Raw genomic sequence first — 112,372 nt, forward strand, 5'->3', positions numbered from 1 at the left:
ATGCAACTGCAAAGTAACACACTTTTTAGAAACGGGAATGAAACCACCTATAAATTCCTTTATGCTCCAAGGCTATTTGTGCATCCCATCATTCCTAGTTTGCCTTGAGGCTCCAAACAAAGAACAAAAAAACCCCTAAAACCCTCTCCAGCATTTTCTTCTCCTTCTTCAAGTTCAACCTGGGTTTCTCAAACTCAACCATGTCTGGCTGCAACTGGAACATGAGGCATGGTGGAAATGTGCATGGTTCGAACTGTGCCCCGGCATCGATGCTGAATGGTTCAACAGAAATTGCATGTAGATTATGTGACCGTGTGTTTATGAGCACCCAAGCCCTTATAAACCACATAGAGTCTCACATAGTGGATGATGGCCTCACAGCCTCAAGATTAAGGCAGCTCATTCAGCAAACCAACAATAACCCTCCGATCCGAAGCAATCCTGCATTTCCATTGCAAAACCCTTTTCATCAACGAAACCCTTTCCATGATGTTCATAATAACCAAATTGGTTTTGCACCGCCGCAGCCTCATCATCAATATCCATATCCACAACAACAACAACTTTCTCCTTATGCACTGCCAAGAAACGTTAACGTTAACGTTAACCAGGGAGTTGTTGGGTCGCATTACATGGTGATGCAGTCTGCTAATCAAACGGCGGCGCGCATGGCGAGGGAGGAGGACGATCTTTCCAGTGATTGCACCATGCCGCTTCTCAGTCAGCTGGAGCGCCCTCTTCCGCCGGTGAATTATGAATTGGACCGTCGTGGAAACATTGGTGAAGCAAGTTCAGATAATCTGGTTTTGACCTTGAAGCTCTAGGAGCATGAATAATTATTAATTGTAGCCGTTTTTCTGAATTTCCAGCCTAGGCGTAGGACTAATTCTTGGCTGCAACCGGTTGTTTGCGTCCGGCTTTGATTTAAAATAATAATAATAAAAAAATGAAAGTTTTTTCTTTCATGAAGTTCTCTTGCTGTGTACTTCCAATTATTTTGCCATTAGATTTTACAACTGTTCTTTCGTGGCACATCAAACGCACCGGTGTATTGCACATTTTAGCCATTGATTTAAAAAAAAAAAAAAATCCGGCCATTGATAAAACAATGTACCGATACGTTGGATGCCAGCATTCATACACATTCATAAGTGAATGCGCAAATATTTCACTATTTCCTTTCTTTTTTGGAAATAGGATATTGTATTTATCTTTGCGTTGTTAATACTCTCCTTGCGTCCCAATAGATATTGTTTTCGGATTTAGATTTTAGGATTTAGGGGTTAAGACTTATATCACAGAGAGAATTAAATAGCAACCATAGACATGAGCAGTTAATTTTGACAAGAAACACAAAAAAATTTAAAGAGATAATCCAAATTCATTTCTTTTATGGGTGAAAATTAAACCACCTTAAATAAAATAGTTTGGCCTTACCAACCAAAATAAAATAGTCTTGTATGAATGCGTATATTTCCACCCCTGTTTCCTATTCATACCATTACTTTTTCCCTAACCACCATTGAGTTTTTCTTTCAAAAGAAGATTACTTGAAACAACTCTTATATTCCAAAAACTTCCTAACATCCTAACCCTAATTTTTATTTTGATAACTATAACCATATAAATCAGGCACCATGCAAGGTAAAGCAAGGCCACGACCCAGTTAATTCTTTTTATTTTTCTCCCCTTTAGATTGTTTTACATAAGGAAATATTTGTTATTAATTTCACTAGTTCATATAAACAACAATTATACCGCTTTGCGCAGTCCAAGAAAAGAAGCAACTAGAGCTTACACTAGTAGTTTCACATAATTTTGCATTGCTTCCCATTTTCTAACTTGTTCATCGTCAAAATTCGGACCAATGAGTTACTCATTGACTTCCCTAATTTAAACCCTAAACGACATTATAACTAGTGTTCAACTCCACTATTATATGGTTAATATGTATACAAAATACTAACAGCTGCTTTGGTTTGAATAGTCAGACTTCAGGGTGTCAATTGGATTGGAAAATTAGATTCCAATCCGAAAATTTCCAATTTTAGCACGTCCAAATCAATTCCAACATCCAAAAGTTCCGAAAAAGTTGGATTGGAATTGGAATATATCTCGAAATTCTGAAAAATTCTGAATTCTAAAATATATTTGGGTTTCAAGCTTAGACTACATACAATTACTAATTTTATGTTAAACTAAATATAATTTAATCACCAAATAGATATAGACAAGTTAATACACAAGGGATAACAACATCCATGTACTAGAATATAATAGTTTTTCAAGTGTTCGATATGAGTTTAAAATTTTGAGCCAATTCTAATAATTCAAATGGTTGGGTATGTTTAAAATTTTAAACTAGTTTTTGAAATTATCAAAAAAAAATTGAAATATATACAAGTTCCAAAAATTTCCAAAAATTCGAAAAATTCTCAGTTTTCCTAATCGGACTGGATATTGAAATTCCGAAATATTTTAGAAAACAGAATTGGAATAGAATTTCATTTTGAAATTTTTTGGATTGGAATTGGAATCCCTTGATTCCAATATGATAAGTCTGAAAATTAGCCCTAACTGCTAGCCACGTCAGCAAAATGACGTGGTATGGAGAGTCAAAGCTTATTCCTGATAACGCCCAAGGTCACGTGACCTATGCGCGATAAAATTCAAACTTGAATAAATTGCCATAAATTTTTTCAAAAGGAAATTGCATCCCAGATTTTCAACAATAAATATGAGTTACCTACTACCATATTATAAAGGCTTATTTACTGTAGTACCCTATGAAACTTCGGTCAAATCTCACTTTACCCTCCCAAAGTTAAAATGACCCACTTAACGCCCTTGACCGTGGTTTCGTGTTCCACTTTACCCCCCACCGTTATCTCCGTTAATAACTCTGTTAGTTTCAATGACGTGGCATGGCTATTTTAGTCTTTTTGCAACGAGTGCTGATGTATCATATGAAGAGCCCACTTTTTTTTTCCTTAAGTGGAATAAAAAAAAATATTTGAAAAAGTGGAATAAAATAATGTAAGGGGAGGAGGGGATAGAAGTAATCATTTTCTAAACTTTTTTATTCTATTTGTTATATTTATTAAAATAAAATATTTTATTATTTTTTACACATGGCATACAAGAGTGGGTCCTATTTGTGCCACATCAGCGTTTTAACAAAACTTTTAACATAGTTAACACTGGGAGGTAAAGTGGAACACAAAACCACGGTCAAGAGGGTTAAGTGGGTCATTTTAACTTTGAGGGGGTAAAGTGAGATTTGACTGAAGTTTCATGGAGTATTACAGTAAATAAGCCTATTATAAATAGAGCCTACTTTACTATCTCGTGGAATTTCATCTCATACAATCTCTCTCAATTTTCACGTCATACAATCTCTCAACCCCCACCCTCAGCTAGCAAGCCTCACCAACTCCCTAAGTTGAAAAATGAAGTACTGCTGCTACAAATTTGTTGACACTAAAACTGAACAGATAGAGATGAGTGAAACTTACAAGTGGTGAGGACGATCTAGCAGATCGATTGAATGATAGATGCAGATTCTTCTTGTCCTTGGATGCAGATCCTGAATAGAAGAGAGTTGAGACTCGTGAGGTCTATGAAACCGGTGTGGAACCAGCCTAAGACCCTCCGATGCCAAAGTAAGTTTGTTTCTAAGAGCTCTTGCTGTTGACCATATAAAAGTATAAAAGTCAAGCTGAAAAGTCTTACCCCTGTATTGTAGTGGATGGGCATATTTATAGAGGGCATTTCGTATGCTCTTAGTACTTAATTTCGATGTGGGACTCGTGGGAGGGCCCTATGAGGTTAACACGAGTCCTTAGATATTTCGGGCGGGTGCTTCGAGGTTGATTCTGCAAAATCGGTAAGGGATACCGATTGTAGGCTGTGTTGGGCCTGTAGCGATCTTTTGCTGCTTTGAGACAATATCATCGGTAGCCGATGCCGATTGTTCGGAGCCTTTGGGCATTTGGGGAGTTTAAGCGATCCACGTGTCAATGGATGAGTGGAGGATCAGATATGGTACAAACAAAATTACTTGCATCCCTGCTCTTGTTTTTCCTTTCAGTTTTACAGCCTTCTTCAAGCCTGTTTCTCCCATTACCCATGTACGGCTACACCACACGACCTCCTGGTACCACGATATTTTTCTGTCGAAGGAGGGTCGTCATCTAGAGGGAAACTCAGAAAGCTTATGTTCCATGTGTAACAGTGTAGTCCAAGGGGGCACTGAAGTCCTATATCTTCACTATTTAGATGAGGGCATGACTTCTCAGATGGCCAGACAAAACCCTCATCCAAGCACCTCATCTTCTTCATCACAACCCCTTCTTCCTCCTCTCCTTCTCCAGTAAACCTTACCCAAATACCCTCCACATCTGCTGTTCGGTTCATTTTTACACATGATTTTTCATGTTATTCACCTATTATTTTGAGTTAGTTCTTGACATTTTATAGCTTTTTACTTCCTTTTTGTGTTTTCTTAGATTTTACCTTGGTTAGAATGAAAATGAACTAAAAATGCATTATTGGTTATAAATTCTGTTTTTGTTCATTTTCGTAGGTCAACTTCTTGGCCTTGGATCAGCATGCTCCAATGCTCGGATGAGGTGAAGATCTTCATGAAACTTGTTCCAATGGATGTTAACTACAACATATCCAAATTTGAGCTCCATTGGACAAGTTTAGCCTATCCAAATGATCCTATATGTTACAGCAGCTCTGGAAATCCGAAGTAGGCCAGTTTTTTACCTCCATAATGTAATCTTGATTCTTCTTGTTACCATAACACTTGGTAACAAGAAATTACTTTGGTTGAGAGATATTATCTGAAACAAAGAGCATCTTGGTGAAGACAATAACAAAAGAGCCCATCATGGCAAGGAGACAAGGCTTAAGGCTTTAACAAAAGTAACTGTTTTATATTAAAAGATATTTTGGAAAAGCTGGAAAGGAGGAGAGAGGAGTGCAAAGAGCATCAGCCATTGCAATCAGAATAATCCCATAATTTTGCAGAGATTTTGGAGCTGGAGATGAAGCTTGGAGCTAGGGAGCTCAAGGAGGAAGACAAGGGCAACAAAGCAAGAAGTGGAAGAGATTTCCACCATTGAAGACCTTGAGCTCCCATGTTCACAAAATCTGTAACTTCTTTCTAGTTTTGTTTTGAGTTTGTATTTGAAATAAGTATGAGGAACTAAACTCCATAGCTAGGGCTTAGGTTGAAGCCCTAAACATGAATACCTTATTGTTTTGATGCTTTGAGTGTATGAATTTCTAGATGTTGTTGATGAACCCCATTCACTAATTGAATCTTATGATATGTGTTTGCTTCCTTTGCTTAATCACCTTAGGTTGTATGCATGTAGCTAAAGTTGAGAAGTTGTGTAAGATAACCAAGAACATAATTTCTAATTAGCAACAAATGATTGAACTTGTTTAAGTGAGCATCATGTGAATTGGTTTCTTGACAACAATTGATGAATTCCAATTCACCAAATTAATCTATCCTTGATGTGTGTTTTCCTTGATTGATTACCTTTGAAAGCATGCTTCTTGAGGTTGTTGGGATTATGTGTATCTTCATGTTTTCCTAAGCAATAAATGGATGGAGTAAGAACCATCCATGTGAATTGGTTTCTTGAATACCTAATGTAAACACCATGCTATTAGGGTTCTTGTGATGTTCATATTCTCTTTGAACTTAATGGGTTTTTCTTGTAATTGAATCAAAGTACTAAGCACACCTAGATTCGATTATAGGGAAGGCACAAGTATTGTAGCACTCGTACTGCACTTTACGTACATTAGAGAGAATCAATGCGTCTTGAGCCACTCGTACTGGTCTTGATTGCGAACATCTTCAACAACACGTTTAGAGTTCATCACTTGAGTATTCATGAACATTGGTAGAATTGTTTAGGGTGGATTCCGAAACCCTAGTGTTTGTTACATCTTGATTTCACTCTTTGATAATTCATCTCTGCCTTTCTTATTCAATTTTAAAGTCCATTTACTTTCATGCAATAGAAATAGGTCACTTCAAACAAATCAAACCCCCCCCCCCCCCAATGTGTGTGTGAGTTGCGTGTTTGACACGTTACGTGTCTTTGTTACTGAATTTTATTTCTTTCTGTAATTGTTTTGGACTTTTGGTCCGCTTTGTGTTCTTGCATTTTCTGTGCTGAATCCAACCGTATAAAGAACGTGAAATTTGGATAAACGGTTGGAAAGTTATAGGCAAAACACTGGACAGAGGTCGAAACTGAAAAACAGAGAAAACGAATCTGCCCAAAAACGACCGGTCGCTTTTCACGTCAAAATTTGAGTTTCGACTCTGCCCAAAAACGACCGGTCGCTTTTGCCTCACGACCGGTCGCTTTAGTACTGTTCATAGGTGATAAAAGGGTGATAGAAAGTGCTGTTTGTGTTTTTCTTTAGTTTTCTTGTGTTGTTTCATTTCTTTTACACTTCTTTACTCATTTCTAGTTTCCCTATTTCATTTGTGCATTTGTGGTGTGTTAATTAAGTGTTCTCTTTGTACTCGAATTAGAACTTATAGGAAACCGACAAGTTCTTCGTGGGATCGACCCCGTACTTACATAATCTATATCTCAATAGATTCGTGCACTTGCGGGTATTTTTAATTGGTTGTTTGCACATTAATTTGTGTCCTTTTAGGAATGCAACATCTGCCAGCAGATCAAACCCTAGCAACCCTTTGCTGGGTTTGAACAGAAACCCCCTCTTGCCTGTCCAAAACCAAGCACCGCACAGAGAGATCAGTTGGCTTTGATTAACCAAAACCAGGCAGGTCCTTCTAGTTCTTCTGTTATCAGACCCCAACGGCCTCATCAAGAACAAGGGGTCAGGATCAATAATGATGGGCAGGTACCACAACAAAATTCACCTCCTGTGATCCAGTACATGTACATGTGGCGGCGTCGGAGAGGAAATGCGCATCAAGGGGCCTTTGGTAACCAGCCTGCTCAAGACGTCATTGATGTGGGCAGTGATTTTGAAGAGGGAAGCTCAGATGGTGAAGACATCGATTTGGATTTCGGCATCTGAGAATTGTGAGATGAGATGAAGGATATATACATGTTTATGGTGTAATATACTAGTTGGATTGGAGTAACCTTGTTGTTATTTTCGATATATGTATTTTTCTTTTGAGTAAAGGCAGTGAATTTTCCTTGTCGGAAGTTAAGGTTATTTGTTGTTTGTGTACCAATGGTTAGTTCTAGTTATCAACCTGGACGCGTTAAGTTTAAACTAAAAAAAGTTGGAGAAAACTATGAGCCCAAATATTTTTTATAAAACTTGACCGTATAATATAAAATTATTTTCAATATGCGAATGATATGGTACCATATATTGTTAATTTTATATCAAAATCATCGTGTATTTTGAGGAAATAGCTAACAAAAATATATATAAAAACATTGTTATCCTTATAACTCATTGCATGAAAACAAAGTTAATATATAGGTATTCTGGGATCCCGAGCCTCTTTATTTAGGCTCCGTGCATTTATCCACATTTCAGTAAATCTAAGCCACTCAAACAATCTAACCACTTAACACAAGATATGTCTTCAAACTTTTAAATTCTATTTTTTAATTCTATTTTTATTTCCAAAATTCATGTAAACTCTGACCTTAACGGTGTTAAGGTTTAGTGCAGATCTTGGACGAAGCAGTAGTTTATACATAAGATGTATTGACAATTATACGTATTTTTATTACATAATTTTGAAATAAATAATTTTTTTTCCATTTATGTTATAAAGAAGATGTATTGACAATTATACGTATTTTTATTACATTTTGAAATACATATGAATTGCGAGTATTTTTCAATAAAAGATACATAATTTTCTCATATGTATATTGTACACGATTTTGTTGACGCATATGCCTTATAGGGATAAGATATATAGAAAGCCGTTTGTACTCTTGCCTTCGAGAAGGTACTATATTTGTAATTTTGTATAGTTCTTTTGGCAAGTGTACAGAGATATGAATGCTTCGTTGTCATGGCATTATTTGATTTTCAAAAAGTTAATATAAGTAGGTAATTTGTAACTAGTCAAAAGTTTAATTTGATTTTACAAAATTGAACAATAAAAAGTGATATAACTAATTCCTTTTATTTACAGAATTATTTATTTATTTTATTATTTTATTATATGCAACACAAGGACTTCCCAGGAGGTTTACGGAAAAAGTTTTTGAAAATGTATTAACAATAAATAAATAAAGGTCTTTCACAACACAAAACATTTCCCGACAAACATATTATTTGTCGGGAGAGACTACTTTTCTTGGCAAAAGGTATACTTTGTCGTCCAAGACATGGCGCGAAACCACCAAGTTGGTTTATGCCGGCGAATATTTTGTCAGCAAAAATCTTTCTTGGATCCTGCCGAATTTTGTTATTTCTCAATAAATTTTCATCTGAAAGGGTCTTTACAAATTTTGTTGGGATAAACTTTTCCAGGCAAATCTTGTTCTCCGTCAAAAATTTGTCGTCTTTCCCAACAAATTTTCAACTTTATCAACCTTTCCCGACATATTTTTGTTGGGACAGTTAAATTTTCAATGGGATAGACCTTTGCTGATAAATTTTCATCGAGGTAGATCTATCTTGGCGAATTTTGTTCTTTCCTAGGGAATTTGCCGGAAAAGACAAATTGTTTTGTTGAGCAATTTTTGAAAAATATAATTAGTAATGTAAGCAGGGGCGGTCCTATGCCTAAGGCAAGGTAGGCTGCTGCCTACCCCAAAATTTAAAAAAATAAAAAATACCCATATATAATAGGCCAACTCATGTGAAACATACAAACCTATGCCCACCCAAAGAGCAACCCACATGTATTCATAACCTAAAATTTCTCTCTTCTTTAATTATCTCCTCTTTAATTACCTACCTCAAATTTTAAGATGTTGTATATGACAACATTGAATCTAACATATTTTAAATAGGTTAGAAGTTATGTGTTCTAATCTGTTCTAGCGTTTACTTAAGAATGAATTTTAATTTGCTGACTTTGTTGAAATTAATAAGGTCTTTGATTTTTGGAATTTTGTTGAGATGTTTGATTTGATATTGGTATTGTTGAGATGTTTGATTTGTTCTTGATATGTTAATGTTTGATTAAAGGCATTGATGTTATTATGAGAATTTATTTGATTTTTTTTTTGGGATGTTGGATTAAATAGTTTATCTTTTGTTATGTCGGATCACAATCCGAACCCCAAGAAAACAAAGAATTTGTTGGAATTTTTTTTTTTAAAGAAAAAGATTAGTTTTTTCTTTGTTGCTAAACTTTTATTTATATATAGAGATGCATTTGATGGTAAGGCTCATTATGTCCTCCTACTAGGTGTATATTTTTATGTTTATTAATGAGATTCACTCATAACGTCGAGTTTTTAATGTAAGTTTCGCTCAGCCGGATTTCGAATCCTGGATCCGCCACTGAATGTAAGTAACTCCTTTTTATATGGAAGAAGTGTTACACATGTATTAAACAATTTTTGAATTGCATATTTTCCTCATATTTTGAAATACTTAAGAAAATCAAGTATGATTTTCGATTAAACTTACATACTTTTACTATATGGGGATCGAAAATATGGAAACTCGGTTGTACATATGCAGTTCTTTTGGCAAGTTCGGAGAGATTTGGATTAAATCTCAGCCTCCAAAGCTTATCATGTTTAGTTAAAGTGCACGATATAATTAACTTCTTAGATTTACGATATAAAATTGTTCAACTTAAAAGTTAATCTAGATTAACTGACAAGAACTCAAGTGGTTTGAAGTGTAACTTTTTCTTAATTATCCGAAAATTTGCATGTAGAGTAAAGGTTGTTGGGAAACGGGAAGCAATAGATCACGTGGCAAGCCATGCGTGAGGACTTAGAAAAAGTTCCTATGAATGTCTTCCATTCCAGGACATTTGCACACACTTTTGTACAACAATAAATTACGTATTAATTAATAGAGAGGTGCCCTATTCTTGTGCAGAGAGAAAAATATCATCCTCGTCAAAAATCTCAACCCTAGCCTCACATCTCTCTCTCTCTCTCTCTCTATTAAAATTTTAAAAAAAAAAATACATGGTCATTCTTAGAGTTGTGATATAAGGTCTAAATTAAAATTCAGGAAAATTTTCATAAATGACAACTGAAGTTTTTCATTTTTGTGCAATTACCACCTTAAATAGTTTTTTTTTACATCTAATAACCACCCAAAATTTACACAGGGTTGCAGTTTGGCACCCAACCTTCATGAATGCCCTTTTTCCAGGGCATAAGGACGGACCTAAGTGATGACTAACCCTAGGCTATAGCCAAGGTGAATTTTAATTTTCTTATAATTAGTATATAAGTTTAAGGGTTTATTCCAGTCCACGAATAAGGTAAATCTAGCACATATCATTTTGAAATCCTGAGTCCGTTTTGTCATAAAACCATTTACTCCATCAATACATACCGACCGATAAAGATGTTTATGAGACGCTTTTCCCCACCTTCCCTCTAAAAAAGAAGAGTAAGTCATTTTCAGTTCTTGTCACATGTTATGATTTGGCGGAAAGGCGATAGATGTACTCAATTACAAAACGGGGTGAAGTTTGGATAGTTGATTGTAAAGGTTTTTAGTTCATGTGGTAATTGCACAAAACTGAAAAAGTTCAGGTGTGCCATACTGATTTCCCTAAAAATTAAGTCAGGATTACAGAATTCATTTCCGTCCATAGTAAAAATGCATATTTATGGATAACATTGTAAAACCCAAAAAGATTTATAAAAAAAAAAATCATGGACAACATTTGGTCAACTTTCTAATATTAGTCAATGGTACTTTTCCCCCATATTGAATGGGCACCTCTCCTCCACTATTTGAGCTATAGCCATGGCTTCCCATAAAATAGTTGGTCATGCACTAATCTCCATCTCAAAAAAGTTTATGGGTATTCTTCTAAATCGAGAAGCTTTAATTTTGGGTTTGGAGAAGTGAGGTTTGAGGCCTTATCCCCAATGTAGGGCATTTTAGATTAGTGATTTCTGAATAATCACTTAAAATCTGCTTTTGAGGAAACCTCTGCTTCAAGTCTGGTTGATTGGATTGTTGTTACCAGCTTTTTTGTGCATACCTTTAGAATTTACAAATTAGTTTAGAGTTCCAAACTAGCGCTCGTGATTACAATCAGTTATGGGAACCTTGTTCCTGGACCATATCAAAAACAAGGCATCAAATTTTCTACAAGAGAAATACAAAACTGCTAGGCTGACTTTTACTGATGTTACTCAAGTTGAACTGTAAGCCTTTTCTCTTCATACCTTCTTATGCATGCATGTATGTATGTATGTAGAGAGAGAGAGAGAGAGAGAGAGAGAGAGAGATTTGATGATATTCAACTCTGATGTTTCTGCTTTTGTCATAAAGGTTGGCTGAGGAAGCAACAAATGGTGATCCATGTAGCCCTGATGCTAAAACAATGACTCAAATAGCTGCTGCCTCCTTTGAGATGGATGACTACTGGAGAGTTGTTGATATCCTTCACCGAAGGTAATATTTTCTTTTCTCTTATTTTTTTCAACTTTTTATATCGTCCGAAAGATAAATTGCAGATTGCTCTATGAAAGGTTAATACATTCACAAAATTAATATAGGTTATATAACATAGATTGGAAAGAATGGAGGCAATCCTACAAAGCATTGGTACTTCTGGAGTTCTTACTAACACACGGTCCTGAAGAGTTTGCTGACGAATTTCAATGCGATATCTATGTCATCCAAGAGCTGGGATCATTTAAATACATAGATAAGACAGGGTAATTTATAGAATTATAGTCTATTTATTTCTCTATCCATTCCATATACTAAAGATTTTAACTTTTATTAAGCTTTGATTTTTTATTTTTTTTTAATTATGAAAGATTCAATTGGGGTGTTTGCATGCAAAAGAAATCAGACCAAATCCAAAACCTTCTAGGAGGAGGACAACCACTCAGAGAAGCACGTTTGAAAGCTCTCAGAATAACAAATGAAATCCAAGGGTTTGGAAGCGCAACGCCTTCTCCTTCATCCTCAACTCCTTCCTCTTCATCATCTTCTGAAGCATCAAGAGCTTCGTTTGCCTCATTTTCTACCACAAGTTCTGTATGGAATGACATGAATGAGCTTAGCAAGGGTTACCAAGAACCATCGCCCACAAAGTTAGAAGCCATGGAAAGCTATTCACCGGGTGGAATACGTAACGATTACGATATCAAGACTTGCAATTTCCTAGCAAGTACAAGTGAAAATAGTGAAGGACAGCTTTGGGGTTGCCCTCCAATCCAAGAAAAAGGCTCGTTGCTCGAATCCGAGGACGAAGAGGATGCAGATGCAGATGATTATGATGATTTAGAGTATTTTGAGAAGGCACCAGATGGTAATTTTATAAGCGGGATGTTCTCAAAGCTGGTTAACATTAGTCCTCCAAGAGCTCATGGTAAGAAGGTTGGGTTTAGGAGTGTTTCTGATGTGGGAAGGGAGGGCAAGAAAAGGTTTGGTCGCCAATATTCACTTTGGTATTGAAGAAACATGGAAGGGAAGTTACAATTTGTGTATAGTGTAATTAAATTTTTGGATAAATATGTGTTACCCATATTACCCTCTATCATTTTGTAATTTATATTTTTGTTGACTTTCATTTTGTGGCCCAAGTTGGGCCCATGGGCCAAAACTTCTTATTATCTCTCTCTCAATTTTTATTTTTATTTCACACCGAAATTAATGTTATCTTCATTAGCCAATAAAATGTGCACAATATTAAAAAATTTAGTTATTTTATTCTCTTGGAATTATTTGATATGACCTAAAACTAGTCACACTTTGTATTTTTTCTCTTCTTGTTTTCTTGTCAGTAACAAGTGGCTCTGCGCCACATCCACCTTCATTCTTTTGGATAGGTGGTATGCAGCGGCGGATCCAGGAATTTTCCTGGGAAGGGGCAACATTTAAAAGGTTAAAAACTCAAAAGAAATACATGAATTATTCAAAAAGGAGTTAGGGTTTATGGTTACACAAAGATAACCAAATCAGAAAACAAAAATAATATCTCTAAAAAAAACAACAATATTAAAAAACATATTATAAAATATTATAAATAAAAAAACAGAAGGAAAAAAAACCAGAAGAAAAAAAGATGGGAAAAAAAAACATTCAAACTTGGAGAAGAGGGATGGATCTGGAGCAAAGACTCAGGAGCACGCAAAGCTGAGTGAAGAATAAGACTTCAACAGAAGGCATCCCTTGGTCCATTTAATTCCTACTTGGACTCCAAGAACACGCGCCTCTGTTCTGTGGAAATAAGGCTTCAGGTTTGCTATTTAATTTATTATTATTTTTTTGCCTGACCCAAACGACATCGTTTGGCCAGGACTTAAAAAACAGAACACGCACTGCACTCAGTGCAGCATCGCAACAAAGAAAAGGATGGTCGCTGGGTTGCTGAGGCATTTATTCGAACAGGTGGTGGGCACCTCCAAGGTAGAGTTGAGGGGCAAACTCCGGCGACTTCAAAGCCTTTTCCGGCGAGGGGAGGTGCAGCTGCACCTCCTTGCGCCTCTGTAGATCCGCCAGTGGTGGTATGGGCCTGTAGAATCTGTCTTAGTTTTGTTGCAGGAGATGAGATAAGCCAAGACTTCTTTTGACTTTGCTGAGAGGGCTGCAGTAAAAGTCAAAAATATATGACCCAACAAGTTACATGAATTTTGTAGATAAACATTCATTAACTTGTTGAAACAAATTAAGAAAAAGACATCGAGCCATTGCTAACGAGGTTTAGCACAGTAAAAATGGACATTGACTTAGAGCACTTTCAGCAGTTTGCCTCTTGCCATAGCAAGGGGGCGCTAGGGCAGCTACTATTCACGTGAATAGTGGCTGCCCTTGCCATATTAAGCTATGTGTGTTTCTAGCAGTTGCCCTTTGCCATGGCAACTACTATTCATTTTTTTTTGTTTTTTTCACAACTTTTTTTACTTAAACAATTATTTTGGATAATATTTTCGAGTAAGATTTTTGGGTTCCTACGTGTCAATACTATTCATATCGGATAAGATTATTTTTAGCGGAGTATTGACTAAGTATGAAAAATGATTTTCGGAATAATCATTTTCTCAAGATTATTTTTAGCGGAGTATTCACCAGTTGAAAGTGAAGAGTTTTGGTAGGTATTGATAGAAAAAATTTTCAGAATTTTTGGGTATTTTTTTATAAAAAATTCAATTTTTTTTCATTTTTTTATTGCACACAAATTGACTGCCGTTGGATTGGAGGAAAAATTATGATCGGAGAGCCCAGAACGCGACACTTGGCAGAGAGCCCAGATTGCGGCACTGTAGCGGCACTGTAGCACACTGAAGTCAGCCTTGCCCTCGGGCTGGAGCTCGGGCCAGTCTTGCCCTCAGGCCAGCCCAGTCTGCCGGGTCCCACCATCAGCCCGGGCAATAGTTTGTTGCTGGAAATAGCTTTTTGGCCCAAACCCCCTCCAGCCCTCCCCTGGCTACATTGCTGGAAATGCTCTTAGGGGAGGTCCTAGGCACAAGCAGGCAAGGCGACCTCCTAGGGCCCCCAAAATTGGGAGGGCCCCAATTTATATAATACCATATATACTTACCTATATTATTTAGAAAAATTATATTATATAAATACAGTCCTGATCTCTTGGACCACAGGAATCCAAGAGATTGTGGTCACTTACCGTTGGATATTAATCTAATGGTTCAAAAAAGTTTCTTAAAAGGAGTGCAAGAGTGAGTAAACCGTTGAATTTACATCCAACGGTGAGTGACCACTAATCTCTTGGACCCCTGTAGTCCAAGAGATCGGGACTATATATAAATATTATGTTAGCCCCAAATCAATTATTGTAAATATTTTTTTTTTTAAACTTACCTAATCATTCAATTTAAAATTAAAAAGAGGAAACTAAATAAAGGCCCATTCATTGTAGAAAAGAAAAAAAGAAAAAGAGAAGAAAAACTTGCCCAATAACTCAATTCAAAACTAAAAAAAGGATACTCAATAAAGTCCTAATAATTTTTTTAATTTATAGCTTAAATCAATTAACCTAGTTGAATCAATTAAGAAATTGAAAAATACATTGTAGAAAAACTTGATTATGTAAAGTTAATTGATACTTTTGAATCAAAAAATGTAAGACGAATGATATTTAAGTGATGTTTTGATGTATTTTATAAATTTGTAGTGTAAGTTACATATTGATTGTTCATTTTATGTTACAATTGTGAATTTGAGTTCATATAATATTTTTTAGTTTACCAAAAAAAAATATAATATAAATATACATATAGAGTAGAAGGGTCCATTTAGGATGTTCGCTTAGGGCCTCTAAAACGTAGGACCATCGCTGATTGACTTGCGGACCAATGGTCTCAATTTTGAACTCCCATGACACCTTAGTAGTATGTGTGAGAAATCTTCATTCCTTTGTAGTTTAGACTAGCGCCTGTATTTAAAAAAAAAACTAACAAAAAATAGGCCATCAAGTAATGAGAGATTAAGAGGTTGAAATGCAATTTGTTTTTTTTTGTTGTTGTTGGTGAGAGATAATAATATCTGATATTGGCATGAAGCAAAACAAAACAATAATCCAGTCCCCAAGAACATATGTTGGCCTTGGCCTTGGACGCATTCAAAAACGTTGTCTTCATCATGTGATGTTACATACGAATTTGAGGTTGGATTTCTTACCAACCATTTTTTATTTTTTTTATTTTTTCGTGTATACCAATTGGGTGAAGGGTAAGATAGAGAATCTAGAAAGACGTGAATTTTAATATATTGGAATTAATATAAAGGTCAGACCTACATGCATAATTTCTTATGTTTTGGGTTGGAGAGCACACGCATCACCTACATAATTCATTGCATCTTCACAATTAATTTAATTTATATACTCACTGCTAATTATACTGTTGTTGTTGATTAGATTGGCATATTGCTTTTGGTCCTATTACATGCATATAAACTCAACATTTAAATAAATTAAAGGGGCACATTTGCAACCAAAAAAAAAAAAAAATTTAATTGTTCTAGTTGAAACATTCATCTAATACTAATAGTGGCTTCTTGTCTATCCTTTATCCAATCATTCATGCCGAAGATTTCCTCCTCATGAGTCATGATTAACTACTTCCATGATCATACAAAGCAGTAGACATGGGATTTTAATAAGATTATTAACGTGTCAATGCTGTATTGGCTTATTCTACAATTCAATTTCTCAAATCTCATCATCTCTCACTTGAAGAAAGAGACAGAATGTTGATGTGGGGGGTATACCTCCTTTTTCACATAGAAAATAATTAGTGGATTCAGGTTAAGCGAGTTGGTCAGGATAGTATGTTTGCATTACGGTTTTTGAATTAATTCCGAGTTTGAATTCTATTAGCATATGTTACTACACAATTAAAGTATATTATGGCTAATTTTCGTGACACCTTTGAAGTATTTTTGAAGTGTAATTTGGTCAAAGTATATTCTAACATAGATTTCTCATTCATTTGCTTACCAAAAATTTAATTTAAGCATTTAACACCCCTTTTTGTGGAAATTAAACGCCAACCACTTGCCAAAAGACAGCTTAGTGGTGGGGGGGACTCGGGAGGCCTCAACGGTCCCATTGAAAGGGACACGGGCACTTCAGTAATTTCCTACCAGAAATTTGGGTCCCTGTCACCAACTACATCCTTATTTATAATATCATATTTTGTTCCTTTCGTCTCAGCACCTCTCGAAAACTTTTTCTGTTTTCCCTAATTTACCCCTACCTTCTCTAATATTTGCACCATGCTTAACTTACTCAACTTTACTATTTTATGTTTCTAAGCGCAGAAATTTTCAGTCTCTGCTTTCAGTTGGTATCCAAAGACAGCACACTCTTTGGATCCTCTCTCTCTCTCTCTCTCTCTCTCTCTCTCTCTCTCTCTCGTTTCAGTCTCTGTCTGAAAGCTCACTTTTTTGAGCTCAGACAAGCCTTTTCTCTTCTGCGTTTATGCTAAATTTTCTTATCTTTTGCTCTGAGCCCATATTTTCATAAATTTGCTTCACATTTCCACACTCTTTCCCAATGAGTTTCTGATCCCACTTTTCCTATATCGATTCTAAAAGCCTGCTCTTGAGCCTCCCCAAACGATTTCCCTGCAAAAATGAAGTCTTCAACTCGGCTTGACTCAGCTCTGTTCCAACTCACTCCCACTCGGACCAGGTAATCCTCTTCATTTAATCAAATGCTTTTCAGTGCCTATTGTTTGACAATAAAGATTGGATTTGGCTTTTTACAGTCTTAAAGAATTGGGTTATGAGTATGAACTAAGTGGAAATGTATTATTGTTTCTTTCGTGATCTGAGAGAGTTGGTGTTTTGGGATTGAATCTTTTGGTGTTTTATTGGATATTTATATGTGTGTCTGTGAGTATCTTGGTAGGAAGTTTTGTCTCACTGTGTCAGTGCATGTGTAAGAGTGTTTGATTATTTGTTACTCAATCTTATATGGGATGCTTTCTTTTTGTTTAGTTATGCACCTTTTGTTTTTAGGTTGTCAAGCATATTCTTCAATAGTTCGAATTCAGCTTGAAGTACATTTCGTGGAAGGTTACAGATTTATTGATTGACAAGCCACCTTTTTATTCGAAACAGTAAAAAGAAAGATTTTGATGAAAATGGACTATTTGTTCTTTTCTTGGTTGTTATGTTTTGAGTTTATCATGTGAAAATATAATTGCAGAAGTTGCAATCACAGCACAGTGTTATTCAGTTTGATCTTTTAACCCCCTTTCCCTCCATCTTGATAGGTATGATCTGGTTATATCTGCAAATGGAAAGACGGAGAAAATAGCTTCTGGTTTGTTCAATCCGTTTCTTTCCCACTTGAAGACTGCGCAAGAACAGATGGCCAAGGGTGGCTATTCAATCATTCTTGAGCCGGAGCCTGGCAGTGATGCAACATGGTTCACAAAGAGTACCGTGGAAAGGTCTGTAATAGAATTCAATACCCCTCTCTTATTTAGAGTATTTGCAACATGTTTGAAAAGTGCATGTGTCTGATCCTCTTACACCTACTAGAAATCGTAGAGTAAACATGACCATTGTGTACAAGGCATGCGTGATTGCTAATTTGGAATCACTTCTCATTTTAAAGTTTAAACACAGCTGATCTTTTTTTATTTATTTAAATTTTTTGAATTTATCTTCAAGCATAAGAAAAGTGCTTACTAGGCCTTATAGGCTCACCATTTCATCATTCTAAGCTGTGACTGTTGCGAGTGCTTTGACATGACAATCTTGTGCTACAGTGATAACTTTCTCCCGGAAAATCATCATACTGGACTAATATGTTAGGTGACTGTTAGGTTTGTTCGCTTTGTGAGCACCCCAGAGGTCTTGGAACGGGTTTACACTTTAGAATCTGAGATTTTACAGATTGAAGAGGCAATTGCGATTCAAGGAAATAATGATATGGGACTTAATCCTGTAAGTAAAATCTCTTGGTGTTCAATGATCTGCGTGTCATATTGTCATAGAAAAGTCAGTCTCAGTTTCTTTGTGACAGGTAGAGGAAAATCATGGAAAACCTGTAGACAGCATTGAAGGTAATGTTGAAAAGACGACTATACAATATGTCCCTTAATGATTTTCGTATTAGTAAAGTAAGAGATGTTTTGCCTCCTGTTTTCTTTCAATTTTGCACTGTACCGCTGATATTTGAGTTGTTTCCCCTCCTCTCTCAACATACTTGATGCGGCTAGCTCTGGTGGCCCTAGCTTATGCCTCTTTCAGGTGGCAACATCCCCTACCTTCTCCTACCTTTTATATGGGGGAAAAAGGGAAGCTGTTGGGGGTGTGAGGGGGGGAGAATAATATGGAAATTTTCCTATGCTTGTTCGCTTCAGAACATGAAGTCTGGTGAAAGTCTCACTAGGCTTCTATCTTTTTCCTCCCTTTCAACTTCATTTTTGTTTCATGCAATGGGATGCATGGACTCGATCAATTAAGCTATGTAGTCTGGTGCAATGTTTGTTTTAGTTTCTGATTCAAAAGATTCTAATTCTTATTATTTTTATATCTCTAGTAAATGGTTCTTCTATTGGATTTTAAACCCCAAGTTATTTTGGACAGGAAACAGGCCTATGCTAGATAGTAATGAAGAGAAAGCAATTGTCCTATACCAGGTTTGAAATCTATACCCTCATCATGGTTTTTATTTTATTTGTTATTGTTGCTTAATGTCTCTGATTTGGTTTCTTTTCATAAACTGGCAGCCCGATGCTAGTCAACCTGAAGCAAATGGATCCACTGCACAAGGGGAGAATTCAAAGTATGTACCATTTCTTCGACTCCTATGTCCCCTTCCTCTCATGGATATTAAAGTTATCATGACAAATAAACTGTTGATCAAGGGATCAGCATGTGTGATAATGAATAATGTGCAGTGGTCACTTCAAGCCTATATTTTCATTTCAAGTAAACGAGGGATGCGTGGGGGGTTATAGCACTATTTCATTGACCCTTATACCCAAGGCCAGAGTTTGAACCTCCTTTTCTGCCTTTGGTCTCCTTTGTATAAAATTGAAGAGTCGCTATCATTTGCCAAAAAAATGGTAAACCATGAATGCCAAAAAAAAAAACAAAAAAACATGGGTATCATATTCATATTTCAATAACAATAAGATTAAAAAAAAACAAAAGAGTTAATGATCAACAACATATACATTCACACATATGCGTGTGTGCATCTCCATGCATGTACAGTGTACTCACCAACACATTTCTGCTGATAAGATTCCATCTCACCAACACATTTTTTGTGAGTGCTAACCCGTTTGTCTCATATTATGTTAGAGTTCAGCTTTTAAAAGTCCTGGAGACACGCAAAACTATGCTGCAAAAAGAGCAGGGTATGGCTTTTGCACGTGCTGTAGCTGCAGGTTTTGACATTGATCACTTGCCACCATTGATATCATTTGCTGAATGCTTTGGGGCTTCACGCTTAATGTAAGTAGAAATTTCTTCTACTGGCCACTTTAACATTAACATGTGGCAGGATATTTTTATTGGAATCTTTCCTGATAATGTTTACTTTATCAATCTAACAGGGATGCTTGTAGAAGATATAAGGAACTATGGAAAAGAAAGCATGAAACTGGCCAATGGCTTGAAATTGAAGCAGCTGAAGCAATGGCTACCAGATCAGAATTCTCTGCCATGAATGCGTCGGGCATAATGCATTCAAGTGTGACCAACAAACAAAATGAGGTGGCTTGGGAAAATAATGGAAAATCAACTTCAGGTAGGAATTAACCTTTTTTAAATTACTCTTCTCAAGAAATTTCATCATGGAAACCTTGCTTCATTGTTCTCTGAGTCTTAAATAGTTTGCAGTTGTAAAGAAGAAGGATGAAAGTGCTATTTCTCATTTTGTGGAGGGCCCCATTCATCATATTGCATAGCTTTATTTTAATCGCATTCCACAATTATTTTGTAGTTTTGTTTCTGTCTCTGTTCACTACTTTTATGTTTAACTAGAAATATTTTGTCTGCTTATCTTTCAGAAGAAAAGCTTCCCGCGGATCATCAACAACCATTAAGCCACCAAGAATATTTTCCCGGCCAGTTTCCCCATCAAATGTTCCCTCCTTGGCCTGTTCATTCTTCTCCAGGTGCATTACCAGTCTATCCACCATATCCCATGCAAGGAATGCCTTACTATCAGAATTACCCCGGAAATAGCCCATTTTTTCAGCCACCTTATCCAACAGTAGAGGATCCTAGACTCAATCAAGGTCAAAGAATGAAACAGAAAAGGCACTCCATGGATAGTGCTAATGGCAATCTTGAATCAGAAACATTGGAGACGGATGGTTTGAGAACAAGATCCTCAGATGATGCGGAGTTGGAGAATGAATCTTTGAAAAGTCGAGAATCACGAAAGAAGGGTAGCCGCTCAGGTAAAAAGCAATCAGGCACGGTTGTCATTCGGAATATTAATTACATCACCTCAAAGGGGAAGAACTCTTCAGATAGTGAATCTCAATCAACTAGTGACTCTCAAACTGATGAGGAGGGCAGAAGTTTTCAGGGTGGCATTCCAGATATGAAGGTTATTTCCTCTCATAAATCCTCAAAAAGAAAAGGAAATCATAAACAATCTATAGATAGATTTAATTCATCTGAGAAGGAAGAAATGGTTTCTACGAAGGAGGGGGATGAAGGGAACTGGCAGGCATTTCAAAATTTCTTACTTCGAGATCCTGATGAAGACAGACGTGATCTTGACCAACGCATGTTTTCTATGGAAAAGAAGGGTCAACTGAAAAGGCGACAAAATACCCTAGGGGATGATCCTTTAGTTTCCGGTGGTCTACAGAGGGGTGAAATTCAAGAAGGAAGTACAACAGATATCAATAAATATAGTGGAAATGTTACCCATTTGCAAAAGTCATCAAATGATGCATTGTTGATCTCTGCAAGAGAGGAACAATTGGGTCACAGTAGGAGCATAGATGGTCAAATGGATTTACGGTCTACAGAAATAGATGGCAGAAGGGGTGGCTATAGGAGGAACGCCAATGATGATTTTATGATTCATAGACGTGATAGCCAGTCAGGTTTTACAACTTCTCCGTCTGATCCGCTTGCTGTAAATGGATTTGATCGTGCAACTTACAGTATGGATAGGAGGTCATCAAACAACATGGATGATGATTCCTACATAGTTCCATTCAGGTCAATTTCACTAGATCATGTTGAAAACAATGACAGAAATGCTATTGACATGGGGTCTGAGTTCCCATCAGCAGTTCAGAAGGCGGAAAACATGGCCCAAGTTAATTATGAGCCAGATGAATTGACTTTAATGCCTGAGCGTGGTGCTGAAAAGGGTTCAATAGGCTATGACCCTGCTTTAGATTATGAAATGCAGGTTCATGCAAAAGTGGGTGCTTCTCTGGATAAGAAACAGAAGGAAGTGGTGAGTGACAACAAGCAAGGGTCTAAGAAGGCTGACAAGGACAGGAAATCAAAACTTGTTTCAGATACTTCAGATAAGAAGATAGGGGGGCCAATAAGGAAAGGAAAGACCTCAAAGTTGAGTCCTTTGGATGAAGCGCGGGCACGTGCTGAGAAACTAAGAAGCTTTAAAGCTGATCTTCAGAAAATGAAGAAAGAGAAGGTTATTTATCATTTTCCTATGCGTCTTTTTTTAAATTAAATTTTTTTTTTATAGAGTAAACTTACAAATACCTCTCCTAGTGTTTACTAAATTGCAATATCCTCCCTCGTACTTGTGGAATCTAAACTGTTCTCCGTTGGTCCAAAATTAGCTTTTTTGATAGAAAGACTTTGTTAGTATCATCTCTTGACCGTTTCTGTGTGCCTTGGACTTGCTCTTCAAATCAACATATCTATCAACCTTGTTTTGCTCTTCAAATCATGAAAAATGTGTCATAGAACTCTGAAGCACCGGAACTTTTACAAGGTCCGTCCACATTATTAATTTATACACCCAAACATATTTGTAGACCTGGTCTTTTTTCTTCGTGGGAATAATTTTATTCATAAATATTAGTTTATGACCTTTTAAATTCCGGAGAGAGACTCAAGTTCACAAAATTGCAACTATTTGATTTTAAATCATTAGTAAAAAAACAAATATTCCACATATTCCAATAAAAATGTAATTACGTATTCCTTTCAGTTTTTCGTGTGATCATATTTGTTCTGTGTTGTAACTTATTTCTTGTGTCTGGTGTCTGCTACAATAGGTTATATGTCCAAAAGTTGGCTTCACGTGCTATATGCTAGCTAGTTCATCTGGTTTGTTCATTCAATTTTCATATTCTTGAGCTTTTGGTTTTCAGGAAGAAGAAGAGATGAAACGACTGGAAGCTTTAAAGATACAGAGGCAAAAGAGGATTGCTGCTAGAGGTGGTAGCATCCCTGCTCAGTCACCATTGCCCTCACAGCAAACTAGGAAACAAGGTCTGACAAAGCTATCTCCAAGCACTCACAAAGGATCAAAGTTTAGTGATTCAGAGCCAGGGTCATCATCCCCTTTACAAAGGGTCCCCATCAAAACGCCGTCTATGGGCTCCGCTGATTCTCGCAAAACCTCAAAATCCAGCAAACTGAATTCTGGAAGCCACTCGGCTGGAAACAGGTTAAGCAGGTCAGCATCTTCATTGCCTGAAAAGAAAGACAATGTTGGTGTTACAAGTGATGCTAAGCCATCCATGGCACGGATTAGAAGATTATCAGAGCCTAAGGTGACTAACAGCCATCATGTTTCTTCAGTGAAGCCACGGAGCACTGTAACCGTATCAAAGCCAAAAGTATCTGATGGGCCTGAGAGCAAGAAAATATCTGCTATCGTGAACTACGACAAAAGCAAGGCTGCTACTCTCCCAGAATTGAAAATCAGGACATCCAAGGGACCTGATGTTGCCCAGAGCACATCAACAACAAAGGGAACGATACAGAAGGATAATTCTTTGAAGTCTACCTCTGAAGGTGCCCAACTGAAGAGGAATGATGATAAAATTTCACATCATAATGATGGGGATGACAACACAGTAATTGAGAAAACTGTTGTGATGCTGGAGAAACCTTCCACTCCTATTGTACATGCATCTGAAGAAAATTTGCGGGACGAAAAGGGACATAATTTTAGGGAGAAAACAGAGGTGGTGTCAGAATACGCTGCTATTCGGGCACCAGTTTATCCATCTACAATTGCTACAATCGATAGAGAACCCACTAATGACTTATTAAAGCAGCAAGTTCAATCTCATGAGGTATGATAACCAAAAGACTTCACTTGTGGTTTTACATTTGTGATCTATACTGACTGCAATGGACCATGATGAGTGTGATTTGCATATGAGAATCTTTCAAGCAAGGAAAATTCACTGTTTACAGTCTTGGACTCTTGAATACTGCGTTTTCAATAACTGTGACCCAAGAGGAAGATTCATAGGTTTTACTCGTATGTGTTATATCAATTCTTGGTTCAGTGCTCCCAACTAACAAACATGCAGCTTATATGAGCCCTTACTATTACTACATGTGAAGTTCAAAACATTTAGTGAATTGTTTATGTTCTTGTCAAAGCATCATAAATTTTAATTGCAGTTCAATTGTTTTTGGTTATTATTGTTGCGTTATTCTAGGTGGTTAGGCACCCTTTTTCTGCCTCTGCAAAAATAATATACCTATGAACAATAAGATATATTTTTCATCACATCATTAATTTTGGATCAATTTCCAACTGGTGTTTGTGCAAATTTTTCTTGATGATCTAAGATTTTCGTTTAACCACTTTGATGATAGGCCGCTAGGAGTAATATGGAGAAGGAATCAGAAAAGTTTTCAAGCAATAGTACCATTGAGAAACCGTATCAAGCCCCTTATGTGCGGGTTTCTTCTCTGGAAGATCCATGTACTCATAATTCTGAGTATGGAAAAGCACCCCCGACAAGTTTAGAGACTGGGGCTACAGGCACAGTGACCATGAAAGCTCTCGTTTCTGAGTCTAGTAACTTGAAACTGGAAAAGATTCCAGAAGCAATTGAAAGGCCTCAGGTAAAGGAATCATCAAAAGGGTTTAGACGGCTGTTAAAGTTTGGGAGAAAGAACCATGGCTCTTCATCAGGCGAACGCAATGTTGAATCAGATAATGTCAGCACGAATGGTTCCGAGGTAGATGATAATGGGACAAACACTGTTTCTTCTAGTGAAGGTAACTTGCATTATGCCCTGAACGATCACATTCATTATGCATGTAGACACACTTTAATCAATTATGTCCTTAATATTACATAAGTTGACAGTCAATTTTTGGTGCTCATTATCAGTCTTTACACTAAAGAATCTGATCTCACAAGATGAAACTCCTAATTCCAGTGCTACACTGAAGTGTAAGTGTTGACTGTCAACATGATTTGCTTCATTCTTTCTTTTTTCATCTTTTCAATGATTACATAATTCTAATTGAGAATAAGGATTTCTTTCATATGGTTGCAGCTTCTCGCCATTTCTCCTTGTTGTCACCGTTCCGAAGCAAGACTAGTGAAAAGAAGCTGGCAACATCATGATGTGATTGCTTACAAAATCAAAGATGAGGAAGCAACAAGCTTGCCTTGTTTTTCCACCAATCGGTCGCGAATATTTACTTTCAAAGCTATACAGATTCTCCTGTTTTATATGTTCAAAAGGATAATCTTAGTTTTGTTGTTGTATAACTTGTCTTTGTACATTCATATTAATTTGTTAGTGTTGCATGCGTAATGCATTTGTAGCTCTGCTCTGCGTAATTAAATGGTTGTAGACTTGATAGAAATTGTTGTTGTAGACTCGGGAACAGGATTGATGTCTTGGGTTCTTATCTCACATTGATAAATGAACGAAATAGATTTCCTTAAGATTGACGAGTGACTTGTAATTTGATTTCAAAATAAGACAAATTTGGAAAAAAAAAAAAAAAAAAAAAAAAAAAAAACCGAAATAGTATTTGCTCCTTCACGCATAATTTGTTCCATGGTAAACATCTGATATATGTTGGTGATTGAATCATCAATGATGTGAATTTTTGTTTAAATGTGTAGTTTAAATTGACAGTCTAGCAACATTATATGGCAAATTGTTTGATAAAAGTACGTCGTCTTTAAAATAATTCGACTCGATGGGTTCACAATATTTTGCCATAGGCCACGCTTGGAAAGCATGAGAACTGAGATTAGCGGAATAGTTTCAAAGAGAAACTAGACTTGTTTTCCAAAAACATCCAAGAGAGCGAAATTTGTTCTAAGATTGTAGATGTTTTTTTCTGTGGTCAAAAGGTTGTTCTGTTGCGATTTCACACCCGTTGAATATCAAGAGTCCATGAACTAAGGTCCTCTGCTGTGTTGAGGTCTCAGGGTTCTTGACTTTTTTGAGCCTCTCATTTTAAGAGGCTTTTGGGTTCTGTTTCTTTGATTGCTCTATTTGGTGGTTCTGTGATACGCAGGTTTTTGCCCTCTTAGGCTGGTTGTTTGAATGATATTCAGATAAAAACAAAAGGTGTCTCGTACAAGATGAACAAACGACTGTGCAAGCAAATTGAATGGCATACTAATCAAATCTAATGACCAAGCAAGAAATGCTGCCTCTGCTCATTCTATTTGAAGCTTCCTTTGCCAAACACTCGGAAGCCGCTTGTGGATTTTCGATGTGCTTGATGAGATTCACAGCCTCTTGATTCTTCATTACCTGGAACACATGCCAAAGTTGATGAATCACAATATGCAAATGCAAGCTAGAAGATTTGTAGAAGTGAGATGCTCTCATATGGAAGAACTTTTGGTAAACATGTGTGGGATGGATGATAACAAGTCTTACCTCCCATATTCCAGTGCTTGCTAAAATGACAAATTCAGTATCAGAATCAACCCTTTCGGCCCCAACAACAAGGTCTGAGGTTTTAGACTGCCTGGTGCTTGCTGCATTGCCTGTACCACACTAAAATGTGAACGTTTTGCACACAAGTATCAAACACAAGCATGTCAAAAATGAGATATGGCTATTGGACATCATATGATGAGTCATTTCCATTTAAGGTCACCAAATTTGTTCCCCAAAATGGTATGGTAGTGTTCCCTTAAAGAAGGGTCCATTCTAACTCTCTTTGTTTTTCCTAAAAGTAAATACCGTCATATCATCTGTCACATCATTTGGTGAATAAATTTGGCGATTCTAGTGTTATCAGTGCACTGTACCTTTAAAGAATCTCTGAGACCAATGTCTTTTGCCTGATTGATTGTTCCTGCTGCCTATCTGATGAGCCAAACCATCTCTACACACAACTGCTCTATAGTCACCCATGTTAGCTAATACAAGCTTCTCCCCATCGATCACCATTGCAGAAACTGAACCAACTCCATGTGTCTCCTCTGCGCTCTCTCTAGTCTTTGCTCTAGCACCAAGATATGCCTTTCTCATCGTCTCCTTGCTCTTTGCCCTTACATGAGACTGCACAGAATGTGACATCAAAAAGCAAAGCTCAGAGGATGAAAAAAGAACAAAGGAAACAAAACAATTGTAGGGGTATGGAACTAGACTTGTCTAAGTGTGTATTAAAATTGATCAAAGCTGTAACATTGTGCAAATCTTAATCAAGCAATTTCTTAATGCATATTGGGTTGTGATTACTTTAATCTGTGCTTAATTAAAAGCAATTGTTTCATGTAAATAGGGTTGTTTACCTCTTTCGGATTCTTGTCAAACAAATGAGACTGCATGTACTTGGTAACCCCGTCACCGATCCGAGCATCGAAAACTCCGAAAAACCACAACTCAAGCTCTTCAATTTGCTCTCTCTGAACCACAACAAAGTCAGAGTCGGAATTTTCGTAACCAGATGGTGATTTAAAGGCCTCAATCGTATAATATCCATGTGAGACTGCTGGCATCATCCACGACGGTTTCTTTGCATTAGTGACCTCTCTTTTCTTCCTCCCAGCACTTCCCATGAGAAAACGTTTCAGCTGCAACGCCTGAAAAACCATTTTTAATTCAGAAAAACGTTTCAGCTTATGTTATGGTGCTTGAGCATACACACACACACACACACACATATATATATATATATATATAAACTTTTGTGTAGAAATTAGCGGTCATGATATACATTATACAAATGAAAAATGAAAACTTGGAAAGATGGAAAAAGACAAAATCAAACTTTGTAAATGGTAATTCCATGTTTATATTATAATAATATTCAATCTCTTTTCTTTTCCTTCTTTTGTCATTTCCCATTTTGTAAACACAATTTTGACTTCTTAAACAATCCGGCACAACCCATATAAGTTATCAACCAAAAATCAGAAACCCAGAAAACAGATTGTTCAGATTGTCCAAGAACTCAAATATAAATGCTCAGAAAAAATGCAGTTTTTCAAGAAGAAAAAAAAAAAAAAAAATAAGAAATGGGAAAAGATAGCCATACCTTTTGCTTAAGATGAAAATCTTTCAGGGCCATGAACACCCCTGAAATTTGATCAGAGGCCTTTGGTGATTATCTGGTATGTGAAGAAGATAATCACCTTTAGGCCAAAAGAAAAAAAAAAAGAACGGTGAACTTTTTTCAAATTGAAAAATGAGATAGAGGGAGGGAGGAAGAAAGAGCTATACTTGGCAAAGATGACCGTTTGCTAGTCTGTGTGGGTAATGTAATTACAATTTATAGCTATTTAAAGTCAATGAGGAGTCTAAGCTGGTTGTATATATTTATCTAGACCTCCTATTTTTGCGTTAATTACTGCATTAAAAGATAGCTTTAATCATCCGTCAATCTGTGAGCAGAAAATTTAAAATTTTGTAACTGCACATTTGTGGATATCATGTGTGGTCAAAATTACGTTGTCAAGCATCAGTTTAATTTTCTTTCTAATATTAATGGCAGGCTTCTATATTCTCACCGTTTTCTTGTTACCAGAGCGTTATTCACACTTTCAGTTTGTTGTATTTTATTATTTTAAAAATAAAAAGAAATCATGATGAAGGGGCTTGTAGCTCAAGTGGTTATTCACACTTTTAGTTTGTCCTAGATTCGATCCCCCAATATTGTTTGTTAAAAAAATATATATGATAACAAATTAAACGCGAGATTCCAAACCTAAAACAGAGCCGCTTTGACTATAAACATAAAAAGAAAATTTGGTTTTGAGGAATGAAACAAACCTTATAGTTTTGGAAATTTTCATCCAACTCGGGTTTATGGTATTAGGCCAACTAACTGTCATAATTTCAGTTTTGGTGACCTGCTGTAATTAAAGAATAAGAGGTTTTTTTTTTCTTTTGGGACTAAAATTGTAGAGGTTTTATTTATTTTTGTTGTTGTTAAATAAGCGAAAATATATTATTGATGAACAAACCTCAGGGCACGCAAGACTTTTTATGGGTCTTAAGTTTAGGTCATTAGATGCCAAAGAGGTCGCCATTTTGCTCTCTGCCCCCCATACCATACGTCACTTTTAATTACCCAATAACTACGACAGAGAAGGTTTATGATTTGGAAAAAAATTGGTTGGGCAAGAAAATTGAAACCAATGTACCATCTCACTGTCAAGGGATATTTCCAGGAAATTTCAGTGAGATTAAATCAAAAGATTTGACATGATGTTTTCTACTGTTCCTAGTAGAGGTGTCAAACGGGACGGGCCGACCCAGCACGGCACGAGCTCAGCCCGTTTAAATGAGGCACGGCACGGCACGAGCACGAATATTAATAGGCCGTGCTCGGCACGGCACGAAATCTTGGGCCGGGCCGGGATCAAGAAATAGGTCCAATGGATCGGGCCGGCCCATGGCCCGAGCCCGCTTCAAGCACCGCACAAGCCCAAGCTCGGCCCATTTAGCATTTTTTTTTCTCTCAAAAAGTAAAAATGCAATAATTTGACATCTAATGTCATTGTTTATATATATTTTTTTTTTATAAAAAAAATTCATAAACATATACTTGATGTCTTTCATTTTTGGGAAATTACTTAGGTCCTTAGTTAATTAAACATATCAACTACAAATTAATTAAACACCATTGGACTTGATATCTAATCAATACATATGACATATACGTTTCTCCTATAATCAAAGCAAAACATTTCTTCACATATAAAATAATAAGTTGTTTAAAGATGAAAAGTTCAAGTGGACTTTGTGGAGTTGGACACTTTTTGCCCTCCGCCCCTTCATATTGTTTGGATGTTTGATTGATTAATGTTTTCAAATAGTTCATAATTTCTTGCCTCAAATGATATTTTTAATGTTTATAATTTGAATTATCTAGTGGGAAAAAAAAATAAAGTGAAAAAAAATCAAATTAAATGGGTTGGTTCTTGGGCCCGAGTATGGCACGAGCACGAGCACGAGCACGGGCACGGCACGAGCCCGGCCCGGCCCGTTTGAATATGGACATGGGCTTTGGACCGGGCCGGGATCAATGATTTTATTAAATGGGCCGGCACGGCACGGCCCGATAAATTAAATGGGCCGGCCCAGCACGGCACGAAAATGTTAAAAGTACGAGCTTAAATGGGACGGGCCGGCCCGGCACGGCCCGTTTGACACCTCTAGTTCCTAGACTCCACTCCATCTCTCGGGCCAAAGACTTGCAGTTTCGAAACAAACAAATTGTTGACTACGTGAAGGACGGCAAAAGGATTCTTCTTCTGGATATTTGAGACGTGGGAAATGAGAGTCCTGTTGAGTTGTCCTTGTCCGATTCAGACCTTCACTAACTTCCCTTCCACGTTGTAAAATGCTCTATTTTATATATACTGATATACAAACCTAAGTCATTCATGTTTATTTTTATCTTCATTTTTCCGATACAAGCAATATTGGAATGGAGAAATCAAACCTAAGACCTTGGATGCGGTAAATGCTATTAACTAGGCATTAGGGCTAAAAACATCAAATGAAAAAAAGGATAAAGAGCCATTCAATTGTTGACTTCTTTTGGTGAAGGAGCTCATACTCGGCATTTGAGGCAACACAGAATTGACTGGGAGAGTTGAGACTAGAAGGGACCGAAGAGGGGCTGATGTTTGACTCTTTTTAATTACACTCATTTCTCCTTTACTGTTGTGAACAATATAACACACCTATATAAATATATATATATATATATATATATATATATATATATATATATATAATGAATTTATTAAAAAGTATAAATGTATCAAACTCTGATTTGGTTATTATAAACAGCCACATATTTTACATTTAGAATTAGATGTTGCATGAAGGTTAACATGCCCTTTGGTTACTCAGGCCAGGTCCAAATGTAGCCTGCCTAATAAGTTTAAATATATATATATAAGCGATAATCTAAATTAATCTAATTTATGGAGAGGGAATTTTGAACTTAGGTGCACTCATCAATTGGCCTAACTCACATATGTATTTTTTGTTGAATCTATTCGTTGAAATGAACTTGAAAGTGGAGGCATTCTATAGTGAAGGCCTTATATATAGTCCTTAGGTGAGGTCATATCTATTAACCCTTGAATTAGACTAACAAATTTGATTCAACGGCTAACCAATTTGATCTAATGATTAAGAAATAGGGCATCACCTAAGTGGCCTCACTATAGAATTCTTGCTTGAAAGTGATTTAACTATAACAGGCCACAACCAACCCAAAAGGAAAACAAAGAAGCATAGGTCCACAAAAAACCAGCCCAAAAACTATAGATACGTGCAACTTACGTGTGGTAGGTCTAATTTCTTTTTCGAAGTGCAATTGTCCTAAAACAATAATAATTTTTGGTGGGATGAATTCATCAGTTGACTGACTTCATATGTAGACAAAAAGAAATTGCTCTACTGAGGTTTAGTTCTTCTTTTTGGCAAAGAGAGAGTAAGTGTAGAGCATGGCTGAGGCAGTTGTTTCCTTTGTGCTCCAAAGTGTTATAGACTTCACAACTCAGAAAGCCAAGTTCTTGTCTGGAGTCAGCCAACAAGTTGAGGTTGCACAGACTGAGCTACAATTGATGCAAGGCTTCCTCAAAGATGCAGATCGAAGACAAGTAGACGATGCAAGTGTACGCATTTGGGTTGCCAAAATTAGAGATGCTGCTTATGATTTGGAAGACGTTATTCAAACTTATGGCTTGAAAGTTGCTACCAAGAATAAAGGAGACATGAAGAATGTTCTGAAAAGATTTGGTTCCATCTTTAAGCAATGGGTTGATCTTCACAAGATTGGGGCAGAAATTGAGAACATCACTGTCAAAATTTCTAATTTGAGGTCGAGTTTGCAAAGCTATAACATTATAAGGGAAACAAGAGAGATTGGAGGTGCATCTTCCTTGCAATCATTTGAGAGACAACAACAACTGAGGCGAACTTATTCTCATGTTATTGAATGTGTTGTTGTTGGGATAAAAGACAATGTAAAGGAAATAGTCACATATTTGGTGAAGGAAGAAAATTGCCTCCGAGTTGTTTCTATTTGGGGTATGGGAGGTTCGGGGAAAACCACTCTTGCAAAACAGATTTATCATCACGAAGAAGTTAGGTGTCATTTCAAAAATTTTGCTTGGGTCTGTATATCTCAACAATATCAAGTAAGAGATGTTTGGGAAGGCATTTTAATTAAACTCATCTCTGCCACCAAGGAACAGAGAGAAGAAATTGCAAAAATGAGGGATTATGAAATAGCCAAGAAGCTTTTTCTTGTCCAACGAGAAAGGAGATGTTTAGTGATACTTGATGACATTTGGAACATCGAGACATTTAATTCTTTGAAAGCTGCATTTCCATTATATGAGGAAACACAAAGCAGAGTTTTACTTACAACACGAAATGAAGCAGTGGCTTTGCATGTAGATAGAAATGGTTTTCTCCACCAACCCCAGGCACTGAAAGAAAATGACAGTTGGGAGCTATTTGAGAAGATAGCAATATCTGGAAGGATTGGTGAAGGTACTTTTAGACATGACGCTTTTATCTTCACTTTTCTTATTTATCAAAGGAGCCTCATACATAGAATTTGCTGTCATTATTGTAGTTTTCTTCGTCATTTATGGAGGTTTACTATTTTTCAAATATTATGTAGTGTGTACATAATATCATATGCTATGCTTTTTAACAAAAAAATTTCTAGGAATATTAATATCTTTTTTATATCTATATGCATATTCTTGACTGCAAAGACTTTTTCTTTTTGTTGTTGTTGAAAGGAATTGAAATCCCAGTAATGGTTGGAAATATTGTCATGGATAAGAGTAAGGAACCAAATGTGCATAAATGCTATTAAGCTAAACTATGGGACAACATTGAAACAAATGCCATAAAATTAGTACAGACTGCCTTGTGAACATTTCGGTGGGTACCAAGATAGTAATTTATCATTTGCAATAGAAATAATAGTTACAATACATAGGGCATTGTGTCTATCTTTTATACAACTATTAGAAGTGTTAATTTGGCTTTTTTTAATTACTTTTCAGATTCTGGAGTTTACAAAAAGATGAAAGAACTAGGAATTGAGATGCTTCGACACTGTGCAGGTTTGCCATTAGCCATTATTGTGCTTGCTGGAGTTCTAGCTAGAAAAAACAATGTTAAAGAGTGGGAGACAGTGCATGAGAATGTTCATGAATACATTAGGAGAGGCAAATTTCATGAACAAGAATATGAAGGTGCATCATGGGTGTTGGCATTGAGTTATGATGACTTACTGTATCACTTGAAACCATGTTTTTTATATTTAGGCCATTATCCTGAAGATCATGAAATTTCAGTGAGCGCATTGACTAAGTTATGGGTGGCAGAAGGTCTTATCTCGTTGAGAACACAAAGACATGGTTTCGGAGAAACAATGGAGGATATAGCACGCAAGTGCTTAAGTGAATTGGTGGAAAGGTGTGTGGTTCAAGTGGGCAGAAATGGTTCAACAGGGACGATTAAAACTTGTCGAATCCATGACCTTATACGCGACTTGTGTTTGTTAAAAGCAGAAGAGGAAAGCTTTCTCTAGATTGGCCATTCTTTGCATGAAAATGAGTCAACTAATATGTCTACTTCTTCGATGGTAGCCATGGCAATACCATTGGGGAAAGTTCGAAGACTTGCAATTTACTTGGATGAGAATGCTGATAGGTTGGTTTCATCAAGAGGTGAAACAAGTGGCCACTTGAGGTCTCTGTTATACTATGACTTAAGAGAATGGAGGCCAACAAGTAAAAAATTATTACTATCTCCATTGACGGGTTTCAAGGTGCTTAGAATTTTGAAGCTTGAAGGTGTAAATGAAAAAGTAGAAGTAGTAGAGTCGCCAAGTGAAATTGGAAATATGGTACACTTGAGGTTTCTAAGTGTGAAGTCTAGCAATATAAATATGTTTCCATCATCCTTAGGTAATTTGATATGCTTGCAAACTCTTGATTTCCGTGTTAAAAATGAGCTCAATATCCCAAATGTGATATGGAAGATGAAAGAATTAAGACATTTATATTTACCCATGTTTTACAGAGCAAGTGTTGAATTGAAGCTGTCTACTCTTGGCCATTTACAAACCTTAGATTTTCTTTCATCCAAGTATTGTGATTTGAAAGATGTTATTGGATTAACCAATATTAGAAAACTGAACATACGACTATCAAGCTCCTTGGGAAATCCGGAGGAAATCTTGAAATCTACAGGCAGCACGCTTAACCGTATCCGGTCTCTATTTGTGGACATTGATTATGCAAGGAAGAGTAGCTATGAGGAGCAGATTAGGCAAATAGTATCAATCTGTCAGTGTATATACAAACTGAAGCTATTTGGGCCAACCCCAGAGTTACCGAAAGAGCTCTGCAACTATGCAAACCTCACCAAGTTAGAGTTGAGGAGCTGTGGTCTCTTGGACGACCAAATGGGAATACTAGAGAAGTTGCCACACTTAACAACTCTACGCCTTCAAGGAAGAAACACTTTTGAGGAGAATACAAAGATAATGGTTTTCTCCAATGGAGGCTTTCCTTGTCTTGAATTTCTATCCGTTTTTCACATTCCAGAAATAACAAAGTGGAGGGTAGAGGAAGGAGCCATGCCTAGTCTTTGCCGATTGCGCATTGGATTTTGCAGTGGATTGACAACACTTCCAGATGGGCTGAGATATCTTACGAATCTCAGGAAATTAAGCATTTTCGAGATGCTAGAGAATTCCATAGTAGGATTCAGGAAGATGGAGAAGATTTCAGTAAAATTCAACATGTACCTTCCCTTGTAATTGCAGAACTGTACGACCCACCGATGCAATGAAAAGGTAATTTCTTAATTTCAAATTGTAGGTTAATTGTCGTTGTGTTCTTCCTTGTGCAACAAGAATTAACCTGCAGTTCTATTTTTTTTGCCCCATCTTCTTTCTTACTTTTTTCTTTTTTGATTCCTCATTTCGAATATCCAATGTTATGTTTGTCATTTTGTTACTTACAAAATATTTGTGTATTAGGCAAGATTTGTAGGTGTGTGAAAAAGGAGCACAAGAACGCCTCCCCTGTTTTGCTCTGTTTTCTTTCTCCATTTTCTTTCTCCATTTTTTTTGTTATTTGCTTATGTGCTGTTTGGTGCTATTGACTGTTGGATTTTTTAGGAAGTCAAGTAAGAGTTGAATATTTATGGCATTTGAGAATCTTTGAAATGTCCAATCCTTCCCTTTTCATGTGAACAGCAATTAGAAAGCTCCAGTGCATAGGCAATATGATTTTCTTTTTAGTTGATCATGTTGACAAGTTCTCTATATGACAGAAGTGCTGAATTTGTGTTTTGGTAGCTACAGCAGGGATTTGACTTTGAGAAAGTATGCTGAAGCTCTGCAGCAGAGGGAGCATGTGGTAAGCTGAACTTATGAGGAGAAAATCAAGAAGAGCAAAGATGTGGTCAACTAGTTCAAGGTTGAAGCAATCTTTTCCTCAGATTGTATAATACTTTGCAAGGGATCTTGCTTGGTTTTGCTGTGATAGTTTGGTTGATAGTGTTTTTTATTTTTTGGTTGTGATATAAACTTGTTTCTTTATTTGTTTTAATGCAACTATCTGTTTTGAAAGCAAAGAGTTAAACTGCAGCAAATTAAAAAGGTTTCCCTAATTATATTTTGGAGGGATTATTGCATTCTAAGAGCAGCGGCGTGTAAATGCTGAGCTGTTGAGTTAAAAGTGCTTCATAACAATTGAATAAAATTCCTCTAAAACAACTGTATTTTATTCGTATTTTTCCCGTTCCGTATTTTACTAACTATGAAAGAATGTGAGAGGCTAAGATTATTTCTTACATGTTGTAACAAAAATGCAAGATGGTGATTTTGCAATCTTTTTGCCAACCGGAACAACAATTTCAAACAAAGATTTATAGGTATAGTAGTAAGAGGTGGCAGTATTCTGCATGTAAAGTGTTGTTTGAAAAGTGAAGCAATTACCAATACCACTCCAACTCAATATGTAATTCTCTACGACAAATAATGTGTGCACTAACATAATTTAGTAGCACTCGAGAGAACAAGGTAGATTGAAGGCAAACATTCCCACGAAAAAAAATTGAACTCTCACATTGGTTTACTATGAAATTTCTCTCCCTTCAATATCTGCTTTAGATATGTTAAAACTAGCAAATTAATAACTATAAAGTATAAACTAATGGAAGTAGGCCACAAAATTTCAAAATTGCTAGGGAAAAGAGAAGCTTTGAGCTCCAACTATCATTTTGGCCTACTCGAAAATCGTCTAATTGCTAGGCGGGTACTTTTTATTTATTTATATTTATGTTTTTTAATAAATAGTATAGCCGCTCGGCTATACCCCTTAAATATATTATTTTAAATCGTATAGCCGGTCGGCTGTACTGCTTAAATATATTATTTTAAAGAATATAACTGCGTGGCTGTAGACCTAAAATATATTATTATATTTAAAGAATATAGCCACGCGGCTGTACACCTGAAATATATTATTATATTTAAAGCGTATAGCCGCGCAGCTATACCCCTGACATATATTATGTTAAATAGTATAGCCGATCGGCTGGACTCCTGAAATATATTATTATAATTAAATAGTATAGCCGTGCGGCTATACTATTGAAAGTGTATAGCCTCTCGGCTATTTAAAGTGTATAACTTCATGTGATGCTCTGTGAAAATCAGAAGCAAAGAGCTTCGATTGTACAAGACATTTGAGCTGGTATCAGCTGAGGTTTTCAGATTTGTTACTACGTACTAGGATTCAGCAATTTGAAACTTACTTTTGTTGTGGTTTGCAGTAATTGAAATACTTTGTAATGAACCAAGGTGGTTGGTGTGAGTGGTTCGGCACTCTCATTCCTTAAGAGAGGTCAGGGGTTCGATACCTGCTCTCGTACGGAGTCACCACTTTGGCCAACACTTTACCCCTTACGGGCCGACCCGGTGTAAGTGGGGATTAGTCTGGGTTGTGGTTAAGACTTAAAGATGCCACCCATAGTTGGGGCCCATCCAGGACCACCTCATGGTTCAGACAAAAAAAAAAATACTTTGTAATGTGTTGGCATCAAATCTGAACAGATAGAGATGAGTGCAACTTACAAGTGGGATGGACGATCGAGAGATCGATTGGATGTTGGATGCCGATTCTTCCTATCCTTGGATGCCGATCCTGAATAGAAAGAAGTCGGGACTCGTAAGGTCTATGGAACCGGTGTGGAACCAGCCGAAGACCCTCCGATGCCGAAGTAAGTTTGTTGTTTTAAGAGCTCTTGCTGTTGACCATATAGAAGTATAAAAGTCAAGCTGAAAAGTCTTACCCCTTTGTTGATGGTGAAGGGGTGTATTTATAGAGGGCATTTGGGATGCTTGTGGTGTTCATTTCCGATGTGGGACTCGTGGGAGGGCCCTGTGAGGTTGACACGAGTCCTTAGATATTTTGGGCGGGTGCTTCAAGGCTGATTATGTACAATCGGTATGGGGTGCCGATTGTAGACGAGCTGGGCCTGTATCGGTTGTTTGCAGCTTTGAGACAATGTCATCGGTAGCCGATGCCGATTGTTCGAGGCCTTGGGTACTTGGGTGAGCTTCTCTGATCCACGTGTCGTTGTATGAGTGGAGGGTCAGATATGGTACAAACAGTAGTCCCCCAAGTTGCCGATTGAGAAGCTTCTCGGTTGGGGACTTGAATATGTCTTCGGCATTCTGATCCGGGCTCGATGGTCTCATTGTTGCCGATGGTGGTATGTAGTCCCCCAAGTGCCCGAGCGAGCGAGCTTGGAAAGAGACGGCATGATGTGCCGATGGCCGAAGGCTGAAGCTGATGGCTGAAGCTGATGGCCGAAGGCGGATGGCCGAAGGCTGAAGCTGATGGCCGAAGCTGATGGCCGAAGGCTGATGGCCGAAGCTGATGGCCGAAGCTGATGGCCGAAGGCTGATGGCCGAAGGCTGATGGCCGAAGCTGATGGCCGACGCTGATGGCTTTGAGAAAAGGCGCTGGAGAAGTGTCTCCTAGAAGGTGCCGTTCGGCATGGCTGAAGCTGATGGCCGTTGGCTGATGGCCGAAGGCTGAAGCTGATGGCCGAAGCTGATGGCCGAAGGCTGATGGCCGAAGCTGATGGCCGAAGGCTGATGGCCGAAGCTGATGGCTTTGAGAAAAGGCGCTGGAGAAGTGTCTCCTAGAAGGTGCCGTTCGGCATGGCTGAAGCTGATGCTGAAGGCTGATGGCCGAAGGCTGAAGCTGATGGCTGATGGCCGAAGGCTGAAGCTGATGGCTGAAGCTGATGGCCGAAGCTGATGGCCGAAGCTGATGGCTTTGAGAAAAGGCGCTGGAGAAGTGTCTCCTAGAAGGTGCCGTTCGGCATGGCTGAAGCTGATGCTGAAGGCTGATGCTGAATCATTGGGGGGATGTGAAGACATCGCACGCGCCGAATGATGATGGGTGCCGAAGGCCAAAGGCAGATGCCGAATCATTGGGGGGATGTGAAGACATCGCACGCGCCGAATGATGATGGGTGCCGAAGGCCAAAGGCAGATGCTGAATCATTGGGGGGATGTGAAGACATCGCACGCGCCAAATGATGATGGGTGCCGAAGGCCGATGGTAAATGCCGAATCATTGGGGGGATGTGAAAACATCGCACGCGCCGAATGATGATGGGTGCCGAAGGCCAAAGGCAGATGCCGAATCATTGGGGGGATGTGAAGACATCGCACGCGCCAAATGATGATGGGTGCCGAAGGCCGATGGTAAATGCCGAATCATTGGGGGGATGTGAAAACATCGCACGCGCCGAATGATGATGGGTGCCGAAGGCCAAAGGCAGATGCCGAATCATTGGGGGGATGTGAAGACATCGCACACGCCGAATGATGCAAGGGCGCCGTAAGCCGAAGGCAGATACCGAATCATTGGGGGGATGTGAAGACATCGCACGCGCCGAATGATGCAAGGGCGCCGAAGGCCGAAGGCAGATACCGAATCATTGGGGGGATGTGAAGACATCGCACGCGCCGAATGATGCAAGGGCGCCGAAGGCCGAAGGCAGATACCGAATCATTGGGGGGATGTGAAGACATCGCACACGCCGAATGATGCAAAGGCGCCGAAGGCCGAAGGCAGATACCGAATCATTGGGGGGATGTGAAGACATCGCACACGCCGAATGATGCAAAGGCGCCGTAGGCCGAAGGCAGATGCCGGATCATTGGGGGGATGTGAAGACATCGCACGCGCCGAATGATGCAAGGGCGCCGAAGGCCGATTGTAGGAGGTGCCGAGGGCATGGCTCAAAAGGGTGCCGAGGGCATGGCTCAAAAAGGTGCCGAGAGCACTCGTGAAGGAGAACGACATAGCGTTTTGTGTCGTTTCCCACAGACGGCGCCAATCTGTTGGCATCAAATCTGAACAGATAGAGATGAGTGCAACTTACAAGTGGGATGGACGATCGAGAGATCGATTGGATGTTGGATGCCGATTCTTCCTGTCCTTGGATGCCGATCCTGAATAGAAAGAAGTCGGGACTCGTAAGGTCTATGGAACCGGTGTGGAACCAGCCTAAGACCCTCCGATGCCGAAGTAAGTTTGTTGTTTTAAGAGCTCTTGCTGTTGACCATATAGAAGTATAAAAGTCAAGCTGAAAAGTCTTACCCCTTTGTTGATGGTGAAGGGGTGTATTTATAGAGGGCATTTGGGATGCTTGTGGTGTTCATTTCCGATGTGGGACTCGTGGGAGGGCCCTGTGAGGTTGACACGAGTCCTTAGATATTTTGGGCGGGTGCTTCAAGGCTGATTATGTACAATCGGTATGGGGTGCCGATTGTAGACGAGCTGGGCCTGTATCGGTTGTTTGCAGCTTTGAGACAATGTCATCGGTAGCCGATGCCGATTGTTCGAGGCCTTGGGTACTTGGGTGAGCTTCTCTGATCCACGTGTCGTTGTATGAGTGGAGGGTCAGATATGGTACAAACATAATGGATTGTGCTTGGTTTTGCTGTGATTGTTTGGTAGATATTGTTGTTTTTATTGTGATTTAGACTTGCTTTCTGTGTTAATGCAGCTATCAGGCAAATTTAAAGAGTAACACTAAAGCAATGTGTTAGTGTTTCATTTTTTTTTTCATCACGGACCAACTTTAAATTTTAATTTATTCACAATAAATAAGAAATTACCTCATCAGTTAGTATCTTAAAATTGGTATTTATATTATCATTGCATTATCCCTGTAATTCTCCCATTATACCGTCTCCACCTTCCTCCACTCCTCCAATTATCAACCTACCCACCCACCTCTCTACTCTCTCGCCAGAATTAATTGTTTCTATAATCTTAAAAGCTCATACTCCTATTTTTCCATCCATTATAAAGGTATGATTATTCTATATTTTTGGGTTTAAACCAATAATCCCGATTTTATATATGTATATATATACACACACACATAGGGTGCCTTAATGACTTTTCATAGAAGGGTTCTTTTTTTTCTTGCAAATCCAAACGACTATTTTATTTCGAGGTCATTTCTTTAAAAAGTAATAATAAAGTTTTTATATGGGCTATTGGTTATAGAAAAGAGTTCACCTTCCAAACCCAACACAATAACCATGAACCTCCACAGAAAAAGAAAAAACTAAAAAGAAGTAGAAAATATAAATGGTTATTTCCAAAAACCTCTGCAAAACCCTCTCCTTATTCTCACCAAAGAGAAAAGATTGAGGCAAAGAGCAAGGGCGAAATGTCCCTCTCTCGTATCCTTCTTCCAACGCCAGGGCATCATCTCCACAAAAGAGGTAAAACCCACTTCACAAACATCGTTCTTACTTCATTTGCATCACATTTGTGTGTTTTTCCCAAATCACATTTGTGTTTTAGAAAGTGAAAACGGTTTCTGGGTTTTGCTTATAAATCGATTAAACCAATTTCAGCGCTTCCCAAAGCAACAAGATGGTGTTCATCTTCGTTGAGCAGTGGAGCAGAGAAACCATCGAGTTCAGAGAACTCGGAGGCGGGAAAGGGGCAAAGAGCTGCAGCCGAGGCGTCAAATAACAAGTGAGTTCTTCTTGAAACCCAGCAAAGTTATTTTCTCATTATATGTCTGAACCAATGAACAAGTCTAGAAAGTAGCCAACGCTAAGTCCTGGCAATTACAATACCCTTCTTTCGAAATTTCATGAAAAATACCCAATTTGTAGAAAACACTACAAACAATGCTCAAAATGTAAAAGGATATTATCGTGTTACATCAAGCATGTGGTGTTTGAACTAGGCAAAACTAGCTATCCTGAACTACCCGTATTTAGTCTCCCTAAATCTATGCTCATCTCAAATTCTCAATGCAGATGATGATATATATGCAGAATCTTGTAGAAACCAGCTTAGGAAACACAAACCTGTACTCCCCATTTTTTCAAGAAATTGCCTAGTGTTATAGAAAATAACTGAGGGGCAATCTCGTTTAATGCTCAAGGGAAACATCCCCAGCTACCAGATAAATATCAGAAAGCCGAATGCAAAATGTAAGCACAAGTTCCCATACTTAAGCAAAAATATGCGCACCAGTGTACGCAGGCTGGTGGCATGCCATAATCTCACATCCCAAAACATTTTGAAAAGTAATACACACATGACTTATGGAACTTTCTAGAGTTTTCTTTTTTATTGTACTTAACTGTTAATATTTTTATTTATTTTTGGGGGTGGGGCTGGGAAGGGTGGGGAGATGCGTGTGTTTATGCTTATAGTTGTATATAATGTGCATCATCATCAATTATATGGCGTTAGCCTGTAGCTTATAATCTATCATATTTGCTAAGCGTTCCGTTGGTACTCCTCGGATTTACAGATATACGGAACCAGCAAAGGGTCAAAACAAAGTGGGGGAATCATGGAATTCTCTGAAAGGCATTTTTTCTAATCTGAAGGAAAGAATGCTGGGCATTTCCCGATTTCAGAAGCAAATCACTGTCGAAACAATTGATTCTGTAGCTGATAGGACAATATCTGAGGTTATTAAGACAAAGAATAGTCCTCATGACACTGAAATTGATCAACCCAATAATAGCATTCAGATGCCAAAAGTCATAAGAGATTCTCACAGTTGCAAGGAAAATATCTCAACGAGATTAAAATATGATATAATTAGGGAACGCTCTTCATCTGAAGTGCTTGATGCTACAGTTTTGAACCAGGTTGAGGTGCATAAACATTTGGATGGTACTGAACTTGGTGAGCCTAAAGGTATAGTTCAGGTCTCGGGAGGTGTAGTTTGTTCTTCAGAGAATATGGCTGGTTCTGTTGTATCCAATGCTAGAAAGGAGCGTGCTGGTCCAGAAAATGTTGAAAATAACTTAACAAATGCATCATTGCATAGAAGGGGGGAAAAATCTCTGAGCAATTTGGGTGATATTTTTGCATCTAAACACAAAGAGAAACATGTTGGTCCTAAAAATGTTGAACATGGTGTAAGTGGAAATTTAGTTCTATCATCAGAGACCTTCATGGATTCTCAAAACAGTGAGAAATGTGTTAGAGCAACTGCAGCTTCCAATGTAACATGGAAAAGATCTTCCAAGGATATGGGTCAATCAGAAGTAGAGCCTGAATCAGATAGGAAACTTGGGGAAGTGATGTTGGACAACACTGGGGTTCTTGAATCAGAAACTGAGTACCAGTCTTGCGTAACACATCAGTTACCAGGTGAAGAGTCTAAGATATTCCAAAAGGATGTCACAAATGGATCCACAGTAGTTGGAAATGGAAACCATCAACTTAACAAAAGAACTTGGATATCAGATCAAACACCTAGTGCAGATACTGATGTGGTTAAAATGCCTGTGTCATCTAATCGATCTCAAGAAGTGGGGTTGGCAAACATGTTTCTGAGGACAATGAATGATCAAAAAGCTGGCAAAATCCCCAGTAAAAAAAATGATACTTTGGCTTCAAATGGACTTTTGGGAATTTTAACTGAAAAAAATGAAACAACAGGTGAAGAAGATATGGGAAAAGGATTCAACATTAATGGCTTAATTGGCTGCATTAAGGAGCTGCCTCGAGAACTATTAATTACTAAACCTCAGGACGTTGCTATTCCCAACAAGACTGATCATATCATTAAAAGGGGAGGCTCAGTTAAAAAGGTTACAATCCCCGCTGATTCAGATAAGCGTGATGCTAAAAGAAGAGAAAGTTCGTTCAGAGGCCGTGCCATGGAAAGGGAGACAAACACCATCGATGAGAGTGAAGAACAACCATGTAGGGGAATCGCTTCCCTTAATACAGATTCCGTATCTAAAAGTGACAGTAGTGACTTGAAAGTTTCATCTCGAAAAAAGTCAAAACTAAGCCCGCAGATCCATCTTCCAACTAGCAAGGAAGACTTAAATAAGATCCCAATTACATTCAGCCAAAAAGAAGGATCAACAAAAAGCAAGGTATTGGTTAGATTTTTGCACAAAAATGTAAAGGATGATGATGTTGTTGGTGCTCTAACTGATTGTGGGGAGATCGTGAAGGTACAGCTACTTTCCGTTAGTGAAGGAAGCAATTTCAGAGATGCTTGCGTGCATTTTAAGGTATTGGAAAACATGCTTATTTAATGGTTCAAATGTCCTTTTTTTCTTCCAAATATGGCTCATCGTGCTCACTAGTTTGTGATCCTACTGCTACAAATAAGCTCAGAAAAGTCAGTCTTCCATTCCAGCTGAAATGACAAACTATAAGCATGGTTGTCATGATCACAAGCCTTATAACTGTGACTGGGTGGAAATCGTAGTATATCTGTAGGTAGCATTTTAAGCCATTTCACCTTTGCTTAACTGGCCTTTGGTTTTATTGCAGACAAGGTATGGATCGCAGAGAGCTCTCAGGAAAACTGACCTCGTTATAGGGAATGCCAATGTCGTTGTTTTGGCAACTTCTTTAGAAGATGTGCTTAATAAAGTTTCCATTCCCAACATGATTGGTGATTCTGAACTTCCCGTTGCATTAATAAAGAATCCCACACGAACAGTTATGATTAAACATTTGACCCATGATATAAGCTCACATCACCTTAAAGGAGCTCTTGCCTTCTGTGGAAGTGGCATATCCAGCTTTTTCTTGGGTTCCTCAAGCTCTGTTGCTTTTGTAGAATTTGAGGTGAGGCTTTTTACCATTTGCTTCTGACTTTTGACTGTGTAATAAATCATCATGTTAACCAACTAAAGAAATAAATTATAAAGTCAAATTTTGGTGAAGATTGAATGCTAGTATTGGAGATCTCATAAGTAACTAAGATAATGTTCACGTCATACTTTGTATTGTTAATCTTTTTGTTACTGGTGTTGGAACTAGGTAAGAAACTTCAGAACTAGCCCATTAGGTTGGTTTTGCCCGCCCTTTTTACCCAACTGTTAAGGTGAAAGAGAATTGACATGTGAACTTAGCAGTATACCAGTATGTGTTAAAGTTACTACTTTGAATATGCATTCACTTTTTCCTTAAGCAATGAAAAGAATTGTGCTCTCTTGGATTCACTTTGTCACACACAGATAGAGATAAGCTTTCTGTTCATAGACGTGTACTCTTTTTACCATCATTTTCTGAAATTTATGCTCCAAGTGCTTGATTACAGACGGAAGATGCCAAAGAGACAGCAATTGCAGCATGTTCTATAAATGTTGAAGGAAAACAGCTATCAATACTCAGAATTGATGTGCCAAGAACAACCGTTATAAGGATTTCGAATTTTGGTGAAACAGTATCAAAGAATAGATTCCAGTCTATATGTAAATCTCACGGGCAAGTGAAGTACATGAAGGGCCGAGGCAGGGACATTGTGGATGTACATTTCAAGCTTGCTGAATGGCCTAATATGTTGACTATTCTCAACAGGTATTGATGTATTTAAAGTAGATCTTTATGCACATCATCCCTGAAATGTTTCTAATATTGTGTGTTCTTAATTTCTAGTTTAAATGGAATGGAAGTAGATGGCAATCGGTGGCTTGCCCAGCCTGCACCTGTTTTTCCTCCAGAAGTCCTTCAAGTCCTTTGGAGTCGGCCAGATGAAAGAATTCATGTCATATCTGTTTTGCGCAGACTATTGCAGAACACTGAACTAATTAGTCCTGAAATCACTTTTCGAGCCAACAAATATTACAAAGATATACTTTGAATGAGTTATCATTGCATTCTTTGTTCCAATTTAGCTATGCAAATTGGATACTGATCATATTGTACTGGGCAATTCGGCAATGAACTTGGAGCCTTCTTGACATCCCATGGAATATTCCTCTTCAAAATATAGAGCACAGAGGATTTTTCCTTTTTTAATTTTCACTGGCCAACTGCCAAAATTGTCAATCGGGAAAAAGTAAAGACAATATAGTTCACGGGATCAGGCAAATTCCACAAAAATACCATGTACCAAATGTTGTTTTCATCCTATCAGCATCAGCACTGTTCACTTCACCAGCGGCATCTGGAGTAGTGCATTAGTAACCTAGCTTGGATGCCTGAGTAAATTGTGAAAACCATCGATGCTAGCCACCCTTAAGCTAAAGATCCTATCCTGGTGAATACATTTTTGGCCAGAAGGTGAACTCCATTGGAGGACAATGGTGATCAGGGACCATAGGAAGCAGAGTATCGATGCTAGCCAACCTTAAGCTTAAGATATTATCCTGGTGAATACATTTTTGGCCAGAAGGTTAACTCTATTGGAGGGCAATGGTGATCAGGGACCATAGGAATCAGAGTTCTAATGATAAAAACAAGTATTTCACCGGCGCTCAAGTGTGCACCAAAACAGAGCTCAAACAAGCATATAAGAAATTCGACAACACAATGGGAATGGAAGGAAACACAGGACAACAGAAAATTGATCATTAAAAGAGCTCCTTTGTCAATAATACTTTAAAACAAAAACAGCTCTGAAAAAAACTAAACTTGAATAAAAACAAAGGGATTACAATCCAGAGTACAGTTTTGAAAATAATCCATAACAAAATTGTAAACTTAATATCCGATATTGCTTAAGATGACGTCTCCTTTTTCAGTTTTGCAAGCTCACTCTTGACCAAGCCAGCCCTCTGCATATGAGTAAAAGTCTATTAGTTGGGAGGGTTCAACATGAAAAGGATGAAGAAATAAATCATCAAGTGGATTCTTATAAAAACATATCATGAAATAAGGTGGGCAATAAAGGAAATTTACTACACTTTTTTTTCTGGTGGAGAAATGTACAACACTTTCAAACAGAGGTAGTCACACTTCACACGAAAGATTCAAATGAGCCATAACCAACCTTAATCTTAGCCAACATGAGCTTGAATCGATCAAAGTCATTAAGAGATGCTCTCCTCTTCTGAACAATAAGTTTCCTACCCCAAGAGCTGTTCTCCCACTTCTTCTTCACATCTACCAACACATATAATTATAAAAATGGACGACATAACATGAAAACAAGAACTATCATCATATACGGGTAATTGAGCCTACCAGCAGCTTCCATTGCAGCAAGCAATTCCTTCTTCTTAGGAACCCTCTTGATATCAATTTTGATGTCAGTGAGTGAAAGTCTCTTGAAATTCACTTGGGATCTGACCATATCAGGAGAATCGACAAGAGCCTATGGAGACAAGTGAAGCAGAATTGCCAATGGATCAAAATCATGAAATATACAATGATATCAATGTAGAAACTTTATAGCTATATTTCTGATATGTAAAGTTCTCCAGAACGACAACCACACGTGGAAACAAGTTCAGGTTTGAGCCCAACCCAAAACCAACAAAAAATTAACAGGTTGCAGCTTATGTCAACATGAAACTGACTGAAATTACTATTAAACTGAAACAACTCAATCAACAAACCAAGAATATAACCTGAAACAGACAAAATAAAAAAAATAAAAAAAGGCCAAGACCATCATAAAAATTAAGAAGTAATAACTACATTAGCATTTGAATAGTGGCTGCACTAGTAGGCATCGTTTGTGATGCTCAACAAAAACCACCCATTTCTATCTGAAAAGGGACCCGCTGAAGTAAACTTAAGTACATAAGTATAAAGCAACAATCAGAGCAATACATATTCTGATAAACATAACCACTTTCCAATACATAGTCAAAATTCACACGCCTATTGGTTCTAACGAAAGTTTTGATTTAAAATTAACATTGCACCTAGTCCACTTGGCAAATATAGTTATAAGAAGTTTCTAAAAACCGAAAGATATCATAACATGTCATGTATATTAGGAATGTACAACAGAAAGGGAGACAAAAAAAAAAAAGCAATTTCCCAATGCTCATTTCAATTTAAAACCTATAGCATTGAATCTATCAATGATTCTTAGAAGATATACTAAAATATATTATATGAAACCACAACAAAAAGAACTCTGCTTGGTAGCTCAGAAAATACTTCAGGTAAGCGAGAATCACGTGCTAATTTAACATAAAGCATGAATCCCAAAATTCATTTTTCCCTCATTTTACTTAGTTTTTCCAGGCAACCAAACAGAACCCAAACACAATTCTAAAGTAACGAACAAAAGAGTAAGACTTTGATAAAGGAAAGAGGAAGGAGAAGGTACCCTGTTCTGGTCAAGGACGTCGACGATGACAACAAGCTTCCCATAGTCCTCGCCGTAGTTGACGAGAGCCACCCTTCCGATCTCAACGTACCTCTTGAAAGGCTACCCAAAACAAAAACAAAAAACAGAATGAGATCAAAGAAGAACAAAACTAAGTCGTATTGAGAGTACACAATGAGAAAGTAAACGCCGGCGTATGGATGAGGAAGGGACGATGAGAGAGAGAGCTCACCATTTCCGGTTCTGGTGAGGTGTGTGAGTGTGAGAGCTCTGAAGAAGGAGGAGGCGGAGCTTAGACGAGGAGAAAATGGAAGCGGGGTATTAGGGTTTTTTCTTATGGGTGTTTTGTAGGGTGCTGTGGACCGTCCGATCCACTTTGCCTCTAATGGGCTTTTCGTTTTGGTTGCAATTATGAAGATCAAGTAGGCCCATGGTAATCCATGGGCTTAGGTCTTTTTTTTTTTTTTTGGTCTTACCATGGACTTAGTTCATTGTGCAGGTAATGGATAGTTCTTCTCTCGAAATCCAACTACACCCAAGTCCAACTTTTTGGTTTGAGCTTGGACTAAAATTAGCTAATTATAAGATTTGAAATTGAAACCTTTTTTAAATCGTTTCGTTATTGTAATGGTTATTTGTGGTTAGTTTGTATTGACTTTTTGTGACTAGTGACTTTTTTGGCTCAATTATGAATACAATTCTAGAATTTCTCAACCAAAAAAAAAAATTAGAAAGAATAATACTATTTTATTAAAATCTAGTCATTGATCACTAATAATAAATGGGTTAATCATTTTATTAGTCCCTGAATTTAGATCTGATTTGCATTTGAGTACCTCAATTTCAAAACTATTCCCGTGGTCCTTTAACTACACTTTCGTTAGGACAAATGGTCCTGCCGTCAATTTTGTTAACTTTTTCAGTTAAATGCAGGGGCAAAATGGTATTTTTATATTAAAACCAAAAAAATGAATAAAAAATTATATCTTTAAAATAACAATAAAAGAAAATCAAATAAAAAATCAACAACAAAAAAAAGAAAAATTAAGTTTGGGGGGAGTAAAAATCGGGATAGAGGGGGAGAGAGAGAGTTTAATTTTAATTTTTTATTCATATTTTAATCAATTTTGATACAAGAATACCATTTTGCCCCTGCATTTAACAAAAAAGTTAACAAAATTAACGGCAGGACCATTTGTTCTAACGAAATTGAAGTTGGCGGACCACGAGAACCATTTTGAAAATTGAGGCATTCAAATGCAAATTGGGCCTAAGTTTAAGGACTAATACAACGATTAACTCATAATAAATATGGGGATTTTGAATTTTTTTCAGTTTAGATTTGATATCTAAATGACTTTAGTATACTGATGGTGCGTTTACTAATCAGGAATTGAAATTCTCATCAAGAATTGAATTCCATCTATGGAGGATTCATGTGTTTACTTCACATGAAGGAATTAAAAAGTAAGTAGGCCCACACAAAATTAGAAATTGAATTCTGATTTTGGAGGAATTCAATTCTTGGGTGGGAGGTGGTATTCTAATTCATGAAGAACTAACCCATTATGAATTCATCTTTTTTTACCCATTATATCCTCACACAATTTTAAAATTTTAAAATTCGCAATCTACTTTAACCTAACAACGAGGACATTTTAGTAATTAGTACAACTCATACTCTAATTCCATATGGTTTACTAAACAACTTCAATAGGAATCCGGAATCTAACCCCCCTCAATCCATATAGTTTAGTAAACAACTTCAATAGGAGTCCGGAATCTAATTCTCCTTAATCCAACTCCTCCTCAATTCAATTCCTCCTACTCCAATTACGGATTAGTAAACATGCCATGAGGTGCATCTCAATTGTTCACGTATTGGTGAGGCCTTTATTAGGAACCTTATGATATAATAACTTTAGATAATGATTAGATAATGGTTTTTTTTAAATATAGAAATTCTAGGATTGTATTCATAATTCAGCCAAAAAAGCCACTAACCACAAAGGGCCAATACAAACTAGCCACAAAAAGCCATTACAATAACGGAGCAGTCTAATATCAAAATTAAGACAATCTAGTGCGTGACTAATGATCACGCACGATTGAAGAAACTCTGGCATAGGCGTCCCAACTAAAATTGCAAACTCAAAATAATAAAAAGAGATAAAGTTTGAAAAAACCAGCCATAACAATACAAATAAAACTTTCACAAATGAGAGATGAAAAGCTCTCACAAAGGAAAGGTGAAAAGCTCTCACAAAAAGAGAGGTGAAAACTACACATAGAACCCAAAGAGTCTCTGTGACTTATTCCGAACATAAAGAAACCGCAAAAAGGATGGTGGTGGAGATCCGACGTCGAGACGCAATCGCCTGTGATGGTTGGAGGAAAATCATAATAAAACGAAGACACAAATAGGGAAAACCTTTTGTCTCTGAAAATTAGAGGAGGAGAGAGGGAGGAAGAGAATAGGGGAGAGTGGAGGAAGCCACCCTCAAAATGAAAACGGCCCTAAGAGGGTTTTTTGGGAGAGAGAGGGCTAAATAATGTTAAAGTGAAAATGACTCTATGATTAGATAATGTTTAAGTGTGCATATCTTATACTAATTAATTCTTAATCTAATGGTGATTCTCTTTCTAAAACGTAATTAATTGTTAGAATTATTGAATCTTACAATGTGGGAATTCTCTTCCTAAACCCTATATATATATATATATATATCGAAAACTAGTCACCGAATAACGTGGGAATTGACATGTCAATATCTTCTTCTTTTTTTCCCGAAAAAAATTTGGGATTGCATTTATAATTCAGCCAAAAAAGTCACTAGTCACAAGGGGCCAATACAAATAATGGAGTGATCTAATATTAAAATGAAGACAATCTGGGGCTCCTGTCTTAACGATCACACATGATCGAAGAAACTCTGGTATAGACATCCCAACTAAGAGTGCAAACTCAGAACAACCAAACATAGATAAATCTTGAAAAAACCAAGCCATAACAATACAAATTAAACTCTCACAAATGAGATGTGGAAAGCTCTCACAAAGGAGAGGTAGAAAACTCAAAAAGTCTCTATGACTTATACCAAGCATTAAGAAACCACAAAAAGAATGTTGGTAGAGATTCGACACCGAAACACAAGTTGAGATCCGCAATATCTTATTTATTTAAAATAGATCAAGTTCATAATAGGCTCATATATATATTGCCAAAATTAAGAATGGGGATGGGCAAACTCACATACGGGGGTACCATGGGGGCTTAAACCCAAGACTACTTGAGAGCTCACCAAAAATCTGAACCAATCCAACTAACACTCTATTGGTAAGACTTTCTAGACTTACGTATATCAACTAACTCTCTCAGTCTAGTAATACTTCTCATCTCTTGAGTGCCATATATATGAACAAACCAAAACATTATCAGTCATTTGGAATTTGTTACAATATCTTGTTATTTACTCCCTAACAATTTCGTTCAAGTTCTTAAAACTTCATTATCACCAACTTCATCTCCATTTCCTCTCTATTTTCGAGAAGATTTTTTTCCCTAAATATCTTCAAGGTTGAATTCCTCTTCTCTTCAACTGGGCCACTCCATTCAACAGGTTACATGGTGACCACTTTCCCTAAATCTTAATGCGTATCAGTGTTCTTCGAGGAAACTGTTGATACGTGTACGAAATTCGAATCTTAAAAAAGTGGCACCCTCTCGAATAAACATTTTTAAGTCTCCACGCAAGTAAAGCTTAAATTCATGTCTTTTGTAAGGAAAATAAATCAATAACAAGCATACCAAAGTTTGATGCTTAGATAACATTTTAAATTTCCCCAAAAAATAAGAAGAGATAACAATTTAAATTTATATTCTTTCAGTCCAAATCTTTTATTAACTTTTTGGGTATCATCCTCACTCGTGGAACTATAACTAGTGTCGTGAATGACCCTTTAATAGAGAATGGAAAAAGGACGACTTGATGATATCTAAAACATTGCTCTCTATCTTTCTCTTTATTTTCCCATTCTATTCTCACAAATTTTCTTTATTTCTATAGTTTTACTTTTATGTCAAACTATAATTTTTTTATATAGAGATATTTAGTTATATACCCATTTTTAGCACTAATGATATAGATAGGCTAGCCCTATTGAATTTACTTTTGATTATTAAATTACTTTGATGCCCTATTGAGTGTTTTGGGTTTTTTTTAATGAGGTTTTGGGGTTGGGCTTATTTTAAGAAATTGATGGCAGTTTTGTAAGAAATGAATGTTATGTAGCAATACGACCTGAAATGCACCTAAAACCCTGATCCTAGACCACAAAACTTGGACTTTCTATTATAGACCTTTAGACTCAATTTCCAAACCTAGGATCTCGATCCTAGACCTTGGACTCTAGACTCGAACTTGGATCTTAGTACTTGACCCGACTCCATATATCTGGACACGAAATCTCAACTCTATACATGGTCCTCAACATTATACTCAGAAAGCGCTCTTAAGCCCGAAAGAAGGGTGACAACACCATAATTTGTATTCAATAATTAAAATTGTAGTATAAACTTTTTATCATGATAGCTTCACAGATATTGTTAGTCTACTAAAAATTGTCTAATATGATATCATAACATCAGTTGTTAGTGATCTTATTAGGTTCGAAAATTAAGGTCTAACAATATTTTAAAAAGAAGAAGAAAAAAAATGACAAATGGTCAATATAATATACCAGTCCATATTATTGGCATCTTGCCTAACAATTGGATCCTTTTGGGAAGGATCGTTGAATTTATGAAATTTTTTTCCCAGCAGTTAAACATCACCCAAGATGAATGTCAATGTCAAACCGACCGACTGATCCCTAGCTAGAACAACAAGATTCTTAACATTTTCTACATGAGAATTGTCACTTAAAGAATTCAAGCATTGAGCCAACCCTTTCTGATTTTTATCTTATCGGATCTTCTACATGGCACTGAATCGTTATTAAGTTTATCTTTGTCATATCCACAGCCCCAGCTAGTTGATTTCAGCCTTTAACTTAGCTTTTTTTCTTCTTCTTCTTCTTTCTCTAATGCCATATCGTATATTCTTGTATTTTTCTACTTCATTTAGATTTCATTCACATTTCGTAATGGTTATTCTCAAGGTTGTATGTGCAGCCAAACTATTGCGCGCGTTAACAATTTTTTAATAAGTAATTGCCATGGTGATCGTTTCCACAACGCTTTGTATTGATTTAACTCGAATGACATATGATATTCTTTTCTTTAATGCTGTAGAACACAATGATTAAACATTGTGTGGAATAGCCTAAGAATTTCTCACACTTCTTTTGGAATCGTTGAAATCACAATATATGCTTCCACATGCCCTAAGAAAAGAATTATTGGATTTTAATATTGGTGTTTTAGGTTTCTCAAAGTCTTGTTCAATCGTAACCACACGTCTGGACAAGAAATTATATAATCGGTGGTTCAAATTGACAGTTCATAGACATAAAATACCAAATTACCTAGCAAAAGAATATTGTCAAAGTGTGACACGTGAGCAAGTCTACTTTCTAATTAACTTTGGATGTCTTTCTCACATTCACAAACTGAAAGTATAGTGATGCGTGATGCTGCAGCTATTAAAAGGAAAAGAATCCAAAAGAAAAGGAGGAAAAAAGCGAGTTTTGTTTCCGGTAGGAAGATTTTTAAGTTTTTTCTAGTTTGTATCCATTGCATATTGGGCAGTACAAGGAGGTTGACAAATTCAAAGACACCTACACACCACAGCTTGTCCACATAAATTTTTGAATATCTTTTGAATGATGTGAGTTGCACGTGGTCACAACAATTGATCACATCCATGGTACCATATAATTATGTCCCTTAATTGCAGATTAACTAGCATTGTCACATATAATTATGGGTTAAGAATTTCTGCATTGGATCTCATAATGGGGAAATTGGAAAGTTGAGACATATATGTTCATCTTTCACCTTAAAATAGTCAACTTAATTATATCAAGGTTCATGAATTTGCCATGGAGTAAAAGGAAAGTAAAATTTGCACCTAAAGGGGGTAATTGTACAACTTTACTCTAGTTGTATTATTGCATATCTTATACAAATGATATTGGAGGAGGGGAGAATCGAAACATAATCTTAGATGCAGTGATAAACGTTTTTAAGCACTTGAGTTGTAAGTCTCTATCATTGCATTTTGAGTCATGGGGAATGAATCACTTCTGATCTACCTAATCCTTCTAGTGGTTGGAACAATAAATGAATGACCATCTCATCCATGGTAACTAATGATGGAATATTCTCATCTAATTTTATGCATTGAAGTTGGGTCATTTTTGCACAGTGGAGGGCTGTAAGGAATCTCTTGTATAAACCATATATGAGGGCTGAGGACTGAGGGGCGGCATTTTAAGGCTTTTCATCCTTTCCTTTCAATTTTATTTGCATATTAGATACTTATTCCTTAAAAAGATAGAGAGAAAAAATCTAGTAATCCTTTTAAAAGCTATAAGATGCCCCCTCTTCTCTCCATGCAAACCCCAAATACAGACTGAAAAATGGGAGAAGGAGAAGAGATTCATGTAGCTGAAGATGAGAGAGTGAACATTAGTCTTAAGGACCTCTCTAAGAAGCTTGAGGAATTTGCCAAGGCCAGAGATTGGGAGAAATACCACAGTCCCAGAAATCTACTCCTTGCTATGGTAATTAATCTTTCTCACTACTTCTGCCTTAACATATATATATTCTCTGATACGAACATCCGGACGTTCTTATCGTGCGAACTGTCATGTATTTTCTACTACCCCTCCCTGTTTACAAACTATAACATCCGCACAATAATAATGTGCAGACATCCGGATGAGATGTTTTTGTTAACCATGGCACTATGTCTCTTCTATGTCATTTTTGCACAAAAGGGTCATGCCAATCTTCTCTATATTGTTCCATTTGTTGGATCTCTTTGTAGATAAAGACACCTTTTAGACATGCATGAAGGGTCTCTTGTTGGTATAAGCTACATGAATTACCTTTCATGAAAGTCCAAAGACTGAGAATTTTAATGAGCAGTAAACTGGAGCTGCAAACTTGGCAGATCTGCCAAAACTTTGATGCAGATTTATTAAAGCAATTATTAGTTTGGGCTGCTTGCACCTGCTGCCATGTTCATCCACATATGGCTGCTGCTAAGGTTGTGGTTTAACAGTTTCTGCAAGATGAAACTGGGTTTGCAACTTCAGTTTTGTATCAAAGCTAAATGGTGCTTCAATGTGCCACACACTTTGGTGCAATATTCTTTGGCATAATAAACATTTGGTAGGCTAAGGCGTATGGGGGGTTACAAATTACAACTTACATGTGCGCCCAAGATTTGGAAAAGCTCTTTCATGTCATCTTCTTTATGAAAGCAACACTTTTGGCTAGATTTGATTGCATAGAATCATACAAATCCAAGGCGTTCATGTATATGAGTGGATGAAAATATATACAAACTAAAATAAATAAATAAATAAATAAATTCATGGTTGATATACATTGACAATATATACCTCCTCTTATTGATTCTTGATGATGCCAAATAATTTATGGTGATGTGGTGGTAGGTGGGAGAGGTAGGAGAGCTATCAGAAATATTCCAATGGAGGGGAGAGGTAGACAAAGGGTTGCCAAATTGGGAGGAATCAGATAAGGAGCATCTGGGAGAAGAGCTATCTGATGTGCTTCTATACCTTATCAGGTTGGCTGATATATGCGGCATTGATCTTGGTGATGCTGCCTCCAAAAAGATTGTCAAGAACGCAATCAAATACCCACCCAAACCCAAACTCCCCTTCTAATTCCCCCAACCAAAAAGAAGAAGAAGAAGATGACTTGTATTTGTCAATTTTGCTTGATGAGCTTTACCTTGGATTTTAATAAAATCTTTGTATGAATTTAGAATGGAATATTTTATTTTCCTCCTTATTTTTCTCATTGGCGGATGGGGTTTTATGTATGAATGATAAAACAGATCTATCAATACCTTTTTTGTTTTTTTTTCCTTTTTTCTTTTTGGGTTTAGGGAGTGTGCATGAAACTACAGAAACAAAAAAAGGAAAATAAAGAATAGATTTTTAATTTCCTTACATGAGATGATAGACAAACTAAGCCAGTTAATTGGTCTATCATTAGCTAAAATGATTAAGAATATTTACCCATACAGTTAAGGCTCTAGATTCAATTCCCTCTCGCTAATATCGGTTGTATCCCTAATATCGGTTGTATAAAAAAGCTAGTTAGTGAAAAATGAAATATGGTTGAAAAATAAATAAATTATGCTCCAAAGCTTTCCTTTTGAGCTGGAGCTAACATGGTCTTTGTCGCTTGCCAGCCAGCTCTCTGATATTGATGAAAGTCAATGGGCTGGAAAATGCTTGTCTCAATCATTTGTTGCAAGTCCACTAAGTAGAGCTATTCACGTTGCCCACATCTGTCATTGGCCCAAATCCTCTCCATCTCTCTATCTCTCCCTACCATCTTTTATATTTTCTCAATGTTGCACAACTTCTTTACTTTTTTTTATACAAGCGATATTTGAGGAGGGCGGTTTTCTCGTACACAAACTGTCATTGTGTTATTGGAATTCGAATCTGAGACTACTGGTTTGCAAGTTAGTGCCCTTTTCTACTGGGCTAGACCTCGTAGGCTCACAACTTCTCAATTATCAATGCTTGTTATTTTGATTCAAAAAATGAAGTTTAACATATAAGCTCTTTCTCTTTTTTAACTTCCATCTTTCTACAACTTTAACACATATAGTAAAATTGTGATACTTTATTAAATTTTCCTCACTAAAGAAAATTTGTGGCTTCGTTCGTTCTTAGGGTTGAACTTACTGGAGGTTTTATTGACCCTAGGGCCCAAGGTAAGATTGTAGACCCTACATATATTTTGATCACGGGAAATTTAATTTGGGGAGCTTTTATAATGAGGGGAATTTGGGTGAGGACATTCAATGTGGGGTTCAATCCAACTATTCAATCATTTAAAAAGTTTAAGTCCAATATTTTTTCTCTTTTGTTGGATAGTGGAATTGAAGTTTGAACCCTTCCCACACCACAACCCCACATCATAGCATTTCCGTCTAACTTGATACGTTGATCAACTGACGATTTGTAGGTCTAGGCTTGAACCGATCCACCACCCCACTTCGATCGGTTTATCCGACCTAATCTAACTCATTCAGGATCTTAAGATTCATGATTATGCAAAGGTAACTTCAGTTGGAGAGGTTATGACTTATGAGGAAGATAAGAAACGCTTTTAAATCCATGAATATCTCCGCTTAACAAGTAACAGATAATTTCGTCGGGGAAGAAAGAAAAAATAGATGTAACAAGAAGCAGCAACAGTACCAAGTGTAGAAGATAAAAAAAAAGTAAAAATAAAACACCATAACGGCCACAAAGCCCGCTGGCGTACAACATGTCGTATGCCAGATGCCGCGGATTCGCGCAATTCACTCACCCAAATCACCAAACGACACAGTCCCAGCAGTCAATTAGTCAAAATCCTTTCCCTACAATCACTTGAGCTTTTAAAAATTGTTCACTTCCCAAAAGCAATTCAATTTCAATCCAAATCCCAATCCCACCATCACCATTTCTCAAAGCACAGAAGAATCCGATTCTCTCGTAATTTTTCCACGCAATTCCGCAAAGGTTTCCCATTTTCGGAATATCAAATCCAACCAACATTTCCTTCCTCTTTTTTGATTCGTTTATCATCATTTTTATTGTTGTTTTTGGTTTTGATCTTCACTATTTTCTGTGATCTTACTCAGATCCAAGCCATCCGAAGCTACCCAACTCTGCAAATTGTACCAGCAGCTTGCTTGTAAGCTCCGATCTTTTTCTCACTCTCATTGAATTATACATGCGATGATCAAGTTATGTTGTAAATTTGGATACAGTGTATGTTCATCTGGAACTTGTTTTAAAATCATTGGTTTTAGTTGAAATGTTTTGATTAAGCTGTTTATTGATAAAGATTGGAGCTTGCTTGTAAAGTTTACTTATTTTTTTGGTATGTGAATTTGAAATGATGATGTGGGTACGCAGTGAATTGGGAAGATGGAGGGGACTGTGTTCGCTCCTGCCTTGGAAGGATTCAAGACTGTCAAGTCTGATGCAGGAGAGATTCTGACCAAGCCTTTCTTGGAAGTGTGCAAGCAGATTCTGCCTGTTATAGGTTCATCATTGCTTTCCTCCCTGTTTTGTTTTGATCCCAGAAATGGCTTTAACCTCTTTGATTCCAAAACTTTGAACCAGTTTTCAGTTTTCACAATGCATGCTTGTCGCTTGTACAAGATTTTTAAGTATAATGTTTCCTACCCATTTGTTACTCCCTGTTTTGTTTTGATCCCAGAAATGGCTTTAACCTCTTTGATTCCAAAACTTTGAACCAGTTTTCAGTTTTCACAATGCATGCTTGTCGCTTGTACAAGATTTTTAAGTATAATGTTTCCTACCCATTTGTTATTTTTACAATACCAGCTTTGTGCTTTGGTTCTGGGCATGACCCTTTGACTTAACAAGTGCAATTACAAATTCTGATGCCAGATAAGTTTGGAGCTGCAATGACCCTTGTTAAATCGGACATAGGTGGTAATATAACGGTAAGATATGTTTCTTTTACATGTATTTTCACCATTCATGTTTGCTGCCAGTTTAGTACTTCTTCCTGCTTTTGTGATTCTCGGTTAACTTGAATTATTTGTTTTTAGTAGTCATAGATATGCTTTGTCTTGTCTGACTTGGATATGGCAATGCTAATCTACCCATTTATGCATCAATCTGTTTAGAACATCTTGTAGGTGATATATATGTTGAAAGTAAGATAATTTTTTTTTTGTTCATTGAGTTTGAATGCCCATCAGTATTCTCACTTTCTTCAATTTTGGCTGTGTAGAGATTGGAATCTAAATACTCATCAAATCCTTCCAAGTTCAATTACTTGTACAGCTTGGTGCAACTTGAGGTTGAAACAAAAACTGCAAAAGCATCATCCAGCTGCACCAATGGTCTTCTTTGGCTGACAAGGTGAACACTATATATAATCATTACCTCATGTTTTTCTCGCTTTTATGCCTTTGCACATTGTTGAAATGAAATACCTTATATATATGATACTATTCTTGATTTATTTTCAGAGCCATGGATTTCTTGGTGGAGCTGTTTCGGAACTTACTGGATCATCCAGATTGGACAATGTCACAGGCTTGTACAGATTCCTATGGCAAGACCCTGAAAAAATGGCATGGATGGCTTGCTAGTTCAAGTTTCAGTGTAAATGTCTTTGATGCCCCTTCAATTATTTGCTGTGCAACCGTTTTTCATACTGGTTTTATCCTTTGACTGTCCTATGCTGGACTCTAATAGAATTATGGTGATTATATTCTAAAGTAGATTGCTTCCTTTCTAAATGCTTTACTTCTTAACTTTAGCATTGCTAATTATTTGGCCTTGGATGCATTTTTATATGCTTCTCATGATCACCATCTTTGCTAGTTTCTAATTCAAGAATTTAGCATGTAAAAAGTACAGAGAAACCTGCTCTTTAGTATAGTTTCACTGTTCTGCTCTTTAGAAACCTGAAAGCATTTCTATGTTTCCCATATTAGAGAAAAACCCTGCTCTTTAGTATAGTTTCACTGTTTTGATAAAGGATATTTTTGAATACTAAGTACTAGCAAAGTTCACTTAGCTTATCCACTGATTCATAATTACTTGTACTATATGATTTAATTAATATTCAGTATCCCCGCCTTTTTCTTTACTGAAAGTCTGAAAGAAATTGCAAACGAGAACTTCATTTTTGTTGAAATTTGGACTTATTTGTCTCTGTAATGATAGGTTGCCATGAAGCTTGCTCCTGACAGGAAGAAGTTCATGGAGGTGATAGGAGGCAATGGTGATATCATGGGTGATATAGAGAAATTTTGCACTACCTTTACGCCTCTACTTAAAGAGAATCACAAGTTTTTGGTAAGATAATTTATTATGTTGCAGAATTTAGTGAGATTGTTACTCTTTAACATCCTTGTTGAGTTTTGAGATTGAAGGTTGCCATATATTGACCACAATAGTTGTGTTTAATGACTGATAGATGTTTAAAAGGAGAAGTTGAAGGTAAAGATATATTCCATTAATTAGCTACATAAGGTTGCTTTTGGAAGCTTTAGTGCTCAATTTTGAAGTTTTCCAGCTGGTATGCTTGATGCAGTCCATTTTATTGAAAAGTAAAGCAGGTGGTTGTAAGATTAGTGAAACTCAAAGGACTGAAATATTGTCCGTTGGTTGGAAGGAAAGTTCCATAATTTGCTTCAGTTGTGATGCCGTTGATTTTCTACTGAGAAAAATCAATGAGAAAAAGAAGATAATAAATTATTAACTCATTTGTTATTGTAAACTGCTAGTGTGCTGACGAACTTTTACTCTTTAACACAGGCTAGTGTTGGCATGGATGAATTGAAGGCTTCATGAATGAGAAGGTTTCCTGATGAGAGGAGGCTTGTGCATTCGGTTGCCTTGCCTGCCATTTCCTTCTCCTTGGATCATGTCCTTGTGGCCTAATCCTTCAACTTCAAAGATGAAAAATAATGTGACTTTTTCCTGAATTCATATGGCTATTTGATTAATGTTTTAATGCTAAATTTTTACTTATAATTGGTTATTACAGAGCCTGTTCTTATTATTTGGTTCCATATGTCTTGCCTGTGCCGTGGAAGGTATTTTTCTACCCTGCCTCTTTCTAGTGAGTTGAGGTTGACCTGAGAGGGTTCGAATGAAACTATGTTCTACACAGCATAGATATCATAGAGATGGGTAGTATAATCAAATGCCTTTTGTTTCTACTTTTTGGTGTCCGGTGACTGGGATGGGCTTGAGTAGTCTGGTGTCCGAGCCGAACCAAACCAATGCCGATGAAGATCCGAACAGAACGGATTCAAACTTCTCCTAGAATAGTTCATATTTTGGAATATTCAGATCTAAGCTTATTTTCAACTCCTCTCCCAGAATAATTCATATTTCGGAATACTTCGATCTACGCTTATTTTCAACTCCTCAAAGCATTTTTCCTCGTCTCAGGGTGCTAGGTATATGGAATTTCTCTATTAGAACAATGTAGTTACATGTAGCATAACTCTCTGTTAATTTATCAAATGTAGATTCCAACTCTCTAACCAATTTCTTCATGGCTAGTTTCACCAAAAAACACGGCTAGTTTCCATTGAAAAAATAAAACAAAGCGGGTCCCCATGAATTCTTAGGTCTGAGCGCCTCTGATGTAGACTGGCAAATAGAATTCTTAAAGGCACAAATTTTTGTTTCTACTCGTAACATTGTCATGTGGTATTATTGCTCCATATGGTGTCGACGAATTTATACTTTAGGGTGTATGAATTTATACTTTAGGGTGTATTAATAATGAACGTGTTCTCTAGAATGTGCTGAAACTAAAACGGAAGTTTTCAATTGTACCAAAAAGAAAGTTCTTCTGTTCCAGTCTTTTCTATGCATGGTAATTGAAAATCAAAGATGTATCCTTTTATTAGAAAAAAAAATGTAGAAATTGTTTTTATTTGAGTAATTAGACCTGCCATGTCATCATTGTCTTCCATTCCGTCCATTGGACCATGTCACCAATGGGGTGTTAGTTGGATTGGCTCAAGCCTTTGGTGTGCTGGTCCTAGATTCAAGTCTCCATAATACCCGTGTGTGAGTTTTCCCCATCCTCTTCCTAACTTTGGCCAAAAAAGAAAAAGAAAAGATTAGACCTACCATGTCATCGTTGTCTTCCATTCTGTCCAGGGTAATTGAAAATCCAAAATTTAAATTTAAATTAGTTTATTATAGAAAACAGAACATGAACAAATGGTTCTGTTTGAGTGATTTGTACGTCATGGTTGTCACACAAGTTCTAGAGGAAGAAGATACACAAATTAAGATGATGAGATGTGCGCTAGTAATTCCACAATTGCCACACAATTGTTTTCCCCAACCGCTTTTCCCGCGCATTCACTGAAAAACCGTTAACAATCCCCCTCCACCCAAATTTAGCCTATGGTCCTGTCCATTTCTAGTTCTATCTCTCTACTTTCCCACCCGAAAATCCGGTGAGCAACAGGTTTTGATGACTGGTCACCGGGAACGAGCACTGCATCGCCACCGGGCCATCCAACAAAACCGATGCTCTCATTTCCACTCTGATTCTTTTCGGATTTGCCAATTCAAAAAAATTTCTGGCCCCATGGCATCACAATCAACAATTGCAAATTTTTATTTGTAAATTGTTTGAGAGAGATGAGACCGCTCTTTGCACTGTTGGATTATATGGGTACGCTTGGGAACACTTACCATGACGTGGGTTTGAGATTGCAGGAGCTGGTTGTATTATGCTGATGCCTTTTTCTCTGCCTTTTCTTCTCAAGGTACACAGTTCTTTTTCCTGTCACTTTTTTTCTTTTGGTGTTACATTTATTGGGGATCAATTTGGAAAACTAAATTATAATAAAAAATAATATGTTGATGTAGCAACTAGCAGCTGAATATTCTTTGGGCAGAGGAGTTTCCAAATGGTTTTGATAATATATATTTATTCTTTTCTCCTTCTTGTGGTTTCCATGATCAGGAGCTTGTCATATACATTCTTGCTTTCTTTGTATTTGAAGTAGAGAATAAGCACCATTTCTACCAGCAACTTAATTTCCAGCTGAAGGTTTCTGAAGTGCATGTCCTAAAGCACTTGAGCCAACAAAATGGCAACCAAGGTGAAGGGCCTCTTCAAAGGCCTAAGATACATTTCACATATGTTTGGTAAGTGCGATTTCCGTTGATTTTTCCCTAAATTCGAATAATTTTCTTTTTCAAGTTTTACAAGGTCTTGTGGCATAAATTCCAGTTGGGTTTTTCTTTGGTCGGCAAGAACTAATGATCGAAAATTTTGCAGGATTTTGTTTTCTTTCCAATGAGAAATCATGAGCATAAATTTTCTTCTTAGTTTAATCTCTCTTCATTGTGATGTAAATAATATTTATTTTACTAGAGATTGAAAAGAAAGAGCAAATTGATTGACCAAGTGGCACAAATTTTGCAGAAGAGAAAGATGATGAAATACAAATTGGCTTTCCCACAGATGTAAAGCATGTTGCACACATTGGATGGGATGGTCCTTCTGCAAATAGTACGCCGAGCTGGGTAAACCCTCTCTCTCTCTCTCTCTCTCTCTCTCTCTCTCTCTCCATGATACATACAATTGCGACTACATAAAATTTCATCTTGCAGATGAACGACTTCAAATCTTCTCCAGAAGTCTCATCCGCTGGGCAACTGGCTGTTAAAGAATTGTCCTCCCAAGGTTTGCTTATTTTCTAACACAACATATCTTTTCACTGTATGATGTTAACGCTAATAGTTCGTATTAACAGTCTGGCAATATAACATGTCACTTTTAATGTGAAGTTAAAATTGATCATGATCTTTCTGTAGCCTATTTCTTGTTAACTCCTGTTATGTGGAAATGCAATCAACAAAAAATGTGCAACAATTCACATTTGAATGTTGTATGCTTCTCTCTGCAGATATGCATAAACCTGGCCAACAATTGGTGGTGCATCGAAGTGACATTCCAAGGTCAAGGCACCATTCGCCTACAGGTGAACCTGAAAGTTCTCCCACCAAGAAGATCTCTGATGGATCAAAGAAGCATTCTAGGCGCCACCGCTCCAAGGATGGAGTAATGGATTCCCCTTCTCGAGAGGCTAAAGAAGGTAGTAGCCGTCATTCAAGAAGAAGCAGGAATTCTAACAACCTTGGATCTGAATCTCCCTCACAAGATCCACCTGGGATACCAAAACAAAGGAGGAAAAAGGGTTCCTCTGAAAGCGGGTCAGCAAGATCATCAAGAAGGTCATCAAGATCCAAAGGCCAGAATTCTATGACAGATATTTCATTGGAAGATTCAGAGCATGGATCCAAGAGTGGTGAGAGTCCAATGCACCCAGTTTTGGCAGAAGAGAAGGGTTCTGAGGGATTTTCTGGAGGGAATCTTAACTGATGGCAGAAAGGGAGGTCTTAACATAACCCTCTAACTCAAAGTGTGACTTCTGCTGGCTTACTTCATTGATCATTTTTATTTTTCGTCGTCATGTTGATATCTGTGACTTGGAAAGCTCCAAGTGAGATTTGAGAAGTTGGTTTCCAATTTATGCAGTGTCTTACTGCCTAGAATACATAGAAAAGAATTTGATGAGTTGAATCTACAACAGCCTGGTGTTCAGAGAAAGCTTCTTGGTTTTCATGTTGTTTCCAAGCCAAGTATTTATGCCAAATTACTGTTCCAAACTCACATGTGAGGTTCTTCTGCAGCCTAAAGATTTCATTCTGGTGCCAACTCAAAATTCAAATTTTAACAGAGGAAGCAAATAGCCTTATTTATTGGAGTGGGAGATCTCTGACCCAATTTAGGTCAGATACAAATTAAGTCTCTGCAGGACATTCATCTCATTTACCAAAGAACTTTTGAGTGTTTCCATGCCATAATTTTTATGCAATTGTTCATGCAAAAAATGATTTCATGAAGGAATCAAGAATTAAATTCCATCGAATTTCTATCGTTTTAATGAAATGTAATTTTAAGGAATTCAGATTGTTCCCAAAACTTTTGTTCCACGTGAAGCAAAGCATATTCATCACCAAATGAGTTCATCAAACTTTTGTAATATGAAAGATTAAGAAATGCAAACTTAAGATGACTTGCACCCTTTTTCTAAATAAAATCTTTCACTGGGAACCACTATACATCTTCATCAAACCCAAAGGAACGTATCTAACAGCGCCCTTATTACAGAAGTTCAACTCTTGCTTGCATTTCCTCTGGTATCATGAATGATAGTGGAATTTGGTTCACCAAGCCAAGACCATGTGGAGAGTGGAGTCTTTCTCGATGTTGTATCTCGCAAGACGCCATTTATCTTCAAGGCGTTTTCCGGAAAATACAATACTCTGAAAATGAACTGGTACTCTAACCTTACAAAATATCTTGTCCTTCACCTCTCTGACAGTATTCGATCGTGCCACATCAAGCGTAATGGTTTTCCCATTCCATGTCTTAATAAATATCTGAATCCAAGAAGGCAGCACCTCTAAAGTGGAATTTTCTTCAATGTTGTAGAAAGCCAAAGTCTTGCAATCCTGCAGCTCATTTCCTTCATAAATAATTCTACAATCAGCAACAGGACATCCTATAAAGCTCTCAACAATCGCTTTGACATTCCGGAGTGTGTACAAGACCTTAACTTCAACCTTGACAATCTTTCCACTTGGTGTTTTCACAAAAATTGCCATAACATCTCTTGGATTAAAAATCATATAAAGGGTTGATTCTGTCCGTATATCAAGCGAGGCCAATGTCCGATAATCTTGAAGTAGTTTCCCACCATAAACTAAAGTGTACTGGTCTGATTGAGTTCCCTCCTTCAACTGAATCATGGATTTGATGTCATTGATGATATAGTACCCTTTTGCTTCAAATACAATTGTCTTCTGATTTGATGGAATTTTCACATATATTTTCATTCTCATTGAATTCTGATGACATGTATGGTAACTGGGTTCCTTTTGAATTCCTTGATCAGCTGGTATTTGGCCATCGTGAAGCCAATTACTACTATCATCCAAGAGAGGCTCCTGAAGCTTTTCTGAATTGCTTTCCTTCCTGTGTCCTATGGATTTCTTAACCCTCAAAGCTACTTGTTTCAAGACCTTCCACAGTATATTCCTCTGCTACAAAGAAGAAACAAATCTTGTGAAGCTAATTTCAATCATTTGAAGGATACATAAGACATTGTGCGAGAAAACAAAAAAAGGAAGAGATTACTTTAAACTGATCCAATGAAAAATAATATGCTATGTAAATAAAAGGCAATAACAACCTTTTGCTGAGACGAACCAGGGTAACTTGATGGGAGCGTTCGGTATCCCCGGTGTGAGGGTCTACGAAGTCTCAGTGCTTCATCCATTGGAAATTTTCAAGACTAGAGAGTGATTGTTCAGATTGCCAGGTTTTGGCAAAACTTTATATTCCTGATGAAACTCAGAGTTTGAAGACGGCCTTATGTAGAGTTCTTTTCTTTAACTAACACAAATAGAATCCTTTTAATATAAATATCGTATATTGTTTATTGGATAAGTGCTTCTCTGTTGAATAATTGGTCTTTAATAATAATGAAACAATTATTTAGCCTAGGCTCTAGCCAAAGTCTTCAATTTGGTTCAATTTTAATACAAGTTGGTAGGTTCACACAAAGCACGGGTATTGTAAAAGAATTTGGAAAATCAATAGAATAGTATAGTAATAGTCCAAAACTAGACACTGACATTTTAATGGAAGGACAAAAGAAAATCTCTAATAATGTCAACTCTCCTTGTGCTTCAAATAATTTACTGTTGGGGTTCAACCGAGTAAAGAAGAAAGAATTATTGAATCAGGAACTACTGCAAGATTCAAGTATTTCATGTTGCATATAAGAAAATATGACCACGTTGTGCTTATGGCCAAAGTTCTCTCATTTTAGACCTTCGTCGAATTTTCATCCAAATGCGGAACATAAAACTCAGTAAGTCAAAAGTCATTGTTTAAAAAGAAGGAAAATGCAATTGAAGCAGGTTTGTTTTCCTTCTTAAGCCAAGATCCACATGTAGCAACTTGTTCTGTTCAAGCCAACATTGCACATACCAACAGTGAGCTCTGCACAGTTGTACCCTATTCTAAGTACATTGCATTTCAAATTAATATTTTCTACATAACCTCACCTGTGCCAAAATATTGTTGCTGCTGCTAATCTGCAGAAGATAGCCAACCACGCTAGCCTACGACCCTCTAGACAACGTTTGTTGACAGAACCAAAATAAGGGTGGAGTCCTTCTGTATGTTGTAGCTTGCTAGATCCCGACCATTAATAAGAAATTTCCCACCAAACAAAAGCCTACAATAATAATAAGGCTTCATAGACACTTCAAGCTTGCGAAAAACCTTGACCTTCACATCTTCGACAACATCAGACTGCTTCACATCAATAGTTAGGCTTCTGCCATCAAAAACTTTAACAAATATCTGAAACAAACGAGGTGACATCTCCAATACGTATTCATCCCTGATGTCATAAAAAGCCAATGTCTTGAGATCCTCAAGCTGATTTCCGGCATAGATCAGATTCTGATAACTGACTGAGACACCTAAAGTGTTCCCAACTATGTTTTTGACATCATTGACAGTGAACAGTGCTCTAACCTTGAGTTTAACAGTCTTGCCTGATGGTGATTTCACAGATATTGAAAGGACATCTTTAGGAGCAGAAATCATTTGCAGGGTTGACATGTTATTGATACCTAAGGAGGTCAGAGTGCTGTCCTCTTCAAGTAATTCTCCATCATAGAAAAGAGTAAACTGATCCGATGGAATAATCTTCTTGGCCTGAATCATGACCTTGATGTTTCGGATGGTGTCATGAGCTTTTGCTTCAATCTCAATGGTGCAATGACTTGATGGTAGTTTGACAAATAATTTGATCCCAACAGTATTCTGGAGAACAAGATGAACAGTGGAGTCCCTCTGAACTCCACAGTCGACTAGACTTTGGCAGTCCACGAGCATATCACCACCCAAGAACAGCTCCTGATGATTTTCTGGAAATCCATACTTCTCACAGAACAGTGCTTTAAGATCTTTTATTGTCTCAGATCTCTTGACCGTTAAGGCCACAGTTCTCGTAATCTTCAAAAAAATATTAATCTGATACACCAAAACAATACTATAACAAAGACCAAACCGAAAACGTTAATTTGCAATATTTTTACAACCAGAACAATTGTTCCCATTATCCATATCAGGTTGGGCCATCAATGATATACTAGTAAAGAAAAAGGAAAAGCAGCAATATGTCACACCACGCAGCAATGAATGAGCTTACAAAAGATTCTAACACCAACTGTGGCCCATGTTCCAGGGAGGAGACTCTAGGATATAGACATCCATAATAAGGCCTAACGTCTAATACAAAATTACAATTCTTCCTTGAGCGTCTAACTCTAATATCTGATTAATAAAAACTCTATACATATTATTTTCAAGGACAGTAGGAGGGCATAACAGAAATATATAGATCATACAGTCTACAATTCACATTAAGGATTACTTGGCACACAGAATATGTTAATGACTAGGCCACTGGTAACATTATACACATTCCAACAGCAAATGGAATGCAGGGGAGCCTAATGCCACAAAAGAGAAACCAGATTTGAGGAGATAATCAAGCTATCTAGCCTAAAAGAAACACTACCGGAGATTTAAAAGCTAAAAAAAAAAACCTCCAACAGGCAACCACAGCACACAGTTACTACCAATGCAAAATTTCTTAGAGTGAACATTTGGAGTCTCCAACCATAGACTAAATTCAAAAGGCAAAGTTGGTTGAAAAATAGAATACTCATGAAGTTGCTATTTTGGAGATCCAATTATAAGGTTGTGGTTGAAGTTCAGAATTTCTGGAAATACATAATGATAGTGAAAAGTTCAAAGTTTTTTCATAGGAAACAAAATATTACATAGATTGTAACTTCTTTTTGTAGGAAACAAAAATATTAGTGAAAGATTCGATCTTGAATCTCTTAAGATATAAAGAATGTGTTATAACAACATTTTCTACTTCGTTTTCTGTTTTTCTCTATTTTATGGTAAAACCAATCACAACGAAACCAGAGACTCAGTGATCAGTATCAAATCATTAACATACAGTACACAAAATGAAGAGGAAACAAAATAGTATATAAAGAAAAGATGAAAGGTTGAAAATCGTTAACGACCTCTTCTTCTGGGCTTGAACTGGACTGCTGGTGTTGAGTAGAAGAAAGTACTGTTGCAATCCGACTACTGCTGGCTGCCAATGCCATGACTGTCAAACCGTACTGTCTCTGTTTTTTTTTTTAACCAAGGTGGTAGAGAACGAGAGAAATTTGACAGACCTCTCTGTATTGTTTGAACTCTGGAATGAGTGATGCTCCTTAATGGGTCATTTATTTATAAATATATTTTTTTTAAAAGGGAAACGAAAAGTCTAAAGAGAATTAAGGTCATTTTTTGAAGGGCCCCCTACTACAGTCTTCATTCGCTGGGTAGACCCTCTTCCCGTTGCTTGCGGTTATTCCATTGATTTTTTCTTTTTCAACTCCAGCAGATACATTCACCAATGAACTACGAATATAGTGAGCATCTCTAAGGAGTATGTAAATAAGGCACAAAATATACTATAACAACTTAGGTGGCATATTGCTTACCCATTTGCCTCATGAAAAAAGTTGGTCAATAGGATGGCAATTTTCTTTGGTGGTAAAAGTTTGCTGGAATTCGACCCTAATTGGTCGGGTATGAAGGATGAAAATCAGGTATGGAGATTGATACGGGGAATTTTACAGGTATGGTCTTCGGAGAGGGGCGGGGATAGTATTTTGAATCCGCAACCCAAACCCACCTTGTTTAGAATATATATAATTTTATTTGAGGGACACCCTTTAAGGTCCCCTATGAATTTTTTTTCAATGATCCAGACCATATATTTTTTTTATTAAGTTTAAATTCATAGATCATCATTGCAAAAAATTAGACAAATCGGAAACCGTTTCAATATCCAATTGTGTCCTACAAAATCAATGAACACGGTGCTTCAAGAAAGTACTAAAATTTCAATAATTCTATTGAGTGGTCAAATGATATCAAATTCAAGTGCTTTTTTGTAAAGATGATCTTTGAATAAGTATCTACAAAATAAACGGTTTGGATTAGTGAAATACAATACGGAAATGGGCTCTACAAGGGTGTCAGGGATCCCTAAATGGAAGCTCTCTCTCTCTCTCTCTCTCTCTCTCTCTCTCTCTCTATATATATATATATATATATATATATATATATTATTAAAGTGATTGTGCAGACCAAGTTTTATATTTTCTATTATTATATTATATATTTATACGAATATTAAGCCACACTACTTATATTATACATATTAAGTTAAACTCCTGCCAATAAACATTCTTATATTGTCTTATAAGTTATAAGTATACATTTTTGTTGATTTTTTCTTCCATAATGGTGAGGGTCGGGGAACCCGTTCCTCAATGAAGACGGGGTTGAGGAATTCCCGATATGAATATTGTGGGTATGAAGGCGGGGATGAGGATGAGAATGGCATACCCACCCCCAATTTTACCCATTGTTAGTGCCACTCCAAGGGACTAGACAATGTAATTGTACAAACTATTATTATATTATGAACTTTTATCTTTTACATTTATTATTATATTTTATAGAAAGTATAAATGAGTGCAGATGATATTTTATCATAAAAAGCAAGTGGCGCCCAATATACCTATTCATTTTGAAGTAGTTCACTTTGCCTTGTTGGGGAGAGTATGTATATTTTACCTACCTATTTACCTATTCCCTTGGAGCCTGAAAATGCTGATGTTTCAAGGCAAATAAAGTTTGCCTACTCTTTTGCCTCATCCCTTAGAGATGCTCATACATGTTACATTCCATTTGAATTGCGTTTACATGTGTTTGCATAGTTAATTTCCAATTGCTTTGTATTTACCCGTATTTTCTCTAAAAACAGACCGGCCCCGCACTGCTCTTCTTCTTTCTTCCTTTTTTTTCTCCTCTTCTTCCTCTTTCTCCCCTCTTATTTTTCCTCTCTTTCTTCTCTCCAATCTTTAATCAAACGGTGCTTTTACTATCATAGCATCTGCCTCTTCATCTTTTCAGCTCTACCAAAGGCAACGAGATCAATGATTGAAAAGTTTTACTTCCAAGCCGCTGGTCACTTGTCATGGACTCAAAAGATTCTCAACCTTCCTTGACAAGTTTCGATAAAAGACAAAAACAAAAACAAAACCTTCCTTGACAAGGGAGCCCTCTTCACTACATGCGGTTAAGTATAGGAATGGGATTGAATCGTCCTTGTAAAGAAAGGCTTCGATTAAGAAGACTAGCGCTCTTCGGTGCCTATGAGACGTTTTTTTCAAAAAAAATTAAATTTATTTTAGAATTAAAAAAGATAATGGGTAGTTGTGTTCCATAAAAATATGATCAATTATCTGATTTTTTTTTTTTTTAATTTTAATTTTTTTAATATGAAACAGTGAATTTACCATATTATACTCATTTAATTAATAATTTCAATTCTTGATGTTTGCATTAACCAAATACATTTTCTGATATTTTAAATGTTTTACCATTATCTGTCTTTTACTTTATATATATAGATAACACACTGCATTGCACGTGAGAATCACATGAAATCTTTAACCCAAAGCGAGCCTTCGGAAAATGTTAGGATCCTTGACTAATGGGCCTATTCATAACAGCCCATAGACGCGTGTAATGTTCTCTTACCGTTGATGGACTCGCACTCGGTGCATTTAGTTTGAGGCCTTTGGCCATTTTGGGGAATGAATGAAAGAATTGTTACTTTAGTCTCTCTTCCTCCTCTTTTTTCTTACTTTCCACTGTTTGGTACCTATCAGAAAGCACTATCAATTGGATGTTTACTCCAACAGGAACACTATTTCAAGCAAAGATCAGAAATTTGAGACAGTCTTCATAAATTTAAAATGCAGTTGGTTTTAATACAATTTTCATTTACAAGAAGAAATATGAAAGAAAAAGAAATTAGAGGGACACAAACATGATGAGGCACAATCAAAAGAAACATATTTATATACAAAAGTTGCACAATTTAAGTTTGATCCTACTTTTGGGCTTGAACATTGCACATACCTACAGTGAGCTCTGCACAGTTGTACCCTATTCTAGGTACATTACATTTGAAATTAATCTGTCCTAGATAATCTCACATGTGACTCATTCTTTCTCTAACCTTACCTGTGCCAAAATATTGTTGCTGCTTCTAATCTGCAAAAGATAGCTAACCACGCTAGCCTACGACCCTCTGAAAACGTTTGTTGACATAACGAAACTAAGGGTGGAGTCCTTCTGTATGTTGTAGCTTGCTAGATCCTGACCATTACGAAGATGTTTCCCACCAAACAAAAGCCTACAACAATAGTAAGGCTTCATAGACACTTTAAGCTTGCGAAAAACCTTGACCTTCACATCTTCGACAACATCAGACTGCTTCACATCAATAGTTAGGGTTCTCCCATCAAAAACTTTAACAAATATCGGAAACAAACGAGGTGACATCTCCAATACGTATTCATCCCTGATGTCATAAAAAGCCAATGTCTTGAGATCCTCAAGCTGATTTCTGGCATAGATCAGATTCTGATAACTGACTGAGACACCTAAAGTGTTCCCAACTATGTTTTTGACATCATTGACAGTGAACAAGGCTCTAACCTTGAGTTTCACAGTCTCTCTTGATGATGCTTTCACAGATATTGAAAGAGTGTCTTTAGGAGCATAAATCATTTGCAGGGTTGACTCGCTCTTGATACCTAATGAGGCCAGTGTGCTGTCCTCTTCAAGCAATTCTCCACCATAGACAAGAGTGAACTGATCCGATGGAATCATCTCCTTGGCCTGAATCATGGCCTTGATGTTTCGGATGGTATCATGAGCCTTTGCTTCAATCTCAATGGTGCCCTGACTTGATGGTAATTTGAAAAATAATTTGATTCCGACAGTATTCTGGAGAACAAGATGAACAGTTGAGTCCCTCTGAACTCCACAGTCAACTAGACTTTGGTAGTCCATGAGCATATCACCACCCAAGAAGAGCTCCTGATGATTTTCAGCAAATCCATACTTCTCACATAACAGTGCTTTAAGATCTTTTATCGTCTCAGAGCTTTTGACTGTTAAGGCCACAGTTCTCATAATCTTCAAGAAAACATTAATCTGCAACAAATAAAAAGATATATGTACTTAACCCAAACAAAACTATAACAAAGGCTGAACCGAAAACCTGCTTAATTTACAATAATTTTACAACCAGAACAATTGTTCCCATATCTGGTTGACTAGAAAAGAAAAAGGAAAAGCAATCTATGCTTCACGCCAAGCATCAAGAATCAATGAATGAGCTTATAAATGATTCTAACACTAACTGTGGCCATGTTCCAAGGAGAAAAATCTAGGATATAGACATCCATGATAAGGCCTAACGTCTAATACAAAATTACAATTCTTCCTTAAAGAGTCTAACTCTAATATCCTATAAATAAAAAGTCTATTTATATTATTTTTCAAGGACAGTAGGAGGGCATAAAATAAATACACAGATCATGCAGTCTGCAATCCACATTAAGGAGTACTTGGCACACAAAATATGATCCATAGGTAAAAGAAATGACTAGGCCATTGGTCTCATTAGACACATTCCAACAGCAAATTTAATGCAGGGGAGGCTAATACCACAAAAGCGAAACCAAATGAGATAAGCCCTCCTTTTCTTTGAGGAGATAATCAAGCTTTCTAGCACAATAGAAATTCTACCAGGGATTTAAAAGCTCAGAGACAACTCCAACAGGCAACACAGCACACAATTACACCAATGCAAAATTTCTTAGAGTGAACAGTTTGGAGTCTCCAACCCTAGACTAAATTTCAAAGGAAAGCTATTACATTTTTCTTTGTTACCATTTTATAACAGAAAAAGACAAATTGGTTGAAAAATAAAATACTCATAAAGTTGCTATTTTGGAGATCAAATGATAAGGCTATGGTTGAAGTTCAGAATTCCTGGAGATACGTAATATAAATGAAAGGTTCTAAATTTTTAATAGGAAACTAAAATATAAAGAATGTGTTAAACAACCACTGAAATATTATGGACTTGACTGAGCATACTAGTGAAATGCTTACCAACTCCCAGAGAGACATAACATGAAAATGAAAATGTAGTTTGACACTCAAAATAAAGTGAAAATGAAGAACACATAACCACATTTTCTACTATGTTTTATGGGAAACTAATCACAAGGAAACCAGAGACTCAGTGATCAGTATCAAAACACTAATATACACAAAATGAAGAGAAAACTAAATTATATATAAAGAAAAGAACAAAAGATGAAAGATTGAAAATTGTTAACCTCTTCTTCTTCGTTTGGACTGGACTGGTGGTGTTGAGTAGAAGTAAGTACTGTTTCCATCCGGCTACTCCTCGCTGCCATGACTGTCAAATCCCCTGCTCTTTTAATTTTTTTTTTGGTTTGAAACCCTAACTCTAAAACCAAACAAAGAACCAAGGTGGTAGAGAAAGAGAGAACTTTGACAGATCTCTATTGTTTGGAGTTGATGTTTTTTAATGGGTTATTTATTATCTCATAATTCTCTTTACATTTTCGTTTTTTTAAGGGTTTACTAGTGAAATACCCCCTGAATTTGTACTTTGCTTTCAATTAGCCCCCTATCCTTTTTTTTTTAGAAAATTAAGGATATGAACTTCTTTTTTTCGCCAATTCCCCCTTGCCATCTAAATCATCAACATTTCATCCAATTTTAGGGTTATTTTAACATACAAAATTACTATTTTACCCTCATATTTAACGGCAAATTGGATGAAATGTTGCGAATTTGGACGACAGGGGGGAAATTGGGGAAAAAAAAGTTCATATCCTTAATTTTCTAAAAAAAAAGGATAGGGGGTTAATTGAAAATATGGTACAAGTTCAGGGGGCAAATCACTAGTATACCCTTTTTTTAATATGCGGATTTACACTTTTCGTTTCCTTCTTGTCTTATTATAATTTTTGGATTTATTGTAGATGTCCCTTGCTTTTATTTATTTATTTTTATATTAATGACATGTGTTCTTATCATAATATGGTACACCTCATCATCATTCTCAACACTTTGATGTTCATGAATATAACCATAATTAACTATTTGCTTTGTATTTGTATAACTATGGTTATACCCCTGGATTAAAGGGGTAATGGTACACGTGTCAACTTGTCAAGTGTTAAGAAAGTTATTGAGAAATGTGATGATTATACATCTTGGGTTAAAATAGAATTATTTGTTCGTTTGTTTTGTCATACAAACAACAATCCATGCTCCAACAAAAACAAAATATTATTAGCCCACCCCTATGTAAATTCTTGGTTCCACCTTGGGAACCACGTAAGTCCAACATATTAAAATATGAGAACTATGAGAGAATATTTGTTTGTAGGAATTTTCTGTATATTCCTCTCATTATAGGAGATCATATTTATAATACAATTATTGGCGCTAAATCTGAACAGATAGAGATGAGTGCAACTTACAAGTGATGAGGACGATCTAGCAGATCGATTGAGTGATAGATGCAGATTCTTCTTGTCCTTGGATGCAGATGTTGGTTTTAAAACATTTTTAAGAAGTTCATTTGAATATTAAACATGCATTTAATCAAATTAATCGCAGCGGAAGAATATGGTGGTTGTTTAAATTCAAAAACAAAACTTCTTCCAAGTATCTTAAGCCATGAACATTGATATGTTTTTCATAAATGAAAATTCAAGAGAAAGGATAAGATCTAATTACCCTTGAAGCAATTATATGAACCAAGTTGTGTTTTGGTCTTCTCTTGATGATTTTCCTTTGTTGATCTCCTCTTGATCTTTCTCCTCCTTGTGAGCCACAAAAGTATATGGCCTCTAAGTCTCCACACCAATGAAACCTTGAGATGAGAAGAGGTATCTTGAGAATACAAGGATGCTAGTACAAGATTCTCAAGATTGGTTTCAATCTAAACCCCTTTGAAAGAAGATTGTGTTTCACTCTTGAAAAACTCACAACTATCTCTCTTTGATCTCCCAAACCTCTTTGGTTGATGTTGGATTGTGTTTGTGTGTCAAATGAGCTTATGGAAACAATTCCCATACACATGCACTTAACCATTTTCGGCCAAACCCCATTGGGCTTCCAAAATTGGGCTTTATGACACTTAAACCATAATATTTAGGTGTCTTAAGCCCTTGGGCTTGATACCCAACCATTTGGGCTTCCCTCTAACTATTATCGAGGCCCAAATATATTTTTACACGTAGTAAATCATCCACATCAAATCAATCAAATTGATTTCCTCATTCTCATTTGTATTACTCAAAGTTAACCATTTAAGGTGTGCGATCCATTAGGTTCTAATTTAGCAAGGCAGTGGGAAAACATTAGAACTCTTTCTAACCAACTGGAATTAAAACCCCTTTTTAATTCTTCCTTTATTTTGGATTGATCACAATCAGTCCTAGGACTTCCACAAGCCAAGAGTGACATCTAGCAATATATCATGGCTACCCAAGCTAATTAGAATAGATGAAGAACCTATTCAGTTGGAATTGCAATGCAATACGGTCCTTCTCTTATACAATGTTTCCAATCATATTGTTAGGGTACAGATTGATAATGTCAAACCCCTAATATGATTAAACTCATATGATTCAATAGAACACAATTAAAAACCACTTTCTAAATCATGTTCAAGTACTTCGGCCGAAGATTCACTGAATCATATCTTGAAACATTCTCCTTTCTTTATCAAGGTAGAGATTCCTTATTGTACATTCACATGCCTCTATGATGAATTAAGAGATCCCAATAACACATAAGGAAAATCTTTTACGACTTGCCTTTGTGAGCTATCAAAGATCAATAACGCATCACAAGACAATCATGATGCCTCAGGTCTAAGGACTAATTTGCATTATTGCAACTATGAGTTCTCGTTTGACATATAGATAAATACTCCATACGAGAACTCCGGTTGATCGCGTTCAGTGTACTCATTCACTAATGAGCACCCACATACTTGTATTAGTGTCAACTACACAAATGGTTTGAGACCAACCATCCTCATCATTGAGCATACATAGTATGTGCCAATCTTGACGGTTTATCAATGCCCATTTGATAACCTTATGATTAGGAACATTTTGGGATACTACAGTTAGAGATTAAAGGTCTCCCGAATCTAAACTTCTTTAGATTACTTTATCTCTTATTTAGTACACCATGGACTTTTGTTTCTTTACACGACATAAAAGATAACAAAATAATATTGCCCTTTATTTATCATATACGAAATGTATTCTAAGGAGATTACATCAAATGTATTGGCTCTTAGGGCACATTTCTAACAGCAGATCCTGAATAGAAGAGAGTTTGAGGTTCGTGAGGTCTATGGAACCGGTGTGGAACCAGCCTAAGACCCTCCGATGCTCAAGTAAGATTGTTTTTAAGAGCTCTTGTTGTTGACCATATAAAAGTATAGAAGTCAAGCTTAAAAGTCTTACCCCTGTATTGTAGTGGAGGGGCCTATTTATAGAGGGCATTTTGTATGCTCTTAGTACTCATTTTCGATGTGGGACTCGTGGGAGGGCCCTCTGAGGTCGACACGAGTCTTTAGATATTTTGGGCGGATACTTCGAGGTTGATTCTCTACAATCGGTAAGGGATGCCGATTGTAGACGAGCTGGGCCTGTAATGGCTGTTCGCAGCTTTGAGACAATGCCATCGGTGGCCGATGCCGATTGTTCGAGGCCTTGGGTACTTGGGCGAGTTTCTAAGATCCACGTGTCGTTGTACGAGTGGAGGGTCAAATATGGTACAAACAACAATGGAGCCTTAGTGGCCAAGTAAATAGTAAATTTCTATTTCTATTTACAGTAGGAAATCAGAAATTAAAGTAAATCAATTACAATTATAATGAGAATCCTTGGTGTGTAAGGAAAGAAAGTCAATGGTCCACAGATCACGCCAACACACCCCATCACGTTAGTGCATAGATGTTGCTAATGCCCAACTGATCCAGTGAATTGTAGAAAGCTCTACTGGAAATCGCTTTTGTCAAAATATACGCCAATTGATCCTCGGACTTCACGAAAGGAAACTGAATCACTTTAGCCTTAAGCTTTTGTTTGATGAAGTGTCGATCTACCTCAACATGTTTAGTGCAATTATGTTGAACCAGATTATGTGCAATAGTTGTAACAGTCTTGTTGTCACAAAAGAGATTCATTGTGGACGTGGGTTTATACCCAAGTTCAGTAAGCAACTTCCTTAACCAAATGAGCTCACAAATTCCTTTAGTCATGCCTCTGAACTCGGCTTCTGCATTGGATAAAGAGACTACCTTCTGTTTCTTGCATCTCCATGTCACCAAATTACCTCCCACGAATGTGAAGTAACATGATGTGGATCTTCTATCTGTTACATTGCCTACCCAATCTGCATTTGAATAACCATCAATATTTAGATGACCATGTTTTGAGAACATAAGTCATTTTCCGTGTGCAGACTTTCAAATATCTAAGTATCCGAAGAACTGCATTCATATGGTCTTCACTCGGAGAATGCATAAATTGACCGATGACGCTCACCGCATAAGCAATGTCCCAGTCGAGTATAAGACAAGTAGATCAATCTTCCCACTAACCTTTGGTATATTTCTTTGTTAGTTGGAACTTGATCCGGGTATTCTCCAAGATGATGATTATGAATAATATGAGGGTCTACAGGTTTGCAATCTAGCATTCATGTGTCTATCAACAAGTCCAAGACATATTTCCTTTTAAAGAGAAATATGCCTTGTTGTGATCAGGCCACCTCAATTCCCAAGAAATATTTAAGTCCACCTAGATTCTTCATCTCAAATTCAGTAGCCACATAATCTTGTAGCTAAGATATTTCTTGTTTATCATTCCCAGTAATAATCATATCATCAACATAGATTATTAAAGCTGTTACCTTCCTTTTATGATGTTTATAGAACAAAGTATGATCTGAGTTACTCTGTCTGAAACCATTGTTCTTCATTGCCATGGTGGACTACCCAAACCATACAACGCCTTTCTTAATTTGCATACTATTCCAGTCTGAGTAGTATCATATCCAGGATAAATGTCCATATTCACCTCCTCCGTGAGTTCTCCATGTAGGAAAACATTCTTTACATCAAACTGATGTAGTAGCCAGTCCAAATTAGCTGCGAGGGACAGTAAGACTTTGACTGTGTTTAATTTTGCAACCGGTGCAAAGGTTTCTTCATAATCTACACCATAAGTATGTGTGTACTTTTTCACCGTAAGTCTTGCCTTGTATCGCTCAATAGATCCATCAGCGTTGTGTTTTATGGTAAATACTCATCTACATCCGATAGTCATTTTTCCTTGTGGTAAAGTTTCCAATGTCCAAGTTTGATTCTTCTCAAGAGCTTTCATCTATTCCTTTATAGCTTGAACCCACTTAGGATCTTTCAATGCTTCAGCAACCTTGGTTGGGATATGAATAGCAGACAACTGATGCACAAAGGACTTGAGGGGTTCAGACAGCTTCTCAATAGATACATGATTCGCAATTGGATACTTTGATGTCTTGCCAATATCAGGTGAATAACGGTTTGGTGGCTTCCTAAGATTTTGCATGAAAGGTAATTGGTATCCAATATATTTATCCTTTAAATTCACAAGTGTAGTAGGAGTAGTTACCTTAAGGATATTCTCAGAAGATTGGTCCATTGGTACTGTTGAGTTAGAGATGGGGTCTTTATCTCGTTGTTCTATATTGTCTGTATGCGTGGGACTTGGATCAGAAACATCGTTGTAGGGGTCAGGCGGGTCAGGCAATCCATCGCTGTGAATGGGCGATTGATCGCTCTTCAACAAAGAACAATCTCGTGCTTCAGACTCGAGATGATCTATCATTGGGTTTGGATGATCGATCGTTTCTTGGCCGAGAACAATTTGGTGCTCCAAGCCTCGGGGCCATCGATCATCAGAGGCAGGATAACCGATCGCTTCTGTACAGAGGCGAATTTCTTCGTTTTCCAAGGTGCTCCAATTCTACTTTTCACTTCGTATCTCCACATGAAGCGTAGAATTGGATGTTGGGTCATGAAAGAACATCTCATATTTCAGAAAAGTCAAATCCAAAGTGACATAGGTATGTCGAGTAGAAGGGTGATAACAGCGATAGCCCTTCTGATAAGTGACATAACCCACGAAAACACACCGAAGAGCACATGGATCAAGTTTGCTACGTTGATTTTTGTGGAGATGAATGAAGGCCGCACATCTAAAGATTCAGGGTGTAAGCACCAAAACAGAGGGCAGGGGCTCGTGTTGCTCAAGCACTTGTAAGGGAGTTTTAAAGTTCAATACACTAGAAGGCATATGGTTGATCATGTGATTTGCGGTGACAATAGCATCATCCTAGTGATGGCGAGGAACATGAGCGCCAATTAGAAGTGCTCGGGTTGTTTCAAAAAGATGTTGATTCTTTCGTTCAGCAACGCCATTTTGTTGTGGTGTCTGAGGACAAGTCGTCTCATGGATAATTCCATGTTGTTGGAAGTGAGCCTGAAAGTTATGATTGACCAATTCTCCATCATTGTCTGAGCGAAGAATTTGAATTTGAGCATTGAACTGAGTTTTCATATGTTTGTGGAAGAACTGAAAAAGAGAAAACATTTCATTTTTATTCTTCAGCAAATAAAACCATGTCATCTATGTACAATCATCTACAAATGTGATAAACCACCGAACGCCAAAAGGAGCAGTGATAGGTGAAGGTCCCTAGACATCAGAGTGAATTAACGTAAATGGAGTAATACACTGATTGGTACTCAACAGATAGGGCACACGGTGACTCTTGGCCAAAATACAAGCATCACATTTGAAGTCAGAGTCCTTGAAACCTGAGAATAAATATGGTATAAGATGCTTCAGATAACTAAAAGTCGGATGTCCCAATCGATGGTGCCACAACCAGATTTGCTTTTATTTGCTGTCAGAGTGATGTGTCACATTGTTAGCCATGTCAGGACTGAAGTCATCTACATAATAGAGACCCCATCTCTTAGTACCACGACCAAGAATCTCCTTTAGTGTGAATATCCTAAAGCAAACAAAAAATCGGGTAAATGAGTACACAACAATTCAATTGTTTAATAAGTTGACTAACAAATATCAATTTATTGGATAAAGATGGAACAAGCAAAATATTAGATAGTGAGAGAGAGGATGAGAATGCAACAGTGTCAGCCCCTGTCATAGGATTGGTAACTCTATTGGTGTAAGCAATACAAGTTCGTCAAGGTTGGGTAGTATTCAAAAAATCATCAGGATCAAATGTCATATGATCAATTGAAGCAAAACCAATTATCCAGCTCATGGAATCTATAACCAGTACCATTATTGGTCGTATCGCGTTGTGTTCAATCTTTAAGAGTAGCCCACCATTTGGGGTAGCTGTGCAATTTAAAACAAGTCTCACGAGTGTGTCTCGGATCACCACAATATGCGCAATCTCATCCATGTGTCGGGGTCATTAGTCTGGAAGTCATAATTTGTGCACCGGAAGATGCATACAATATAGTTTAGTAGGAATCTTGATTGGGATCGGGATCTGAGTGAGTCGGGGTAGGAGTCGAAATCGGAGTCGGAGTTGGAGTCGAAGTCAGGATCTATGTATGAATTAGAGACATATTCGGGGTCGGGGTCGGGGTCGTCGTCGGGGCCTGGGTCGTCAAAATATAGGATCGGGTTCGGAATCATCAAAATACAATTATAATGGGAATCCTTGGTGTGTAAGGAAAGAAAGTCAACGATCCACAAGTCACGCCAACACAACCAATCTAACAAAATCCCAATTAAAAAAAATTATTTTTAATTTATTTGTTAAAACATTTGTAAATTGCAGCTGAATTTTGTTAGGATTTTTATTTGTCCATGTGATGCAAATTTGGTGTTCTCGCTTATAACTTAACGGATGACTTACATTGCACTATTTCAAAATAGGGAGCTGATTTCCCCACTCATCTTTTCTCCACTTACACTCCCTTTTCTTTTTTAATACATTTTAATCAATTTGGTTCTCTTTTCTTCTTTCCCTTTCCTATTTTACCCTTTTTCTGCATTAAATTCCTTTTACTTTACTTTTATATTACTTCACTTTTATATTATTTAGTAATAAAAATAAGAGAGTAAGAAGAAAAAAAATTGCATCCAAACCCCATCCCCCAATCCCTGAGATAATAACCCAGAAAAAAACACCCAACCACCCAGAAATCAACCTTCTTCTTCAATCAAATTTCCAGAAATCAAGTAGCTTGAGAAATATGATTTTTGCGGAGAAGCATTTCTTAATTGGGCATCACCAAATATATTATTTTCTGGTCATGCCCCTATCTCAACCCATGATTTCAAATGCCATATACAGAAAGTAGAAGGCTTTGATCTCACAGCCAATAAGTTGAGAAGTTTTGTCTCCCAATACACCTCTACGGGGATTTCAAAATTTCAACAATTGTGACAGTCTTGCATACAAAACTGATGAGATATTGAACACAGTTGAATAAGAACCCAAAACTCGAAACCTAATCCCCTCCAGTCCCAAACTTCCGCAATCACCCACCCAATTCACTCCAGTCCCAAATTGCCGCAACGACTGGGTTTGGAAACTGATTAGCGCCTGCGACCCGATGAAGCCATCGACTCGACGTTTTGATGGGGCTGTGAAGCTTGTTCGAAGAGAGACAGGGGGAAGAGAGACAAAAAGTGAAGAGAGACCGAGGTAGAGAGAAAGTGGAGACGATAGGGGTAAGGAGATGCGGCTGGGCGGCGGCGACGAGAGGGTGGAGTGGGGGAGGGTGGCGGTCATGAGAGGGTAGGGTGCGTCTGGGTGACGGTGAGGAAAAAAAACTTTGCTAAAACTCAATAAACTTCAAGGTTAGGAAGGTGAAAATTACCCAGTTTTGTCTTGGGACTCGAAACCTTTCTCAAGCTACTTGATTTCTGGAAATTTGATTGAAGAAGAAGGTTGATTTCTGGGTGGTTGGGTGTTTTTTTCTGGGTTATTATCTTAGGGATTGGGGGATGGGGTTTGGATGCAATTTTTTTCTTCTTACGATCTTATTTTTATTACTAAATAATATAAAAGTGAAGTAATATAAAAGTAAAGTAAAAGGAATTTAAGGCAGAATAAGGGTAAAATAGGAAAGGGAAAGAACAAAAAATAACCAAATTGATTAAAATGTATTAAAAAATAAAAGGGAGTGTAAGTGTTGAAAAGGGGAGTGGGGAAATCAAGGGGAGTGGGGAAATCAGCTCCCTTCAAAATATTGGGTTAGCACTGTGATATGTGATCTTTTCAATTCACTAACTTTCATAAGATGTACAGTACATAACCATGCTGGCACATATACCAAAAGATCGAAACAAATAAGAGTTTGGGGCATTAAAAAGCTTGTATCCATATAACATAGATAATAAATAAATAGGAGTTAATATCATTCCAATTGCCATTACAAAAGTAATTAATATTTTTTGTCATTAAAAGATATTTTTGGCTAGTAAGTATTCCAAAAAAAATTATCAATTTGGCAACAAAACCGCTCATGCCCGGTAATGCAAGAGAAGCTATTGATAAGATACTGAAAGTCATGAATATTTTTGGAATTGCGATAGCCATTCTGCCCATTTCGTCAAGATAAATAAGACGTATTCTATCATAACTCGTTCCGGCCAAGAGGCACAAACATTAGAGGGACACAAACAAGAGGCACAATCAAAAGAAACATATTTATATATAGTGCACTTTCAATACAGAAGTTTGATCCTACTTTTTGGGTGTTAAACAACCAAAATAGGATTGAAAGTTGCACTGTCTGAGTATGACACAAGAGTTTTCATTACATAAGTTGCAGTGTCTAAGTGCACTTCTTACAACCATCCATACACAATCAGAACCACTAATGTCTCCTGACAGTAATATAAGGAGTAGAACCTAAGTTTGGTGCTACTTTGGGTGTCATACAATCACCTTGGACAGAGAAGCAGGAACTTGGGGTGAGTGGTAGTCTATTTTCCAGTGATTTCAATGGGAGAGGACTTAAAGAGAGCTGACTTGGGCTTTGCATTCCCTTCAGTGGTCTCAAGCTAGCAAGGTAGCCATTTGATTTATTGTTGCATAGAGGAAGCTTAGTGGCCTGAATTGTTGCTTCCTTCTCCTTTGGTACTGAAGCTCCAGTGGGGTCCTGCATATATACAGAATAGAAGTTTGAATCAAGTGTTTCTTAATCACAGAGATGCACTATATTTCTTGATTTATAAGAACTTTTTTGTCAATAAAAACAACCATGTTAGCATGATTGTCTTAATAAACTTTTCCATTTTTTAAGACGAGGTCAACAAGCTAGAGAATTTAGAAATGACATACCCCAAGCATGAGAAAAGTGAATGCTTGATTGTCTGCACCAAGATAAATTTCAATCAACTTTCGCAGGTCAGCAAGGCTTGCATCTTTTACAACCTTAAGTGTTGTAATGAACTTCCCTGGATTCTCTTTTGAAGCCTCCCATTTCACGTACACTTCAGTATCTGCATCAGTGACCATTTCCTTGGAAGCCAATGCCATCTCATCACATACTCGACTTTTGTTTATCTCTTCTGTCAGTTTCTGCTCATTTTCTGATTTAACTGATGCAACAGTAGGTGCTGGACTTGTCACATGTTGAGAGAGTTCTCTGTAGTTTCCACAGAGTGTAAATATGTTGCGGATCCTGACAAGCCTGTCATCTGGTCCCCCCTTGCCATCTTCTTCCCCTGGATTTCTGCTTGGCCGATTCACAGTTGGTGTATGTTGATAATCCTTAGGTAAAGATGTCAGGGATCCCATATTATAATTACTCTGGAGGCTAGACCCATCAACCATGCACACTCTCTTTTCCTCTATAACTTCTTTCTCCACTTCTTCAGCTTCCACATTTTCCTTAAGTCCTTCCTCTTCTTCCATTTCTTCTTCCTCAAAAACAGTGCTTAGGCATACCCTATCAGCATATTTTGGTTCAAAAGAATCAATGTTTACAGCATTTACAATACTGCTGTCAGATTGATAAGCAACCCCACCTACATATTTCACCTCACGAGCAAAAGGTTCTTGATCATCCATGTCCAAATCCATTGACTTTACCATTCCTCCTGCATCATCACTGGCATAGATCCCTAACAACCTTTTGGCAAACTGGGTTCCATCGTGGTCCTTTGTCCCACTATCCTTACCATTTCCATCACCTGAGCGGCATAGCTCAAGCTCAATTTCCTCCAACCGCCGCCTCAGCATTTCAACTTCCTGCTGCTGCTGCAATATCCTTTCTTCCATTCTCCTCCTCTCCAATTCAACAAACTCATTTGCCATACGCTGGCATTCCTCCAACTTCTTTTCCAACTCACGTTTCAGAGTCTGGGCCACTTCAGTCACCTTCAAGTTGATTTCTTCCTCCTTTTTCCCAGATCCAGTCCCTTCCATAAGCTCAAGTTTAGCTCTCAGTGCAGCTACCTCTTCTTCTTTCTTCTGTAACTCCCTGTGTGCTTCATTTCGCTCTTTCTCTTTGAGCTTATTTTCCCTTTGCAGTTTAAGGATGAATTCATCCATGGCAGCAATCCTTGATCCTAAAATAACAGCAGATGAATCTTCAGTCCCAATTTTATCCTTGATTGGTGTATGAGGGCCACGGACAATACATTTTGCTTTTGCACCATATTCAAGGGTGGAGATTGTCTTGTGTATTTCCTTTGGGTCTGGGCTTGCACACAGTACCATTAAAATTTTTGTTTTATCATCTTCGAAAGAATCCTGCACAAAAAGAACATGAGAACTGTCATTCACATACAAGGTTAGAGGGCAGGGCACCATATAATCCCTAGTAACTGACATTAGTGTGAATAAAAGTTACCTGTAGAAGCATCGTCAGTTTGCTGTCTCTGAAAGGCACATGAGAATCACCATTGGCAATGGATTCAACCACTCTTTTGAGAGCTATGTTTCCTTGGTTGATCTTTGCAGTCTGTGAATTCAATATAAACATAATTTAACATTTGTTACAATGACAATGAAAGTGCTGCGTACAGTATCAGCATAAATTAAGCACCACCAAGACATTACCTGCATTTTTGCCTCAAATCCAATTTGGCCAGCTTGCTCAATATTTTCAGAGCCAGCCATGTCCACAAGCATCAAGCGTCCTCCTACTGTTGGGACATCAAGGATTATCTGTGCAGAAATAGAAAGCAAGTTATATCCAACTAGTGACAAGACTTAGGGAAGAATTATCATATATTTGAAAGTGCAAGGGAATCCTACCATGCAATGGCTCCGAGAACTTCTTTCATTGCAAAGAGTACTCTTAACAATCCTTCTCTTCTCCACTTTCTGAATCTCTTTGGAAATTTTCCCAGCCTCATTTCCAGAAATGTAGGTTGCATTCTTTGCCTTCTTTCCCATCACTTCAAGCCTAACCTGCAGGTACAAGTATTAGTGCAGAAAAGAGCAGCAAAAAGAATATTCCACTTTATGATTTATGAGACTAAGCCACATCCCTCATACAATATAACCTTTATCATCATCATCACAAAAGATGCTCCCTAAATTGAGTGTCTTGAGATTTTTATAACGAGTTCTCTCTAATTTAAACCAACGCAACCAACTCAACCAAATTTAAAGGAAGCCAACACAACCAACTCAACCAAATTTACAGGGGCCAACACAACCAAATCTACAAATTCAAGCTTGCACAGAAAACCCATTTCCATATCCAAACTTACAGTTCTAAACACAAAAAACATTTGACAGCAAACTCATAAATAATTCAGAATTCAGTCAAAGAAAAGAGACCCAGTTAATGTAATCATCTTAGAATTGGAGCCATTCCCTCTAATTTTAGCCTACACAACCATATCCAAATATCCAGACTTGAACAGAAAACTAATTATCATCACAAGTGCTGTACTCTCAAAAAAATGAAAACAGTCAGAAATTTTACTTCTCTCCAATTTGAGCCAACACAACCAACTTAACCAAAATCAACAGTGAGCCACACACAACCAAATCTAAAAATCGAAACTTGCACAGAAAACCCGGGCTTACAGTTCAAAACACAAAGAACAATTAAAAAAACTCATAAATCATCAAGAATTCAATAAATAAAAAGAAAGAGACCCAGTTAATGTTATCACCTTAGAATTGGAGCCGTTGCCCTTTGACCATCCAAAGCCGAATCCTCCGCCACCATTGCTTGACAACAAATCATAAATCTCCTCATTATATATCTCCAAAACAGTGACCTGCACAAAGGACCCAACCATAGAACCCGCACAATCATCTTCTCCACCATCGCCAAGAATGTCTTTCAGCGACCTGTACACAATCCCAGGTTGCTTGCAACACCCAAACATGGTGTGACTCTTGCCTGAACCAGTAGGACCGTACATCATTATTGTACATTTTTCACCCAATTTCACACTGTCAATCCTGGACTGAACAAACTTGCTGTAAAACGACCCCAAATCGTCTTCTTCCGATAAAGAAACCCCATCGAGAGCGAAATCTCGGTACCCGAAATCAGCACGGACACGAATACTCTGCTTTTGAGGATTGATCTGAAGAACCGAAGTTGGTTGTGGTTCTTTTCGATATGGGTAATCTCGGATTCGGGCTAGGACTTCAACAGGGTGCTCTGCGGGTGGTTCTTTGGCGGCAGAGTTAGGGTTTGGAGATGGGTGTGCTTTCAAGAACTGGAGACGCTGCTTGGATTGTGGGGTCTTCATCAGAGATGTGTGGCTGTGATTGGATTTGGAAGAAGAAGGCGTTGGAGCCATTACTACAATTAAAGATTCAAGATCAGTTGCAGACAGATCTGGAAGATGGGGGCGATGAGAGAGAGAGAGATAAAAATGGAAGAGTCTTGGAAAGGAAACGAAGACAAAAGGAATGAAATTTCAAAATGAGGGCTCTCAGAATTCTATTCAAACTTTGAAACAAAAATCTAGCCGTTATGATTTGTAACGTCTAGTTTTCTTATTTTGTTTCTTCTTCTTATTTCATTTTTTTTTCTTTTTGTCCTTTCAAAAATTGACTTGTGAAAAGTGGGTCAAGTCATTTCACACTGGGCAAACCCGTAACCTTTTAAAAAGTAGATTTCATAATGTTAGTTCTTTTTGGGAACATTTTCTTCGTCGTTGTTTTCTTCTTCATTTTTGCCCGAAGAGATATAAGTTTCCCAGCAACTATAATAAAAGTGACAGCATAATATGAAATTTCTAAGGTTTAACTCTGACCATAATATGTTATCTTTTGAGGCGCCCTTTGTGAAAATCCCACATCGAAAATCCACACTCTTATAAAGGTGTTTATAAACAAAGCACTCTGATGGTTTCATAAGTGTGGTTAATATTGGAGAGTTGGGCAAATGGGCTTAGTTATAAGCTCTGCCTTAGATTCAGCAATGAATAATAATTATTATATTAATCACAGACTTGGGCCTTGGGCCTTGGGGCTCTTGGGAAATTTAATTAAGACACCCAAATGAAAATAAGTAATTTAATTTTTCGTTTTTGCACAGCAGAATTAAATCAGTAACATATTCAAATATTGACTAAAGAAAAAATAATTAATGCATAATTACAAATTAAAGTAATTCAAAAAGGCTAAGATATTACTTAATCACGTATATTAAACGAAAGAAGTTGGCCAAAAAAAAAAGTTAAAAAAGTAATTTTTTATTTTTTATTTTTTTTTTATATATAAAATTAAAAAAAAATAAGAAAAAGAAACACCTATCCCGACAAAATTTCGTCGGCAAAGAAAACTTTCGTCGGGAGAGGTGTAATCCGACAAAGTTTTGCCGGCATAGACCTTTGCCGACGAAAATTCGTCGGGAGAGATTGGTTTGCTATTTACAAGGTAGAGCCGAGCGGCTATACTGTAAAAATTCTTTTTTGGGGTATAGCCGCACGGCTATACTATTAAAATACTCAATCTTGGAGAGTCACCGTGCGGCAATACTGTTCAAATATTAAATTTAAGGAGTATAGCCGACCGGCTATACTATTTAAAGGTATAGGACAGTAATTCAAAGGTATAGAATAATATTTAATTATCTCAAATAATTTTGTGGAATTCAAAATTATTTTAAAAATAGTTTCAATTATTTAAAAATTCTAGAAAATTATTTTAGTATTTTGAAAATGGAATTTCAGTCTCCAAACCCGAAATCCAAGTCCCAAACCAAAAACCTTGTTCCAAAACCATTCACAAGCCTCGAACCTTAACTGTAAACCTATTGTTGGACACTTAGGACTCGATTAGGCTTGGATAATCATGTAACTCGACCTAGAGCTTTACGATTTAGGTTTCGCCCCCAATCTTGGGTTAGTATGATATAACCGAACCTAACCTAGACATGTCTCGGCGAATTTTGTTGGGATAGAAAAGATGGGACTCGGGGCGCTTGGGAAATTTAATTAAGACACCCAAATGAAAATAAGTAGTTTAATTTTTCGTTTTTGCACAGCTGAATTAAATCAGTAACATATTCAAATATTGACTAAAGAAAAAATAATTAATGCATAATTACTAATTAAAGTAATTCAAAAAGGCTAAGATATTACTTAATCACGTATATTAAATGAAAGAAGTTGGCCAAAAAAAAAAGTTAAAAAAGTAATTTTATATTTTTTAATTTTTTTTTATATATAAAATAAAAAAAAAATAAGAAAAAGAAACACCTATCCCGACAAAATTTCGTCGGCAAAGAAAACTTTCGTCGGGAGAGGTGTAATCCGACAAAGTTTTGCCGGCATAGACCTTTGCCGACGAAAATTCGTCGGGAGAGATTGGTTTGCTATTTACAAGGTAGAGCCGAGCGGCTATACTGTAAAAATTCTTTTTTGGGGTATAGCCGGACGGCTATACTATTAAAATACTCAATCTTGGAGAGTCACCGTGCGGCAATACTGTTCAAATATTAAATTTAAGGAGTATAGCCGGCTATACTATTTAAAGGTATAGGACAGTAATTCAAAGGTATAGAATAATATTTAATTATCTCAAATAATTTTGTGGAATTCAAAATTATTTTAAAAATAGTTTCAATTATTTAAAAATTCTAGAAAATTATTTTAGTATTTTGAAAATGGAATTTCAGTCTCCAAACCCGAAATCCAAGTCCCAAACCAAAAACCTTGTTCCAAAACCATTCGCAAGCCTCGAACCTTAACTGTAAACCTATTGTTGGACACTTAGGACTCGATTAGGCTTGGATAATCATGTAACTCGACCTAGAGCTTTACGATTTAGGTTTCGCCCCCAATCTTGGGTTAGTATGATATAACCGAACCTAACCTAGACATGTCTCGGCGAATTTTGTTGGGATAGAAAAGATGGGACTCGGGGCGCTTGGGAAATTTAATTAAGACACCCAAATGAAAATAAGTAGTTTAATTTTTCGTTTTTGCACAGCTGAATTAAATCAGTAACATATTCAAATATTGACTAAAGAAAAAATAATTAATGCATAATTACTAATTACAGTAATTCAAAAAGGCTAAGATATTACTTAATCACGTATATTAAACGAAAGAAGTTGGCAAAAAAAAAAAGTTAAAAAAGTAATTTTATATTTTTTAATTTTTTTTTATATATAAAATAAAAAAAAAATAAGAAAAGAAACACCTATCCCGACAAAATTTCGTCGGCAAAGAAAACTTTCGTCGGGAGAGGTGTAATCCGACAAAGTTTTGCCGGCATAGACCTTTGCCGACGAAAATTCGTCGGGAGAGATTGGTTTGCTATTTACAAGGTAGGGCCGAGCGGCTATACTGTAAAAATTCTTTTTTGGGATATAGCCGCACGGCTATACTATTAAAATACTCAATCTTGGAGAGTCACCGTGCGGCAATACTGTTCAAATATTAAATTTAAGGAGTATAGCCGACCGGCTATACTATTTAAAGGTATAGGACAGTAATTCAAAGGTATAGAATAATATTTAATTATCTCAAATAATTTTGTGGAATTCAAAATTATTTTAAAAATAGTTTCAATTATTTAAAAATTCTAGAAAATTATTTTAGTATTTTGAAAATGGAATTTCAGTCTCCAAACCCGAAATCCAAGTCCCAAACCAAAAACCTTGTTCCAAAACCATTCACAAGCCTCGAACCTTAACTGTAAACCTATTGTTGGACACTTAGGACTCGATTAGGCTTGGATAATCATGTAACTCGACCTAGAGCTTTACGATTTAGGTTTCGCCCCCAATCTTGGGTTAGTATGATATAACCGAACCTAACCTAGACATGTCTCGGCGAATTTTGTTGGGATAGAAAAGATGGGACTCGGGGCGCTTGGGAAATTTAATTAAGACACCCAAATGAAAATAAGTAGTTTAATTTTTCGTTTTTGCACAGCTGAATTAAATCAGTAACATATTCAAATATTGACTAAAGAAAAAATAATTAATGCATAATTACTAATTAAAGTAATTCAAAAAGGCTAAGATATTACTTAATCACGTATATTAAATGAAAGAAGTTGGCCAAAAAAAAAAGTTAAAAAAGTAATTTTATATTTTTTAATTTTTTTTTTATATATAAAATAAAAAAAAAATAAGAAAAAGAAACACCTATCCCGACAAAATTTCGTCGGCAAAGAAAACTTTCGTCGGGAGAGGTGTAATCCGACAAAGTTTTGCCGGCATAGACCTTTGCCGACGAAAATTCGTCGGGAGAGATTGGTTTGCTATTTACAAGGTAGAGCCGAGCGGCTATACTGTAAAAATTCTTTTTTGGGGTATAGCCGGACGGCTATACTATTAAAATACTCAATCTTGGAGAGTCACCGTGCGGCAATACTGTTCAAATATTAAATTTAAGGAGTATAGCCGGCTATACTATTTAAAGGTATAGGACAGTAATTCAAAGGTATAGAATAATATTTAATTATCTCAAATAATTTTGTGGAATTCAAAATTATTTTAAAAATAGTTTCAATTATTTAAAAATTCTAGAAAATTATTTTAGTATTTTGAAAATGGAATTTCAGTCTCCAAACCCGAAATCCAAGTCCCAAACCAAAAACCTTGTTCCAAAACCATTCGCAAGCCTCGAACCTTAACTGTAAACCTATTGTTGGACACTTAGGACTCGATTAGGCTTGGATAATCATGTAACTCGACCTAGAGCTTTACGATTTAGGTTTCGCCCCCAATCTTGGGTTAGTATGATATAACCGAACCTAACCTAGACATGTCTCGGCGAATTTTGTTGGGATAGAAAAGATGGGACTCGGGGCGCTTGGGAAATTTAATTAAGACACCCAAATGAAAATAAGTAGTTTAATTTTTCGTTTTTGCACAGCTGAATTAAATCAGTAACATATTCAAATATTGACTAAAGAAAAAATAATTAATGCATAATTACTAATTACAGTAATTCAAAAAGGCTAAGATATTACTTAATCACGTATATTAAACGAAAGAAGTTGGCAAAAAAAAAAAGTTAAAAAAGTAATTTTATATTTTTTAATTTTTTTTTATATATAAAATAAAAAAAAAATAAGAAAAGAAACACCTATCCCGACAAAATTTCGTCGGCAAAGAAAACTTTCGTCGGGAGAGGTGTAATCCGACAAAGTTTTGCCGGCATAGACCTTTGCCGACGAAAATTCGTCGGGAGAGATTGGTTTGCTATTTACAAGGTAGGGCCGAGCGGCTATACTGTAAAAATTCTTTTTTGGGATATAGCCGCACGGCTATACTATTAAAATACTCAATCTTGGAGAGTCACCGTGCGGCAATACTGTTCAAATATTAAATTTAAGGAGTATAGCCGACCGGCTATACTATTTAAAGGTATAGGACAGTAATTCAAAGGTATAGAATAATATTTAATTATCTCAAATAATTTTGTGGAATTCAAAATTATTTTAAAAATAGTTTCAATTATTTAAAAATTCTAGAAAATTATTTTAGTATTTTGAAAATGGAATTTCAGTCTCCAAACCCGAAATCCAAGTCCCAAACCAAAAACCTTGTTCCAAAACCATTCACAAGCCTCGAACCTTAACTGTAAACCTATTGTTGGACACTTAGGACTCGATTAGGCTTGGATAATCATGTAACTCGACCTAGAGCTTTACGATTTAGGTTTCGCCCCCAATCTTGGGTTAGTATGATATAACCGAACCTAACCTAGACATGTCTCGGCGAATTTTGTTGGGATAGAAAAGATGGGACTCGGGGCGCTTGGGAAATTTAATTAAGACACCCAAATGAAAATAAGTAGTTTAATTTTTCGTTTTTGCACAGCTGAATTAAATCAGTAACATATTCAAATATTGACTAAAGAAAAAATAATTAATGCATAATTACTAATTAAAGTAATTCAAAAAGGCTAAGATATTACTTAATCACGTATATTAAATGAAAGAAGTTGGCCAAAAAAAAAAGTTAAAAAAGTAATTTTATATTTTTTAATTTTTTTTTATATATAAAATAAAAAAAAAATAAGAAAAAGAAACACCTATCCCGACAAAATTTCGTCGGCAAAGAAAACTTTCGTCGGGAGAGGTGTAATCCGACAAAGTTTTGCCGGCATAGACCTTTGCCGACGAAAATTCGTCGGGAGAGATTGGTTTGCTATTTACAAGGTAGAGCCGAGCGGCTATACTGTAAAAATTCTTTTTTGGGGTATAGCCGGACGGCTATACTATTAAAATACTCAATCTTGGAGAGTCACCGTGCGGCAATACTGTTCAAATATTAAATTTAAGGAGTATAGCCGACCGGCTATACTATTTAAAGGTATAGGACAGTAATTCAAAGGTATAGAATAATATTTAATTATCTCAAATAATTTTGTGGAATTCAAAATTATTTTTAAAATAGTTTCAATTATTTAAAAATTCTAGAAAATTATTTTAGTATTTTGAAAATGGAATTTCAGTCTCCAAACCCGAAATCCAAGTCCCAAACCAAAAACCTTGTTCCAAAACCATTCGCAAGCCTCGAACCTTAACTGTAAACCTATTGTTGGACACTTAGGACTCGATTAGGCTTGGATAATCATGTAACTCGACCTAGAGCTTTACGATTTAGGTTTCGCCCCCAATCTTGGGTTAGTATGATATAACCGAACCTAACCTAGACATGTCTCGGCGAATTTTGTTGGGATAGAAAAGATGGGACTCGGGGCGCTTGGGAAATTTAATTAAGACACCCAAATGAAAATAAGTAGTTTAATTTTTCGTTTTTGCACAGCTGAATTAAATCAGTAACATATTCAAATATTGACTAAAGAAAAAATAATTAATGCATAATTACTAATTACAGTAATTCAAAAAGGCTAAGATATTACTTAATCACGTATATTAAACGAAAGAAGTTGGCAAAAAAAAAAAGTTAAAAAAGTAATTTTATATTTTTTAATTTTTTTTTATATATAAAATAAAAAAAAAATAAGAAAAGAAACACCTATCCCGACAAAATTTCGTCGGCAAAGAAAACTTTCGTCGGGAGAGGTGTAATCCGACAAAGTTTTGCCGGCATAGACCTTTGCCGACGAAAATTCGTCGGGAGAGATTGGTTTGCTATTTACAAGGTAGGGCCGAGCGGCTATACTGTAAAAATTCTTTTTTGGGATATAGCCGCACGGCTATACTATTAAAATACTCAATCTTGGAGAGTCACCGTGCGGCAATACTGTTCAAATATTAAATTTAAGGAGTATAGCCGACCGGCTATACTATTTAAAGGTATAGGACAGTAATTCAAAGGTATAGAATAATATTTAATTATCTCAAATAATTTTGTGGAATTCAAAATTATTTTAAAAATAGTTTCAATTATTTAAAAATTCTAGAAAATTATTTTAGTATTTTGAAAATGGAATTTCAGTCTCCAAACCCGAAATCCAAGTCCCAAACCAAAAACCTTGTTCCAAAACCATTCACAAGCCTCGAACCTTAACTGTAAACCTATTGTTGGACACTTAGGACTCGATTAGGCTTGGATAATCATGTAACTCGACCTAGAGCTTTACGATTTAGGTTTCGCCCCCAATCTTGGGTTAGTATGATATAACCGAACCTAACCTAGACATGTCTCGGCGAATTTTGTTGGGATAGAAAAGATGGGACTCGGGGCGCTTGGGAAATTTAATTAAGACACCCAAATGAAAATAAGTAGTTTAATTTTTCGTTTTTGCACAGCTGAATTAAATCAGTAACATATTCAAATATTGACTAAAGAAAAAATAATTAATGCATAATTACTAATTAAAGTAATTCAAAAAGGCTAAGATATTACTTAATCACGTATATTAAATGAAAGAAGTTGGCCAAAAAAAAAAGTTAAAAAAGTAATTTTATATTTTTTAATTTTTTTTTTATATATAAAATAAAAAAAAAATAAGAAAAAGAAACACCTATCCCGACAAAATTTCGTCGGCAAAGAAAACTTTCGTCGGGAGAGGTGTAATCCGACAAAGTTTTGCCGGCATAGACCTTTGCCGACGAAAATTCGTCGGGAGAGATTGGTTTGCTATTTACAAGGTAGAGCCGAGCGGCTATACTGTAAAAATTCTTTTTTGGGGTATAGCCGGACGGCTATACTATTAAAATACTCAATCTTGGAGAGTCACCGTGCGGCAATACTGTTCAAATATTAAATTTAAGGAGTATAGCCGGCTATACTATTTAAAGGTATAGGACAGTAATTCAAAGGTATAGAATAATATTTAATTATCTCAAATAATTTTGTGGAATTCAAAATTATTTTTAAAATAGTTTCAATTATTTAAAAATTCTAGAAAATTATTTTAGTATTTTGAAAATGGAATTTCAGTCTCCAAACCCGAAATCCAAGTCCCAAACCAAAAACCTTGTTCCAAAACCATTCGCAAGCCTCGAACCTTAACTGTAAACCTATTGTTGGACACTTAGGACTCGATTAGGCTTGGATAATCATGTAACTCGACCTAGAGCTTTACGATTTAGGTTTCGCCCCCAATCTTGGGTTAGTATGATATAACCGAACCTAACCTAGACATGTCTCGGCGAATTTTGTTGGGATAGAAAAGATGGGACTCGGGGCGCTTGGGAAATTTAATTAAGACACCCAAATGAAAATAAGTAGTTTAATTTTTCGTTTTTGCACAGCTGAATTAAATCAGTAACATATTCAAATATTGACTAAAGAAAAAATAATTAATGCATAATTACTAATTACAGTAATTCAAAAAGGCTAAGATATTACTTAATCACGTATATTAAACGAAAGAAGTTGGCAAAAAAAAAAAGTTAAAAAAGTAATTTTATATTTTTTAATTTTTTTTTATATATAAAATAAAAAAAAAATAAGAAAAGAAACACCTATCCCGACAAAATTTCGTCGGCAAAGAAAACTTTCGTCGGGAGAGGTGTAATCCGACAAAGTTTTGCCGGCATAGACCTTTGCCGACGAAAATTCGTCGGGAGAGATTGGTTTGCTATTTACAAGGTAGGGCCGAGCGGCTATACTGTAAAAATTCTTTTTTGGGATATAGCCGCACGGCTATACTATTAAAATACTCAATCTTGGAGAGTCACCGTGCGGCAATACTGTTCAAATATTAAATTTAAGGAGTATAGCCGACCGGCTATACTATTTAAAGGTATAGGACAGTAATTCAAAGGTATAGAATAATATTTAATTATCTCAAATAATTTTGTGGAATTCAAAATTATTTTAAAAATAGTTTCAATTATTTAAAAATTCTAGAAAATTATTTTAGTATTTTGAAAATGGAATTTCAGTCTCCAAACCCGAAATCCAAGTCCCAAACCAAAAACCTTGTTCCAAAACCATTCACAAGCCTCGAACCTTAACTGTAAACCTATTGTTGGACACTTAGGACTCGATTAGGCTTGGATAATCATGTAACTCGACCTAAAGCTTTACGATTTAGGTTTCGCCCCCAATCTTGGGTTAGTATGATATAACCGAACCTAACCTAGACATGTCTCGGCGAATTTTGTTGGGATAGAAAAGATGGGACTCGGGGCGCTTGGGAAATTTAATTAAGACACCCAAATGAAAATAAGTAGTTTAATTTTTCGTTTTTGCACAGCTGAATTAAATCAGTAACATATTCAAATATTGACTAAAGAAAAAATAATTAATGCATAATTACTAATTAAAGTAATTCAAAAAGGCTAAGATATTACTTAATCACGTATATTAAATGAAAGAAGTTGGCCAAAAAAAAAAGTTAAAAAAGTAATTTTATATTTTTTAATTTTTTTTTATATATAAAATAAAAAAAAATAAGAAAAAGAAACACCTATCCCGACAAAATTTCGTCGGCAAAGAAAACTTTCGTCGGGAGAGGTGTAATCCGACAAAGTTTTGCCGGCATAGACCTTTGCCGACGAAAATTCGTCGGGAGAGATTGGTTTGCTATTTACAAGGTAGAGCCGAGCGGCTATACTGTAAAAATTCTTTTTTGGGGTATAGCCGGACGGCTATACTATTAAAATACTCAATCTTGGAGAGTCACCGTGCGGCAATACTGTTCAAATATTAAATTTAAGGAGTATAGCCGACCGGCTATACTATTTAAAGGTATAGGACAGTAATTCAAAGGTATAGAATAATATTTAATTATCTCAAATAATTTTGTGGAATTCAAAATTATTTTAAAAATAGTTTCAATTATTTAAAAATTCTAGAAAATTATTTTAGTATTTTGAAAATGGAATTTCAGTCTCCAAACCCGAAATCCAAGTCCCAAACCAAAAACCTTGTTCCAAAACCATTCGCAAGCCTCGAACCTTAACTGTAAACCTATTGTTGGACACTTAGGACTCGATTAGGCTTGGATAATCATGTAACTCGACCTAGAGCTTTACGATTTAGGTTTCGCCCCCAATCTTGGGTTAGTATGATATAACCGAACCTAACCTAGACATGTCTCGGAGAATTTTGTTGGGATAGAAAAGATGGGACTCGGGGCGCTTGGGAAATTTAATTAAGACACCCGAATGAAAATAAGTAGTTTAATTTTTCGTTTTTGCACAGCTGAATTAAATCAGTAACATATTCAAATATTGACTAAAGAAAAAATAATTAATGCATAATTACTAATTACAGTAATTCAAAAAGGCTAAGATATTACTTAATCACGTATATTAAACGAAAGAAGTTGGCAAAAAAAAAAAGTTAAAAAAGTAATTTTATATTTTTTAATTTTTTTTTATATATAAAATAAAAAAAAAATAAGAAAAGAAACACCTATCCCGACAAAATTTCGTCGGCAAAGAAAACTTTCGTCGGGAGAGGTGTAATCCGACAAAGTTTTGCCGGCATAGACCTTTGCCGACGAAAATTCGTCGGGAGAGATTGGTTTGCTATTTACAAGGTAGGGCCGAGCGGCTATACTTTAAAAATTCTTTTTTGGGATATAGCCGCACGGCTATACTATTAAAATACTCAATCTTGGAGAGTCACCGTGCGGCAATACTGTTCAAATATTAAATTTAAGGAGTATAGCCGACCGGCTATACTATTTAAAGGTATAGGACAGTAATTCAAAGGTATAGAATAATATTTAATTATCTCAAATAATTTTGTGGAATTCAAAATTATTTTAAAAATAGTTTCAATTATTTAAAAATTCTAGAAAATTATTTTAGTATTTTGAAAATGGAATTTCAGTCTCCAAACCCGAAATCCAAGTCCCAAACCAAAAACCTTGTTCCAAAACCATTCACAAGCCTCGAACCTTAACTGTAAACCTATTGTTGGACACTTAGGACTCGATTAGGCTTGGATAATCATGTAACTCGACCTAAAGCTTTACGATTTAGGTTTCGCCCCCAATCTTGGGTTAGTATGATATAACCGAACCTAACCTAGACATGTCTCGGCGAATTTTGTTGGGATAGAAAAGATGGGACTCGGGGCGCTTGGGAAATTTAATTAAGACACCCAAATGAAAATAAGTAGTTTAATTTTTCGTTTTTGCACAGCTGAATTAAATCAGTAACATATTCAAATATTGACTAAAGAAAACATAATTAATGCATAATTACTAATTAAAGTAATTCAAAAAGGCTAAGATATTACTTAATCACGTATATTAAATGAAAGAAGTTGGCCAAAAAAAAAAGTTAAAAAAGTAATTTTATATTTTTTAATTTTTTTTTATATATAAAATAAAAAAAAAATAAGAAAAAGAAACACCTATCCCGACAAAATTTCGTCGGCAAAGAAAACTTTCGTCGGGAGAGGTGTAATCCGACAAAGTTTTGCCGGCATAGACCTTTGCCGACGAAAATTCGTCGGGAGAGATTGGTTTGCTATTTACAAGGTAGGGCCGAGCGGCTATACTGTAAAAATTCTTTTTTGGGATATAGCCGCACGGCTATACTATTAAAATACTCAATCTTGGAGAGTCACCGTGCGGCAATACTGTTCAAATATTAAATTTAAGGAGTATAGCCGACCGGCTATACTATTTAAAGGTATAGGACAGTAATTCAAAGGTATAGAATAATATTTAATTATCTCAAATAATTTTGTGGAATTCAAAATTATTTTAAAAATAGTTTCAATTATTTAAAAATTCTAGAAAATTATTTTAGTATTTTGAAAATGGAATTTCAGTCTCCAAACCCGAAATCCAAGTCCCAAACCAAAAACCTTGTTCCAAAACCATTCACAAGCCTCGAACCTTAACTGTAAACCTATTGTTGGACACTTAGGACTCGATTAGGCTTGGATAATCATGTAACTCGACCTAAAGCTTTACGATTTAGGTTTCGCCCCCAATCTTGGGTTAGTATGATATAACCGAACCTAACCTAGACATGTCTCGGCGAATTTTGTTGGGATAGAAAAGATGGGACTCGGGGCGCTTGGGAAATTTAATTAAGACACCCAAATGAAAATAAGTAGTTTAATTTTTCGTTTTTGCACAGCTGAATTAAATCAGTAACATATTCAAATATTGACTAAAGAAAAAATAATTAATGCATAATTACTAATTAAAGTAATTCAAAAAGGCTAAGATATTACTTAATCACGTATATTAAATGAAAGAAGTTGGCCAAAAAAAAAAGTTAAAAAAGTAATTTTATATTTTTTAATTTTTTTTTATATATAAAATAAATAAAAAATAAGAAAAAGAAACACCTATCCCGACAAAATTTCGTCGGCAAAGAAAACTTTCGTCGGGAGAGGTGTAATCCGACAAAGTTTTGCCGGCATAGACCTTTGCCGACGAAAATTCGTCGGGAGAGATTGGTTTGCTATTTACAAGGTAGAGCCGAGCGGCTATACTGTAAAAATTCTTTTTTGGGGTATAGCCGGACGGCTATACTATTAAAATACTCAATCTTGGAGAGTCACCGTGCGGCAATACTGTTCAAATATTAAATTTAAGGAGTATAGCCGACCGGCTATACTATTTAAAGGTATAGGACAGTAATTCAAAGGTATAGAATAATATTTAATTATCTCAAATAATTTTGTGGAATTCAAAATTATTTTAAAAATAGTTTCAATTATTTAAAAATTCTAGAAAATTATTTTAGTATTTTGAAAATGGAATTTCAGTCTCCAAACCCGAAATCCAAGTCCCAAACCAAAAACCTTGTTCCAAAACCATTCGCAAGCCTCGAACCTTAACTGTAAACCTATTGTTGGACACTTAGGACTCGATTAGGCTTGGATAATCATGTAACTCGACCTAGAGCTTTACGATTTAGGTTTCGCCCCCAATCTTGGGTTAGTATGATATAACCGAACCTAACCTAGACATGTCTCGGAGAATTTTGTTGGGATAGAAAAGATGGGACTCGGGGCGCTTGGGAAATTTAATTAAGACACCCGAATAAAAATAAGTAGTTTAATTTTTCGTTTTTGCACAGCTGAATTAAATCAGTAACATATTCAAATATTGACTAAAGAAAAAATAATTAATGCATAATTACTAATTACAGTAATTCAAAAAGGCTAAGATATTACTTAATCACGTATATTAAACGAAAGAAGTTGGCCAAAAAAAAAAGTTAAAAAAGTAATTTTTTATTTTTTATTTTTTTTTTATATATAAAATTAAAAAAAAATAAGAAAAAGAAACACCTATCCCGACAAAATTTCGTCGGCAAAGAAAACTTTCGTCGGGAGAGGTGTAATCCGACAAAGTTTTGCCGGCATAGACCTTTGCCGACGAAAATTCGTCGGGAGAGATTGGTTTGCTATTTACAAGGTAGAGCCGAGCGGCTATACTGTAAAAATTCTTTTTTGGGGTATAGCCGCACGGCTATACTATTAAAATACTCAATCTTGGAGAGTCACCGTGCGGCAATACTGTTCAAATATTAAATTTAAGGAGTATAGCCGACCGGCTATACTATTTAAAGGTATAGGACAGTAATTCAAAGGTATAGAATAATATTTAATTATCTCAAATAATTTTGTGGAATTCAAAATTATTTTAAAAATAGTTTCAATTATTTAAAAATTCTAGAAAATTATTTTAGTATTTTGAAAATGGAATTTCAGTCTCCAAACCCGAAATCCAAGTCCCAAACCAAAAACCTTGTTCCAAAACCATTCACAAGCCTCGAACCTTAACTGTAAACCTATTGTTGGACACTTAGGACTCGATTAGGCTTGGATAATCATGTAACTCGACCTAGAGCTTTACGATTTAGGTTTCGCCCCCAATCTTGGGTTAGTATGATATAACCGAACCTAACCTAGACATGTCTCGGCGAATTTTGTTGGGATAGAAAAGATGGGACTCGGGGCGCTTGGGAAATTTAATTAAGACACCCAAATGAAAATAAGTAGTTTAATTTTTCGTTTTTGCACAGCTGAATTAAATCAGTAACATATTCAAATATTGACTAAAGAAAAAATAATTAATGCATAATTACTAATTAAAGTAATTCAAAAAGGCTAAGATATTACTTAATCACGTATATTAAATGAAAGAAGTTGGCCAAAAAAAAAAGTTAAAAAAGTAATTTTATATTTTTTAATTTTTTTTTATATATAAAATAAAAAAAAAATAAGAAAAAGAAACACCTATCCCGACAAAATTTCGTCGGCAAAGAAAACTTTCGTCGGGAGAGGTGTAATCCGACAAAGTTTTGCCGGCATAGACCTTTGCCGACGAAAATTCGTCGGGAGAGATTGGTTTGCTATTTACAAGGTAGAGCCGAGCGGCTATACTGTAAAAATTCTTTTTTGGGGTATAGCCGGACGGCTATACTATTAAAATACTCAATCTTGGAGAGTCACCGTGCGGCAATACTGTTCAAATATTAAATTTAAGGAGTATAGCCGGCTATACTATTTAAAGGTATAGGACAGTAATTCAAAGGTATAGAATAATATTTAATTATCTCAAATAATTTTGTGGAATTCAAAATTATTTTAAAAATAGTTTCAATTATTTAAAAATTCTAGAAAATTATTTTAGTATTTTGAAAATGGAATTTCAGTCTCCAAACCCGAAATCCAAGTCCCAAACCAAAAACCTTGTTCCAAAACCATTCGCAAGCCTCGAACCTTAACTGTAAACCTATTGTTGGACACTTAGGACTCGATTAGGCTTGGATAATCATGTAACTCGACCTAGAGCTTTACGATTTAGGTTTCGCCCCCAATCTTGGGTTAGTATGATATAACCGAACCTAACCTAGACATGTCTCGGCGAATTTTGTTGGGATAGAAAAGATGGGACTCGGGGCGCTTGGGAAATTTAATTAAGACACCCAAATGAAAATAAGTAGTTTAATTTTTCGTTTTTGCACAGCTGAATTAAATCAGTAACATATTCAAATATTGACTAAAGAAAAAATAATTAATGCATAATTACTAATTACAGTAATTCAAAAAGGCTAAGATATTACTTAATCACGTATATTAAACGAAAGAAGTTGGCAAAAAAAAAAAGTTAAAAAAGTAATTTTATATTTTTTAATTTTTTTTTATATATAAAATAAAAAAAAAATAAGAAAAGAAACACCTATCCCGACAAAATTTCGTCGGCAAAGAAAACTTTCGTCGGGAGAGGTGTAATCCGACAAAGTTTTGCCGGCATAGACCTTTGCCGACGAAAATTCGTCGGGAGAGATTGGTTTGCTATTTACAAGGTAGGGCCGAGCGGCTATACTGTAAAAATTCTTTTTTGGGATATAGCCGCACGGCTATACTATTAAAATACTCAATCTTGGAGAGTCACCGTGCGGCAATACTGTTCAAATATTAAATTTAAGGAGTATAGCCGACCGGCTATACTATTTAAAGGTATAGGACAGTAATTCAAAGGTATAGAATAATATTTAATTATCTCAAATAATTTTGTGGAATTCAAAATTATTTTAAAAATAGTTTCAATTATTTAAAAATTCTAGAAAATTATTTTAGTATTTTGAAAATGGAATTTCAGTCTCCAAACCCGAAATCCAAGTCCCAAACCAAAAACCTTGTTCCAAAACCATTCACAAGCCTCGAACCTTAACTGTAAACCTATTGTTGGACACTTAGGACTCGATTAGGCTTGGATAATCATGTAACTCGACCTAAAGCTTTACGATTTAGGTTTCGCCCCCAATCTTGGGTTAGTATGATATAACCGAACCTAACCTAGACATGTCTCGGCGAATTTTGTTGGGATAGAAAAGATGGGACTCGGGGCGCTTGGGAAATTTAATTAAGACACCCAAATGAAAATAAGTAGTTTAATTTTTCGTTTTTGCACAGCTGAATTAAATCAGTAACATATTCAAATATTGACTAAAGAAAAAATAATTAATGCATAATTACTAATTAAAGTAATTCAAAAAGGCTAAGATATTACTTAATCACGTATATTAAATGAAAGAAGTTGGCCAAAAAAAAAAGTTAAAAAAGTAATTTTATATTTTTTAATTTTTTTTTATATATAAAATAAAAAAAAAATAAGAAAAAGAAACACCTATCCCGACAAAATTTCGTCGGCAAAGAAAACTTTCGTCGGGAGAGGTGTAATCCGACAAAGTTTTGCCGGCATAGACCTTTGCCGACGAAAATTCGTCGGGAGAGATTGGTTTGCTATTTACAAGGTAGAGCCGAGCGGCTATACTGTAAAAATTCTTTTTTGGGGTATAGCCGGACGGCTATACTATTAAAATACTCAATCTTGGAGAGTCACCGTGCGGCAATACTGTTCAAATATTAAATTTAAGGAGTATAGCCGACCGGCTATACTATTTAAAGGTATAGGACAGTAATTCAAAGGTATAGAATAATATTTAATTATCTCAAATAATTTTGTGGAATTCAAAATTATTTTAAAAATAGTTTCAATTATTTAAAAATTCTAGAAAATTATTTTAGTATTTTGAAAATGGAATTTCAGTCTCCAAACCCGAAATCCAAGTCCCAAACCAAAAACCTTGTTCCAAAACCATTCGCAAGCCTCGAACCTTAACTGTAAACCTATTGTTGGACACTTAGGACTCGATTAGGCTTGGATAATCATGTAACTCGACCTAGAGCTTTACGATTTAGGTTTCGCCCCCAATCTTGGGTTAGTATGATATAACCGAACCTAACCTAGACATGTCTCGGCGAATTTTGTTGGGATAGAAAAGATGGGACTCGGGGCGCTTGGGAAATTTAATTAAGACACCCAAATGAAAATAAGTAGTTTAATTTTTCGTTTTTGCACAGCTGAATTAAATCAGTAACATATTCAAATATTGACTAAAGAAAAAATAATTAATGCATAATTACTAATTACAGTAATTCAAAAAGGCTAAGATATTACTTAATCACGTATATTAAACGAAAGAAGTTGGCCAAAAAAAAGAGTAAAAAAAGTAATTTTATATTTTTTAATTTTTTTTTATATATAAAATAAAATAAAAAATAAGAAAAAGAAACACCTATCCCGACAAAATTTCGTCGGCAAAGAAAACTTTCGTCGGGAGAGGTGTAATCCGACAAAGTTTTGCCGGCATAGACCTTTGCCGACGAAAATTCGTCGGGAGAGATTGGTTTGCTCTTTACAAGGTAGAGCCGAGCGGCTATACTGTAAAAAATTCTTTTTTGGGGTATAGCCGCACGGCTATACTATTAAAATACTCAATCTTGGAGAGTCACCGTGCGGCAATACTGTTCAAATATTAAATTTAAGGAGTATAGCCGACCGGCTATACTATTTAAAGGTATAGGACAGCAAACGGAATATTTCAAAGGTATAGAATAATATTTAGGGAGTTTCACTAAAATACCCAAAATGAGGGCTGAAATTATAAAAATACCCAAAACCCAAAACACTTTATAAACATACCCAAAACTCATCATTACACACACTCAAAACCCATTTATAAACATACCCAGAACCCATCATTACACACATACCCAAAACACATTTTGGGTATGTTTCTATGTTTAAATAATGCTTTGGTATTTTTATAAATACATGTTTAGGATTGGGTATTTTTATAAATATCTATAATATTTAATTATCTCATGTAATTTTGTGGAATTCAAAATTATTTTAAAAATAATTTCAATTATTTAAAAATTCTAGAAAATTATTTTAGTATTTTGAAAATGGAATTTCAGTCTCCAAACCCGAAATCCAAGTCCCAAACCAAAAACCTTGTTCTAAAACCATTCGCAAGCCTCGAACCTTAACTGTAAACCTATTGTTGGACACTTAGGACTCGATTAGTCTTGGATAATCATGTAACTCGACCTAGAGCTTTACGATTTAGGTTTCGCCCCCAATCTTGGGTTAGTATGATATAACCAAACCTAACCTAGGATAAATTTTTATATGTTCCGGGTACACCACGTGGCTGGTGTACCATTCAATAAACATAAGACATGTGGAATTACTATTTAACTTACTGCATTTCTTTTTATTACCGCATTGGAAATATTCCATATGTCCTCCGTCTATAGGATGGTACACCAGCCACGTTGTGTACCCGGATCACCCAAAAATTACTCCTAACCTAGACATGTCTCGGCGAATTTTGTTGGGATAGAAAAGATGGGAGTCGGGGCGCTTGGGAAATTTAATTAAGACACCCAAATGAAAATAAGTAATTTAATTTTTCATTTTTGCCCAGCTGAATTAAATCGGTAACATATTTAAATATTGACTAAAGAAAAAATAATTAATGCATAATTACTAATTAAAGTAATTCAAAAAGGCTAAGATATTACTTAATCACATATATTAAACGAAAGAAGTTGGCCAAAAAACAAAAGTAAAAAAACTAATTTTATATTTTAAAAAAAATTTATATATGAATTTTTTTTAAAAAAAAAAATTTATATATGAATTTTTTTTTTTAAAAAAAAACCTCTCCCGACAAAATTTCATCGGCAAAGAAAACTTTCGTCGGGAGAGGTCTAATCCGACAAATTTTTCCCGGCATAGATCTGTGCCGACGAAAATTCGTCGGGAGAGATTGGTTTTCTATTTACAGGGTAGAGCCACGCGGCTATACTCTAAAATATTCTTTTTTGGCGTATAGCCGCACGGCGATACTGTTAAAATACTCAATCTTGGAGTGTTACCGTGCGGCTATACTGTTCAAATATTAAATTTAAGGAGTATAGCCGACCGGCTATACGGTTTAAATATTAAATTTAAGGAGTATAGCCGACCGGCTATACTATTTAAAGGTATAGAACAGTAAACAGAATATTTCAACGGTATATCCGTGCGGCGATACTTGTTGAATATATTATGTTTTAAGTACTTTTATTTATTTAGTGAACAATTAGTATATAAATATTTTAATTAATTTCATAAAAATTACTTAATAAATAATATTTAATTATCTCAGATAATTTTGTGGAATTCAAAATTATTTTAAAAATAGTTTCAGTTATTTAAAAATTGTAGAAAATTATTTTAGTAATATGAAAATGGAATTTCAGTCTCCAAACCCTAAATCCAAGTCTCGAACCAAAAACCGCCTCGAACCCTAACTATAAACCTACTGTAGGGCACTTAGGACTCGATTAGGCTTGGATAATCATATAACTCGGCCTAGAGCTTTACGATTTAGGCTTCTCCCTCAATTTTGGGTTAGTATGATGTAACCGAACCAAACCTAGACTTGTCTAAGCAAATTTTTTCGGGATAGACCTAGCCCGACAAATATGTGTCACGATAGATCTTTCCCACCAAAATTTAGTTGAGAGTATTGAAGTGGAAGGGGATGCACAATATATTATTACTACTCTTGAGAAAGATAGGGATGATTTGGTGTGTGGAAGGTCACCTTTTTGAAGAAGCTAAGTGCCTCACACATTCTTTCTCTCTAGTGAGATGGCGATATAGTCCCATAGATTGTAATAAGCTGGCTCACTGCCTTGCTAGGCATGCCTTAGATCAAGAAATCTTTTGGTTAGAGGAAGAGCCTCCATGACTTACATCATTGTTATTGGATAATACTCCACGTTTATCAAATTAATGAAATCTTTCATAATTGTTTTTTCAAAAATAGCAGGGTGAAGCTAGAAAACAATTTTTAGAGGGACCAAGAATGTGAATGGCTTAGTTTGGGGACCATTATATAAATCTTTTACAAATTCTTCCATGAAATGCTAGAAATGTCTTTAAATTTACGAAGAACTAAATGTAGGCTTGTTTATTGCTATTTTTTGGAAGTTTGAATGAAATTCAAAAACTTTTGTCCCACATTTATAGAAAGAAGAACATGCGGAGTCTTTATAAGTCTGGTGGTCCCACACTTAGTAATTGGAAGTTGGGCCAAGTAGAAACCAATTGGGCTTCAAATTCGATTTGGACATTAAATATTATATAGATAATACATAATATTTAATCATTAAAAAAAAAAGGGCCTTGGTCCTTGGAGCACTTGAGTACTTCAGATTTAATTTATTTTTTTAGTTTCGGATTAATAATTTTTTATTAATTCAGATTAGTTTAAATAACTGTTTTTTAACAGTTGTAACTCTTATGAAAAGGTTTCAAAAGTTCATTTAAGTATGAAGAACCCTCATTTGTTTTTCATAGAAAAAGCATTATACAAGCACATTCATATTGTCTGAGAGAAAAATCAACAAAGTTCGCCAATTTCTAAGTCCTAGTGCCTAGGGCTTAGAATATAGATAGTTGAATCCTGTGAGGTAGTCACCTGTAGAACTTCAAGCACCGAGAAGGGGTGAAATTATTGTCTTTAGGACATTGCATCAAATCTACAAGCCTCTATGTCAAACCCAAGTCAGTTTCATTTATTTCTTGTTTGCTGTATTTCAATTTACAGTTTGGTATAAATTAATTTCGTTGATATGTATATTATTGATATATATATATAATATTTTTATTAGTCACTAATTGTTGTTTTTCCAATACTATTTAGTTACCAACCAACTTAATCCACCACTCATGTCATACTCCAAGTTTTTGGGTGGGACAATTTGGTATTAAATCCTCGCTGATTCATTGTTGTTTCTTAATTCTGTTGTGAAGAATTATTCCATTGTTAAAATAGTCAGTAAATATCTTATCGTTTGTCAAAAAAGACAAAAAAAAAAGGGGGTAGTATTATAGACTGAGCTGGATTAAATCTCTCAATCTTTTCTAAAATTTTGCCGAATTTATTACCACATATTTTCTGCGGAGATCTGAATTTCAACTCTCCTTCCCTCAAATGTCACGTGATTGATAAAAAAAATATATACCAATGTTTTCATGCAAGAATAATATCAGTATTCAATACCATTGAGGGGGTATAAATTCCTCTCTGTACATGAAAATCTAACTTTTCAACAAAGTTTTTTTTTGTAATAAGCTTTTTATAACAAAGTTACAACCCCTTATCAATGACAAATTTACAAGTATATAACAGTAGTTCCTTGTCGAACACTGTTTCATGGAACTTCCAGCCACCTGTTCATGCTCATGCATACAACAATCTAAAGTAATAATATAAGATCAAAAGACACCAAAAATGCGTTAGACGAAACAATTGGTGATACAGTGGAAGTTGAAAGAGAAACTACCAAGAGACTATGAAACCACAAAAACCCTCAGTTCGTCTCTATCTCCTCTGGTGATGCGGATGTCAGCATCAAGGTAAGTAACGTCAAACTCACCAGTTCCTGGGTTAGATGGAGGTCTTAGTCCGTCTGGTAACTTAGGTAACTCCAATAGAGGAAGTTGCGATAAGTTTCCTGTTGTCTTTACGGTAGTTTTCTCAAATACGATCTTAACCCTTGCATATCCTGTAACCATTATGACGGGGAACTTTATTAGAAAGATTATTCATTGGTTTACTATGTAAACTAAAATACACCAAGAGACAGTTCATAAGTACCTGTGAGTAGTTCAAATTTGTGGGCTAACGTGGCAGTTGCTTCAACGGGCGGCAGGGGCCATGGAGCACCTAGTTCAAGCTCCACTATGTTATCAAAGTCTTTGCTGAAGATATCAATTCGTTGAAATACCTATTCACACACCATATGTTACGTTTGGAGGAAAATGATAAGTGAGTATTCAACAAGGTCAGATTGTTTTCTAAGTTGACGACCAACATCATAAACTGTTACTTTAAGAAAGCTAAAACATGGATAATACAACTAGACGAAAACCAGATCCCGACAACCTCTAGCATATAGAAAACCTGGAGAATAAACTAACTTGCCTGGGAGGAAAGGTTTAATTAACAGAGTAAACTGGAAAGGTCTAGCAGACTCAATGGTTAAAAGACTTCGTGGGTATTGGGGCATGTGCGTTCCCTAAGTTAAGGAGCTTTTTAGATAGTTCTCTGCTTTTGTTCTTTTTAGTACATGATAGTTCTCTGTTTTCGTTTTCATCAATTGTAAGTTTGGAGTTTGTTCCGATATTTTTCTGCTCTGGTAGTTGTGCTTTTGGCCGCTTGTTCTGTTTTTTTTTCTCTCCAAAATGCGAGTCATTATTTCTTGTAGTCACTTTGCAGTATGCTTTTGTTGAATATTCGGCATGGAACCCATCTTTGTGGTGGATTTTATACCCAAACTGAGTGTCATGTATCCAAGGTTTGGTGTCTTGAGACCTTAGGCTCAGGTAAAGTCACTAGAAATTCATAAATAATATTTCAAAAGGTGTTTTTGGTTAACAAACATGCAAATGGGTGAAACTATATCAATAATGTCCAGGAACATAACAGATGAGTTTTTATAGCATACCTGGCCTAGAGTAATTGGGAGTAGCCTTCCAGTGGGAGGTCCAGGACGGCTCCCACCTAGAGTACGAGAAGAAAATGCACTGCTATATATCAGTTTCCATCTCCCTTGCAGTTTATCAAGATCAGTTGAGAGATCCACTGGACCTCCAGCAGCTTCAATCTCCTTGGCAGCTACATCTGCCTTTCGTAGATCATCTTCAGAAGCTGCAAGACCTCTATTTAGCCCAGAAACAGCACTCTGCACCGGAATAATCCACACATAAAAAACAAACCATTATCGCTACAAAGCAGGATAAATAGTTAAATATATATATATATATATATATATATATATATATATATATATATATATATATATATATATATAAAAAGCCCATAACTACCGTAAGCCCACATGTGCACATTCACATTATAAGGGACAACAATCAAAGCTCTGTCCACAAGTTTAAAAAAGGAGTTTTGATAAAATAAAAAAAAGGGAGCTGTAAATTGAGGGGCATGGTTTGATTAAGCTCCACAGATAGAAAATATTGATGAACCTGCATATTAAGATTCAAGAACTAACAACGGAAAACTTCTATTTTTGTGTCCTAAAGCGTATGATAAACTAGTTGGCTATCAAGTCTGTTACATTTTATAGGGTGAAAGCATGGCATCTGTTGAAGCATTTTAAAATAGTCTTTTTCAAGAGCTCTTATTGAATCTTATGACACTAGTAGCAGCCTTCATATCCTCGTTCCAGCATATTTAACTCCCAAAACAGTTTAATTGGTGTCCTCCAATCATAAAATCAATCCAGTCCAAAAATATCTTATATTAACACCCACAGGAAATGAACTCAGGGTTTTTGAATCAGAATCACAAAGGCCTGCCAAGGTATTTCAACCAAATTGAAATAGTTTACATCAACATAGCCACACACACAAGGATAAAGCATACAATAAAGCAATCAACAGAGAGGTATCCAGTAAGCCCAAAGGCAAAATCAAGCACCTTTAAAAACGCATATCAAAACATGAGCAAAATAAGAATTCACCTCAAATGGGCATCTTGCAATTTCAACAACGTACCAATAACTTGAGCTTCAAAGACGCTATGAGCTCAGGGTTGGGTTTGCCTTTACTTCCAGAAGACGAAGGAGGAGCTGGGTCAACAACAGAGACCTCCTCCAAAGCCGCTCTCAGAGCAAAGCTTTTGCTGTGATTGCTGTTTCTCGAATCAAAACGAAGATGTTTTGGGTAGGGAGGGTTGCTCGGAATAAGATATTTTGTAGAAGATGAGGAAGGTGAAGAATGAGAGACAACGGGCAGAGAGTGAGGAAGACAGCTCAGAGAAGCCATGGCCATGGCTAAAGTTTTGGTTTTGATTTTGAGTCTTTTCAGTGTTCACGGTGTTTGTTGGTTTGGAGTTTTTATTTGTCAGGATCTGATTGGATTGGTGGTTAGTGAGAGTACGCGCGTTTGTATCATCTTCAAAGTAAATTATTCAACGCAATTGCAAAGGATGGATGAAACTCGAAGGTTCCAAGAAATTTGGGCCTACAATTTGGCAACGGTCCAAATTCTTCTTTGTAAATTGTAATGAATCCAATTGAGTCTATAAAATTAAACAAAAAACAATCCTTTTAAAACTTGTTCACATACCCAAAGAATCTTCTTCTCGACTCTTCTTCTACCCCCAACCCAAAACCGCTCTAGATCTAAAAATCTCATTGAACCACCCCCTTCAGTTAATAATCTGGGCCTCTTTCCCCTGTTATGTTGTGGAGAGGTTTTCCCTCCCAACTTTTGTTGAGTTGTCTCCATCTTGCTTTTGCAAGGTTTTGTTTCTTCCCTTTTTCTTTAGGGTTTGTGTCCCAGTCTTTTGGGGCTGGTTATCAGAAGATCTTGCTAGATTTACTCATTTTGTGGTAGATCTCTTTGTATTGAAGGTGGAGATGCTGATTTTGGTGGATCTACTTTTATTGTGCTTTGGGGTCAAGTGGGGATTAGGAGATGCTGTGATATTCTCTGGAATGTCCTAGTGAAAGTTGAGCAATTATGCCCTCCACTCTTGGGATATTTCTTGTCCCATGAAGTTGGAGAGATTGTTCTTTGTCTTGATCTTCTTAAAGCACTGGTTGTTGCAAGGATTTGGGTCCTCCTCATTTGTAACTCCTTGTTAGCTAGGTTTCAAGTTGTTTATTTGTTTTCTAACTATCTTGTAATACTTGTGCTTAGTTGGCTATGTTGTTTTAGTCTCTTTATTGCAAGAACCTCCTTATGGGGCTGTGTTCTTACTGTTATATTCTGGGTTTGTGCCTTGTTTTTCAAATGAATATCTATTGTTTCGAAAAAAAAAGAATATACCCAAAGAAAGTTCTATATGCATCCAGCTAATTTGATCAGTGCACGATGGACACATGATTAGACAACTTGAAAGAAAAAACACAACCATAACTTTTTGGAACTAGCAGTGACCGGTAAGGTCGCTAACCTCCCCTTTTTTGGATGGCTAATTTTCTTAAACGTTTAGGTAAAAGGAATGAAAATTTTGCCATAACTGCGAGACTGCTGCACCCCCATTTGAGATGGAGGTGTAGCCTCATTCTCGCTAGCCATTGCTTACTTT

The 112,372-nt window shown here is 36.4% G+C and overlaps 14 protein-coding genes and 1 pseudogene across 17 annotated transcripts; 8 read left to right on the top strand and 7 right to left on the bottom strand.

Annotated features, from left to right (window-relative positions):
• Positions 1 to 221: 221 nt before the first annotated feature.
• LOC110748960 (uncharacterized) lies at positions 222 to 824 on the top strand. The gene has a single exon (XM_021948944.2). The coding sequence runs from the start codon at positions 222 to 224 to the stop codon at positions 822 to 824; it is 603 nt and encodes a 200-aa protein (XP_021804636.1).
• A 10,188-nt stretch (positions 825 to 11,012) lies between these two features.
• Positions 11,013 to 12,812, top strand: LOC110748996 (ENTH/VHS family protein). Its single transcript, XM_021948992.2, has 4 exons — positions 11,013 to 11,348; positions 11,476 to 11,598; positions 11,703 to 11,864; positions 11,970 to 12,812. The coding sequence occupies exons 1-4, from the start codon at positions 11,242 to 11,244 to the stop codon at positions 12,610 to 12,612; spliced, it is 1,035 nt and encodes a 344-aa protein (XP_021804684.1). The 5' UTR covers positions 11,013 to 11,241; the 3' UTR covers positions 12,613 to 12,812.
• A 4,124-nt stretch (positions 12,813 to 16,936) lies between these two features.
• Positions 16,937 to 25,400, top strand: LOC110748955 (COP1-interacting protein-like protein). Of its 2 annotated transcripts, XM_021948935.2 has the most exons (13): positions 16,938 to 17,311; positions 17,898 to 18,077; positions 18,456 to 18,576; positions 18,656 to 18,695; positions 19,222 to 19,274; positions 19,365 to 19,420; positions 19,945 to 20,097; positions 20,199 to 20,392; positions 20,655 to 22,273; positions 22,962 to 23,894; positions 24,430 to 24,838; positions 24,954 to 25,016; positions 25,123 to 25,400. In XM_021948935.2, the coding sequence occupies exons 1-13, from the start codon at positions 17,253 to 17,255 to the stop codon at positions 25,191 to 25,193; spliced, it is 3,951 nt and encodes a 1,316-aa protein (XP_021804627.1). In that variant the 5' UTR covers positions 16,938 to 17,252; the 3' UTR covers positions 25,194 to 25,400. The 2 variants fall into 2 exon arrangements, with proteins under 2 accessions (XP_021804628.1, XP_021804627.1); XM_021948936.2 differs by lacking the exon at positions 24,954 to 25,016 and having other exon boundaries at positions 16,937 to 17,311.
• A 725-nt stretch (positions 25,401 to 26,125) lies between these two features.
• On the bottom strand, positions 26,126 to 28,286 carry LOC110748956 (Protein phosphatase 2C family protein). Its single transcript, XM_021948937.2, has 5 exons — positions 28,085 to 28,286; positions 27,339 to 27,629; positions 26,853 to 27,105; positions 26,476 to 26,585; positions 26,126 to 26,346 (listed from the first exon to the last, which is right to left on the bottom strand). The coding sequence occupies exons 1-5, from the start codon at positions 28,115 to 28,117 to the stop codon at positions 26,209 to 26,211; spliced, it is 825 nt and encodes a 274-aa protein (XP_021804629.1). The 5' UTR covers positions 28,118 to 28,286; the 3' UTR covers positions 26,126 to 26,208.
• A 3,124-nt stretch (positions 28,287 to 31,410) lies between these two features.
• Positions 31,411 to 34,893, top strand: LOC110748943 (putative disease resistance protein At1g50180 pseudogene; annotated as a pseudogene). Its single transcript, XR_015832944.1, has 2 exons — positions 31,411 to 32,568; positions 33,096 to 34,893. The product of XR_015832944.1 is annotated as a putative disease resistance protein At1g50180 pseudogene (transcript).
• A 5,801-nt stretch (positions 34,894 to 40,694) lies between these two features.
• On the top strand, positions 40,695 to 45,454 carry LOC110748945 (RNA-binding (RRM/RBD/RNP motifs) family protein). 2 transcript variants are annotated; one of them, XM_021948926.2, is made up of 7 exons: positions 40,695 to 40,873; positions 41,009 to 41,132; positions 41,926 to 43,516; positions 43,598 to 43,657; positions 43,923 to 44,222; positions 44,698 to 44,957; positions 45,036 to 45,454. In XM_021948926.2, the coding sequence occupies exons 1-7, from the start codon at positions 40,819 to 40,821 to the stop codon at positions 45,238 to 45,240; spliced, it is 2,595 nt and encodes an 864-aa protein (XP_021804618.1). In that variant the 5' UTR covers positions 40,695 to 40,818; the 3' UTR covers positions 45,241 to 45,454. The 2 variants fall into 2 exon arrangements, with proteins under 2 accessions (XP_021804618.1, XP_021804617.1); XM_021948925.2 differs by having other exon boundaries at positions 41,926 to 43,657; positions 45,036 to 45,453.
• Positions 45,455 to 45,918: 464 nt separating this feature from the next.
• On the bottom strand, positions 45,919 to 48,047 carry LOC110748990 (large ribosomal subunit protein eL14y). The gene is made up of 5 exons (XM_021948982.2): positions 47,897 to 48,047; positions 47,665 to 47,766; positions 46,566 to 46,695; positions 46,372 to 46,484; positions 45,919 to 46,156 (listed from the first exon to the last, which is right to left on the bottom strand). The coding sequence occupies exons 1-5, from the start codon at positions 47,897 to 47,899 to the stop codon at positions 46,100 to 46,102; spliced, it is 405 nt and encodes a 134-aa protein (XP_021804674.2). The 5' UTR covers positions 47,900 to 48,047; the 3' UTR covers positions 45,919 to 46,099.
• A 6,082-nt stretch (positions 48,048 to 54,129) lies between these two features.
• LOC110748989 (uncharacterized) lies at positions 54,130 to 55,651 on the top strand. The gene is made up of 2 exons (XM_021948981.2): positions 54,130 to 54,390; positions 55,291 to 55,651. Exons 1-2 carry the CDS (start codon positions 54,247 to 54,249, stop codon positions 55,522 to 55,524), a joined length of 378 nt encoding a protein of 125 aa, XP_021804673.1. The 5' UTR covers positions 54,130 to 54,246; the 3' UTR covers positions 55,525 to 55,651.
• A 1,566-nt stretch (positions 55,652 to 57,217) lies between these two features.
• Positions 57,218 to 60,431, top strand: GLTP1 (glycolipid transfer protein 1). The gene is made up of 8 exons (XM_021948966.2): positions 57,218 to 57,387; positions 57,510 to 57,562; positions 57,787 to 57,916; positions 58,288 to 58,343; positions 58,637 to 58,767; positions 58,878 to 59,013; positions 59,581 to 59,712; positions 60,175 to 60,431. Exons 3-8 carry the CDS (start codon positions 57,799 to 57,801, stop codon positions 60,208 to 60,210), a joined length of 609 nt encoding a protein of 202 aa, XP_021804658.1. The 5' UTR covers positions 57,218 to 57,387; positions 57,510 to 57,562; positions 57,787 to 57,798; the 3' UTR covers positions 60,211 to 60,431.
• Positions 60,432 to 60,565: 134 nt separating this feature from the next.
• On the top strand, positions 60,566 to 64,169 carry RIC5 (ROP-interactive CRIB motif-containing protein 5). The gene is made up of 5 exons (XM_021948965.2): positions 60,566 to 62,159; positions 62,360 to 62,544; positions 62,825 to 62,925; positions 63,013 to 63,085; positions 63,309 to 64,169. The coding sequence occupies exons 2-5, from the start codon at positions 62,487 to 62,489 to the stop codon at positions 63,782 to 63,784; spliced, it is 708 nt and encodes a 235-aa protein (XP_021804657.1). The 5' UTR covers positions 60,566 to 62,159; positions 62,360 to 62,486; the 3' UTR covers positions 63,785 to 64,169.
• Positions 64,170 to 64,214: 45 nt separating this feature from the next.
• On the bottom strand, positions 64,215 to 65,800 carry LOC110748974 (polyubiquitin-like). Its single transcript, XM_021948964.2, has 2 exons — positions 65,661 to 65,800; positions 64,215 to 65,508 (listed from the first exon to the last, which is right to left on the bottom strand). Exons 1-2 carry the CDS (start codon positions 65,745 to 65,747, stop codon positions 64,633 to 64,635), a joined length of 963 nt encoding a protein of 320 aa, XP_021804656.1. The 5' UTR covers positions 65,748 to 65,800; the 3' UTR covers positions 64,215 to 64,632.
• A 545-nt stretch (positions 65,801 to 66,345) lies between these two features.
• LOC110748952 (polyubiquitin-like) lies at positions 66,346 to 68,792 on the bottom strand. Its single transcript, XM_021948932.2, has 2 exons — positions 68,593 to 68,792; positions 66,346 to 67,519 (listed from the first exon to the last, which is right to left on the bottom strand). The coding sequence occupies exons 1-2, from the start codon at positions 68,677 to 68,679 to the stop codon at positions 66,608 to 66,610; spliced, it is 999 nt and encodes a 332-aa protein (XP_021804624.1). The 5' UTR covers positions 68,680 to 68,792; the 3' UTR covers positions 66,346 to 66,607.
• Positions 68,793 to 71,484: 2,692 nt separating this feature from the next.
• LOC110748948 (polyubiquitin-like) lies at positions 71,485 to 74,046 on the bottom strand. Its single transcript, XM_021948929.2, has 2 exons — positions 73,840 to 74,046; positions 71,485 to 72,643 (listed from the first exon to the last, which is right to left on the bottom strand). The coding sequence occupies exons 1-2, from the start codon at positions 73,918 to 73,920 to the stop codon at positions 71,723 to 71,725; spliced, it is 1,002 nt and encodes a 333-aa protein (XP_021804621.1). The 5' UTR covers positions 73,921 to 74,046; the 3' UTR covers positions 71,485 to 71,722.
• A 9,243-nt stretch (positions 74,047 to 83,289) lies between these two features.
• Positions 83,290 to 87,555, bottom strand: LOC110748997 (P-loop containing nucleoside triphosphate hydrolases superfamily protein). Its single transcript, XM_021948993.2, has 6 exons — positions 86,743 to 87,555; positions 85,871 to 86,026; positions 85,673 to 85,780; positions 85,464 to 85,574; positions 83,948 to 85,363; positions 83,290 to 83,765 (listed from the first exon to the last, which is right to left on the bottom strand). The coding sequence occupies exons 1-6, from the start codon at positions 87,382 to 87,384 to the stop codon at positions 83,481 to 83,483; spliced, it is 2,718 nt and encodes a 905-aa protein (XP_021804685.1). The 5' UTR covers positions 87,385 to 87,555; the 3' UTR covers positions 83,290 to 83,480.
• A 20,728-nt stretch (positions 87,556 to 108,283) lies between these two features.
• Positions 108,284 to 111,208, bottom strand: FIB4 (Plastid-lipid associated protein PAP / fibrillin family protein). The gene is made up of 4 exons (XM_021944410.2): positions 110,833 to 111,208; positions 109,764 to 110,000; positions 108,914 to 109,043; positions 108,284 to 108,821 (listed from the first exon to the last, which is right to left on the bottom strand). Exons 1-4 carry the CDS (start codon positions 111,106 to 111,108, stop codon positions 108,607 to 108,609), a joined length of 858 nt encoding a protein of 285 aa, XP_021800102.1. The 5' UTR covers positions 111,109 to 111,208; the 3' UTR covers positions 108,284 to 108,606.
• Positions 111,209 to 112,372: the final 1,164 nt, after the last annotated feature.

Source organism: Prunus avium, chromosome 1 (assembly GCF_965620075.1).
Source record: "Prunus avium chromosome 1, drPruAviu1.hap1.1, whole genome shotgun sequence".
Taxonomy (NCBI): Eukaryota; Viridiplantae; Streptophyta; class Magnoliopsida; order Rosales; family Rosaceae; genus Prunus; species Prunus avium.

Excerpts from the sequence above, each read along its gene's own strand:
- LOC110748974 (XM_021948964.2), bottom strand. The coding sequence starts at position 65,747 with ATGGATGAAGCACTGAGACTTCGTAGACCCTCACACCGGGGATACCGA. Across the intron at positions 65,509-65,660 it reads CTGGTTCGTCTCAGCAAAAG|AGGAATATACTGTGGAAGGT; the intron begins GTTGTTATTGCC and ends TCTTTGTAGCAG.
- LOC110748989 (XM_021948981.2), top strand. The coding sequence starts at position 54,247 with ATGGGAGAAGGAGAAGAGATTCATGTAGCTGAAGATGAGAGAGTGAAC. Across the intron at positions 54,391-55,290 it reads GAAATCTACTCCTTGCTATG|GTGGGAGAGGTAGGAGAGCT; the intron begins GTAATTAATCTT and ends ATGTGGTGGTAG.
- FIB4 (XM_021944410.2), bottom strand. The coding sequence starts at position 111,108 with ATGGCCATGGCTTCTCTGAGCTGTCTTCCTCACTCTCTGCCCGTTGTC. Across the intron at positions 109,044-109,763 it reads TCCCAATTACTCTAGGCCAG|GTATTTCAACGAATTGATAT; the intron begins GTATGCTATAAA and ends GTGTGTGAATAG. Across the intron at positions 108,822-108,913 it reads CAAATTTGAACTACTCACAG|GATATGCAAGGGTTAAGATC; the intron begins GTACTTATGAAC and ends TAATGGTTACAG.
- LOC110748960 (XM_021948944.2), top strand. The coding sequence starts at position 222 with ATGAGGCATGGTGGAAATGTGCATGGTTCGAACTGTGCCCCGGCATCG.
- LOC110748997 (XM_021948993.2), bottom strand. The coding sequence starts at position 87,384 with ATGGCTCCAACGCCTTCTTCTTCCAAATCCAATCACAGCCACACATCT. Across the intron at positions 86,027-86,742 it reads GCAACGGCTCCAATTCTAAG|GTTAGGCTTGAAGTGATGGG; the intron begins GTGATAACATTA and ends TTGTACCTGCAG. Across the intron at positions 85,781-85,870 it reads GTTCTCGGAGCCATTGCATG|ATAATCCTTGATGTCCCAAC; the intron begins GTAGGATTCCCT and ends ATTTCTGCACAG.
- LOC110748948 (XM_021948929.2), bottom strand. The coding sequence starts at position 73,920 with ATGGCAGCGAGGAGTAGCCGGATGGAAACAGTACTTACTTCTACTCAA. Across the intron at positions 72,644-73,839 it reads GTCCAAACGAAGAAGAAGAG|ATTAATGTTTTCTTGAAGAT; the intron begins GTTAACAATTTT and ends TATTTGTTGCAG.
- LOC110748952 (XM_021948932.2), bottom strand. The coding sequence starts at position 68,679 with ATGGCATTGGCAGCCAGCAGTAGTCGGATTGCAACAGTACTTTCTTCT. Across the intron at positions 67,520-68,592 it reads GTTCAAGCCCAGAAGAAGAG|ATTAATATTTTTTTGAAGAT; the intron begins GTCGTTAACGAT and ends TTGGTGTATCAG.
- LOC110748956 (XM_021948937.2), bottom strand. The coding sequence starts at position 28,117 with ATGGCCCTGAAAGATTTTCATCTTAAGCAAAAG. Across the intron at positions 26,586-26,852 it reads GTCTCAGAGATTCTTTAAAG|GCAATGCAGCAAGCACCAGG; the intron begins GTACAGTGCACT and ends AGTGTGGTACAG. Across the intron at positions 26,347-26,475 it reads CAAGCACTGGAATATGGGAG|GTAATGAAGAATCAAGAGGC; the intron begins GTAAGACTTGTT and ends CATGTGTTCCAG.
- LOC110748996 (XM_021948992.2), top strand. The coding sequence starts at position 11,242 with ATGGGAACCTTGTTCCTGGACCATATCAAAAACAAGGCATCAAATTTT. Across the intron at positions 11,349-11,475 it reads GATGTTACTCAAGTTGAACT|GTTGGCTGAGGAAGCAACAA; the intron begins GTAAGCCTTTTC and ends TTTGTCATAAAG. Across the intron at positions 11,865-11,969 it reads AAATACATAGATAAGACAGG|ATTCAATTGGGGTGTTTGCA; the intron begins GTAATTTATAGA and ends TAATTATGAAAG.
- GLTP1 (XM_021948966.2), top strand. The coding sequence starts at position 57,799 with ATGGAGGGGACTGTGTTCGCTCCTGCCTTGGAAGGATTCAAGACTGTC. Across the intron at positions 58,344-58,636 it reads ACATAGGTGGTAATATAACG|AGATTGGAATCTAAATACTC; the intron begins GTAAGATATGTT and ends TTGGCTGTGTAG. Across the intron at positions 59,713-60,174 it reads AAGAGAATCACAAGTTTTTG|GCTAGTGTTGGCATGGATGA; the intron begins GTAAGATAATTT and ends TCTTTAACACAG.
- LOC110748945 (XM_021948925.2), top strand. The coding sequence starts at position 40,819 with ATGTCCCTCTCTCGTATCCTTCTTCCAACGCCAGGGCATCATCTCCAC. Across the intron at positions 41,133-41,925 it reads GCCGAGGCGTCAAATAACAA|ATATACGGAACCAGCAAAGG; the intron begins GTGAGTTCTTCT and ends TCGGATTTACAG. Across the intron at positions 44,223-44,697 it reads TTGCTTTTGTAGAATTTGAG|ACGGAAGATGCCAAAGAGAC; the intron begins GTGAGGCTTTTT and ends GCTTGATTACAG.
- RIC5 (XM_021948965.2), top strand. The coding sequence starts at position 62,487 with ATGGCAACCAAGGTGAAGGGCCTCTTCAAAGGCCTAAGATACATTTCA. Across the intron at positions 62,926-63,012 it reads CAAATAGTACGCCGAGCTGG|ATGAACGACTTCAAATCTTC; the intron begins GTAAACCCTCTC and ends TTCATCTTGCAG. Across the intron at positions 63,086-63,308 it reads TAAAGAATTGTCCTCCCAAG|ATATGCATAAACCTGGCCAA; the intron begins GTTTGCTTATTT and ends TTCTCTCTGCAG.
- LOC110748990 (XM_021948982.2), bottom strand. Across the intron at positions 46,696-47,664 it reads ACGTCCTTGACCAGAACAGG|GCTCTTGTCGATTCTCCTGA; the intron begins GTACCTTCTCCT and ends TTGTCTCCATAG. Across the intron at positions 46,157-46,371 it reads TCATGTTGGCTAAGATTAAG|AGGGCTGGCTTGGTCAAGAG; the intron begins GTTGGTTATGGC and ends ACTCATATGCAG.
- LOC110748955 (XM_021948935.2), top strand. The coding sequence starts at position 17,253 with ATGAAGTCTTCAACTCGGCTTGACTCAGCTCTGTTCCAACTCACTCCC. Across the intron at positions 18,696-19,221 it reads ACCTGTAGACAGCATTGAAG|GAAACAGGCCTATGCTAGAT; the intron begins GTAATGTTGAAA and ends TATTTTGGACAG. Across the intron at positions 20,098-20,198 it reads TTTGGGGCTTCACGCTTAAT|GGATGCTTGTAGAAGATATA; the intron begins GTAAGTAGAAAT and ends TCAATCTAACAG.